This window comes from Corylus avellana, chromosome 5 (assembly GCF_965113065.1).
Source record: "Corylus avellana chromosome 5, dhCorAvel1.hap1.2, whole genome shotgun sequence".
NCBI classification, from domain to species: domain Eukaryota; kingdom Viridiplantae; phylum Streptophyta; class Magnoliopsida; order Fagales; family Betulaceae; genus Corylus; species Corylus avellana.
In genome coordinates this window covers 20319760-20463938 of record NC_142494.1, presented here as the reverse complement: position 1 = coordinate 20463938, position 144179 = coordinate 20319760, and the positions used below count along the sequence as shown (strand labels likewise).

The 144179-nt window shown below is 36.4% G+C and overlaps 9 protein-coding genes across 11 annotated transcripts; 4 read left to right on the top strand and 5 right to left on the bottom strand.

The window, feature by feature from the left end:
• The first annotated feature begins 15038 nt into the window (after positions 1 to 15038).
• On the top strand, positions 15039 to 20988 carry LOC132181415 (pfkB-like carbohydrate kinase family protein). The gene is made up of 7 exons (XM_059594622.2): positions 15039 to 15211; positions 16220 to 16437; positions 17059 to 17271; positions 17385 to 17582; positions 17744 to 17884; positions 18523 to 18639; positions 20403 to 20988. Exons 1-7 carry the CDS (start codon positions 15190 to 15192, stop codon positions 20535 to 20537), a joined length of 1044 nt encoding a protein of 347 aa, XP_059450605.2. The 5' UTR covers positions 15039 to 15189; the 3' UTR covers positions 20538 to 20988.
• Positions 20989 to 22250: 1262 nt separating this feature from the next.
• LOC132181419 (junctophilin-like protein) lies at positions 22251 to 27615 on the top strand. Of its 2 annotated transcripts, XM_059594625.2 has the most exons (8): positions 22251 to 22469; positions 22556 to 22587; positions 23991 to 24088; positions 24205 to 24287; positions 24969 to 25046; positions 25123 to 25221; positions 25813 to 25845; positions 27105 to 27615. In XM_059594625.2, exons 1-8 carry the CDS (start codon positions 22386 to 22388, stop codon positions 27396 to 27398), a joined length of 801 nt encoding a protein of 266 aa, XP_059450608.2. In that variant the 5' UTR covers positions 22251 to 22385; the 3' UTR covers positions 27399 to 27615. The 2 variants fall into 2 exon arrangements, with proteins under 2 accessions (XP_059450608.2, XP_059450609.2); XM_059594626.2 differs by lacking the exon at positions 25813 to 25845.
• Positions 27616 to 35413: 7798 nt separating this feature from the next.
• LOC132181312 (uncharacterized) lies at positions 35414 to 38777 on the bottom strand. Its single transcript, XM_059594475.2, has 4 exons — positions 38302 to 38777; positions 38116 to 38222; positions 36973 to 38007; positions 35414 to 36478 (listed from the first exon to the last, which is right to left on the bottom strand). The coding sequence occupies exons 1-4, from the start codon at positions 38510 to 38512 to the stop codon at positions 35870 to 35872; spliced, it is 1962 nt and encodes a 653-aa protein (XP_059450458.2). The 5' UTR covers positions 38513 to 38777; the 3' UTR covers positions 35414 to 35869.
• A 42677-nt stretch (positions 38778 to 81454) lies between these two features.
• On the bottom strand, positions 81455 to 108557 carry LOC132181364 (MADS-box protein AGL42). Of its 2 annotated transcripts, none has more exons than XM_059594555.2 (8): positions 108470 to 108557; positions 107672 to 107856; positions 90363 to 90444; positions 82339 to 82400; positions 82164 to 82263; positions 81933 to 81974; positions 81806 to 81847; positions 81455 to 81704 (listed from the first exon to the last, which is right to left on the bottom strand). In XM_059594555.2, exons 2-8 carry the CDS (start codon positions 107851 to 107853, stop codon positions 81567 to 81569), a joined length of 648 nt encoding a protein of 215 aa, XP_059450538.2. In that variant the 5' UTR covers positions 107854 to 107856; positions 108470 to 108557; the 3' UTR covers positions 81455 to 81566. The 2 variants fall into 2 exon arrangements, with proteins under 2 accessions (XP_059450538.2, XP_059450537.2); XM_059594554.2 differs by lacking the exon at positions 108470 to 108557 and adding an exon at positions 107936 to 108353.
• A 6720-nt stretch (positions 108558 to 115277) lies between these two features.
• On the top strand, positions 115278 to 117497 carry LOC132182479 (2-oxoglutarate (2OG) and Fe(II)-dependent oxygenase superfamily protein). Its single transcript, XM_059595736.2, has 4 exons — positions 115278 to 115436; positions 116246 to 116493; positions 116801 to 117014; positions 117102 to 117497. The coding sequence occupies exons 1-4, from the start codon at positions 115284 to 115286 to the stop codon at positions 117222 to 117224; spliced, it is 738 nt and encodes a 245-aa protein (XP_059451719.2). The 5' UTR covers positions 115278 to 115283; the 3' UTR covers positions 117225 to 117497.
• Positions 117498 to 118626: 1129 nt separating this feature from the next.
• Positions 118627 to 119767, bottom strand: LOC132181980 (Peroxidase superfamily protein). Its single transcript, XM_059595195.2, has 3 exons — positions 119567 to 119767; positions 119297 to 119485; positions 118627 to 119192 (listed from the first exon to the last, which is right to left on the bottom strand). The coding sequence occupies exons 1-3, from the start codon at positions 119726 to 119728 to the stop codon at positions 118629 to 118631; spliced, it is 915 nt and encodes a 304-aa protein (XP_059451178.2). The 5' UTR covers positions 119729 to 119767; the 3' UTR covers positions 118627 to 118628.
• Positions 119768 to 122804: 3037 nt separating this feature from the next.
• Positions 122805 to 131188, bottom strand: LOC132182608 (hydroxymethylglutaryl-CoA synthase). Its single transcript, XM_059595909.2, has 12 exons — positions 130834 to 131188; positions 128574 to 128680; positions 127666 to 127798; positions 126100 to 126243; positions 125117 to 125275; positions 124572 to 124645; positions 124375 to 124450; positions 124205 to 124260; positions 123693 to 123780; positions 123453 to 123593; positions 123219 to 123368; positions 122805 to 123137 (listed from the first exon to the last, which is right to left on the bottom strand). Exons 1-12 carry the CDS (start codon positions 130903 to 130905, stop codon positions 122910 to 122912), a joined length of 1428 nt encoding a protein of 475 aa, XP_059451892.2. The 5' UTR covers positions 130906 to 131188; the 3' UTR covers positions 122805 to 122909.
• Positions 131189 to 132308: 1120 nt separating this feature from the next.
• LOC132182643 (Pentatricopeptide repeat (PPR-like) superfamily protein) lies at positions 132309 to 134308 on the top strand. The gene has a single exon (XM_059595944.2). It carries the CDS (start codon positions 132502 to 132504, stop codon positions 134293 to 134295), a length of 1794 nt encoding a protein of 597 aa, XP_059451927.2. The 5' UTR covers positions 132309 to 132501; the 3' UTR covers positions 134296 to 134308.
• A 2260-nt stretch (positions 134309 to 136568) lies between these two features.
• On the bottom strand, positions 136569 to 139109 carry LOC132183291 (Pyridoxal phosphate (PLP)-dependent transferases superfamily protein). Its single transcript, XM_059596695.2, has one exon. The coding sequence runs from the start codon at positions 138630 to 138632 to the stop codon at positions 136716 to 136718; it is 1917 nt and encodes a 638-aa protein (XP_059452678.2). The 5' UTR covers positions 138633 to 139109; the 3' UTR covers positions 136569 to 136715.
• Between the last annotated feature and the right edge of the window lie 5070 nt (positions 139110 to 144179).

The window sequence follows — 144179 nt, the reverse complement described above, 5'->3', positions numbered from 1 at the left end:
GAATTCATTTCTTAACGCTAGTGGACATCTCTAACTGTAATACCCCAAAAAAACACTCGTTTTTAAAGGCTAATAATTTACTATAAGCGACAACATTTTCATAAAAACAGAGTTTTATAACCCAAGAACCTAAACCTCTTATAAGTAGCCAACTCCTTGAGCTCTTTTAAGCAAAACCCAAGACACCCACTTTCTAATCGACTCTACACTAGGGGGACCACCCGAATGTACGCTCTTGACCTAAGTGCAAGCGTACGCTAGGGGCACAATGGATAAAAGGGTTCTGGCGTACATTTAGGTATTACTTAATGGTCTAAAAACTAGTCAACGAACACTCATGGTGGTCCCCCTAGCGTACGCTAGGGGGACCACCCGAGCGTACGCTAGGGGGAGCACCATGAGTGTTCGTTGACTAGTTTTTAGACCATTAAGTAATACCTAAATGTACGCCATAACCCTTTTATCCATTGTGTAATAGTACGCGAACATTCGCCTCCATAGTACCCGAATGTTCGCTAACAACTCTAAAAAGTAATTTTAACCCATTCTCCACCTTTTCGAAAGAGAACAAGCCTCAAGCCCCTATATAAACCCTTCAGTTCGACCCTCAGCCCCTCCTCACACCAAGAAACCCTAACTTTAGAGTGAACATGCATGTCATTATCTTGCTATTTACCAGGATAATGACATTTAGAAACCCACATGTACCGGTGTACCATGTCATACGATGCAATTAGACTTGTCTGTATTTTACATGCATACTTTTACAAATCTCAATGTCATTATCTTAGTAAATAGCACATTTTCACAAATGATAGAGTTTATTGTGCAGCAAGGTATATAGTGAAAGTGGTAAATATGCATGTTTGGTACACAAAATAGTCGTACAAATTCTTCAAAAAGTCCTCCAAAGGTTCTGGTTCTCCAAATCTGTGGAAAACCTAACATTAGTCCTAAGTCCAAACTAGAACAAACTTAAGAAGTGAAAACAGGGGTATGGAACAACTAGACCAAGTGGCATTCCCTTGCAGCGCTTTTGGGCGAGCGTTCGGTCTCCTGGCTGAACGTTTGACCAGAAGGTTCAGGTAGAACCTCATTTGGTCCAAACGTTCTCCTAAACCTCCCAAACTAGTCCTAAGGCTATCAAAAGGATTTCTAGCACCTTCTATCCCAAACAAAGTCTCCATGCATAAGAAAATACGCTCAACAAGAATGAAATGCTAAACCAAGCTTAAGTCAAGATTAAAGATACAATCTGACTATAAGTTCAAACCAAAAGCTAAGCTTAACTAGAAAAGCAATATAACGACTATAAAGAGAAAACTTAAGCATAAAATGTGACGTCCCACATTGCCTAGGCATAAAAAAGATGATGTGTTTATATGGAATATACTCTTTCTAAATGGTATGAGGCCTTTTGAGGGTAAACCCAATAATAAAACCGTGCGGACATGGCCCAAAGCGGACAATATCATACCACTTGGAGTAGGGGTGTTACATATGGTATCAAAGCCATAGCCCGACCTAAGATGGGGGGAGCGTGCACAAGCCCCATGAGGGTCGCCAGCAAAGATGCTAGGTCATAAAAGGGGGTGATTGTGATGTCCCACATTGCTTGGGCATGGAAAAGATGATGTGTTTATATGGAATATACTCTCTCCAAATGGTATGAAGCCTTTTGTGGGTAAACCCAATAATAAAATCTTGCGGGCATGGCCCAAAGCGGACAATATCATACCACTTGGAGCAGGGGTGTTACATAGAAGGTTACCTTCTTGAAGCAAGGCCTCTAAGAAATCACCTCTTCTCCTCCAAGAACTCACAAAACTCACAAAAACACTCACACAGAGGTTGCAGAGGGCGCAAGGCTGAAAATGGGGCTGTGAGAATATTTATAGGTGAGAAAAGCTGTGAGCGCAGCAGGGGCAGCTATGAAAAGCAACGAACGTTCGGTACTATAGGGGCAAACATTCACGTACTGTTTACCTAGCGGTTTAAAGGTTGCATTGTACGTTCAACCATTATCCACTGTCAACCAAAAGCCAACGAATGTTCGGCTGATCCCCACACATACGTTCGTGTATTGTTTGCAAGCGAACGTTTGCGTGGTCTCCCTGTGAAAGTTCGCTCAGAAAGTTCGAAGTTCTCAAAATGTCCTGCCAGTTGTTCCTAGTGACCCAAAGTAAAAATTAATCCTATAACTAAGCAACCTAAGCCTAGTTAATTATTTGGGTCACTATAGTATGACATGTTATAGCGGTACGTGCGGTATAATGGACATGGGCTTACTATATAAACTTGATTCTATAGTTAAACGTGTGTATGAATGTGATATAAGGGTCTTGGATTCAATAGTTATTTCGTGATCGGCGCAGCCTTAACGGGTAGGTCACTATAGGACATACATCATTAGTAGCGTAGGTCACCCGAGATTGAACTGGGTCGGGTTGCTAGTGTTATGGACAGTAGCGTACAATGGTTAGGGTATTGGCATTGTATTACAGGTCCCTCGGGACAGTGCCAACCCTTATGAGAATGTGTAATATCTCGGGTAAACCATATATGATAGTTATGATGTTTTAAAGCATTATTTTTATGCATTAAAATACTTAGGCAATTGCCGCTGGAAGTACTCCCATTTTCTTCAACAAAACGATATTTTTAAGGTGTATTATCAGAGACAACACATCTTTCAAATCTTTGTCAAACTGCACATTTGTTTCTACTCAATAACAGTGCTCATGTCATACTCAACTGTGAGGTTTACTTACTAAGCCTTTAGATTTATGCGGTTATTACATCTTGTATGAAACCTCTCCCTAAGAAAGAGAAGAGTGGCGAGGTTGCCACTATAAAATTGCTTAAGATAGAGTTGTTACCAGGTTTGATCAGCTTATTGTTTCTTGTATATGCTTCGTGTATATGTTTGAAGGATAATACATACTTCTTTTATGGTTATTAGATTTCTCAGATTTATCTTACCTTCTTATGCATTAACACTGATGATGCTTAGAGGGGCAGTTTCCTAGTTAGCTACCAGTTAACTATAGTGAGGTAATTTTTAGTAACTATACTAGATTGGTCACAGCCAGATTTGGGGGCGTTACACTAATGGCCTATGTGTAACTAGTAGGTTCTGTAATTTTGAATCATCTGTAGCCAACAAAGCACGAGGAAGATGATATCTAGTTGAACCATCCATGAACACTCATGGTTTGGTGATATTATTTTTGGCTCTTGTGACCATGGGGTGAATGTTGGAGATGTTTTCAATATCAAATAATGGAGAAGACTCATTATGGTTCGTAGTGGTTGAGGTGTGTGGTTGGGAGAGGGTTTCAGTGGGTGTGGGAGGTTGATAATATCTTAAATATATATAGTTTTTTTTTTAAAAAAAAATTATTTTATTAAAATTAAGCATTATCATACGGTACTTTGTACAAATTCTTGCATTTTATACTTTTGAGCTTAAATGATAGATTAATGCGAGAAATTACCATTATAGAAATTAGTAGAATTTGATTGAACTAGTTAGTTTTCCATAAAAGTGAATTTTGCAAGGCAATAAGTATGTGGAGTGGCCGAATAGTAAGACATCCAACTTGGGGTACTACAAGCAGTGATAAGTGCAAAGCAAAAATGGTGGTGAAGATAAGATAAGTCCATTCCTACCAACAATGTGGGACCAAAAAAAGACAAGTCCAAGGGAAATAAAAGAAAAAGGTGGAAAACAAAACAAAGACAAAGAAGGTATGAACAACAAGAAATGGGAGACGTTCAAGTGAACATTGCCTTTGCATGAGCTGAAATGTGAAGGAAATAAAGGTAAACATGAGTAGAGAAATCCGGATGAAAACGTGGTGAAAAAAAAAACCTCTAACATGAAGACCAAAACATGGGAAAGAAAGAAAAACAAAACAAAATAGGCCAAAGAAGTAGGGCAGCCACTGTGCGAAGACAAAAATGGAAAAGAAAAAAGAGAGGCTAAGTTATTGACGCAACCTGCATGGGAGGACTTCAAGTTCTCTACAACTCTTTAAAAAACTCATAGCTTTTCAATCGTGAATCAAGCCAGAAAAATAAAGAGAATCGGCTTTTTTTTGAACAGGAATAGCATGGGAAGAATTAAATGCAACAATTACTTAAGCCAAAAAGAAAGAAGAGAAAGAAAAACATGAGATACTACATTAGGAATTTTTCTCTTTAAAAGGAGCTAGAGCCTAAACCAAAAGATAGACGGGGAGGAGAGAGTTCTCTCCCATTCGGCCAGCATTTGAAGTTTTCATTTCCTTATTTTTAATTTTCTTTTTATCTGTTGTGTTTTATGTTTAGTGCTTTGATGATGGAATTTATTAGGAGAGTTGATTCTCTATCCCAATTGAGTTAAAAATGTCTCGAGAATACGTAATAGAGTGCTAGGTGGATCCTTGAAGCCCTAATATTTTTCTCATTAATTTTTCCTTAGCTCTATTTCACTTAATTTAGTTTTGTTAACTTAATCACTCCATTGCTCCACTTCTTTGTGGAAAACACAAACAACCAACTCATTTATTTTTCTGCACGATAATAGAAATTTTACTTGAGTGTCATCATTCCCTGTGGATTGACCTCTGTCTTACTAAGAATTTATTACTTGTGATAGCCTGCACTTGGGTTTTGCAATCTTTTTGGTGCAACAGAAGTTAGGGTTCATGAGAAGAGGAAGGAGGTGTGATGTCAGGAAGTATAGGATGAGGTGATGTCTCATTATGTGTGGATAAGTGTGGTGCGACACGAGGAGGTGTCATAGTAGCTAGAGAGACATGTGGGTTGTTAGGAGGTCTAGATGGGTTTGATGCATGGACTAAAGGTGGAATGAGTTGGAATGTTGGACTATGAATGCTGGTTTGAGAAGCGTGGGACGTGGTGGAGGAGTTGGAATGAAAAGAAACACTTGTTCTTCAAATAAGACATCTCTAGATAGATAGAGGTGTCTAATGGTGATGTTGAGACACCGATAGCCTTTTCGATGTAGACTATAACCTAAGAACATACATTGCATAGAACAAGGTTGAGGTTTATGAGAATTGTATAGACATAGATTAAGCCAACATGCACACCCAAAAACACATAAAAAGGGAATAGTCTGGAGGAGTGTGGAAAATAATTTCCCAAGGAGATGAGTTTTTGAGGATGAGTGTGGGCATACGATTGATTAGATAGTAGGCTATTTGGAATGCATTGTCCCAATATTGGAGAGGAACATTGGCGTGGGAAAGAAGGGCTAAGCTTGTTTCCACGATGCGACGATGCTTGCGCTCCACAACACCATTTTATTGGTGCGTGTGGGAGCATGAGAGATGGTGAGTGATGCCTATATTTTGAAGAATTTTACTAAGGGAATGATATTCACCCTCCTAGTTAGATTGTACTATTTTAATATTGTGATCAAAAAACTGTTCAACATATTGTTGAAATTGCATGAATAAGTTGCAGACATCACTTTTAAGAGACATAGGAAATAACTGTGTAATGATTATGTGCGTCTAAAAAGAAACATATTATTTATTTCCAGCAATGGAAGACAAAAGGGGAGGGTCCTCATACATCAGTTTAAAACAACTCAATATGATGGTATACACGTGTTGAGGATTGGGAGAAGGGAAGTTGGTGGCTCTTTGACAGATGACACATAGGACAAGTCAAAGGCTCTTTTATTATTGACAAAAGGTAATTTAAATTTGGAGAGAACTCTAGAACATAAATGAAATGCTGGTTGCCTAAAACGATAGTGCCAAGCCAGTTGAGAAGAGATTTGTGTTGCCCAACTAAGGCTGAAGGCTGACTAGGTGACACGAAAGGAGACTTGTTGCTGGATTGGAACAGACAATGTTAGAGTATATTATGAAGTTCAAGGTTCGAACTCAAGATTTTTGGGTCTAATACCATGAAAGAAACTAATAATGCAAAAATACTAAAGCGGAATAATAAGATAGTGAGGCAAAGATATATGTAGTTCAGTCTATGACCTACGTCCACAGGATAAAGCCCTAAGGCTGCATTTCTCTTATTTATCTGAGTGTGTGTTTACAATATAACATGCTCATATTTATAAGAGAATCATATTGAATACAAATAGACTTCTACTCTATAGCTAGGTGATAATCTTTAACAATAGCTAGACATCAACTGTAACTCAGTGATAGTCTTCAAATACTTAGTGATATTCTTCAACTATAAGTCAGTAATAGTCTTCAATTGTGACTATTATTCTTGAACCCCATGATATACTCTAAAAGACAAGACTTGGTTGGAGAGGTGAGAGAGCGAGAGGAGACTGTAGATGGGAGCTTGTACAACCCATTGTCATTCAGCCCGCGAAGAAGAATTCTCCCCGACCCTGTTCCTTTACCAAAAAATCTCACATATGAAACTCAAGATAAGTTTTGGTTTCAATTGTAAACTTATGAATAGAGAGAATATTTTTGGTAATGGAAGGAACATGAAGAACATTACGCAAAAGGAACAATGCAATGGATGAGGAAAAGAATGTCACCAATGTGAACCTTGTTGGGTTCGGTATAGTCCTATGCATGAATGTTGAGGTTGGCAAAATCAGATGTCAAGTGATGTGTAGGCATCGGAGTCTAGGTAGCAGTGAAGGTCTGAATTTCCAACTGGGGTAGGGAAGTAGGCTTGCACATGAGGACTTGGCTCATCGGCTTCAATTTGATCATATCTCTCATAGCAGGTGGAAGTAAGGTGTCTTAACTTATTGTATATCTGGCAAAGAGGGCAAGTGAAAAAACCATGGTTGGGAGCCCAACATCTTGCTAAATAAGGCCACGCCTCTTGCCTCGATTGGTTATGGAAGAAGAGCTACTAAAATAACCACAGCTAGATGTAGTGGTGGAGAAGGAGCCGTGGGTTCCTTTGCCACCACGATTGAAGGTGGTCCGAAAGGCAATGTAAGCACCTGCAACAAAGAGATCAAGAATAGGCTGGTTTTGCTCATGTCGTAACTCATGGGTAAGGAGGTGACCATAAATCTCCTTAATAGAGAGGCTCAACTTGGGTTGTCACAGATGTGATAAAAGGGTTGATGTAGACTGCAATACTTGGGAGTATATGAGGAAGACTCGAATGGATCAATGTGTGAAGACGCCTCGGAAGATGGTGACATGATCCCAGACTCGCGCAGCAAAGGAAGTAGTCCTTGGAACTGCGATTGATCTCACTTTGACTGCGATCGACCGCAGTACACCTGATCTGGAGACGATAGTCCCTGGAACTGGGACCGATACCCCCTCTACCTCTACGATCGAGCGCATGATCGAGCACACATGCCCCTGGAATTGCCATCGAGCCTGAGAACGAGCGCATGTTCGAGCGCACAAGCCCCTGGTAGTGCGATCGATCGCACTCGGGGAATTTTATGTTAATTTTCCGCTGTTATTTGCTTTAAACCGACTTAGTTTACTTGTTTTGATAGGATTAGGGTTGTTGGAGCCCTAATTCCGTCCTTTATTAGTACTAGGAGTCTTGGGGCTATAAATATATGATTACAGCCTCTTGAAAAGACAGTTTATGTTATTTGATCAGTTTTCTTTCAATAAGAATTACTTAGAGGAGTTTTCTTCATATTTTCCTTGAAACCTTAGATAGACTCTATAGTTTTGAGAAGAATTCTCAGATCCTTGATAGATTCAAGATTTAAGAATTATTTATCCTTCTTCTTGTATTGTTTTACTCGCTTCCACTTAGTCAGGCTGCATCAGTTGGTATCAGAGCTCAATCACTTCCATGGCTCCAAACACAAGAGGGAGGAAGGGCAACTGCTTTGCAAGCTTGCACAAGGAAGAGCAGTTTGTGGCTATGAGGGATCAAATTTAAGACCTCACCACCCAACTGGCCGATGTACGACTTCGTGACTGGTGTCTACGTCGACCCCCACCACGCGTGCCGAAGGAGGAAAACGAAGGCATCGATGAGTATGGATCTGCAAACCCTTTTGTGGAGCGTCGAACGCAGGGCCGTCGACCCCTTGTGCAAGCTCATGCTAATCGGTGAGAGAGCGAGTTCAAACTTGAGATTCCAAAATTCCACGGGGGTCTTCAATCCGAAGAATTCCTGGATTGGGTAGCGGCAGTTAAAGAGATTCTCAACTTCAAAGGGGTATCGAAAGATCGGCGAGTTTCTTTGGTCGCAACCAAATTTCGGGGAAGGGCTGCAGCATGGTGGCAGCAATTGAAGCAAGCTAGGGCATGAAAAGGCAAGAGAAAGCTTGACAATTGGGAGAAATTGTTGGAAAAGATGCGACCCGCCTTTTTGCCCCACAATTACCTCTGAAACCATGTACCAACGGTTACAAAATTTGAGTCAAGGCTCGAAGTCCGTGGATGAATGCACAAAGGAGTTCTACAAATTGTTGACACGAGTTGATTTGCCCGAATCTGAGTAACAATTAGTGTCCCGGTATATTGGGGGTTTGCAGCCACCAATTCAAGACACATTGAACCTCTTTGACCCCACCAAGGTGTCGGAGGCCTACCAAAGGGCGTTGCTAATTAAGAAGGCGTTGGCACGAGGGTCCTTCAACTCATTTGGGTGTGGCGACGGTGGAAGCTACAACCGACCAAGGGTTCCGTTCACGCCTCAGGACACCTCACCCCAATTGACCGGCCTAAGTAAAAACCCCACACCCATGGGGCAGCCAAGCCAACTCGGGGCTAGAACCGGGCCCAAGTGTTTTTGATGTGGGGAGATGGGCCACCAGATGGCGGATTGTCGCAAGGGAGAAAAGTATGGTAAGGCCCTACTTGTCGATTCGGGAGAAGCCTTTGATGAGCAAGGCGATGGTAAAAAGCAAGAAGCAAATTTTGATGACTTCGATGGGGCAGATGAAGAATTTGCCACTAGGGATGACACTCCTCTATTGATGGTTAGGAGGATATGTTATACACCTCGGAAGGTGGAGGGGGACGATGGGCAGCCCCATAATCTTTTCCACACAATTTGCACGGTTGGAGGAAAATGGTGCAAACTTGTTATTGATGGGGGCAGCTGTGAGAACGTCGTGGATGAAGAAGCGGTTTAGAAGTTGGGCCTTGCAACAGAGAAGCACCATACACCATATCGCTTGGAGTGGCTCAAGAAAGGGAATGAAGTAATTGTATCTAAACGTTTCCTTGTGAATTTTTCAATTGGGAAGAGATATAAGGATAAGGTGTGGTGTGACGTGGTGGCGATGGATGCATGCCATATACTACTCGGGAGGCCATGGCAATTTGATAGGAATGCGCATCATGACAGAAGGAAGAATACATACAGTTTTTTGGTGGACAATGTGAAGCTCACTCTCCTACCTGATCCTGGAGAAGGGCCCAAACCTTCAACTGGGACGGGTCAAACTTTGTTAGCTAGACATGAGTTCATTAAGAAGATGTTAGAAGCGGATTGTGGGTATCTACTAGTGGGTAAAGAAGGCAAGAAGATAGAAGAGGTACCAGAAGAAGCCAAATGGTTAGTAGAAGAATTTGCAGATGTATTTCTGGTTGAATTACCTGATGAGCTACCTCCTCTTCGTGACATACAACACCAAATTAACTTGGTGCCAGGATCGAGTCTACCTAACAGACCACACTACCGCATGAGCCCCAAAGAGCATGAAGAGTTAAGACGACAAGTGGAGGGGTTATTATCCAAAAGACACATTCGAGAGAGCTTGAGTCCATGTGCGGTACTGGCTTTACTCACTCCTAAAAAGGATGGTTCATGGAGGATGTGTGTGGATAGTAGGGCCATCAACAAGATCACTGTGAGATATCGGTTCCCTATTCCCTGGTTGGATGATTTGTTAGATCTATTGAGCGGGGCAACAATATTTACCAAGCTAGACCTAAGGGCTAAGGAGTAGGTATCATCAAATTCAGGTGCGACCAAGTGATGAGTGGAAAACAACGTTTAAAACGCGGGAGAGACTATTTGAATGGTTGGTGATGCCGTTCGGATTATCTAATGCACCTAGCACATTCATGAGAGTGATGAACCAAGCTTTTCGGCCTTTTATAGAGAGGTTTGTCGTAGTATACTTTGATGACACACTCATTTACAGCCCTAGAAAGACACACATTCAACATGTGAGGGAAGTACTTTAAGTGCACCGGAAAGAGCAATTCTACGCATCACCGGCCAAGTGCTCATTCATGACAGATTCGGTGCTTTTTCTTGGCTATGTGGTGTCTAAAGACGGGTTGGCAGTGGACGAAGCAAAAGTGGTGGCCATTCGGGATTGGTCCATTCCTACGACATTACACGAGGTAAGGAGTTCCCATGGATTGGTTTCCTTTTATAGGCGTTTCAATCATAATTTTAGCACCATCATGGCACCTATCACGAAGTGCATGAAGGCGGGGAAATTCTCTTGGAGTGAGGCCGCTACCGTAGCATTTGAGTTGATGAAAATCAAGTTGATGACGGCCCCGTTACTAGTCCTTCTAGATTTTGAATTGCCATTTGAGTTGCATTGTGACGCTTCCAAAGTTGGCATTGGAGTGGTTTTGAGTCAAGGGGGAAGACCGGTGGCATTCTTTAGTGAAAAGTTGAGTGGCTCAAGGCTCAATTATAGCAATTACGACGTGGAGTTTTACGCATTGGTGCAATCATTGAGGCATTGGAGTTCCTACCTTGCCTACAATGATTTTATCTTGTACTCAGATCATGAGGCGTTGAAGCACCTCAATAGTCAAGATAAACTCTCCTCCCGGCATGCAAAATGGGCTGCAAATGTACAACAATTCTCCTTCACCATCAAACACAAGTCGGGAGCTTTGAACAAAGTGGCCAATGCCCTTAGCCGGAAGTCGACACTCTTGACCACCATGGCAAATGAGGTAATTGGTTTTGACCTTTTAAATGATTCTTTATCGACCGACCCTCTTTTTGGCCCTATTGTTGATGATGTGTCGTTGGGAAATCGAAGTGATTTTGCGCTGCATAATGGGTTCCTCTTCAAGGGCACTCAGCTATGCATCCCTGAGGGTAGTCTCCAGTTGCAAATTAGTCAAGAGTGCCACAATGAAGGGCACATGGGGAGGGACAAAACTTTCCAGTTGGTGGGGAAGAAGTTTTATTGGCCAAGCATGAGAAAGGAGGTGGAGGAGTTGGTGCGCTGTTGTAGGGTGTGCCAAGTATCAAAAGGAGTGGTTACAAATGCCGGTTTATATATGTCACTGCCTATTATGGAGGGTCCATGGACTAACGTGAGCATGACCTTTGTGTTGGGTTTACCTCGGACCCAAAAAGGTAATGATTCCATCTTTGTAGTAGTTGGTCGATTTTCTAAGATGGTTCATTTTATTGCGTGTAAAAAGATTGCCGATGCCGTGAACGTGGCGCAATTATATTTTCGAGAAGTATACTGCCTCCACGGCCTTCCATTGCCCATAGTTTCCGACCGCGACATGCGATTCCTTAGCCACTTTTGGCGGTGCTTGTGGCAGTTATCTCATACGAGACTTGATTTCAGTAGCGCTTACCATCCACAAACAGACGGGCAAACAGAAGTTGTTAATTGGCCATTGGGAGCGTTGCTTCGAAGCTTAGTGGGTCAGCACCTCAAGTCATGGGACCAGCAGTTGTACCAACCTGAGTTTGCCTACAATCGATCCATCAACCGGAGCACCGGCCTTAGTCCGTTCACCATTATCTATAGGAGTAATCCTCAGGCACCATTGGATTTAGCACCTCTCCCTAATTTCAAGCGAATACACACCAAGGCGGAGAACCTTATTGCACATATACAAAAGGGCCACAAGTTAACCATCAAGAACCTAGAGGAATCCACGGCAAAGTACAAGGCAAATGCAGACAAGAAGCGGCGTGCTTTGGAATTTGAAAAAGGTGATTTTGTATGGGCGGTGCTAACCAAAGATAGATTTCCTATTGGTGAGTACAATAAATTAGCGGCTCGCAAGATTGGTCCAGTGGAGATTATGAAGAAGATCAACCCCAATGTTTATCAGCTGAAATTGCCCACCCATATCAAGACGTCCGATGTTTTCAATATCAAGCATCTAGTGCCATTTATAGAAGATTCATCAGAGGAGATGCGAATTCGAGGCCGAATTCTGTTCAACCTGGGGAGGATGATGTAGACTGTAATGCCTGGGAGTATATGAGGAAGACCCGAATGGATGAATGTGTGAAGACGCCCCGGAAGATGGTGACACGATCCCAGACTTGCGCTGCAAAGGAAGTAGTCCTTGGAACTGCGATCGATTGCACTTTGATTGCGATCGAGCGTAGTACACCTGATATGGAGAAGATAGTCCCTGGAACTGCAACCGATACCCCCTGCCTCTGCGATTAAACGCATGATCGAGCGCACAAGTCCCTGGAACTGCGACCGAGCCTACGAACGAGCGCATGTTCAAGCGCACAAGTCCCTAGTAATGCGATCGATCACACTATACCTACGATCGAGCGCACTCGGAGAATTTTATGTTAATTTTTCGCTGTTATTTGCTTTAAACCGACTTAGTTTACTTGTTTTGCTAGGATTAGGGTTGTTGGAGCTCTAATTCCGTCCTTTATTATTATTAGGAGTCTTGGGGCTATAAATATATGATTATAGCCTCTTGAAAAGACAGTTTATGTTATTTGATCAGTTTTCTTTCAACAAGAATTACTCAGAGGAGTTTTCTTCATATTTTTCTTGAAACCTTAGATAGACTCTATAGTTTTGAGAAGAATTTTCAGATCCTTGATAGACTCAAGATTTAAGAATTATTTATCCTTATTCTTGTATTCTTTTACTCGCTTCCTAGTCAAGCTGCATCAAGGGTCATATTCAGAACCAGGATCAGCAAACAAAAAGATTGCTTCTCAAATTCATTAATAGGTTGATCCACAACAGCCAAGGCATCAACAAGGGCTTGAAATTTTTGGAAATAATCGGCAATTGAGGAGTTTCCTTTCTTCAATGTGGCAAGTTGAAGGTGCACATGGAAGGTGCGTGCCCTAGAATGAGACGTGAATAGGGTCTCCAATGTGGTCCAAGCTTGTCTAGAGGTAGTGCATCTAGTGATATGAGAGATCATTTTCTTTAATATGGCATAATTGATGGCCCCAAGGATGAGTTGATCCTGCATTTTCCAGTACACGTATGCTCGAGTGGGTTGAGTGGAGGAAACTCCATCTTTTTCATTGGTAATGGTTTGAGGTCGGCATAGGAATGACCCATCAACATAACTGAAGAGGTTCCCACCTCAAAGGTGAGAATAATTTGAGCAACCAAGTTGGGTAGTTATCTTGTCTGAGCTTGACGTAATTGAAGTTGGTGAAGCAAGTGGCAGGGTTTGATAGTGGGTGAAGGTCATAACGGGAGTGGTTGCCATGGAAAGGGATTGCGGAAGAGAACTGACGTTAGTCATTATGGCTCTAATATCATATAGAAAAACTGAATATGTTATTGTGCTGCCTTGCATAATTGAGCAAAGGTCAATTATATTTATAGTGAGAGAATAACTTATATAGGGAGGATGCACAAAATGTGAGTTTTATGCGACCAATCAGAAGTTGACACGTAAGGCAAACTTACCAAACTTAAGTTAAAAAAAAAAAAAAAAAAAAAAATCTTAACTACACCAGATTATATCACATATAAAATAAAAAATTAATTGTTTATAAAAATAAAAAAATAAAAGAATTGAAGGGGTGGCTGGCTAGCCACCCCTCCCCCACTTGGGGTGGTCGGCAGCCACCCTTAGTCCTAGGGGTGGCGGTGCGGCCACTCCCATGGCCTGTGGGTGGCTCGCTGGCCACCCCATAGGCCATGGGGTGGCTGAGTTTTAAAATTCTTTTTTTATTTTATCTAGTGTATAATCTGGTGTGGTTGAGTTTTTATTTTAAGTATAAGTTTAATGAAATTGGTTAATGTGTCAGCTTCTTATTGATGGTGCAAAAGGTGACTTTTGTACAACAAGTACACCCAAGTCGCTTTCTTATAATGAACGTAGTTACAATTGAATGAAATACAATAACTTCTAGTGATAATCTGATATACAATGGTAACTTATCTACCGCTAATCAAGGAGTGAACTATATCTACAAGTGTTTGACTTCAAATCTATTGTTACTTGTAATTGAATCCGTTGGAGAGTCTTGATGAAAGTTGTCTTTGGAATTCAAAACTGTTGACGAGGATTATCCTTTATAGAATCCTAACAATCTATCTCCTTAAGCGTTTAAAAATTATTCACTTATTAATTGATATCATAGTCAAATTCAATGATGGATCAAAGAGTGAATACTGAATCGGTTGGACCAACAAATTACAAAATGAACAATCACTAACTAAAATGTTAGTTTAAAGAATTTGAAGATACTCCCTTGTGATTGGAGTTTTTTGCTGCTTGGTTTTTCACACCAAAGAAAGTTAGAAATACAAACCATATCCTATGGCAGAGTGTCTAATACAGTTAATTCTTAAAACACACAAAAGAACAGCTACGAACTAGCTGGCCAACCACTAACCTATATGCTTTGTTTTCCTTAACTCTGTACACAAACAAACAAACTGTTATCTTTTTCAATTAAATCAGCATTTGTATAAAATATTTGTATAATCAATCTCACATGAAAACCACTCCTATAATACACAACTCTTAATGCCCCCCTACATAATTCAAACTCGTGACATTATTAAAAGTAGTACTTTATTGACGTTGTTTTCCAGCTTTTGTCTAATAAGACGACGTTCATCACGCTTCTTTGATGGTGTCGTGGTGTGATTTTATTGAGAAAAAAAAAAATTATGTCTTTTTTATTTTTATTTTTTATATTCAGCCAATTCTGAAGAAAATTGCAAATTAAATATATTATAAAAGTTTATACTTTGTGCTTTGTATTTTTTAATTTTTCCTTCCCTTATACGTTTTGTCTCCTTATATTATTTTATTTTCTTGCTTGGTGTTATTTTATTTTCTGGGCTTTTATTGCTTGGAAGTAAATTAGTAATAATATATAATATATAATTTCCGTATCCATCGTGGGTGCTATATGAATTTCTTTCGCTTTTGTCGGCTTTCAACGTTCCTCCTATTCGAGATTACAACCATCTCCTTTTTCTCTCTTCTTCTCTGCTTATAATACCGGCATCAAACTTGCTTTCTCTCTGCAGTTCTTGTCGCAATACAAGGGAAGCTAAGAATGGCTAAGAGTCCTGCTCCAGGTTCCTCATACGAGTTTCATTTCTTCCACCGTTGATTGATATGATATTGGTTGTTGATTAAATCTTTACTTTCTGTCAGAATTTGATTTGTCCTGTTATATTATTCAGAGATTTAATATCTGGGTCATAGCTGGTTTTTCAGCAGAAGATACTTTCTTTGTTTTGGGTATCTTTTTTTTGTTCTGATTGTTCTTCTTGGTATGTCGGTATCTTTCTTTTTGTGTTTCATGGTGTATTCTTTGCTGTATAGAGTCGTTGTGTCGTTTTGTTCGTAGACGGTCTCAAGAGCTGTTTCTGGGATATCTGAACGTGAAATTTCAGTTATTTACTTATAAATAAACATGTTGTAGTTGTTTTTTATCTGATTAGGTTTAAAGATTTATCGGATATGATTGTTTCTATTGCCATTTGGTTTGTAAAATTTGTTTCTTGTTACGTGTGGCTCGCTACATCTTAAGTTCTGTGGGGCACGATTGCTAATTGATTAAGGAACAATTAAGGGCCTATTTGGAAAAACCATGAAATCTGATTGACAAAGATTATTACAGAAAGAAATTATAAAGATCATTTTTGGCCGATAATTTTTTGTTCCACCACATGTTGTTTTAGAATTATTGAATCACCAAAACTCAAATTTTTGTTTTAGGAAATAGGAAATATGGGTTTTCTGAAGAAAAATAATAAAAAGAAAGCTTGAGTTATTGTAGGACATTTTTCTCTACTAAATGTTTGTTTTTACCAAGTATGGGTTTTCTGGAGTTGATGTTTGATTTTGATGTGAGTCACATGGTCTCATATCCGGTAGTATCCGCTAAATTTTTGACACTCAATAAATCCTGCTATGAATACACCTTAGATGGTTATCTGGGCAGGAAAGGCTTATTCCACCTATTTGTTTAGGAATATCATGTTAAAAGGCACTGTGATTATCTTTCTGCTTTCTGATGAATATTATTGAAATCATATGACCATGATTGTTGTTAATTTCAAGCAATTTGATTTGTGCAGGTGGTTCTGATGATCTTCCCTCAGATACTCAGGGAGGGGACCAGGATAAAAATTTCCTGGTTGTTTGCTTTGGGGAAATGTTGGTTGACTTTGTGCCAATAGTTGCTGGAGTTTCACTTGCTGAAGCACCTGCTTTCAAGAAAGCTCCTGGTGGTGCTCCTGCTAACGTGGCTGTAGGCATTTCAAGACTGGGTGGTTCATCAGCTTTTATAGGCAAGGTGCATATCTGCGTCTTATTGCATGCCAGTTCCTAGGATAAAAATTTCACTGCATTGTTCATTTCCATATTTTATAATGTTTTGTTAAATTGCTTTTTTAGCAATAATGTTTCTGTCACATAGTATCCCTTTTACTGTTTGTGTCTGAAACCCCCATCTTGTGAGCGCCTCTGTGGTTCTAAAAATGTGACTCAAAGAATGGGCTTGTTTGGTAACATGTTTTAGGACAACTTTTTCTTGTTAGCAAAAAAGCAAAAGCATACAAGCAACTCAAAATACAAAACATCCACAAACTACTTTTACATTTATGTCACGTCACAACTAAAAGCAAAAATCACCTTCTAAAAAGTTTTACCAAACAAACCCTATGTTCTCACAGTTTCTGCAGTACCTCCTTGTTATTGCATTACAATTTTTTTTTTTTTTTTTGTTGGTTTTTTTAAAAACTTTTTTTTAAGCTTTTGTGTGATAGGATACGGATTTTAGTAGCTCCAGAATCATGATTTGCATTGAACAATATGTTTTTTTTTGGTGGTATACAATTTTTATGTCAATGGCTCCTTGCTTCAACTTAAGCTCAAGTATAATTCCAACTCCAAGTTCTTGTCATTGCTATGACAGGTAGGTGATGATGATTTCGGGTACATGTTGGCCGACATTTTAAAACAAAACAATGTTGACAATTCAGGCATGCGGTTTGACCACAAAGCAAGGACTTCTCTGGCTTTTGTTACTCTCAGAGCTGATGGCGAGCGTGAATTCTTATTTTTCCGTCATCCAAGTGCTGATATGCTTCTTCATGAATCAGAACTTGAAATTAACCTTATTAAGCAGGTCTCCCTTTTTAAAGTTCTATAATTAGGACAATAGCACTGAAGTTACTGATCCTACTTCAGATGCATACATATATGTGGAAAATTTCACATCCAAATAACATTTCAATGCAGGCAAAGATCTTCCATTATGGTTCAATTAGTTTGATTGACGAACCATGCAGATCAGCCCATCTTGCAGCGATGGGCATTGCCAGAAAGTCTGGTTGCATTCTCTCCTATGATCCAAACTTGAGATTGCCATTGTGGCCATCGGCAGAGGCTGCTCGGAAGGGCATAATGAGTGTATGGGATCAGGCAGATATTATTAAGGTGTAATTGCCAACTATATACGTTTTATCTATGAAAGTTTTTTGCCACTGCATTGGTGCTAATATAATAGCATTGTTTCATTTTATGCAACCATGATAACAGACTTCAATCATATGTCACATAGAACTCATCAGGGTTTTTTTTATTATCTAAATTTGCAGATAAGTGAGGACGAAATTACATTCCTGACCGGTGGTGATGATCCTTTTGATGATAATGTGGTATTGAAGAAGCTTTATCATCCAAATCTTAAGCTTTTGATTGTAACTGAAGGTTCGGAGGGATGCAGATATTACACTAAGGTAAGTGGTACTGGATAATGTAGGAATCATCTGGCAGTGAAGATGCATGATGGTTTGTTTCTTGTGGGAGGGGCTCCCAGGTTATCGGTGGGCTTGGGTGGCCTGCAGTGCTCACTGGAGTCTGAAAGGCATTTGGGTGTTCGCATTGTGTTTTGTGGGTTTTGAGAGCTGACTAGAAGAGGAGCTTGGGTTTGATGGTTTGTTACTGGGTGGAGGGGGTTTTATCGCGCGCGGGGCCCCGGGGGGTGGGGGGAGAGAGAGAGAGAGAAAGATTGAGAATATCTGTTGGTGCTGCTGCAAACAGAGACACAATCTGAGGCTTATATGAGCCAGAGTGAACAGCTTTTACAGTGTTCTGTTAAGCATGGCATTTCAGTCGGCTCCATGAGGGGTACTTCCGTTTGGGTTGGCTATACAGCTAGCTAGGAGAGAGGCCGTGGCTCGTGTTCAAGCCTTTATGATTTCTTTTCTCGTTATTATTTTTCGTTCCTTTTTGTTTGGTAGAAAGGTATGCATCGAGTAAGGTGCTTCAACCCACTGGATACATTAGCCATGGTTTCAGATAGTTGGTTTTCCTTTTATGCTGTATCTTGTTGATCTGCTGTAAGAAAAATGACATAAACTGGAATTCTGTGTAGGAATACAGGGGCAGGGTTGCTGGGGTTAAAGTTACATCTGTTGACACAACTGGAGCTGGAGATGCATTTGTCAGTGGCATTCTGAGCAGCCTTGCTTCTGACCTAAATCTTATCCAGGTATGTTTAGTTCATAAATAAATTAAAGAAATCATCTGATTACGTCCTCTCCCCATTGCTCATTTGAATGATTTGCATTTTATTACTTCTAGTTGAATCTCATCAAATGCTTGTACTTAACATGTTGGTAATAAAATGGTTTCTTCGTTCATGGCTGTGAGGAGAACAATTTGTACTAGAGTTGTAGGGTTTTGGGGCACCTCCTGCTCTGGAGAGCAACAGTACCCTATGTATCAGTTCATTTGGAAAAGTCATTGTTCTTGATACTTTTTAGCATCAGATAATCGTGAACTGCATCTTTCGTGGTAGTAGGTCTAAACAAACCTAAATAGTTGGTAAATGCATATGCGCTTTATATGAACCTAAATAGTTGTTGATTTTTTGTGACCTTTTCTTTCGAAACCTGAGAAGATAGCGGAGTATGTCATGTTGCCGAATCAAGATATAAATTAGGGACTCTGAAGTTGGATTGAACATGACAATGAAGTAATTCTTGGGAACTTATCAATGATGTTGGGAACATTGTTGGTTCTTGCAGAGTGCACTCTGTTGTTCAAGGCTAGACTTCTTGTCGAGGCTTGGTAGCCTTTAATGTCCATTGGAGGTTTTTTCTTCCATATTTATTTATAAGATTTCCCAAAATTGCTTTTTCGTCAAGGATTAGTTTTTTTGTTTGTTTGTTTGGTTTTTATTATTTTATTTATTTATTTTTGTTTTTGTTTTATTTTTTATTTTTTTTATGATGAAAAACCCATCCAAGACAGGGCTACTTCATGTACCCATCCTTGCCCGGTAAACCTCGGACGCATGCAAAGTTCCTTCTCTACACGGATCAGGTTAGCGGGTTGGCCCCAAGAAATTGCTTATACCCAAGGGGATTTGAACGTTAGACCTAATGGGAATGCCGCCAAGATTAAAGCCCTTACCATTTGAGCCAACCCCTTGGGAATTAGTGTATTTGTGAAAGGAAGTGATGTGCAATTTCATCCGGTGGAGAAAAAGGGGAAGGGATGTGATTGTTTGAGAGTCAAAAATCCTTTCCATGAACAGGAAATTTAGCAACCCTTCCACTTCAAATGAGGAAAGAGGGGAGTGGATAGGGTGAGATGGGAATGCAGCTGGTGTGGAGTTTGGCTGTGGCCCAAAATGGCGTATTGTGGGCACAGAAGTTAGCACTTCTGTTTACTATCTGTGCTGCTCAAGTAGAGGACGTGATAGTATTTGGGATGAGAATTGCTACACTTACCAAATTTTCTTCCCAAAAATTGATTCTCAAGTGATGTGTTTCCATTTTGGGAATATGTCACTATCTTATAAGATAGTAATACATTACTTGGAAACCAACTTTTAGGAAGAAAATTTGGTAAGTGTAGCATTTCTCATTTGGGACTTTAGTTGTCAGTATTTGGTAGTATTTCATTTTTTATTTTTATGTTTGAGGTAGCTTTCCATGTTCATAAAACATTTCCATTATTATTGGCTATATGACCGTCCAATGAGCTTTTCTTTCAAGGAACTTTGAACTTGGCTGTCGAAATGCATTGCTTCTCCATCTGGGTTGTGGAAGAGTTTCTGCTTCAGCTCCTAACTTGATCCACCGACTGATTTGAAGTTTCTGCTTCATCTCAAAGTTAACACAGACGAGCAGAAGAATTATATCAACAAAGAGACATGCATTATAAAATGCTAGCAGTTCATAGCTGACTACATAAATTTGTTGTGTGTGTTTATTTCAGAAATTAATGCAATTTTTCTTTTTGCAGGATGAGAAGCGGTTACGAGAAGCTCTAGCTTTTGCCAATGCCTGTGGTGCCCTCACAGTGAAAGAGAGGGGAGCCATTCCTGCCCTACCCACCAAAGATGCTGTTCTCCAATTCCTGTCACTGCATGATTCCTGAGACAGAAGTCCTAGTTCATGTACTTTCTAGTGTTAAGCTAATGTAATGAGTTTCCTTGCCAAGGGCAACCATAAGCTTTTTCTCTTTTCCCTTTTTATTGCTTACTGCATTGCTTGCTATGCAAGTGTTTCCATTTAACCTCCCACAGTTTCTGGGTTGACTCTTTGCACTTGAGAACACAAATATAGGTGCTAGCATACAGGTGTTGTGAATGTAAGAGTTACCAATAAATTAGTCACAGAAAGAAAGAAGTTGTTTTGTCAGAATCATGGGTTTTGTCTTGTATATTGTGTGCCCTTGGGTGGTTCTCTGAGACTGACACCCTCTATACAGGAATGGACACCAAAGATAAGGAGTGGTAAGGAGTGGAGATTAACATTTGGAAAAGAGGAGGCCTCCACCTTGAGGAGACCAACCTCTACTTTTTCTAATTATTATTATTATTATTATTATTTTTTATTTTTTATTTTTTATTTTTTAAGTAACATGGCCAAATTATCTGTTGTTGTGCATGTTTGGAAGGGCAGAGTATGTCTTTTTCAAACTAAAAATATGCAATGTACTCCTTTTGTCCCGAAAAATAAAATAGACTAATTATTTTAAAGGGAAATGCTAAGTGCTCTTCTAGAGTTCTTCTGGCGTTCTCTCAACTGTAATGTAGTTTTTAAAATTACCAATAGATTAAAAGTCAATAATAATAATCTCAAACTCAACAATAATTTTAAGTCACATCACAGTTGGGAGAACACTAGAAGGAAACTTAGAATTTTTTTTTTTTTTTTTAATAAAACAAAAATGACACTATAATTCTTTTTAAAAAAGAATTTATATATATATAATTTGGGTAAAGTCCACATACTCTCTTCAAACTATCACCCAATTGACAATGCCCTCCCCAAACTTTCAATTATGATAATGTCCCTTCCAAATTACCAAAACATTGTCAATGTCCTCCCAAGACTAGCAATAAGACAAAAATGCCCCTATAGATTTCTCAATAAGACAAAAATACCCATATCAATAAAAAAAAAAAATTATTTTTTTAAAAAATGAAAAATTTTAATTCAAAGATAATATTTAAAAAAAAAAAAGTTTTTTTTTAAATGGGGAATTTTTATTTTTTTTTTAAAAAAAAACTATTTTTTTATTTAGTTTTAAAAAACAAAAAATTTCATGTTATTAAACGAAAATTTTATTTTTTTTTAAACGTAAATTTTTATTTAAATAAAATTATAAAAACAAAATTTTTTTAAAAAAAAAAAACGAAAATTTTCAATTAAAAAAAAAAATCGAATTTTTTTTTAATTTTTTTCTTATAAAATTGTATTAAAAAAAATAAAAAATTGGCCATCGTTTGGATTTTTTTTTTTTTGTTAGTTTTAGTTTTTTTCTAGAAGTTTTAGTTTTTTTTTTTTTTTTTGTTAATTTTACTAAGGGTAATTTCGTCATTGAGGAAAACATTGACAATTTTTAGTAGTTTGGGAAGACATTATCACAATTGAAAATTTAGAAAGACATTGTCAATTGAGTGGTAGTTTGAGGAATTCTCCATTTAATTTTTAGAGCAACGCAGTAGCTCAACTTGCTGCGTCACTTTCTCATAGTTCACGTGCTTACTACGTGCAGCGAGTCAAAGCATCATTGATTCGAAGGAAACAGAGTTTTTAACCGGGTTGACCCGCACAAATAAATCGGCATTATTTGGCGCAAAATTAGAAAAAAGTGAAGATCAGAAGGCCCACGTTTTTCTTTCCCAACGAAAGCGAAACCACAGAAACGGAGCCGGAGGCTGAGCCAGAATAGCAGGGGGGTTGGATCAGAGCAGAAGCACATTTTGGTTCAGGGCAAATGGCTTCGAATCCTTCGCTCCTGCCCGAGATCGGACCCGATGGTCTCCCTCGTGAAGCCCCTGTTATTGCCTACACCGAGAAGGTTTGCCTCTCTCTCTCTCTAAGAATGTGATTGTGATTTTTCTTTGTTCTTGTTGTTTTATTGGTTCTGATTTGGGCGTGTGACAGATAATTGCGGAAGAGCAGCTTCAATTAAAGAAGTACGTACATTTCCCTTTTACTTATTTAAGTTATTTATGTCCATATGATGGAATTGATGCTTCTTTATCTTCAATTTTGCTGAGGAAATGTAATCTTAAAGTAATCCCGAATCTTGATTGGATAGTTGACAAGTGTTATTTTATAGTTCTTTGTATGGCTTCCGAGAAAAAATATTCGAGATGTAAGGATAGAAAAACCGTTAGATTCAAACTAGTTTCTGAAAGACAACAAAATACCGAGTACTTAATTGGATTAGTAATTTAATACACGTGGACTATTGATAAGCATCCTGATGGAATTCTGGATTATGTGAGGTTTCGTGTTTCTTAGTTTGTATGCTGGTGTATCAAGTATGGTTGCTCAAATTTTATGATTCGAGTTTTTAACCAAAACTAAAACAGTTCGGAAAAATATTTGCTTTCAGTCTAGCCTGTGAAAAATTATGCTCAATATGACTTGAAACCTAAATACTCTAAAATCGTATATCATGAAATCAAATTTTAATCAAGTGAAAGTATGCTAATGACATCGTAGAGCACGTAATTTTTATGGTAATAAGATTGGGTGTATTTTTAAATCTTATTATTTTCAATTCAATTTTCCTTGTTAAGTGAAGAATGTCGAGGAGTGAAACATGATAACTTGATTGAGTAGGCTTGTTTGTTAGGCCAACAAAACTTTGGTGGTCAGCATGTTAGAAGAAGTATCAAGTCAGAGGTGTTGTTAGGCAGATGGTTGTCGTGACAAGGTGAAGACGGGGCATGGTTGAGTTAATTCTGATGTAGGTGGCTGTGTTATGTTAAAGGAAGCACTGATAATACTGACTCATTACTGGTGGTAGCTCCTTTTTCTTGTGATGGTTGTAACTTTGGTGATCACAGTAAGTGGCAGTGCTTGTTGCACACTCGAGGTGGTAGTGGATCTGTAAAGTACCAAGTCGGAGGTAATAGTGTTGGTGTGGTGATGACTGTGTAATGATTATGGTGGTTGTCGTATGCTGAAAGTGATGGTGCTGTGGTGGCTAGATATGTATTTAGGGTACTTCGTTATCTTTTCCACTGGCCTTCTGGTATTTCGTATATAGCTTGCTTTGCTGTGATGCATATAGCTTTTACTCATGCAGATTTATTCATTGTATAATTTGTTTGTTCTTTAACCAGTTGGGCTATCAAGATTTGACAGTAAATAAAATAAATAGTCAACAAATTTCTCAACATATCCGAATGATTTTGAGTTCTTTGATAAAGGCTTCCATTGATCTTTCTTCAATCATGTCATTCTTGTTAAACTTATTGAGGGTTGTTGGTGTTGGTCGTTGGTTTGCTTCATTACTTTAGCCGTGGAATTAATAATTTAGTAAGTAGACTGTCTTATTTAATCTTCTCTGCATTCTTACCCCCAGATACATTGAAGAAAATTATTCTAAAATTCGTGATGTTGAAAGAGAGCTAGGAAATCTTACATTGGAGATGAAACTTACTGCTGGGCCAAAAAAAGCAGGTTGGTGGGTTCTCATCTTTAGTTATTCTCGTATTACAGAATAATGAAATTTTTCTTCATTGATGTGCATGGTGATTGACTTTGTCGTTGCTGTCATGTATGATGCATTCCTTAAGCACTTGAACATTTGAGAAAGAAAATAGAAATGTCAACGGAGAGAATTCGTCTTGCCAAGCTGAAGGAAGAAGAAGCACAAAAGGTTTGTCCATTTAATGATAGATTGAGCTTATGTATTTACTCTTAAGATAATAGAATTACCCTTTGGCATCATTTAAATAGCTTATCAACATCCATTTCCTCAGTGACCATGAAAATCAGAGCTGTTAGCACTCAAGTCAATCAAGCTTATTGAGATTGTAAGAATAAAAATCTTTCATGACTCTATAATTGGTATAGTTTTGCGTATTTATTACAAAATACACTGTGTTAATGTAATGAAACAGCAAGTTACGTTTGAGAATTTGGACAATAATATACTTCTCTGGATTCACGAAGCTGAAAAGGATGAAGACACATGCCTATATTAACATAAGTTTCTCCAGCTATACTGAACTGAGAGACTTTGGTTCTTGTATTTACATAGTGACATATTTTTGTAAAAAATCTGATTTTTTTTTCTTCGGCAAAAAGGTTGCATGGAACAGGATGAACTTTCAGAAATGTGTTAAGTTTCGTTTATAGTATGTCCATATTGTGGGTTTGACTCTCAGTGCATATATGTATTACCTGCTTTGACCTTGCAAACGGCTTTAGTGCCCAAGAGTTGGGATTTTTTTGGGTCACTGGAAAATTTTATTATTCTTCTAAAAGTTCCATTTTGCCAGTGCATATGAGGTATTCCTTATTCAGTCCAATTGATTTGTTCTTTCTTGTACTTCAGGCGTGGGAGGCAGCATTGAAGGCTGTGAAGGATGAGGAAGCAATTAAGCAAAAGCTATGTGAAGACTTGAGCCAATTGGTAGATATCTCTGCTTAATGTGTATGTCAATGGATACTGCTTGAAATGCTTTCTTTGACACTCTTATCTCTGTTAGGTTCAAGAAAGCAGTAGCATGCAGTTTGCTAGACTGGAGGAATTGAAAAGACGACTAGAAGCCTTGAACCCAAGTAGAGTATCCATCTCTGTTCCTTTTGTAAGTTCTCTCATCATTTCTATTTGTTATATTTATGTATAGTCTATGGCTTGGCTGGGACCTTTTGGTTGTTGATTGCCTGGATTTTCTGCAATTTGATGGTCAGTTAGTATCACATACAATAGATATCATATCATGGTCTTCTGCATGTGATTTTGTTATATAAATATAACTATTCTGCAACAGTTGTGGTGATGAGCATGTTCACTTCCTTAACATGGGTTTGTCATTCATGTGTCTCTGTTGACCTGTAAGGAGTATATGAGAAGTAGATATGCATTTTAGGGTAAAATAAATAGAACTAGAAGAGCAGAAAGAAAGAAAGCCTTGATGACTACTTTATCAGATCTGCCTTGTCAAGGACTTCTATGTTCATCAAAGAAACTAATAGAGTATATCAGTTATTGGAAACATATTAATGGTTAATCATGTTCCTTTCATCCATCAGTTTTTATTTCACCTTTCCTCTGTCATTCGGCTTTTTTATGGTTCTCTTGCTTTCCTAATCAGAGTTGAGGTCATTGGCCCCTGATTTAGTTTTGGCTTGTCCCAAATTCATCTTGATCATAAAATGGCTTAGTTTCGTTTTAGGCACTTGGACCTCTCAACCTGAACTCTTACATGGTGAGTTTTGCCAAATTATTAGTACTTAATTAGTTACTACCTTTTCAATATTATAATAACAATTCACGAGTGTTCTGAAGTTTTAACAATGGGTGGCATTTGGATTTGCATATTTGCACTCAATAATGAATTGCCCAGTCTCAATTTAGGCCTTTTCAACTGCAGTGAATTCTACTTGTTGCTTGCACTACATGTTCTAACCGTAATTTTTGTTCTTGCTTTCCCCTAGTCCAACCCAAAAAGAGGGTTTTTTTTTTTTTTTTTTTCTTAGTATATCTTGTTTTTGTAATACAGGAAGGATGACGGCTATATTAAAGCTGTCATGTATTGATGTATTGTTATTCAATATATTGTAACAAGAGTTCTTTTTATGTCAAGAAACACCCACCCCCCACGGCTATATTAAAGCTGTCATGTATTGATGTATTGTTATTCAATATATATATTGTAACAAGAGTTCTTTTTATGTCAAGAAACACACCACCACACCCCCCCCCCCCCCCCCCCCCCCCCCTCGGGGTCTTTCCTCATGGGGGAAGGAAGGGGGGCAGGGGTTGTTCAGTTATATTTTACATTGTTAATTTGCTGCAGGGATCGATTTGATTTTTTCTGAGTTAAAAAAACATGGTTCAGCCAAAGTTTTTGTCCCAGATGTATGCATGTGTCTTTCGTTTGGTCAAATTACATGAATTCTATTAGAAATGGGAAAGGGCAGAGCCCCAAGTACTGGGTACTAGACCTTTTTTTGAGTAGGATGTCCTTTGGATTGACCACTAGAAGTACCTCTTGCAGAAGGGTTTAAATGCTTAAGTTTTGCTATTTTTTCATATAGTGGGAATACACATGCATGCCAATACGCATGCACCTCAGATGGAAAATTTGCATTAGCACCACTATGCCTATGCAGTAGCCCTGATGTTTTGGTCATTTGTGTTTGTCTAGGTGTGCATGAATGTGTCAGATGGAAAATTGGCCTTAGCACCAAGTATGCCTATGCAATAGCCCTGATGTTTTGGGTGGGCTCATTTGTGTTTGTCTAGGTGTGCATGAATGTGTGGTGGGGCTAGTTAGTGATTAAAAAAGGGGGTGGGGGTGGAGTTATGGAGGTTGATGCTATTAGGTTTGTCAAGCATAACAAAGTCTTACGTATTTGTTGAATTGGAACATCCCCCATATACTCTTTCGATTTCACAAGCACTGATATACACAGTAGTGGCAGTAAAACGATGTTAAAAGGTTGCACTTGGAATTGTGTTTAGGATGGGAAAGCAGTGGAACCTCCCCAGAATACCACAGCTACAAATGCTTCTGTTCCTCGAACGACAGAACCAGGTGCTGGAGTCGCTGCAAATATCCCCAGTGAAGGACGTTCTGGAAATGTTCCAGTGACGAATGGGCAAAATCAACAGCTCTCTGTTGAGGGAGAGGGAAGAGGGAGGAAGAAAAGTCAGTTCCAAGGAAGAGGAAAGGGAATTGGGGCTGTGCCTAAGGGTAGAGGATCTCCTGCACCTGGCTGGACTGGGGCTGGGTTTGATGTGGATGGTAGAACCTAAGACCACCACTCCGAATTATTTTCTAGAGTCATAGAACAAGAATCTGTTGCTTTTGCTCGGCCACTGGTACATACTTTAGTTGATGTTTTTGCTTTCGTGCATTCTTTTAATTGCCTGTAGTTTGTTGTTAAGAAAATGCAATCTTCATTGGTACCTGAAAGTCATGTACACTAATGTAATATTTCAACAAGAAATAATAATATCACTTTTCAATGTTTCTGACCATTTTGATAAAATGAATTTCATAGATAAAATAATATAGTAGTATACTTGTGAATTGGTTAGTCTTTGAAGGACAAAATCCTTGAAATTTTCCTGCATATGGTAAATCTGTCTTCATGATCGTGAAAATCTCATCAATGCGATTCCTTGGAACTTTATCTCTCGATTGATCTGTTGAATGGCTTCCACTCCAATAATTTTTTGTTGCTTTTGATGATTTAGCATTATCATTGCTGAGGTGATAAATGCAATTACTCCTAGCTTTTGAGGACTAAACAGGCTTGTCAAGGTTATGTTGTGCTCTCTTCAAGCTTTGCATAGACGGGAAAAATGGGAAAGAATTGTGAAGAATTTGGAATCTTGTTTCTGTTTTGCGTTGGAGTAATTGTTCTAATTTACCTAATTATATTTGGTTTGTTTTGCCTCATAGTATTTTAATCATATATTTAGAAAATGCATCATCAAACCCTCCTACGTTAACTTTCAAAATCTTTAGCATCATTTTTCTTCCGAAAGCGGCTGTAGTCGCAAATGCAAGTAAACATTAGGGTTTGTTTGATAACATTTTTTAGAACGTGTTTTTTGTATTTTAGTTGAAAAAGTGTTTTGATGTGACAAAAGGTGAAAGTAATTTTAAGTGTTCTGTAAATGTTTTGTGTTTGAAGTTGTTTGTTACTACCTTTGCTTTTTCTTTTAAAAAGTAAAGAAATTTTCCATAAAAACGTTATCAAACGTGACCATATATTTTTAAGAATGTTTTAAGATTAAACATTGTTGTCAATGAGTGCTGGAATTTGTTACTAAAACAGAGTACCATGTACAATGCAAATAGCAAAAGCAACTAAACTAGTTCTGAATTGGTTTGATCGTTAATGTTTGCAACCCAATTCAGCATTTTGTATTTCTGTAAGAGAATCCAAAATCTAACATCTGAAACGTGACTATAACTGCTGCTCATGAATGCGATTGTTCCTTCAATACAAGCCAATGTTGTCAGGGGTCCTTCACTTTTTCTTCCATTGACTACTTCCATGGAAAAAGAAAAACAGCAGAGAAAAAGAAAACGCCTTAAATCGCATTTGGTTGTGGGTTGGTAAATGGCTTCATTTCCATGTACCATAATAATATTTGGTGGAACATTCATGACTTCATGAGCTGTGAAGTCATGGAGTCATGTGGCACCATGAAAAATGGTAACCATTAATGGGGGCTGTAAATATGTTGGAGAAAATTAATTGTGTGGTAGCAGGCACCAGCACGGCCCTCCGCCCGACCGAACTGGTCGGTCTAATTGTGGTCTCAGTTGTGCAATAACAATTATTGACGAAAATCATAATAGTGCATCAGAAGAATCCATCATAAATATACACAAATAATTGGTTGGCTGCACAAAAATCTAGCATTTCTCTTGTTATTTAATTGGGTGGAAGAAGCAATAATTGTCAAACCTACTCTTGCTAGTCATCATATTTTTCTCATAATGATGAGATAGGGTCAATGTAGCCCATCAGAGTTGGAGAAATGTTCAGAAGAAATGTTCAGAAATGTGCAGATAAACTCATCAACATTTTCCATTTAAATCTTCTGGCAGCTTGCTTGGTTTTTTCTCTTAAATAAAGCCTGCAACAGTAGACAGTAGATACCCATCATGTTTCAAGTTTCAGCTCTTATTTGTCACATCAATGGTGTTTGAGTGTTTAGGCACGCCCAATTTTGATACTTTCATCACTAGCTTTTGGTTTCTTTCTCTTCTAATATAAAATAAAAGAAATAATAATAGCTAGTCTTTAGGGTTCTTTATAATAATAATTATACATTCTTAAAGGACAAGATTAAGCTTAAACAAATTCACATGTTACCTAGGTCACTAAAATGTGGACCGTTGATCAAATGACGAACCTACGGAGTATTTCGAGGGGGCATTCGACCTTTTTGCCCGTCAAGTTAAAATATATATAGTGTTGGGTGTGTGCTAAAAAGAGGTTAAGAAAAAAGGATGTGCAGGAAGAAAATGGTAACATTGAGGAGGTTCCTGGGAAGAAGAAACGTGAGAGGAAAAGTAATTTGTTTGTCTAAAAAGGTAGAGGTGTTGAAAAGATAAGAAAGTAGGAGAAAATATTGGATTTGTTATTCAAAGAAGTATAATGGCCCCTCTTGTTAGTTATTTATTGGTTTGATTTGTTTCTAGCTTGTGAATAGGTTGCTTATACAGTTAGGATTTGTTCAATATTTGAAGTTGGCTTGAGCTAAATGGAGTTTCTATTAGGTATAGAGAAACATGTTAAAGCCAGATTATAATTTTGCCCATGTGAATCAAACTCCTAATTCTGCCACTGTACATAGCATTCCACGTGATACTTATGACGTTTATAAACACTCCCACATGTTAACTTGATAGTTAAAACAATAGTAAACCATTAGTCACCAATAGATTTATTATCAACATTCAACAATTTTGTTGTTTGAATTGCTATCAATTCGGACAACAAATATAAGAGAATTAATATGAGCTTCACTGGTTCAAATTAATTCTGAATTACCTGTTCATCTGTTTGGATATGTGCTCCTTCAAAAATCCTCTCATATTTACTATCTAAATTACTAACAATTCTTATAACAAATTGCTGAAAATTCGTATCGTCAAGCCCCTTATGAGTCCAATCAACGGGTAAACTTTGATTAGATAAACCCTCGTCATTATGATAATTGATCATCATTAATATCTCATTTCTTAAAAATGGTTGAGAAAATAATTTAAACATATTTGAAACTAGAAACAAACAGATCTAGAACTAAAAACAACCAGGCTTGCATCATTAATTGGATTCGGTCAAACGTTCCTCCCTCAGGAGTCCGATCCCCTTCCCCATTTCTCCACCACTACAGTCTACGCCCATAATTTAACCCCAAATTTGACCAACCCACAGTCACATGTATTTGCATTTGCATTTGAATTTCCCGCTCAATTTCTGTCTGTATGCAATTGCACTTGCATTTGGTTTTACAGTTTAGGATTCATTCAAGATTGTTGTTGAAAATATTTATTGGAAATTATAAGACGTACCCCCGATCAGTGGGGTCACTGATGGTCATACTCTTCATAGAACTCCATAATTTCCCTGTGCATGTCACACATCACTTGACTTGATCTATGCTTTTCTTTCTTTTTTGTTTTTTTTGCTAAATTATTGGATGGATTCCTAGAATTTGAAGTTGTATCAAATCATCCTTAGGTTACAAAAAAGTATTTTAAAGATTCTCTTAATATGCTTCCATTAATTTTTTTTTAGACGGAATCCTATGAAATTATTATTCTACTCTCAAATAAAAAAATTAAAAAATAAAAATAAAAATAAAATAATAATAATAATAATAATAATAAAAGAGACAAATGCTTTGACTATTCTCAAAAGTAGCTATAGAGTTAAAAGATGGTGGTTGACCAAAAAAAAAAAAAGCTATGGAGATGATTGAACTACCCAATTACTTTTTTAGGTGGTTAGATCATTTTCAAAATAGCCTATGGGGATGATCAAATCACCTAAAAAGGCTTTCTAGGTGGTTTGACTATTTTCAAACTAGCGTATAGGTGTAGCCAAACGACACCTAAAGTCTTTGGTGGTTCAACTAACAAAGTAATTTTTTTTTTTTTTTTTATTCAATGTTGGAGGAGGGAAAAGGAAAATTACAGGAAAATAAAACAGATGGGCAACAGAATTTTCTAAAGAACTGTCGTAAATGGGTCAAATAAATGACCCGGCTCATTAAACGAACTTAAACCGCCAAAAAAGGTCGTAATATAAGGCAAAGTTTCATAAACGAAATAAAACCCCAAAGGGTTTGCTACACGACCTTCAGTAGTTAACTGAGGAAACCAAGCAAGATCATCAGTGATCAAAAGAAAGTGGGAAAACTATGTTAAAAGGAAAGAAGGCCAGCACAACAAACTAGCCAAAAAAAGTAAAACAAGGAATAGAAAATTATAGAGAAATTTAAAAAGATATTAAAATAAATCTTGGAGCAGTAGATTCGGCAGATGGTAAGGCGGAGGAAGGCAGTGAGGACACAGTAGATGACCGGCGCATGTAAGCCAATCACCGGAGCATGAACACCATGTGCCGGTAGGGATGGGAGTCTGATAATTAGGTTACAAAAATGGGGTTTTCGCATTTCGCTCCGCCATTGTCGGTAAAGTTGAAATTTTCACCGACTTATTCCGCCAACATTTTGTTTCGTTAATGAATGGTTGTCGGTAATGTTGGTAAGCAAAGAAATTGAAAATTGGTAAGCAAAGTCGGTCGGTAAAGTCGGTTCGGTTAGAAAATGTTATTTCGCCAACCGAATCGAGTTTGTCAGAAATAGAAAAAGTCTAACGCCTACCGGCCATTGGTTAAGCGGTGTCGATTGATAGTCGTTAGGTGGTTAATTTGCCCACCCCTATGTGCTGGCAGTGGAAGTCGGGCGGCTAAGCAGCACCACAGGAGACCAAAGACAACAACGGGAGGTGGTGGGGGATGTCAAAAGTTAAGTGGGGCTTCCCATGCGTGGGCGCGTGTTGGGTACACACTTGCGAGTAAGATGTACTCGCAGGCACGTGCTGGCCGGACAGCGACACGATTGACAATGAATCAACGCAGAAGGGCCCGAGATCACGGTGGGATGGAGCGACTGGGGCTGGAGCGTCCTGAAGTTCATAGAATTGATTTTGACAAAAAATCAATCCAAAACCTTCAAGAAGAGTGCGAAGCCAAGGCTGAGGACGATGGATTGGGGTTGGAAACAGACTGTCTGCGGTGGGGAAAATGCCGACAGAGTAGCTGGACCGGGAGAGATCGCCATAGGCGATGGATAGGCCTTCGAAGAGGGTAGAAAGGGTGGGGGAAAGAGGAAGTGGGGAGAAAAAGGGAAAGATGGGAGAGGAAGGGGTTTCAACTAGGGCCGGCAATTTTGACACTACCCACGAACCCGACACGAACACGACACGAAGTTAACAGGTATTGGGTTTGGGCTTATCGGGTTCGAGTCTTAATCGGGTCTACCCGATTAAGACACGATTAAATTCGTGTCTGACGGGTCGACCCGCCAGACATGTTTAATAAATGGGTCTGGCGGGTCAGTCGGGTCTGGCGAGTCTGGCAGGTCAATCGGGTCTGGCGGGTCTCGGGTGACCCGCCATACCCATTAATTTATTAATTTATTTATTTTTTAAAAAAACCTATGTCTAAGTTCTAACTAAGTTAACCCTAACACTTACCGACTCACTCACGGCTTCATTTCACTCTTCACTTCACGACTTCACAGTCTTCACTTCACTGGCATATTCCTTGTTTTTCCGTAACTTTTTCTATGTGGGTCTATATATTAAAACATTATCTTTTAAATCATTATTTATATATTAAAACATTCTCTTTTAAAACTTTTTATTCTTCTTGGATGGTTAGGATAAATTTGACTAGTCATTTGGCCTAAGAGATCCTTTTATTAAATTATTTTTTCCAATTTTGATTAAGGGTTTTTTTTAACGGGTCGAGTCGGGTCGGGTCGTGTTACCTATTTAGCGCACGAGTCGTGTCGGGTCGTGTCTACCTGATATGACCCGGTTATGCTAAATGGGCTAAGCGGGTCGTGTCGGGTTACTTGGATATTTTTCGTGTTATAATCGTGTCAGACCCGCTAACCCGTTTAGCTAAACGGGTCGTGTTCGTGTCTCGGGTAATCGGGTCTACTCGATTACCCGTTTTGCCAGCCCTAGTTTCAGTCCCCTCCTCCCCTGACTGCTGGAGACTCAAAAGGGAGGTAGGGTTTTTTTTTTATAAGGAGAGAGAACAAGGCATTTCAAAGAGGGTTACAGCTGAAGTTGGTGATTATAATCCACGACCTAAGTAACATTTAAAGGTGGTATTCAAGCCACCTTCAAAGGCATGTGAGAGTGGTTCAACCAATTTATAGGGTGGCCCATGCGAATGCCCCCAATAGAGATATGGCTTGTGCGGCCACCTTAACCAAGGGGTGGCTCCATCCCAACAGTTGATGGGTGGTTTACAACGGGCCACATTGCTAGGGATGGTTGCATGATACAACCTCTTTGTTTGGGGTGGCTTAGCAAACCATCCCCTTTGTTTGGGAAGGCCACGTGAGCCATCCCTATTCTTGGGATGGGGTTGGCCGGCCCCTAGCGGGGGTGGAGCCGTCCGCCACCCCTTACCATCGTTTTTTATTTTATTATTTATTTTTCTTCATAAAATAGAAAATTATTATTTTTTATAATGTAGAAGAACAAATTATAGGCAAAGTAGACTTACAAGCTCTTGTAAAATATTCAAACCAGCTGTACGATGACCCGCTCCTTGGGTCTTTGCTCCAGCTCCATGTTGGCTGATCTTCTATTAGTACCTCTTCTCATAATAGGTAGACATGTTTGAAGTTGAAGGTTGTGTAAAGTATGGTTTGAAACTCTACAATTTAAAATTTGATCATTTAAGGAAACCAATTCTAGAACTTATCAATATTCTTGCAAAAGCAGTATTACACCAACTTGTGGAAACAAGTTTGGATTCATGATCTTGTATGCGTTGAAAAGTGTGTATCTTCACAAGTCTTTAATGAAAGATTCAGCTTTACTTTTTTTTTTTTTTGTTAAAAAAAAAAAAAAAAGGAAAAAAGAAAGACCATACATATTATTAGTTGGATAAAAACTAAGCACATTAATTGAACCCTAGCTCGGTCCATCCATGTGATTATGGCAATGATCACTTCTTATCAATATCAAAGCAATATGATAGTGTACTTTAATTTGTGTACTTGTTTCCTCTTTTCTCATCAATGGAGCGACATTAGCTAGGAGATGCTTTGCCTAATATTCAATCGCCACTACTTGGCTAGAATTCCACGGGGCTTACAGTTCTACATGGCTACCCAAAAATACTAATTTCAACGAACTTGTTGTTTTAAACTCCAACATTACACACTATAAACACTACACAACAGCAACGCCGTTGTTGTTAGAAATTCCAACATTATTTTACTTACTTGTCCCGTTGCAATTATCTCACTTCCAATTAACAACTAGGAATTCTTTCCGGCCCGACCAAAGTAAAAAGGAGCGAAATTTCTTTCTAGCAGCAGAAGACAAAAGATTGTGATGTCAATGGTCCAATCCCCAGCATGGGAAGCTTATGAGGTCAAACAGTAAAAAGACAGCTTCTAAGAAATTTCCTATCTCCACTCATGCCTCATCATTTCTAGCTTTTTGGCACCAAAGTTATTAAAGAAACAACATCATTTCACCATGCATATCTCCTACTGATTAAGCAAACACCACCAACCCCCCATAACTATCTAAGAAAAGTGTTTAATTTCAAAACTGTTGCCATATTTTTTCAACTTTTTCTTTATCGATAATATTTAAGATTTAAAACCCATGGCCTCTCTCACCCTAGCTATTGAACTTCTATCCTCGATTTGGGTGCATGGTGTCCCACATTTCTTAATATTTTTGTGCTTGTCAAGATAACAGAAATGTTGTATAGATGTGATATTGTTGGTCAATGATTATATTGTTTTTGTTTTATAAAAAAAATATTAATTAATTGGCAATGTCACGTTATTGTAGTGATATAATATATAACATTACTTTTTTTATAATTGAGTAATACTACATTTCACACATATTTATCACTTTCATGATACAACGATTAATATGACGTGTTTTAAATTTACATCCGTATTCAGTCACCCTAAAGAAAAAGAAGACAAAAAAACATAAAAATCTAAGTAAAATTTATGCATATATAATCATCACATTGAGCAAATTAGAAATTGTTTACACCAGGAACAACACCAGACTATGGGACCCTAGCTACCAGGGATTTCGAAGTTCTTTATACTACTGTATATAATTTGAGGAGTTAATATAAAAATAAAAAAAGGAAACAGGGAGAGAGACAATATTGCTAAGAATTAACTAAAAAAAAAAGGAAGAAAAAGTGAGAGAATACAATATACAAAGGCTCGAGAGAGAGAGAGAGAGAGAGAGAGAGAGAGGTAATGGATTCCTCGGGCTCTGGCAGTGTAATGTCTTTTGAGAACCAATCAAAAAGCAAGAGCTGTCGGGAGCTAGATCCCACGTGGAACCCTCCCAAACAGGGAGAGAGGCCCACCGCAGCCCAACCGACAGCAATGCAGAGCATCTCATCACGTGAAAGACCCATGTGACCCCTCTGCCCCCCCTGCCCCTAGACGTCGCCGTTTCACCAAAACTCCACAACCGTTTCATGCACGAGCGTCTCCACTATACCCTTCTCAATCTCCCTCACCATCTCCTCTCCCTCCTCCTCAAACGCCATTAGCCTAACTTCCGGCAAATCCTTCTCAATCAACCCATCAATGTCTTCAAGGACACGACAGTCTACACATGGGAAGCTCCGAATTTTGGCGCACAATGTCTCCATTAGCTGTGCCCCTTGCATGCGACAACCACCACCCCCAATAGAGCTACCCCACGGCTTCAAAATATCACCCAAAAGCTCATCAACGAGATGGAATAATAATAATCTTTTGTTAGCAGCCACGGTGGCGCAAGGATAATAATCATCGAGTTGTTGGAAGATTGATGGGTCCAAGGGATGGGAGGGGGAGAACCAATTAGAGAAGGACACCAAGGAATCTTTCTGTATCCCAGTACGGCTTAGTATATTGGCAACGAACTGATATTCTGCTGCGCTTGCTCCGGTGGTGGAGACACCGTTATCGCTTTCTCGGGCCGTGAGCATGCGCGTCGCTTCCTGTTTGTACGTTTGCCTCGAACAACTAGATGACTGTGACCTATATCTTGTTTTTTGGTCTTCACATACCTGACCCTTTTTTTTTTCATTACACAAATAACAAAATATAAAGATTACGAACACAATTTTTTTTTTTTTAAAAGAAATTTCATAAAAGAAAATTAAAAAAACCATCAACTTTAAGTGGTCTTACAATTATTTTCATCTACTTTAATATTTGAGGAATATTTTTATTTTTGAATTGATAAAAAGATCATGTAAATAAATATTATTCTGTTCAAATAAATTGAAGAGGATCTTATTCATGCCAAAATACTCAAAATATTACCGTTTAAAGAAAAAAAAAATCGCTACTTACAAAAAAAAAAAAAAAAAATTTGCTGACCTTTAAATACAGGAATATAAGGGCCATTTTATCAATATATACTTTATATGATTTAATTTCAAACTCTAGGGATAAAAATGATATTATAAATTTTTAAAGCTTTTGAAAGTTCAATGAATTAATTGAAATTAAAAATAATAAAAATAAAAATATGGAGGAGGAGGCAATGGAAAAATGGCAATACCTGTTTGAGAGGAATTCTGGTTGCGGGTGGTGAAGGGTCTTTCTTGACAGGGAGAAGATCATTAGACAAGGGGATTTTCTTGCATTTCTTGTCTGGGGTGTTAGCCCTGGGGGGTGTTGTAGGACGAACAAATGGTTCTTCTTGCTTGTTTCGGACTATATCCGACGTCTGTGGAGGCTTCTTTAGCCTTTGACCGAACCTTTCACCGGCGATCTTTTTAGATTTCTGGACCGACTTCTGGCCCGACAGCACCTGCTGCTTCTGCAACGTTTGAGGTTTCGGTTGAACATGGACCACTGGTGAAGATGGTTGAGACGACAACGACGACGTTTTTGAAAAATGAGAAACCGACCTATCTTTGGTAGATGGTGGTGTTGTGCTTTGTTTGGTCTTGGGATCCAAGAATCTGAGCCTTGGAGACCAAGAAGACGTTGAGTGCTGCTTCCCTGGGCTTGAATATTCTTCTACATTGACTTTACCGGCGAACGCCTTTGAGAACTTCCTGGATCCTTGATCTCTGGCGTTGGCGTTGGCGATGGTGTTTGTGATGTCAACCCCAACTTTCCTGCCAACTTTTTCCTTCATCTGCTTTACAATTTGCCTAGCGTACTGGCTTGGACTACTACTTCTGTTATTGTCGCCTTCGACTACTCCGAGCTGATCTTTCCTTCTCAGATACGAAAACCGAGAAAACTCCAAGTCTTCGCCGGCGCTCGAGTTCTCTTTGTTGATCTGAAGCGACAGCCTGTGCTCGACGTCGGACCTTCTGGCTGAGGATATTCTCGGCGTCTCCGGCAAAGACTGTGTACCCGTAATATCTTTGTCTAGGCTTTTTTTTGGTCGGCTCTGGAGCGGCTGACGGGGGCGCCGAAGAGGTTGTAAACGTGCTGAAGAAGGTGATTGGGTTTCGGGGAGTAGGTCGAGACCCATAAGCCTGGCTACCAAATTTGGAGTCTTGGTTCCAGGAGAACCGCTGACTTCTGAGCAAGAGTCGTTTGATCCTGTGCGTCCATTTGTTCTAATTTTGATACCCATCTGGATTTTTCAAAATTTTATTAGGAGTTGAAGAATTAATCAACACTATCATTATCATCATCATTACTCACTTTACAGAAGAAGAAAAATTATATAAAAATGACTTACTGGGATATGTATTAAACTTCCTTCTTCTTCTTCTACGGCTCTTTCTCTAGTAATATGCTCCAACAAAAGCTCCTCTGATTGCAGGCTGTTTCTTGGTGCTTCAGCTCCTGAATTACACAAAACCCATAATTAATCAAAGTTTAAGAGAGAGAGAGAGAGAGAGAGAGAGAGAAAGAGAGAGAGAACCTTTGGGAATGGTGGGTTCTTCAGGGAGGATAAAGGAGGAGTCAAAAGAGGGTTGTTGATGGTGTAAAGGAAACTGAAAGTGGTGGAAATCAAAGAACTGAAAGACAGCATTCATGCAACCAGAAGAGGAGGCTTCTTTCTCTCCTCCATGGGCAGCAGCACCGCCTCGCTTGGAGGATTTTCCACCACCCCAATACCATTCCCTGCCCATTACTTTTTTCTTTGGAGACTTGTCTTGGAATACAAAATCAGAATGAAAATGACAGGAAGATGAAGTACAACGAACACTCTTATCTTACAGAAAGAGATAGATAGACAAGTTCCCAGAGCAAAAAGCTAAAAGGCTTGTGGGATATGGTGGCGAAGAAGCGAGAAAAGCGGATCCATGAAGCATAAAACAGAAGCAATTGATTTTGAGGAATTAAGTACAGTCAAAAGAGTGGTGTGTTTTCTCTTAAATGGGAAAAAGAAAAAGAAAAAAGAAAAAGGTGTTTTTACTGTGTCTCGTTGCCTTATATGAGCCTTTCACACTCACTCCCACGTTTAACCAGAACCAATCTCTATCGTTGTCATTGGGAATTGAGAAGGGTAAAGAAATGAAAAGAATGACGATATGACCACGAAGATAGAAAGGAAGCGTGACGGCCGCGTGCATGTCCATGCCCAGGCGCCCTACGAATATGTGGCTTACATATTTTGGATAATTCTATTTTAAGCCCTTTTTTTTTTCTCCGTAAAACAAGTGGTTAAAGCTCACACCACAAGAAAAATGTCATCTCAAAAACGTGTACAGACATTATAGCCATCAATATATATAAACTTATGGAATTACAGATAAAAAAAATTACAATGTTAATGTTTAATATTCTCTCTCCATCCACCACTAAAAAGAACGGGATAGGGATGTGTTTGGCAAACCTTTTTTTTTTTTTTTTTGTTATTGTAACCGAAAATAATTAGTGTGGTATAAAGTTATGAGATTTTTGTATTGAAAAGTGAAATTTTTTGTATTGTAGTATAACTTCATTAAGTTATAGATGCATAATACATGGAAAAGGAAAGACAAGATAAAAATAAGATAACACACTAACCCAACTAAGATAGACTACAAGCATCTTATAGCCCTGAAGGAGATTCAGGAAGGTGGAAGTCACTTGGGAATGCAACTTTTGACGGCCGAAGCCAACTATGATGGATAAAACCATCAGGAGTAAAAAAAACCCCTATAAACTTAGATCTAATTCAACTTCCAAAGAAGCCGGATAAACTAAGAGGAGACAACTTAGATCTAATCTTACTTTCAAGGAAACCGAATAGACTAAGAAGAGCAAGAACAACAGAAAGGGGATTTTCAACACAGACAAAGAGTATGAAGCCCAAACAGTACAAATTAATATCTAAACAACAGAAAATGACAGAAATAACTCAAAAAACAGCAGCTTCGACGGATGAGAGCTTTGTGAGGATATTGTCTGGTGCGTTAGATCCCCACGCAGGAATGTGTGGTCCACGCCTGGGCGCGCGAATGTCGGGGGAGGCGCGAATGATGGAGTTGGGAAGTTGGGACGCCGATGAGGGTGGTAGCATGGCGTGTTGCAGGTTGGAACTGGCGGAGAATGAAAGATTTGATTTTGAGAAAACCCATCTTAAAAAATTCACAGATTTGGTCGACAACGCGATGGAGAAGGAAACTGGAGAGGAGGAAGGTGTGGTCGGCATGGAGCAAAGTCTGTGGCTGCGTTTTTTGGAGGATCGGGGATAAATCGTTAAAAACGATAGATAAAGTCTCGTAAGAGATTAGAAGATTTAAAGAAAACTCTAAAGAGAAATGAGTTCTCTCAAAAAGAAACTCAGTAAATTGAAAAGCAAAGAGCAATAAGTGTGTGTGTGGGGGGGGGGGGGGGGGGGGGGGGGGAAGGAAGAGGGAAACCAGATCTGGTTTGCCCTCCTCCTCAAGCGATCGACTTTAGGCTTTTGGCTTTCTTCTTTTTTTTTAGGAGAGAGAAGAGAGCGTATTATGTAATACTTTACTTCCATTATGCCTTAGTGATTTTTTTTATTTAAATAGTAATAAAAAGTTAATGATGTGATCCAAAAAGTTAAAAAAAAAAAATGAAAATGTTTTTATGTGGATTTTTTGGAGAAAAAAGTGGCGTAAACAGTAAAAGAATTGGGGCAAAGGGGTGGCCAAACAGTCTCAAGACTGCATCTTTACTAAATGACTTTTTTTTTCATTTTAATTATAATTATTTATAGAAAAAATATTGTAGGTGAAGTGAGCTAAAAAAAGATAATCAAATCCTAATACATCTATGATATACACTTAATAAGAAAAATAACGTAAACATAAACACAAATATAAATAATATTATATATTTTAACATATATAGACACATATAGCATACATACACATATAAGATTGCTTTGAATATATGACATTTTCATAATCATTCTTTTTCTTGTTCTTGCTCGTGAATTTGTATTCTAATTGGATGAATGTACAAGTTCCACTTCATATGCAAAATACGACAATACTCTTTTATATGCTATTTTTTTTATTGGGAAAACTTCACAAAACCCTTCTTGAACTTCTATGCTTTTTGAAATTGTTTTTCTAATGTTCAAAAACTTTCAATTTAAGGTATCAAACTTTCAAATTTTTACAATGTCCACCATCCATTAAAATATTGTGTTAAATCTTGTCAAAATTTCAAAAATACTCTTTTTTTTTCTTTTTTTTATTTTTTATAAAACAATATTTTTTTTTAAAAAAAAAAAAAAATTGCAAAGATTCAAGCGTATGTATTTTTGTGAATTAAATTAAATCCTAACCAACGCCTGAATCTTTGCAAATTTTTTATATTGTTTTATAATAAAAAATAGAGGTATTTTTGAAATTTTTATAAGATTTAACGAAGATGGACATTATAAAAAATTAAAAGTTTAATATTCTAAATTAAGAGTTTTTGAACATACATAAAGTAATGTCAAAACGTGTGATAGTTAGAGAATTTTGTGAAGTTTCCCATTTTTTTTTTTTTTAGAGAAACATCACTTACTCATCCTGACTTATCACATGTTTTTCAATATCAACACTAAATTATCAAAAGTTGCAAATATATTTTTTTATTTTTTAGCCTCTTTCAAACCCCCTACCTTTAGAGTTTTTTGTTAACTTAAATGACTATATAGGTGAAATGTTTTTTTTATGCCTCTGTAAAACTTTCAAAAATAAAAATTTACATCTAACAAAACAATTAAAATAAAAAATAAAAAAACTAAAAAAAAGGGTAGTATGCAGAAGCCCCAACATAAGATTACACGCCTTTCTATGAAGAAATTAAGGAAATCAAAATAAAAGCTGACAAGTATTTGCTCGAAGTTCCATACAAAATTCGCTTCAAATGAAACTCTTTGGACGAAGTGTTAGTCAAGGCTCACTTCTAAAGCATCTCGTTGGATAAGCTTGTTCAAAGGTTTGTTCCAACATTGCTTCCAATGAAACTCTTTAAATGATACCACTCGAAGTTCCATTTAGATACCAAGACCTTTGAGAGAATTTTTATTCTTTCCAACTCTTAGTTTTGTTTAGAATTAGCAAAACTAAAATTATTAAAAAGCTCATATGGTTTTTAATCATTCATTGCATGGTGGCCCATCACCCACAGAATTAATGAGTTTTTTTTTTTTTTTTTTTTTTTTTAAAAAAAAAAAAAAAATGAAAATGAAGTATATTCCTTAAAGAATAACTATTCTCTTCATCTTCGTAAGGGAATATGTCCTTACCAAATCAAAGAATAGTTATTCTTATGAAATAGCTATTCAATTCCTACGATATATTCTGCAAACCAAACAGGACCTTAGTATTTTTGAATGAATTAACATATTTACTTTTGTATACATTGTTTTTCCTTATACTCATCCCTATATTAATTAGGTTACCTTTGATATGTTGGAATGATGATTACCGAAGAATAGGAATAAGTATTTTTAGGAATACAATAAACTATAATGGAATGACCATTCATCTCCATGCGTTTGATTATAACACATAAACGACCAAATTTCTTAACCGGAATTGAATCAAATTTCAACAGAATTTTGATGATAACCTTACATCAATAAATCTGAAAAAACAATAAACACCTTCATTTGAATACATTGCTACTGGTCTCCAAAAATCTAAGTGAACATAGTCGAGAACACCTATGATTGTATGAGACGCCACATTAAAATTGAATTTTCGTTGTTTCCTGTACACACGGCACTTGCAAAAACTCAATTTGTATGACTTCTCACATTTTAACAAATAATTTATGTGAAAGCTCAAACATACTAGTATACTACGTTTGTCTAATGGTTAAGCCGCCTACAAACCAATATCATCATTATCTGATTGTGCCGAAGTGGATGTTATAGCTCCACCTTCACCAGTAACTTTGTTCTTGGGTAACTTATATAAAGTTTCATTTTTCACACATTTCATCACTACCAAAGTACCTTTAGTTACTAAGAAGATAAATATGTTGATAAATAGGACTTGTACTTTGGACTTAGCCTAATTAAAGACTAAAGGAGATAATAATATAAGGTGAAATTGGAGTAAATTGGAACTCTATCAATTGGTTGGAACTCTATCACTTTTTTCCTACATATCTCCTTATATCAATATAAAGCAACCAAAAAACTTTTCCCACAACTTTCTATGTATATTTGTTGCATCCCGTGCATTTTATTTGAAAAAAAAAATGTTAGGAATTAATATTTTCTTTATATTTGGCCAATCTCATTTTACAAACCAATCATTAGATTTATGGACTTATGTGAACCCCACAAATTTAATAGTTTATTTATTGAATTTGTAAAAAAGTATGAGCAAAATATAAATAATTTATTAACCACTAGCATTTCTCATTTGAAAAAGGGTAGAGTATATTTAAACTACAAGATTATTGGAACCTCTTTAAGTATTGTTTCATTTCCAAGAACTTTTAGCATTTCCTAGAAAAGGTGCTATAAGAGAAGTAGTGTCGGCTCAATAATAGGCTAGTGAAGCTGGACCTAATGCATGCCTCCCCAAAAAAATAAGGCCCTTTATACAAATTTGTCAAAAAAAAATGCCATAGGAAAAATAAAAGAGAAATTATTGGTTTCAATAATTTGCTCATATTTTTCCGAAGCTCTACATACGGTTTTGAAGCCGAGCCTTTTCAGCAATGGGGCCTATTCTCATACAAATTTAATAGATCAACTATTAGATTTGTAGAGTCTACCATTGACTTATATGAGATCCACATAAGTCCACAAATCTAGTGGTTGATTTATAAGATGCTATGAGAAAAATATGGACAAAATATTGACACAAATCATTTCTCAAAATAAAATGAGAGGAGGCCATTTGGCATGCAATGAGGGCTTACATAAAAAACATCATTGACTTATATGAGAGCCACATAAGCCCACAAATCTAATGGTTGATTTGTAAGATAATATGAGAAAAATATGGACAAAATATTGACACTAATCATTTCTCAAAATAAAATGAGAGGAAGCCATTTGGCATGCAATGAGGGCTTAGATAAAAAAGGAAAAAAGATAACATGACATGTTTAAAATACTAATAGTTTGGGTGTATAATTTTTTTTTTATTATTATTATTGTTTTTAAAAGTGTACAATGCTGAGAAAAAAAAAACTTTTGAAATTATGTTTGGAAGGTTTAGAAAATAGAAAATAAAATTGGGAAAACATGTTTAGGAAGGAGATTAAATTGAGTATAATTTATAATCAATGTTTGGGTGAAAATTGGTTTTTTTGTGAAAATCGAGGCATGCTAATGATTTTCCAGGCTGAGAAAGGATTCACGTCAATTTTTTTTTCTTCATCTTATCTTATAAATTCGATTGATCAACCATTACATTTGTGAACTTATATGAACCCCAGACAAATTCAATGGTAGATTCATCAATTCACTATGGAGATGATTAAAAGGAGAATGAAAAACAAATGAATTCTATTATTTCTCTTGTAAGATTTTTTTGTAATTTTTGTTTTTGTTTTTGATTTTTTGTTTTTTTTTTTTTAAAAAAAACTCAACCTTCCTAACATCACACATACCATAATGCCACTGGTTTTTGTGAATATTACGTGTCTGTTTTGGGAGGAGGGTAGATGGGGATGTTGAGATGGGGAATGGGTAGTTTGGGTAATTTGAAGGAATGTCCTAATGATGAGGTCGCAGGATGACGCTGTCTCAATTTGTATTGGTTTTGAAAACACAATACGGAAACTCATGCTTTAATCGGGTTGGGATTTTTTTTTTAAAAGTCGGGTTGGATATTGGGTTTAAAAATTGAGTGAGCTCATTTGACTTCCAAAATAAAATAAAATAAAACGAGTTGAAAATAATGAGCATACAAACTCAAGTATATATATTAAATTATCTTGAGCCACTAAAGAAATTATAGTCTTTTTTTTTTTTGTAATAAAGAAATTATAGAGTTGCTTGCTACAAAATTACCCAATTTTCTACTAAAAAAAAAAAAAAACAAATTTCAAAATTGTTTTACAGAATTGGTGGACCCTATATGGAGCATGTGATAGAGAGGGTGGGGTCTCCGCAAATAGCAGGCAGTGGGACTGTGGGACACATATAATATAATTATCCCTATCAGGCATCCTTTGAACTGATGATAAAATCCCAGTTAACCCAGATTGTTGCTTGTCCATATGCACCCCCAAGGCCTCGAGGGGCAAAGGGACCACTACTATTCAAGTGTTTCTATTCCGTTTTTGATATGACACAATCCTAAGCTGACCAATTCATCTTTGTTTTCTATAAATAATGATTTGGTCCCAATTTTCGAGAGTTAAAGAACGAGCTATGCCTTTTTTACTGCACTCGATCTTTTTACATTCTTACTGTCTACTGAGGTTTCATCTTGAAGTCTATAATGCAAGCCTTATTGCAATAAATGGTAGTCGTTGTTAAATGGGAATTTGTTCATGAAAAGTTTCAACTACATCTCATGACTTTCATGGATGGGATTTTTCTCAAGTGAGATAATTTTCATAAAAACATAGGGAGAACTTCATAAAAGCCTCCCTGAACTTTCATTCGTTTTGACATTACTTCTTAAAGTTTAAAAACTCTCAATTAACGATATCAAAATTTCAGTTTCTTTCAATTATCCTCTTCCGATGGAGTTTTCCATTCAATTTTGTTAAAACTTCTAAAATACTCCTATTTTGTTTTATAAATAAAATAAATGCAATCTTCACAATATTTTTTTTTTTAAAAAAAAATGGTATTTTAAAAATTTTGACAAAATTTAAGGAAAAATCATAACGGTTTGATATCCTTATATAATTGAGGGAAACTATCCTTCAAAATGCACTAAATTGGAGAAATTGAGTGGATTTAAAATGGAGAGGATCCTTTTCCTTGATCGAGAGTTTTTGAACTTAAAAAAATAATTTTAAAACAAATAAAAATTCAAAGAAATTTTATGAAGTTTCCGCTAAAAAATAATATATTCCCACATGCCTGATAGCCTAGTAGCCTTATCCATCCACGTAGTACACGAAGCTATATATAAGCCCCGTGCAAGTTCGAAATTACACGAAGCTCAAAGCCAAACCCTAAACAAATCTATATTGAATAATTATCGCTGGATATGATTAAATAGTAATTACATAATCATATGTACGTTATGAACAATTAATACTCCTATATCTTTTTTTTTTTTTTACCTACTGCATATTTTATCTTATCTTATTGTCGTTTTTTTACGTTTATTTGGTAATGGGTGAGGTCATCAGATTCAGTTTTTACGCAAAGCATGGCAGATTCCTCCTACATACATTATTCCTGAGACCTGCAGTTTTGCTCTAAATTCTAAGTTGAATCTATCAAGAGAGAGAGAACTATTTCAAATTCAAAGTGGTCCTGCTCGTGGCGAGTCTGGTGACCTTAATAAAAAGAGTAGAATATATATGAGTGCCCAACTAATTAATGGCCAGAATTATGAAAAATTTCACAAAGGATTATGAATTTTTACGCGCTTTGAAATATATTTTTAAAGTTAAAAAATTTTCAGTTTTACTCCTTAAATTTTTAATTTGATGCAAACAGACGTTAAAATGGATGAAATAATTTTTATATCCTTGAAATTTTTATAAAATTTTAAATTTACTCTTAATTTCATATTAAAAATTTTAAAAATAAAAAGGAAAAGTTAATGATATTTTGGTATTTTTCATAACCACAGTTAGTTGTTAATGCCAAAAACTGACGGAGAGAATAGATTAAATTAAATTAAACTTACAAGTTTTTTTGAACTTCATGGGGGTCGTAATCTCAAAAGAGGTAAAAGTTCATGAACTTTTGTGAAGTTTGTCGTTGAATTATTCTGGGTCTTTTTCTTCGCGTGTGCTTTGGCCTTTCCTTCAAAACATTATGAACTTTTTGGCGGGAGTGTCCATACTGTTAACAAGATGACAATTGAGAGGATGGAATGGGAGCGTATGGTAGGGCAAGAGACACAGTTTGGGCCATTGGGGGGGCATAGCTAGGGTTGTCCTGTAATGAGCATAGAAAGAAGCTATTATTGAAGATGGGAAAATGGTAAAGAGAATGAATGAATGGCAGAGAGGTCTCCCCCTCTACATGCCAAATGCATGCAAAGAACCATTACATGTATATATATAGAGAGAGAGAGGCCTGATGATCTCCATCATAGTAACTGATCTTTAGAAAAAATAATAGTTTTTTTTTTCTTGCTTTCAAACAAAAAACGACTGGTTCGCCCTCTGTTTTCTAATCATAACAAGGTGTGACGTAAAAAATTGGTCCACATACACATGATTGAGTTTGAATCTTCCCATGGTAGGAAAAGGGAAGGCTGCTGGTATTTCACTTTCATCTTTAGTGTTTTGGCCACAAACTGAGAAGGGACTCATTCGAGTAAACGAAACTTACCAGATAATGAAAGAAAAAAGGGATAATTTCACTCCATGATTTTTTTGTTATTATTATTATTTTTTTATATCACTTGTAATTCGCCAACATTTAAAAAGTTGTTTTGTCAAGTTGTCATCTTTGAAAACTTTGCAATGTTACCTCTCCTAACGGAGGACACTAAAATACCTAAAAGAGTCATCATCTGGTCATTGTCGATAGAGCGGGTTATTGTGGATGTCAACTATGTAGCGTGGTGCTATGTTACAATCGTAGTCACCAATATGGCGTAAGTCTAATATTAACCATGTATATATAAGCTCTTGGACACCTTCTCATTGCAAGTCGATTTTAAGGGTGAGTTTTACTTAATGTTTGTATCAATTAGTATAAGAGTAGGCATTATCCTAATCGGTGGCCAAACAACACAATGGTGGCAACACCTCTAACAATGCCAATCATGAGAGAGAGAGAGAGAGAGAGAGAGAGAGGTTCTTTTGAGAACCAAAAAGCAGAAATCATTGCATCGACTACAGATTAGTGGACGGATGATGTTTGATGTTTCTTTTTTTTTCTAAATGAGTGCATTATAGTGATTTAGGACTCTGTTAGGATCATGATCATGTTAAAGCCTTAGGACATGCTAAGAGGAGGCTTTATTGATTTTCGGTTCAAAATGGGTTTATACCCAATACCGAACATTTGACCCTCCTCTAAAAGAACATACAATGTTTTGGTTGAATGTTCGATGAGCAGGCAGTAAGTTTATTCTTAGCATATTAGAACTTAGAGCTTGTTTTAGCTCTGGATTAGAACTAAGTTTTTTTTTTTTTGTTTTTTTTTTTTTTTGTCATATTTCAAGGTTGTGGATGTAAGAAATTTACTAAATAAATCTGTCTTAATCCATAGCATGTGAACAATAATAAAAGAATGTAAACGTACCTTCTTTGCTTGAAGATGAATCTGCCATCTTCTTCCCGTGGCCTGTTGTGTTGTGTGTGTAGAGGGGCACTAGTCTCTCAACCCTAATTGCTCTGATGACCTAATGAAGTCTAATGGGCTAACTTCATTATATATGTAGGGTGAGAGTACATGGCTTCCTCAAGTGCTTATAAAATTGGTCCAGCCCATTATGGACCCAAATATTAAAATGACTATCCAGTGATATCAAGTATCTCCCAAGCACACTTACAGCATAAGCAATATCAGGTCGTGTACATACTTGAGCATACATCAGACTACCCACAACTGATGCATATGTAATGGATTGCATCTGAGTTCTTTCATTATCATTCTGAGGACATTGACACTTAGAAAATGTATCACCCTTCACAATTGGTGTCTTTCCAGGAGAGCAAGATTGCATATGAAACCTATTTAATACTCGATCAATGTAGGTTTTCTGAGACAATCCAAGAACACCTTTAGTTCTATCACGGAGAATTTGTATACCCAAAACATAAGAGGCCTCACCAAGGTCCTTCATATCAAAATGAGAGGACAACATATGTTTAGCTTCAAGCAAGAGCCCATTGTCATTTGTTGCAAGTAATATGTCATCCACATAGAGCACAAGAAAAATATATTTTCTCCCACTAATCCTCAAATATATGCATTGATCAACAACATTTTCCTTAAAATTGTAAGAGGTGACAATTTCATCAAATTTCAGGTACCACTGCCTTGAAGCTTGCTTAAGCCCATAAATAGACCTTTTAAGTTTGCACACCATATGCTCATTTCCATTCACCTGAAAACCGTCTGGTTGCTCCATATACACATCTTCAGATAAATGGCCATTGAGAAAAGCTGTTTTAACATCCATTTGATATAGCTCCAAGTCGAAATGAGCTACTAATGCCATGATTATCCGAAATGAGTCCTTGGTAGAAACAGGTGAAAAAGTGTCTTTATAGTCAATCCCCTCTCTTTGCTTAAAACCCTTTGCCACAAGTCTAGCCTTGTACCTCTCTACTTGGCCTTTGGAATCATGTTTGGTCTTAAAAACCCATTTGCAACCGATTGATTTGCAACCACTTGGTAATTCAACCAAATCCCAAACATCATTTTGACGCATGGACTCCATTTCATCACGCATAGCCTCTATCCAATGTGAAGACTATGGACCATCAGTAGCCTCTTGGAAAGTAGTTGGATCAATAGACAATCCAACACTGAACTCAGCTCCTGCAAATAAACTACATAATCATTAGAAATTGCAGACCTACGCGTCCTCTGGGATCTCCTTAGACGAACATCATCATCTGTCCCCTCATCAACATTGGGTTCAGTGTTAATAATATTTTCTTGAGCAATAACAGGAGATTGCTCTACAGGTGGAGGTACATACACCGATGGTGAAAAAAGATGCACTGGGACAACAACACGCTCCTCCCTAAATGAGATCTCACGAGGTATGGAAATCCCACTCTGAATATCATCCTCGAAATAAATGGCACGATCTGACTCAATGATTCTAGTCACATGAGAAGGGCAATAAAATCTAGAACCTCTTGAGCCGACACAGTAACCTACAAAATATCCAGAAATAGTCTTAGGATCAAGTTTCTTTAAATGTGGATTATGAAGTCTCACTTCCGCCCTACAACCCCAAACATGAAAATGGCGTAAACTAGGCCTTTTCCCAGACCACAACTCATAAGGAGTTTTAGGAACTGACTTGCTGGGTACCTGATTCAGAATGTATGTTGCAGTTTTCAAGGCCTCTCCCCATAAGAACTCTAGTAGACATGAGTGACTAAGCATACATCGCACCATGTCCATCAAAGTACGATTTCTCCTTTCTGCAACCCCATTTTGCTGAGGAGTTCCAGGCATTGTATATTGCGCTTCAATCCCGCATACTTCAAGAAACCTTGCAAAAGGCCCTGCATTTTGCCCAGTTTCATCATATCTCCCATAATACTCACCACCTCTGTTTGATCTTACAGCTTTAATATTCTTGTTACGCTGGAGTTCAACCATAGCCTTAAAATTTTTAAAGGCTTCTAAAGATTCCGACTTTTCACGAATGAGCTCAATGTAACCATAACGTGAATAATCATCAATAAAGGTTATGAAGTACCTATAATTTTCCAAAGCAGCAGGAGTAATGGGACCACATATATCAGTATGTATCAATTCTAAGACATTTTCACTTCTCCCATCCTTTTGTCTCCTAGTTTTAGCAGTAAGCTTCCCTTTAACACAATTAACACAAGTATCAAAATCAGAAAAATCTAGATTAGCAAGAATACCATCTTTAATCAACCTTTCCATTCTTGGCCTAGAGATGTGACCCAATCGTTTGTGCCATAACATAGAGGATATTTCACTAGCCCTACTACGCTTGGAACCAACTACAGCACTCACAATAGGAGTATTAGGAGAAGAATAAGATAAAGAATGCATCAAGTCAATTCTGTATAAACCATCACACAATATACCAGAACCAACCATAATAGAATCATAATAAATAGTAACCATTCCATTTCCAATCTCAAAAGTATATCCACATTTGTCCAAAAGAGAAATAGAGATAAGATTCCTCCTAATAGAAGGTACAAAAGCGGTTCCTTTTAAATCCAAAAAATGCCCAGAGGCTAAATGAAGTTTTGCAGTGCCAATGTATTCAACTTTGACCTTCACACCATTTCCCATGTTCACCATCAACTCCCCATCACTCGGCCTTCTGGAGCTTTGTAATTCCTGCAAGGAATTTGTAACATGAATATTTGCACCAGTATCTAACCACCAAGTGTCAGAGGGCACATCAACCATATTAGACTCAAAACACACTAACGTAAAGGGTGTACCTTCTCTAACCAAGCTGTATATTTATTGCAACTTGCCTTCTTGTGCCCAAATGCATGACAAAAGTTACACTTTCCTTTGAACCCTTCTCTCTTAGGCTCTAGAGAGGTGCGCACACCAGCTTGTTGGGAAAACTTATTGAATTTCTTTACTTTATATGGCTTGTTCCCACTGTTGTTACCCTTATGAAAATTCTTCTTGAAGTTTCCATTGTTTTGTGTCATCATAAAAACAGCAAGAGACTTTCCCTTTTTTATCACCTCTTCTTCCTGAGTAACTATAGCAGTCATTTCACTCAAGCTCCATTCATCTCTCTGAGCATTGTAGGTGGTCTTGAGGGAGTCAAATTGGGATGGTAAGGACTCAAGCACTTGCCACACAAGAAAACTATCTGCTAACTCAACTTTCATTTCCCTTAGCTTGTTAAAAAAATGGGTGAGCTTCATAATATGCTCACGGACTCCACTAACACCATCATAAGTTGTGGTAGTAAGCAACTTCATGAAAGTTCCCTTTTCCGCTTTGTCAAACTTAATGAACTTCTTCCCAACCGCAACAAGAAAATCTTTGGCACTATCAGTATGAGTAATACTCTGCCTAATAGACTTGTCAATAATGTACTTCATGATCATAAGACAAGTCCGGTTGGAATGCTCCCAACGCTCATAGTAGTTTTTCTCTTCGGCAGAACTTGTCTCAGTAAGTTTGGCAAGTGCCTCAACCCTCAAAGCCAAATCAAGATTCATGATTGCTAAATTGATAGTGAGAGACTCATACCAATCTTCATAATTAGTCCCCGTCAATGTTTTGATGGCAGATAATTGGAGAGACAGACCAGAATTGCCCAAAGCTGAGGACATCACAACAAGATTTATTATGCATGTAAAAGGAAAACAAAAAACATGCACTCATAAGGTCATCACAATTTTTCCATGCTAGAGTCTTAATGCACAATAGACTCTTACACATATGGTTAATCTCAAATTTCATGCTAGAGTTTTCCATATACAATGAACTCATACACATGATAAAGCAAAATAATTAAATACAATTACTTAAAATGACCTGCTATTGAAAGGATAAGACTAGGTCATCAAGTGCAAAGTATTTAACAATTTCTTCATCGTCCTAAGCATTCTACCAAATTAATGATTTACCGATAGGGCAAATCAATTATCCGTATGGACCTTAGTAAGGCAACGATTTCAGAAAAAAACATAACAAACTCAATTTCCCTTTTTTTTTTTTCCGGATAATTTTCAATAATACCCTCAATAATTTATCATGGTTAGTCTCACGATAGGTGAGTACATAATCAATTAAAATTATTTGTATTAATACACAACAACATTATCCAAATTGTACTGGAAGTTTAATAAAAGAAAACCCAATAATTTATCATAATTAGTCCCATGAGAGATGGATACACAACTAATCAAAATCATTGGGTTTGGTTCACAGCAATATCATCCATATTGCACATAAAAAAATAAAATTGAACATAAAATTCAACTTCCAAAACACAAATATTATAAATAACATATATAAAAATAACATGCACATCTCCCTTTGGATATTAACACAACAAACATAAAAGGTCATGAATAAGAACAAAACAGACCTCCCTTTTTTTTCTTTTTTCTTTTTTTTTTTTTACACTTTTCAAGACATATATATATTCTTTAGAAAAATAACAATGCCGAACAGTACGTACCCACAATCCAAACAGTACTCACGATGCTCCTCTTTTCATGACATATATATATATATTCTTTAGAAAAAAAAAAATTATCAATGCCGGCCAGAATATTACCCTTCGCTAGGTATCCACAATTTTTTTTTTTTTTTTGCAGTGGCCGGATTTTCATTCAACCAAAGAAAATAAACAAAAATAATAATTTTCAGTGATGGGTGACCCATACGATTATTAGAATAATCTCCAAAAAGAAAAAAACTTACAGTTTAAACATAAATCTAACGCAAATCTCATTGTTTACCAAAAAAAAATAATAATAATAACAATAATATTATTTAGAACAATGAGATTTATCACAGCCATGGAGAAAAGAGACAGAAGGCTCTGATACCAATTGTAAGAAATTTACTAAATAAATCTGTCTTAATCCATAGCATGTGAACAATAATAAAAGAATGTAAACGTACATTCTTTGCTTGAAGATGAATCTGCCATCTTCTTCCCTTTGGCCTGTTGTGTTGTGTGTGTAGAGGGGCACTAGTCTCTCAACCCTAATTGCTCTGATGACCTAATGAAGTCTAATGGGCTAACTTCATTATATATGTAGGGTGAGAGTACATGGCTTCCTCAAATGCTTATAAAATTGGTCTAGCCCATTATGGACCCAAATATTAAAATGACTATGTAGCCCACCTAAAAGTGAAATAAAATACAACAGTGGAGCCTCATGAGAACTTTGCGGAGGAACTCTATAACTCAAGTAAGTAAAACTCACATAGATACTTGTTATTATTTTCTGTTCGCATAGCATGATTATTTTATGTATCAAACGTGCATGTTTACAACTCACATAAAATATATTTTAGACTACTACGAACTATATTTTGTGAAAATGAGTGATGAATTAAATAAGATAATAAAAATGACTATTTGTAAATGCATCCATATAAAAGACGGTGAAGAATGAATTGTATTATATGACATGGTACACTGGTACGTGTCTGACAACAATCATAAGTTTACTATTATACAGGTTAACCATATATGGTAAAAGAGATTTGCTTTTATGTTTGGTTTTCGATCAAATGGTTGCTTTGTAACCGCTGCAGCCATGTTTGATTCACTACAAAAAAATGCAATATTAGTGATGTGTATACTGTTCACTAATTTTTGCCACGTCTCCATTCGGTGATGTGTGAGTTTATGACATGTTACTAAATATTTTAGTAACGTGTCACTTTGGATACGTCACCATTTGGTGACGTGTCAAAAGTGACACGTCACCTAATGGTCATGTGTTGAAAGTTGACACATTACAAATTCGAAAATAGAAAAAAAAAATTCAAAAAAAAAAATTAAAGTCATTTTCTGATGTGTCTTTTGTAAAACGTCACCCTTGTAGTGATGTGTTACAAGGACACGTTACCAATTTGGCAACGTGTCACATTGGCACGTTACCTTTTGGTAACGTGTCACATTTGACAAGTCAGCTTTTGGTAACGTGTCAGTCTAACATGTTACCAAAATAGTGACGTGTCAAATTGGCACATTACTAAAAGGTAATATGTCAATGTGATATGTTACCAAAAGGTAACGTGTAAATTTGACACGTTACCAAATTGGTAATGTGTTAGTATGACATGACTAGTTACCAAATCAAATTAAGATAATTAACATTATTTATTTTATCCTTAATTTGATTAATATTATACTATATTATAATATAATACAGTGTATATTAGTAATATCATAATATATACTACAATAAACAAGGAAAAATTAGAAAGTTTTTTAAAATAATTTGCTATACATATATAGTAGTTTTAAGTAGGAGTTATACTTGTTCCTGAAATGGAAAGCGAACCCTTTGTTCTTGAATAGCTTCTTAATTTCAAAAGGGCTTTTGCTTCCTCAGTGAATGTCGTGGTGGAAGATATAATTTCTTCGAATTGAGGTTTACTCGATATTAAGTAAGTACGTACGTAACTCACAAAAAAATTTTTTTACCTGTCCAATTTATAATGAATCAAGATACCCATTCATTCCAGTATAAATAGTCATTATATGTTCTTCCACGTGAGAGGATTTGCTTGAGATTATTTGATCATGCACAACTCGCGTATTCATATATCGAAGATATTAATTATACAGTGTAGCAGATCGATTTCATCACACACTACACATACATATAATGTATGACAACATATATAGTAATTATATAGTAACTTTATATATATATATATATATATATATGGGAAATTATATATAAATTCCTTAGGTCAACGCGCTTTTATTAAAAACTCCCTAGGTGTTTTTTTTTTTCGGAAATTAACTCCCTAGGTCAATCGAAACTACAATAAACTCCTTACCGTCAAAAATTTTTAATAGTCATTAGTGCTACTCAAAACTCCTCGTTTTACCTAATTAAAATATTAATTTTTTATTAATTTAATTTTAAATTTTAAATCTTAAAAAAAAAAAAAAAAAAAAAAAATTGAAGGGTGGCTAGGGATGGCGGTGCCACCCCTAGCCACCCCCCCCCCCCCCTATGGGTTGGCTGTAAGCCACCCCAGGGGTGGTGTGCCCACCCTTGGGGTGGCTTGCGGCCACCCCCAGGTGGTTTGAGGTGGCCTGCGAGCCACCCCAAACCCCCAAGGGGGTGGCCGCAAGCCACCCCATGGGTGGAGGGGTGGCCTGCGAGCCACCCCAAACCCCCAAGGGGGTGGCCGCGATCCACCCCATGGGTGGTTATGGGTGGCCGCGAGCCACCCAAAACCACCTGGGGGTGGCCGCAAGCCACCCCAAGGGTGGTTTGCCCACCCTCGGGGTGGCTCGCGGCCACCCCATTGGGGGTTTGGGGTGGCCTCTCCACCCACGCGAGCCACCCTCTTGGGGGTTTGGGGTGGCCCGCAGGCCACCCCTCCACCCATGGGGTGGCTCGCGGCCACCACCTTGGGGGTTTGGGGTGGCCTCTCCACCCATGGGGTGGCCGCGAGCCACCCCAGGGGTGGTCAAACCACCCCTGGGGTGGCCAGGGGTGGCAGCCACCCTTCAATTTTTTTTATTTTTTATTTTTTATTTTAGATTTAATTTTTTTAATTAAATTAATAAAAAATTAATATTTTAATCAGATAAAACATGGAGTTTTTAGTGGACTAACGGCAGTTAACAAAAATTGACGGTATGAAGTTTTCTAGTAGTTTCGAGTGACCCAAGGACTAAATGCCGAAAAAAAATACACAGGGAGTTTTTAATAAAAGCGCGTTGACCTAAGGAGTTTATATATAATTTCCCTATATATATGTGTGTGTGTGTGTGTGTGTGTGTGTGTGGCTTTCGTTTGACTACATATCATGCAACTATGGTAGCTAGGTGTCACCCGATATATATAGTTACTTTGAAATTACAAATATTCCTTAAATAAACAATTAAAAGTATAAGTATATATAATTTGTAATTTAACTTAAATTTGCCACATAAATGGCACATGTATTGAGTACACGACGTATTAAACGAGAGTCGCATAACATTATAATGTGCTCAATAATTTGTATTGGTTTGACATGACATACTGTTAATTAGTTTGACCTAGTTATTTGAAACGTACCAAATAAAAACTTGAGGACTTTATTGTCAAAATTGATAACTTACAAATTAAAATCGCATGAAAAGTGAAGAACTAAAGTTGATTTTCCCTAAAAAGAATTTAGTTTTAGTTTCTTATTAGCATTTGCATAAAATTGGTCATTATTTTTTATTTTTTCCTTTCTTTCATAGGTCCAACTAATTAATAAATGAATATATTTTATTTCGTTTATTAAAGTGCATTTGACCTCCAATTTCACATCAGCACATTTTTTAAAATAAAATCATGGAAAGTGTAATATTTGGGCATCCATTTTATAATAATAATAATAATAGTAATGTGGTTTAAAAAAGGTAGCAAAATCCACGTTTTTTATTATAACATAATGTATAACTTAATATAGTAACTTAATATCTAATAGCCGATAACATGTATAGTAACTTAATATATATTAATTAATAAATATAATTATGTCTATATAGTAGGGGTGGGAAATATTTTACAAAATACTTTGTTTTTTGTTATTTTATTTTTTGTAATTTTCTTTTAATTAAGGGTTAAGTACCTAATACCCCCCTGGGTTTAGGAACTTTATTTTTACCCCCTTAGGGTTTCATTTTATCACAGGACCCCCTAGGGTTTTGATAAAGGACCAACTTAGTTCATCCGTTAGTTGACCGTTAGCACTGACACGTGGACCAATCAGATGTTGACACGTGGCACCTATTTAATTTTTTTATTTTTTTTTAAATTAAAAAAAAAATATTTAAAAAAACAAATGAAAAAAATTGGGGGTGGCTCATTTGGGCGTGGCTCGGCCACCCCCTTTGGCCATGGGGGTGGTCTGGCCACCCCCTTGGAGCTCAAGGGGGTGGCCGAAACCATCCCCAGTACCCACTGGGGGTGGCTGAGCCACCCCCTTAGGCTCCAAGGGGGTGGCTCGGCCACCCCCATCCGGCTAGATGGGGGTGGCCAAACCACCCTCGTGGCCAAAGGGGGTGGCTCCAAATGGCCAAGAGCCACCCCCAATTTTTTTCCTTTTCTTTTTTCTTTTTTTTCTTTTTTATTTAAAAAAAAAACATTTTTTTTAATTTTAAAAAAAAATTAAATAGGTGCCACGTGTCAACATCTGATTGGTCCACGTGTCACTCATAACGGTCAACTAACGGATTGACTAAGTTGGTCCTTGATCAAAACCCCAGGGGGTCATGTAATAAAAATAAAACCCCATGAGGGTAAAAATAAAGTTCCTAAACCCCAGGGGAATATTAGGTACTTAACCCTTTAATTAAACCCTGAGTGATGTGGCATAAGTGCCACATCACTAAGAGGTGACATGGCACACATGCTACGTCACCCCATTGGTGACGTGCCATATGGTAACATGTCACCAATGGGGTCTTGGGATCAAACCCTACAGTTGGCCAGCATCTCTTCTCTTTTTTCCCTCTTTTTTTTTTTTTTTTTTTCCCCCTCCCCCTACGCGCTGCACCCTTCTTCCTCGCTTCCTCTCTCTTTTCTCCCGCCAACCAGCACCTCTTCTTCCTCTCTCTTCCTTTCCCACCGGCCAGCCACCTTCCCTCACCTTCGACGAACTCAGCTCCGATTTTTGTAGCTGATCTGACGAGACCCAAAGTATTTCTTCTTCCCCAGTCAGCCACTATCTTCTCTCTCTGCCGATGAACTCAGCCCCGGCCGGCCACTCACCATCTCTCTAGCTCAGGTCTCTCACACATTTTTCGTCCATCTCCTGCCTCATCGTCGATTATATATATATATTACAGTGTATATATTGATTGGGCTTCTCTACAGTGTATATATGATCAATTTTTTTTTTTTTAGCTAATTAACTTATCAATTTGTTTGAAATATATGATTTTTAGGGTCTCATGTTTGTATGATATGTACGTACGTAGGAATGTAGGATTGTTAAATATGAGCATGCATGCAAAATATTTATATCTAGATTTTTAAGTAATTAGTTTGAAATTAGCTAGATTTTATTTATTTATTTATTTTATTTTGTGTAGGTTTTACAAACCTATTATATAAATGATTAACAAAAATAATAATAATAAATAGAGAATACAAAAAAAAAAAAAAAAAAAACCAAAAAAAAAAAAAAAACCAACAACAACAAACCTAGCTAGCTAGATGAATTTTATTTAGGGTCCCCATATAAAGTTTAAATTATGTAACTGTATTTTGAAAAACAATTGAGACAAAAACATAACTTAGATTTATTTTATTTAGGGTCCCTGTAACAAATTATGCTTTTCAATTTGTTTTATATAATTTGGTTTAGGTTTTGCAAATTTAGATTGGAGTACATGTTATTAAAAAAAAAAAAAAAACGAACGTAGATTTTTATTATTATTTTTTTTTATGTAGGGTACACATGACAAATGCTTTTAATTTTGTATTATAATGTGGTTTAAGGTTTGGAAATTTAGATTTCGTAAATTACATAAAATAGATAAGGATAATAATAAAAAAAACAATTAACCTAGATGCGGGTGTAAGCATAGAACAGGGTGAAAATATGCACCTCATGTTGTGTGATGTGTTTGGCATGCACGAAGACAGGGATGACAACAACGAGCTTTAGGTTGAGGTGTAGGGTGAAAAAGAACACATTGTGCATGACGAAGCCGATTGAGGTGACAAAATAAATTATTAAGAAATTCAACTGGAGCAGTAGAAATGAATTCAATGCAGTTTTCAGACAAAAAAAAAAAAAAAAAAAATCATTGATCTACATATCTGGAACTTCACATCATTGCAGGAATTATATGCAAAACTCATGAAGAAATTGCATGATCTACATGATAAATAGAAACTGAAGAACCGAAAGAGAAGCATGACAATTAAACGAATCTCAATTTATATAAGAAACATACCAATTCAGCTTTAGGAGCCAGAACCATGAGTGTTACTGTACATCTGTACAATTTGAAGTGTGTGGGTGGAGTTAATAATACGATATTCTCATGTTTCCTTGAGTTCATCAATCAGTTGCTTCCTGCAGATGATGGAGCTTTGCTAGTTAATACATATGAGGCCAAACGGTTTCTAAGGGACATGGGACTTGGGTATGAGAAGATCTCGATTTGTCGTAATGACTGTATGTTGTTCAGGAAGTTCAATAAGGAGTTACATTCTTGTGTTAAATGTGGAGAATCTAAATGAAACGAAATTCATTTAGGCAAGGATGGCCACCCCATATCGTCGACTAAGAGACGTCCGGTGAAAGTGTTGTGCTGGTTTCCAATCATACCACGACTACAGATGTTGTTTATGTCGCAGCATACTGCACCCTATATAAGGTGGCATATAGACGACCGAACAAAGGACGGCGTATTAAGGCATCTAGCCAACGGTGAAGCATGGAAGTCATTCGATAATTTATATCTGGATTTTTCATCAGACAGTAGGAACGTAAGACTTGGCCAAACTTCGGATGAATTTGATCATTTTGGGAATATGAGTACATTCCACAGTATTTGGCCTGTAATGCTTGTACCGTACAACCTGTGCCGCCTTGGATGTGTATGAAACAAACGTCTTTCATATTATCCCTAATTATTCTAGAACCAAGTTCACCTGCAATGGATATAGATGTCTACCTGCAACCTTTAATTGAGAAATTACAGGAACTATGGAATGTAGGGGTACAAACATTTGATGTCTTTATGAAAAAGAATTTTATGCTCCGAGTGCAGTTGATATGGATAATTAATGACTTCCCGGTATACGCAAACTTGTTCGGGTGGCCTACCAGGGGTGGAAAGACATGTCCTTGCTGCATGTATGCAACAAGGTTTAGACGGTTAAAACACGGGAAAAATTTTTTATTTATGAGGCATAGGCGATACTTGCCCATGGATCATCCGTGAAGGCAGAATAAAAGAACATTTGACAGTAACCAAGAACTAGAATTTGCCCCCGATGTGCTAGATGGAGATGAAATCATCAAACAGTTAGAAGGGATGGTATTTGGGGATGAAAGAGCCGGTAAGTCAAAGTTCGCTGATAAATCACAGACAAAAAGGAAGAGGACTCCTAAGAAACGACAACCAACGACTGATAATGTACTATGAAAGAGGAAAAATATTTTTTTTAGGTTGTCATATTAGAAAGATAATTTATTCCGGCACAACCTTGATGTCATGCACATAGAAAAAAATGTGATGGCCAACATACTTGGCACAATACTAGACATTACAGGGAAAACGAAGGATAATCTTGATGCACGTAAAGACTTGTAAGAAATGGGTTTAAGACCTAAACTTCATCCGTTCACGGCCATAGATGGGAAAACCTATATGTACCAAGCTTGTCACACAATTTCCAATGAGGATAAAACTAGTTTCTTGAAAGTGCTTCGAAATTTAAGGGTGCCCGATGGATATACTTCGAACATTTCTCAATGTGTACGACTTAAAGAACGATCGATCTTGGGTTTGAAGAGTCATGACAATCACATATTGATGCAACAGCTTCTTTCTATTGCATTGCGTGCAACGTCACTATCAGGTAATATGGTTAGACCTCTAGTTGAGATGTCTGCATTCTTTATGAACATTTGTTTAATGGCATTGAGTCAAGATGATATGAACCGACTTGAGAGTGGTGTCTGTATCACTCTATGCAAGCTGGAACAGGTATTCCCCCCCAGTTTTTTCACAAGCATGGTTCACATTGTCGCGCATCTTGTTCGTGAATGCCAACTCGGTGGATTGGTATAGTATAGGTATATGTATCCGGGAGAGAGTTAAAGTTCGACATAAATCATTATTTTGTTGCCCTAGATTTATTTTAAAAAAATGACTAAATGCAATGATTGACTAATTTGATATGTAGGAGCCTTGGGGGTTCAAACTGAGTTGGTAACGTCACCAACTCAGTTACGGAGGGTTACATAGCAATTGAGTTGGTGACGTTCTACTCAATATATTTAGAGAACGCACCAATATTTTACAATAGGTCGCAAAGAAACCTGGATGTGTCTAAAGGGGCTGGAACATGAGTCGTTCTCAACCAACTCACATTGACACAGATTTACCGTTATATTATATTTAACTCGGACGAGTTCCTCCAATTGCGAATGTGAGTTGTGTTAATGACGTATACATGTTCACATTATCTTACACCATTAGTTGTGAATTATAATGGATTTAATTTCGAATTGAAGGGTACATAAGGATACGCTTAGGCAAGCATGCACTAGTAGGCGAATCACAGACGATTAGTTGGAAACCCAACATTTTGAGCAGTTTTATGATTGGTACCGTGACTACGTAAGAATAATGTCATGATTACCTAGTAACTTAAAAATATTTGCTTCTCATTCATATTCCCTCACCACACTAACTGTGCGTAATTATTCATTGTATTATACTCATAGGTCGATCAGTCAGACGATCGATGCAGGAAGGAAATGGGTGTCAAACTTGTAATGCATTGTAGAGGACCGATGATCTCAGCAGTCCAATATAACAAATATGTGGTCAACAACAAGTTGTTTTGTACTTTTGCACGTAGAACAATTGCGTGTGTGTGCCGACAGTTGATGGCGAACCATACTACAGGAAGGTAAACCAAATAATTTAGGTAGAGTATTATGAGAGGACAAAGTATGTTATGATCAGGTGTGATTAGGTGGACAACACAAAAGACGGGGGATACAAGGTGGACGAGTATGGCTTAATGCTTGTCAATTTCAAACACCTTGTCCACAAGGGAGAGATGATTACTGATGAGCTGTATGTGCTAATTTCCCAAGTTGAACAAATTTTTTACGTTAAAAATGAAAGGAACCTAGATTAGGCTTGCGCTGTAAGTGTTAAACCTAGAAACGTTTACTACGTTGGTCAAGGTCAAGAGCCTCATGATGATCGTTCAAACTACCACGGGAGTGAGCCGCTTCTATTGAACAATAATCATCATTACCATCCGCATGATGTCATTGATTACATCCAACCCGACTTAGCACCAATCGAAGCGTATGTAATTCCAAAAAATCTGATTGGTTTGTTGTGGTTTATGTATGCATTGATTGGCAATTGTTCAATAATTGCCAGTATAAATTAATTAATTTGTACACTGAGTAAATAGTAAATTTATCATTTTTAGTTATATAGTGGTGCATATTTTTTCCATTGTACACATAATTATTTGGGTGCATGATGTATTTCGCAGGTTGAGATGAGTATTTGGGGGAAGACGAGCATAAAGGACACCAGTTTCCATGCAGCAGGCTACGGGTGGATGTGGGTCGGGATCAGACGACCTCGATGACAGTGACATGCAGGACCTTGGTATGCTTCAGAGGCAGCAATCAATGTAAAGATACAGGAAAGAGCGCTAGCCACATCTGCGCTATTACTCCAAAAAGACTAGTCAATTTGGAGCTTTCTTAGAATTCATTATAAAACCCAGTTTCACCTAGTAACTAGGCAATGTGGGTCTTAGCACTAATGACTATCTTTATAAATCACCCACTCTATGTGGACTTCTTCTCATCTTCCCAATATGGGACCGGGGTATTACAAACTCCTCCTCTTAAATTCCTGACGTCCTCATCAGGGCCATGTCATGTAGTGCTACCACATGACCTGGCGTTATTAGGTGGCTCTGATACCACTTGTAATGATTCAGGAAAAAGCGCTAGCCACATCTGCGCTATTACCCCAAAAGGACTAGTCAATTTGGAGCTTCCTTAGAATTCATTATAAAACTCAATTTCACCTAGTAACGAGGCAATGTGAAACTTAGCACTCATAACTATCTTTACAAACCACCCACTCTATATGGGCTTCTTCTCATCTTCTCAATATGGGACCGGGGTGTTACAACTAAGGTATCAACCAGTACTTCCAAATCATATGGAAGGGCAAACCCTGCAAGACACGACTATATCTTCAATATTGAAGATATTCACGGCTGTTCGGGTGAGCTACACACGTCTGTCCTTAGGACTTCCAGTACGATAGGCCTGACATAGCTAGGGTATCATTATTCCCCTATTTCTCGCAACTCTGATGAATCCATTTCTATGTCATCTTCACCACCGACATTGACTCAGGTGGGCCTATTTCCGCATGGCCATTTTGATCGACCACCACACAGCAACACATATATGGATGATAGTGAGCCACAGGACGAGGATGACCTGAGTAATGTGACAAGTGACGCGCATGGCACACAGCCCAATGACCCTGGTTGGCGAATGTTGGGTGTCGACCAGGTTCGGACGATAGGTATGTATGTATGGTAATCAGAACAATATATACGTATATATTTATGCATGTTCTACATGTAGTTAATAGTTAAATTCAAATGATATCGATACTCATTTGTGTGTAAACATCAATGCAAATGTTTACGATAATTTTAAAGTGTTGACCGTAATTGACTCGCACAAGTTATGTGTTGTGCAAATTTATTTAACTCGCAAGTGCACGAATCAATTGTAGTTTAATGGATTGCAAGTGCGAGGTCGATCTCACAGAGAATTGTATTTTTGAAACAGCAATTTATATCTAAATTAATTAAATCCTAATCTAGTTCCAAAAAGGTTTTGATTTATGAGTTTTGAAAATTAAAGGATAAACATAAACTAAATAAAATAAGTAAATCTAAGGATAAAGGTACTAAGGTTTGGGAATTCACACTCACCAAATCATAACAACATACTTTATGTTCATCAATATTAATCCGAAGTTCTCACAAATTAAATCATAGATATGTTTTACTATGCTTCAAAGAATTAATCAAAACCATCTCATGCATCAATTCACTGACCAAATCACAAAAGGAATCCAAATTCAATTGAAACACCAGATGTATCCGTAGAACAAATCACAAGGGATATCCAATTTTTATGAGTTAAAAGCCAAGCAACCAATCATATGAAATTATCTCAAATCATCACATGTATCCTTGAATCACAAGAGATATTCAAGAATCACTCCATACAATTGATTAGAAGTAAAACAATTAAAATATAAAAACCCAATAAAATCATAATAATAAAAACTTACATAAAAGTATTGATGTTCTTCATCGGTGAGGCATTATCCCCAACCTTAGTTGGGAATTTAGCTCCACATAAAAATAAAATCTAAACCTAAACCTAAACCTAAAGAAAAACTAAACAAAAGAATTTTGCCCTCTCGGATTGTGTCTCTTCTCTTGAATGCAAAGAAGTCTATTTATAGGCTTAGGGAAGTCCTAGAAGCCCAAGTAAACTTAGATAATTCAGAGGTCTGTCTCCCGTCAAAATAGAAATCTGAAATCGGAATAGGATTCGTCCAGATTTGTGTCTCTTAATTGTGGGGCGATTTTGACATAGTAACTGTACGAATTAGGAAAATCCTATTTCACAATGAATTGTAGTATTTTGAGTTAGCTTTCCAATGCCGTTGAATCACTTCAATCCGATATTTGAGAAGAAGTTGCAGTCAAAATACTGAGACGTGTACAAAATCTGAATTTGAATCTGATCCGAAATCTTATACAATCTGATCTTTAATCTGATTTAACCTTTTCCTTGGATTTGGTTGAACTTAACCACATCATCTAGGTCTTCTCAAAATATGTTTTTTTTCTAAACTTTGCATTTTTCCCTTTAAAGCTGTAGTTTTTCTTTAATGACCTACAAAACACTAAAAACACAAAACTAACACAAAATATTAAACAACGACACAGCTAAAGGATTAACTAATGTAAATAAAGGGGTCTAAATATGCAACATTTGGCACTTATCATTGTGCGACGTCCCCAACAAGAAAAAGGTCGTGCTGGAGTATAATGGCGCATGGCAGCCTGTAGGACGAAGCGGGGGGAAATTTAGACAGATGACGAGCAAGATTCTCAGGAGTGGGGCTTTTGTCATGATATTCGACAATTGGAAGAAGGTACCCGAAAATACGAATGAGGATTTATAGGGCTCATTGATGATATGTGTAGATTAGATGTTCTTAATTCATGATATTTAGCATTTGTATTTTATTTTGTAAAACGATTATCTGATGTTGAAAATATAATGTAGGACTCATAATTTTTCAATTTTTAACTAATGCAAAAGCACTTCAACATCTTGCCTGAGTTGGATATGACAGTAATAAAAAAGGACGCGTTCGGTGACATGGGCGAGAAGCTGAAGCTTTGGAGACAAAAGTTAAGAGATAAACTCAGCATTCAACGCAACGATACTCCTACGACAGTGAGGACGTGTGTGACGACCCGCTTAATAAAGGGGTCCAAATATGCAACATTTGGCACTTATCAAACACCCCCAAACTTACATTTTGCTAGTCCCTTAGAAAAACAAAACGACAAAATAAAATGAAAGCAAGAAACATAAATCCTCTTTAGTGGGAGAGACAATTGCATTTAGTATATGCAACAAGCCTTTTAAGCCTTTTAAACCCCTAAGCATCCCTAGTAGACGAGTGAAGTCTCATGAGGGCTTAACATGAATGATACCCACAAACATTGTGCACTATGTTGTTAACAAGAAAGAAGTTTGACATAAACCATGGTTCTTATTCATGAGCAAACTTAAAAAGACAAACACCATCATAATAGTCGAAAGGAAATCCAAAATCAAATCACTCATAAATGGACAATTGAGACCTCATATGTTCTGAAATGTGTAAAGTGTAATTAACACATAATCAAGAAGCTTTCAGTTTAAACTCAAGATAAGTTCCATAAAATTTGAAAGAATCCCTAACAAATGAAACAACCAAGGCAAGTTATGCATTTTTTTTTCTTTTTTTAAACAGGCTCTACAATGTCTAACTCCCTTAAGCTTTCTAATTGACTCATGTAACAAGTGTTAGGCCAATGACTCACAAGCCAGGTAGCTTTAGGGCACTAGATGTAGAACATCCTTAAGGGCTTATTAACTTAAGTCAAAAAGGCTACGAAGTCAAATTAGCCATATCATAAATCAACATTGAACTTCACACCTTTTGACGCGAACACTCAATGCTTAATGAGGCAAGATGTCCGGTTACTCAGTGAAAAACTCAACATGATCTTTCTTTTCTTTTTCCTTCTCTTTTTTATTTATTTATTTTTTTATTTTTTTTATATATCTTGCAAGCCAATGGTTATTCATCAATAGGTCATCTAACAAATCTCAAAGAGAACAAGCTTAAGCTCAAACATCATACCTCACAGAAAACATGCTAATGTGCTCATAAAAATTTATCTCAAAACAAGTGAAATCTCTTTTACCCAAAAATAAGTCGAAGGACTTAGACTCCTAATGACATAATGATGTGTTCAACCCTTTAAGCAAGCTAATGAACTGCAAGTCATGGTTACAGTTTAACTCAAACTTGACAAAAACATAGCATAATTAATTTTTTTTCTTTTTTTCAAATTTTTTAACACAAAAAGACAAATAAACAAATAAGAACAAAAATAAATAGACAAAGTGTTTTTCCATACCCCCAAACTTGAATTACACATTGCCCTCAATGTGTAGTATAGAAATACATTACCGGAAGTAAGGAAATCTGAGTGTGAACAAGGCCAGGGCATCCCCCAAACTTAAACACCAAAACACCTGTCAACAAAAACTAACAGCAATATTTTTTTTTCACAGAAACAAAAACAAATAAAAAGAAATGCAATATAATGAAAAAGGAAAGAAAGAATTTGTGGGGTGAAGTGCAGAAAATAAACTGGAGGATAAAACATTACAGCGCTTCCCCCTATCATGCGGATGTCCAACCAATCCTTTCCACCCTTTCTTCTTCAAAACTTCATAGCCCTCTGGAAGGATGTTTCGCCATCTTATGTAGACTTCCTTGCTTCGACGGATCTTCTTAGGAAAGTGGTTCCTAGATTTGTGTGCTTGTGTGCACAAGTCCTTGAATATCTTGACATAAGATGGCTCCTGATGTGCCTCAAGGGGGACAGTGATGTAGGCAAGAGCTTCAGTACTCACTTCCATGTCACTGGGCAAATTAGGATCCATTGGGGGCTCATTATTCTCAGGGTGCTCAACTTGCTCCTCTTTCTCTTCCTCCTCTTTGTTATCCACAATTTCCTCACCCTGTAGTGTGATGGTGACTTGGGCATGCTCATGATAAGAATTTTCGGAATCATCCTCATCAATCATGTAGTGCCTTTCAGCCATCAGCTGACTTTGAAGCTCTTCTTCCTCTATTCTGTTGAAGTCAGCAACTAGATGACTGGTCTGTCCTTCTATCTTGGTCATGGCCTGCTTAAGTTCTTGTATGTCTCTGCCATTAGCCATGTTGAAATTCCCCAGCTCCTGTACAGCTTGGGAATTGCTCATGGTAGCATTCTTCATATCTTGTATGTTCTTATCCATTGATTGCATGAATGCTTTCATCATGTCTTCCAGTGATGACTGTGGTGCAGGCTGTGGCACTTGAGTGGTAGAGTGATAAACAGGAGGTTGAGCTTGATAATCGAACTGCGGATATTCTGAATGGTGCAATTCATCAAATTGGTGAGCATAATTTCCTGTAACCTGAGCTGATCCTGAGAAATCAAATTGGTTGCTCCAGTTCGGGTTATAACAATTGAAATTTGAATCAAACCCCAGGCTGGAGAAACCGGTGTTCATTTGTTCATATGAAAAGTTAGATCTAGCTGCTCTGATTTGGTCTAATTTGTCCCATAAGTCGTTGAGCTCAGCTCGGAGATCTGGACAATTGTTCTCCTCATGATAAGGATTGAAACAAAATGAACATGGTTTAGGTGGGTAAACATTTTGAGGGTAGTTGGTAGGAGCTGGTGTCCTACAACTAGGAGAGGCATTAAAATCATTAAAATGAAAATTCATGCTTCTCCTCACTTTTTAGCATGCAGATATCCCACATAAAACATTAACCAATTTTTTTTTTTTTTTAAAAAAAAAAAAATTTATTATTATTATTTTTTAAAATAAAATAAACTAAAAGAACAGCTAACACAATAAAAAAAAAAAAAAAAACTAAAAACTAAAAACTAAAATTTAAAAACTCACAAAAAGGGCCAAAAATAAATTTTTGGCAAAGATCTACGAACTGCTGCCTTTGCTGTGAGTGCGCTCAATCGCGCTGATTGGGGAAGGTGCTGCGGGAGAACTGTAAAACAAGCCAAACAAAACAAAAAAAAATAACAAGAAAAATCTTTTTTTTTTTTATTAGTAACACGAATAAAACAAAACAAATTGCAGAAAAATAAAATCCTAATTATAACTAGTAGAAGAATAAAACTAATTTAGAAATAAATTGGTTTCAAAAAATAACAAATTCCCCGGCAACGGCGCCAAAAACTTGTTGTGCAAATTTATTTAACTCGCAAGTGCACGAATCAATTGTAGTTTAATGGATTGCAAGTGCGAGGTCGATCTCACAGAGAATTGTATTTTTGAAAAAGCAATTTATATCTAAATTAATTAAATCCTAATCTAGTTCCAAAAAGGTTTTGATTTATGAGTTTTGAAAATTAAAGGATAAACATAAACTAAATAAAATAAGTAAATCTAAGGATAAAGGTACTAAGGTTTGGGAATTCACACTCACCAAATCATAACAACATACTTTATGTTCATCAATATTAATCCGAAGTTCTCACAAATTAAATCATAGATATGTTTTACTATGCTTCAAAGAATTAATCAAAACCATCTATGTATCCATTCATTGACCAAATCACAAAAGGAATCCAAATTCAATTGAAACACAAGATGTATCCGTAGAACAAATCACAAGGGATATCCAATTTTTATGAGTTAAAAGCCAAGCAATCAATCATATGAAATTATCTCAAATCATCACATGTATCCTTGAATCACAAGAGATATCCAAGAATCACTTCATACAATTGATTAGAAGTAAAACAATTAAAATATAAAACCCAATAAAATCAGAATAATAAAAACTTACATAAAAGTATTGATGTTCTTCATCGGTGAGGCTTTATCCCCAACCTTAGTTGGAAATTTAGCTCCACATAAAAATAAAATCTAAACTTAAACCTAAACCTAAAGAAAAACTAAACAAAAGAATTTTGCTCTCTCGGATTGTGTCTCTTTTCTTGAATGCCAGGAAGTCTATTTATAGGCTTAGGAAAGTCCTAGAAGCCCAAGTAAACTTAGATAATTCAGAGGTCTGTCTCCCAGTCAAAATAGAAGTCTGAAATCGGAATAGGATTCGTCCAGATTTGTGTCTCTTAATTGTGGGGCGATTTTGACATAGTAAATGTACGAATTAGGAAAATCATATTTCACAATGAATTATAATATTTTGAGTTAGCTTTCCAATGCCGTTTGAATCACTTCAATCCGATATTTGAGAAGAAAGTTACAGTCAAAATACTGAGACGTGTACAAAATCTGAATTTCAATCTGATCCGAAATCTTATCCAATCTGATATTTAATCTGATTTAACCTTTTCCTTGGATTTGGTTGAACTTAACCACATCATCTAGGTCTTCTCAAAATATGCTTTCTTCCAAACTTTGCATTTTTCCCTTTAAAGCTGTAGTTTTTCTTTAATGACCTACAAAACACTAAAAACACAAAACTAACACAAAATATTAAATAATGACACAGCTAAAGGATTAACTGATGTAAATAAAGGGGTCTAAATATGCAACATTTGGCACTTATCATTGTGGGACGTCCCCAACAAGAAAAAGGTCGTGCTGGAGTATAATGGCGCATGGCAGCCTGTAGGACGAAGCAGGGGAAAATTTAGACAGATGATGAGCAAGATTTTCAGGAGTGGGGCTTTTGTCATGATATTCAACAATTGGAAGAAGGTACCCGAAAATACGAATGAGGATTTATAGGGCTCATTGATGATATGTGTAGATTAGATGTTCTTAATTCATGATATTTAGCATTTGTATTTTATTTTGTAAAACGATTATCTCATGTTGAAAATATAATGTAGGACTCATAATTTTTCAATTTTTAACTAATGCAAAAGCATTTCAACATCTTGCCTGAGTTGGATATGGCAGTAATAAAAAAGGACGCGTTCGGTGACATGGGCGAGAAGCTAAAGCTTTGGAGACAAAAGTTAAGAGATAAACTCGGCATTCAACTCAACGATACTCCTACGACAGTGAGGACGTGTGTGACGATCCGCTTAATAAATCATGACTAAAAATTTTTCTTTTAAAAAGCATTACCCATAACAAAGCGGATTGTCACAGTGGCATGGCGAAACCGCAGTATGCCATGAACCCATGCATTAACCTGATTGACAGTATAATATGTCATACAGAGCTACATGCATCATCAATGATTTGTCAGAGTTTATATCTTTGCAACGGAATATAAATAGCGTTAGACATACGTATCACATCAGAGCTGATTAATACATCTAAGTGATTAAAGGTTATATACAAAAGAATGGTTATACATAAGTGTCACATGCGACGCGAGCCATATACAAAATAACAATGCCTAAGCATATATATGAATGCTCTACAAAAGAGGGCTATCAACTAGTCCAACAAAATAAACACCCAATGTATCCAGGCCCCAGACACCGTGGTAACCTAGATACATGGCCACCGAGTTATTGTCTATTATCCTTGTACCTGCATCAACAACATTGTCTGCACCATGGGAATCACCACCACCCATGATACAAGCAGAATTATAAGCCCGCTGTCTCCATAAAATAGAGACGCTCAGCAGTATATAACTTACTAGTTTTATCTAAAATAACAATTAAAATTTGTTCACACTTACAAGATACATAGCTTAACAATAAAACATAGGGAAGTCATCATGCAATGTCTAGCCATAACAATATACATCTATGTTCCGTCCCATACTAGTTACATATGCATATAGATACGTCTAGTATAAAAATCATACAATACCAATCATCATCATCATACAATCATATGCTATGCATGCTTATGCTCATGCTCATTATCTTGTGTAGGTTCCATTGTGAGGCCAGCTCTACGGTAGGAGACTTGTCATCACTACCAGGAGCCATCACCTCGTTTCTCTTATACATATAAGGTCAGCCCTGCGATAGGAGACTTGTTATCACTACCGGGAGCCGTCACCCCGTTTCTCTTATACATATAAGGCTAGCCCTGCGATAGGAAACTTGTCATCACTCTCGGGAGCCGTTACCCCGTTTCTTTTTTTACATATGAGGCCAGCCCTGCAGTAGGAGACTTGTCATCACTACCAAGAGCCGTCACCCCATTTCTCTTTTACATATGAGGCCAGCCTTGTGGTAGGAGACTTGTCATCACTACCGGGAGCCGTCACCCCGTTTCTCGTTATGCATGGGTCAGCTCTACGATAGGAGACTTGTCATCGCTACCAGAGTTGAACCCCATTTTCATATCAATGCTTATACCATGTTCCTGCTTATGTCAATAAATCCTTGAACTCATATGCTATCATAACTCATATTATAAAATCATAAAATCATGTCATAAACTATGCAAACCATCAAAATGCTCATAACAATATAATCATCACATTATCTTGTAAACTCATAAAAGCTCATAGAAACATTACATCAACCATTTATCCAACACATCTCATAGATCTTCAATAGTCATATAATCACAAAACACCTTGTGTCAATCATTCATCCAAAACATCTTTTATACTTTAAAACATAATGTCTTTTTTGCCCAGTAAGTAAAATACTTACCTTGTTCAGTTGAGAACCCTCTGGTGAAATCTTGACTCAACCGCGATACACCTAAGCATTTACATAATAAACTCATATTTAAGTTCTATTCTTAGCTCAACTTTCACTATTTAAAAAGTACTAGAGCACTACAAGTATCATGTTCTATAGGTTAGCCCAATAATTAATATTATCTTCCTAAGCCATTTAATCTAGCAATTTACCCCCAATTTTATAATACCCATAATATTCCCAATAATCATTGTGATTCTAATATGACATATTAGAACCTAAACCCCATAGGTATCAATGTTCATAGAACCCATGAAAGCCTATGATTAATTAACACTTAAATGTAATTAACCGATTCAAATAGCATTCCTAGTGTTTACATATCAAAAGCCCAAAATTAATTCAAATTAGATAAAATTAGGGTTTACACCCATACTTCAATCATTGGCAAAATTGAAGTTTCATTCCATTAATTTAACAACCCAATGCTTAAATAATGTGTAGCAATTCACTACACACAAAAGCCCTAAGCCAATTTTAGGAATTTAGCTATACACTCAAATCTAGTTCATACATGAAAGAGAGTGAAGTTGCTTGAGTAAGAACAATGGGTTTTAAACCACAAAGAAAAATGTGTACAGCCCTCTTAAGGGTGATTTTTGAGTTCAAAACCCAACTCCAACAATCTTAAACCCATATGGAATAGCAAGAGAAAATGAGAAGAGAGTGAGAGAAATGAACTTACTATTTAGTTAACTATTTGCTATGCCTTCACTATTAAAAGCTCAAAATCCATGGCCAACCTTCATGCTTCACGTGGGAGAGGAAGAAATGAGAGAAGAGAGGAAATGGGGGAGACTTTCGGATGGGTTGGTTCTTCTCAAGTGAGGAGAAGCTAAAAAAATGTGGAAGAAGGCAAGCTCAATGTGTAGTTTACGAGAGCCAAGGGAGTGGATAAGGGTGTGATGTAGAAGTTACAGAAATGTCCCTCTAGCTTAAATGAATTTAAGGGAGAATGGGCCAAAACTTGACATTAATGCTTGGGCTCAAAATGGGTAGTTTAGTTCTCTCATTAAATGGGCTTTTCTCTATGACCCACAATATAAGAAATGTGCATCTTAATATCTTATATTATTTTACCACACAAATCTAACTTATTTTTATTTAATCATAATAAAGTCATTAAATAATTTATCGGTCATTACAGTGTGGATGGGGCAAAGCCTTAGAAAGTACGACTCCGTAGACGTGGAAATATTGTTAGAAAAATGGTGTGATCATACTAATCAAGTAGGTCATGAGTTTAATTTTATTTGTGTAGTTTCATTAATTATAATTGTTTGATGGCTCACATATTAATAACGTAAGTTGTGTACGTAAGACTATGCTCAGCATAGAGAGACATACGAGCATTGAATAAAACACCACACTGCACTGGCTCGAAGAGCATCGTAAAGGTGTCACATGAAGAAATATGTTTGTCATTTATATATATATATATCATCAAGAGTTTAATATATATACCAACATATATTTAAGTTGTGAATTTTTGTAGATAATTACTTCGAGCAAGGCTTACATCAAGACCCATAAAAAGAAAGATGGTAGCTTCCCAACTCTGGAGGTCAAGGAGAGTTGTATGCTACTTACACATTCTCTTCAATTTTTATTTGTGTATTAACTTATTTAGGATTAACACTTAGATAACGATGATCGTGTGTAATGTAACATGCAGGTATGATTGGAGGAGCTACTAGAAATTGACCCTGCAGAATTGGTAGATGGCCCCAGGGGATGGTTCGGTTGGCACCGAACGACGCGTACGCCTAGGCGCACGTTATTAAGCCTGAATATACGGGTCGTGTTTGAGGGGTTAGTAAGAATATTCTACCTGTGCGCGGCAACATCCACTCCTATTATACACCATCCCAAGCACAGTCACAGAACCTTGGAAGCTCGACAGTCTCACATGATGAACTTGAAAGTGCAATTGAAGCTGAAAGGAAGCAGCACAGGGCACAGCTTGCTGCACAAAAGGAGCAGATGGATGCGATGTTGGCCCAGCAGAGGGAGCAGATTACTGCGATGGCGGTTACCGCGCAAGTTACTAAGCAGATGACTGCGCAGATGGCAGCGCAGATTACTACGCAAATGGCGGCGTATGAGGCCTGGGTTTGTATGCTTGAGGGCTCGAGACATGTGAGTTCCGAGCCAGAGGTGACTAATGTTAGGGCTCTGCACGATGCGGAGTCCCTAGCCCATGTGGTTGTGAGATCCTCAACAGATAACCGATCAGGTAACACTATATTCTTTTTGTTTCTCTTTAGTAATGATGATTTATGTGCATATCTTTATACGATACATGCATGTATATAATACAATTGCAACGTAATATGTGTAAAGGATGCAAGATTAGAAGCTAAGGACGACGATCACAATGAAAGCCAACACCTGACCTCGGTTAGACAGAAGTCTCGTTTGTCAAGATATTATACCCGTCGTTCAGCATCCCCATATATATATATAATAAAAATGCAATATATAATAATCGAATAGCGTATATACTTAACTCAAAATACTTAACTTAACTTTGTTGTTCTTGGTTGGTTTGGTGGTGGCTGCCGGTTGGAGCTTTGCATATTTAATCTTACCATATTTGTTGAAGCTGGTTGGGTTGGCTGCCTCATTTTATTTCAATTCAATTCAATCTAATCCATTGAATAAACATACATATATATATGTGTGTGTGTGTGTGTGTGTGTGTGTGTGTGTGTAGGTAGTGTAGATATACATGTTGAAGTTGTTTATGCGACGTTCATTCAATTTGTTAAACCTGAATATTGTTGAGTATGATGACCTTACTTTAACGTTGCTCATCGCTTAGGACTTAATAAGATTCTATAATGTTAATTTGTTGATTGATTATTTGTTTTATCATTTGCAGTTAGTGCAGAAAAGTCAGGCGGTCATGATGGTGTTCACTCAAATTTGGTTGGGGTGTTTTTTTGACTCATGTATTCGCGAACAACTTAACTTGTATATTTTGTATGCTTTTTTGATGTATACATAATATATTTGTTTATTAACAATGTTGATGTATAAAGATCGTTTTAATTAGTTTGTGGATTATTTGTGATAGTTGACAGTTTTTGAGTTAGTTGGTGGATAATTAGTAGTTATCCTCATGGATAATACAATTTACATGTGTAACTCGTATATCAGGTGAGCACGGAGAAATTATATATATATTTTTGCCAGATTTGGTGACGTGTCAACACTGTCCTATTGGTAACGTGTCTTATATGACACGTCACCAAAGTGTGATGTGTCACTCATTGAAACGTCATTGAAATTTAATAACGTGTCACTTATGACACGTCACTCTTGGGTGACGTGTTCTTGTGGCGATATGTCAATTTAACACGTTATTAAACTTTGGTAACGTGTTGAAATATGACACGCCACCAAAGGGTGACGTGTTAAAATTAACACGTTAGACACGTCACCAAATGGTGACGTGTCAAACTTGACACGTTACTAAATCCTTGCTAGTTACGTCCAATTTCTTAACCCGCTAGACAGATTACTAATGACATGTCACTAATCGTTAGTAACATGTCAATAGCCTTGACATGTTACTAATGGTCTGTTACCAAAAAATTAAATTTTTGTAGTGATTGGTAGTTACCAGGACAGATATCATTAGTGGTGCATAGGCCACCCGAAGTCGGCAGCACCAATATTATACTACAAGTCCCTTGAGACAATGCCAATCTTAACGTGTTTTCTTTTTGTAAGTACATAGAATTTTGTTTTTAAAGTTGCCCCCTGATGTCCTATTTTTTTCTAAACCCATTGATCGTTAAAAGAAAAAGGGGTGGGTTAGCCTTATTGCCAGCGTGTGGTCTAAAAACAGTGAAACAAAGAACAACTATTATAACGGTGTGTTTAATAAAGGGGCATCTTGTCATCGTCTTCTTAACCCTTTTTATCTTATCTAAACCTAAAAGCTTGAAACATTGTAATTGTGCCAAGAAAAAAAAAAAGTAAGATAAATTTTTGGGGGTTGAGGAGTTCCTCTACCCTTGATAACAAGTGTGGTTATCCCTACACCAAATCATATCCATGAAAGGTGATAACTTTCATGAAAGTAATATGAAAACAGAAACAATGCAACTCTTTTTCACTAAGAGTTGCATTACATTCTATAAACATAATAGGTTAGAACAAGTTTCACACGATTTTCTCTTTGACATTTCTTTCTCTTTTGTCCTTTTGAATTTCTACCCTAAAGGAAAATAAATCATCCCATCACAATTTGTTCATTCTTACTCAGATCCAACAAAAACCAAACTTCAAATCAATTTGGTATTTCAAGAATGTGAAGAAGATCAAGAATCTCACCAACAAAATTAACACATATTCAACTACCACAAAATCAAGCCCAACAGCATAATCCTCAATAATACCTACAATAAACACTTTCCATCCTCGAAACACAAAGGTTTCACACCCAAAACAGCAAAATACTCCAAGTTTAGAGGTAGAAGATCTACCTTAAACAACTTTTTCTCCTCTCTCTTTTCTTCTTCTTCGCCAAACAACACCCATCCTCTCCCAGCAGCTGAAGAACTGGGGAATGGGCATTGCGAAAAGGAGAGCTGCAGGGCAGAGGAAAAACGAAGAAGAACAATTAAGGGACCCTTTTCTCCTCCTAAGACCAATTACCCACTGTTAGAGACATCTCTTCCAATGAGAACTCTACACAAGATAATCTCAAGTTAAACAATATCTTTAGATAAAGCTTGCAGCAGATTATTTAGATAACAATTTCTTGTTAAACTTATCTCCATGTATATCTTATCACTTAGTGTTTAAATCTCATACTAAATGTAATCTCATGAAAACATAATTCTATACAAAAGCCTAAACCAACGTTTGGTAAGGCAGCAAGCATATCCTATTATCAGATCTTATATGGTATCAAAGCGTTAGACTCACATCTCTCAATCTTTTTTTCTTTTTTCTTTTTTTCTCTCTTCCGCTTTTTTCTCTTTTCATGGCTACCCAATATTCAAACCTTGTCACTTTCACCAATCTCAACCCTGTCAAATTAACTAGGGACAATTATCCGTCATGGCTGACTCAAATTGTTCCCCATCTCAAAGGTGGGAATGTCTACGGTTATGTAGATGGCTCGATTCCTTGCCCTTCCCCAACCATCAAGACTACCAAAGATCAAGTTGTCACCGAGACACCCAACCATGCCTATCAAACTTGGCAGATGCAAGATCAGATTATCTTAGGAGCAATTACTTCAGCAATCTTTGAAAAATTGCTAATTAATGTTACTCGTTGCAACACCTTTGATAAGTGCTAAAATATTCATATTTTCAGCCCTTAACTTGCATGTTCTAATACTTTGGTTTTGGTTAATTAGGCAGTTTTACTTCCTTTTTTGTATTTTCTTTGTTTTTTAGGCTTTTGGAAGAAAAGAAAGCGTTTCTGGAAGAATTACAAGCTTAAAGGGCAAATTGGGAAGACCTAGAAGATATGGTTGAGTTTAGCTAATCATGGTTAAGTTTAATCAAATAGAGGAAATGATCAATTCGGAATTTCTCACATTGAAGTCAAATCGGATTTGATGAAAAATTGGATTCTGACATGTCTCGGTATTAGGACCATAACTTTTAGCTCAGATATCCGATTTAGGTGATTCAAGAGGAATTGGAGAGCTACCTCAAAGGGCTACAAATCATTGTGAAATATCATTTTCCCAATTCGGAGCGTCGCAAGGCCAAAATCATGTCGCAAGTCAGGACCGCAATTCTGAGCGAATCCTATTCCGATTTGGAATTAGGTTTTCTTTATCCTAATTGGACTTGGACTTAAAACTCCGAATTTTCTAGGTTTACTTGTGTAATAAGGACTTCTGAAGCCTATAAATAAACCTCTTAATTTCTAGGCATAGGTGTGGAGAAAGAGGCACAAGTTTTGGAAAGAAACTGAAGGCTGTATCAAGAGGAGTTTGGGTTTTTCTTCTCTTCCACCTTTTATTTTTATTATGTAGTTTATATTTTATTTAGGGCTAGATTGAAGCCCTAGTTATGTTTAATTGATATTTCAATATTGGCGCCTTTGTGATGATCTTGTTGTGTTATTTAACTTGATTAATACCTGCTTGCATGAATTCCTCATATATGTGTGCCTGATCAACATGTGCATGTGGTATGGACAAGTTAGTTGGATCAATTTGGATGACCGAGTCCTGGGTTTAACTTAAGTAACAAAAGAATCCACACTACGATTCTTGGGTTAATCAACATAGGGAACCGGGAGTATACACCTATGCCCTAGGCCTCGTGTGTTTGTCGATTTTTATAGAACATATGCTTTTCTAAAGAACAACTTAGTATATACCATGCTAAATCCTTTAAGAAAAAAAAGAGTTAGAGTATACACCCATGCCTAACTCGTTGCTTAGGAAAATCTATAGCTTAAGGAGTATACACCCATGCCCTTAGGTTGGCAAACATTAAATATGCATAACATGATCAAAGCATTGGCATATTGTTATATTAGCTGAATATAATTAGTGGTGGATATCAAAACCCTAATCATTTTTAGTTTTTGTTTGTCTTTTAATTTATTGAATTCAATCGTAACAATTGAATTTTATCTTTTAATTAAATTGGAATCTACTTATAAATATAATTTATCAATCCTCGTGGGAATGATCTCGTATTTGCCTACTATACTATTGTTTTGATCGTGTGTACTTGAGAGTTAAAACGTACTAAATATTACCTATTAATTTAGGTAGCATTTGGCACAACAACCTTTCGCAAAGCCTGGACGGTATTGGAGACATTGTTCAAGTCTCAATCTCGTTCACGCATCATGAATATGCATCATCAATTATCTACTTTGAAGAAAGGCTCTTCCTCCATTGCAGACTATTATCACCGTTTCAGACTCTCACCGACACTCTTGCTATCGTGGGTCATCCCCTCAATGACCTTGATTTACAAGGTTTCTTCCTCGGTGGTCTTGGATCTGAGTATGATCCGTTTGTAACATCTATTCTCACACGTGTTGATTCATTATCAATAGAGGAGAATTATGGGCATCTTCTCACACATGAGATGTGACTAGAACAACAACAGCCATCAATTGATTTGTCAATGGCAAGAGCAAATTTCACTGCTCGTGGTTCCAATCAACGTGGACGTGGGGCTCGCCATGGATATTTGCATGGCTTCAACTCTTCATCTGGTCGTAATTCCAGCAACATCTCACGACCATACCGTGGCAGGGGGCGCTTCAACTCATCTGCATGTGGACCACCATTTGGCCAACAAGCAAACCGCCCACTCTGCCAAGTTTGCAATCGCTATGGACATATTGCTCTTGACTGCTACAATCGTTTCAATGAAGCATACTCACGTGAATCTCGTGACCAGAGCTCCACCCCACAAGCATACCTCACTGCTCCTTCCAGTGGCGATCTCAATTGGTATCCCGATTCTGCTTCTACCCATCACGTGACACCTGATCTTGCAAATCTAAACATCACAGCTGAGGAATACATGGGCACAAATCACATTCGAGTTGGAAACGGTAATGGGCTTTCTATAAAACATGTTGGAAATACCCGTCTCTTTTTCCGATCCTCTACTATTGATTTACAGAATATATTGCATGTTCCTCATATATCTAAAAGCTTAGTCTCTATCCATCAATTCACAAAAGACACAAACACATTCTTTGAATTTCACACTTTTTATTTTTTCTTAAAGGACCGCTGAACCAGGAAGCTCCTGCTCCACGGCCAGAATAAAAACGGCCTTTATCAATTTTTCCATTTAGTAAATAAACCACTCGCTTCTGCCATGGTGGGTGAACGAGTCTCAGAGTCTCAATGGCACTCAAGGTTTGGTCATCCTGCTTTAAAAGTTGTTCGTCGTGTCCTTTCCAGTTTTCATCTACTTGTTGCTTCTTCAAAAGACTCCATGGCCTGCCCTACCTGCCTAGGTTCCAAAAGCACACAGCTCCAATTTTTAGCATTTTCCTCTACCACCATGTGTCCATTAGAATTAATTTATACTGATGTATAGGATCCAGCTCCTGTTCTTTCTAGATCTGGTTCCAAATATTATGTATCTTTTCTTGATTCCTATAGTAAGAACCTGTTTGAAATTGCGTTTGAGAAATAGAGCTTTTAAGTCAAAAAGAGCTTTCGGGCAAAAGCTTCATTTTTAAGTTTTTGCCAAAAGTGTTTTTTAATCATTTTTAGACTTTTTGAACCCTTAAAAGCACTTTTAAATTTGTTTACCAAACGAATACTTTTTTCTTTAAATGAACTTTTTGAGTGTTAAAAGCACTTTTAGGTCTTTCAAACGCAATTCCAAATAGGCCCTACATGCATGTGGCTCTTTCCAATATCATGCAAAAATGATGTTAGCTCAGTTTTCTTAAAATTCAAATCATATGTCGAATGCTATTTCAATTCCAAAATAAAACCTGTCCAATCTGATTGGGGTGGCGGATATCTTCCCCTAAATAAATAGTTTGGCATATTTCATTGAATCCCTTGTCCACACTCATCAACAAAATGGTGCCGTCGAACATAAACATCAACACATCATCGAAACTAGATTGGCACTTCTCTCTCATGCTAATATGCCTTTACATTATTGGGATGACGCTTTCTCAACAGCCTGCTACTGAATCAATCGCATGCTTACCCCTGTTCTCTCAAATCGTTCACCTTTTGTCACTCTATAATTGTCAACCTGATTATAATTTTCTTCAGGTTTTTGGCTGTGCTTGTTGGCCCAATTTTCGTCCCTACAACAAAAATAAATTTCAACCCCAATCTATCCAATGTCTTTTTTTAGGCTATAGTCCACAACACAAAGGATACAAATGCTTTCACCTACCTACAGGACTTCTCTACATCTCTAGAGATGTTATCTTCAAAGAAGAAATATTTCCTTGCAAACAAAATCCTCTCATCCAAAATCCCAGGACACCCACTACTTCACAAAACAATTCTCTTCCTTCCATAATACACACAGCCCATCACCCACTCAATTCACTTGAAAATGGGCCTCCATCTCCTCAAAACCCATCCAAGATTAACTAATCCTATAAATGCCAAAATTAACTCGATACACAAAAATTATCACAAAATGGCATGTACCATAAATAATTTCAGAGCATGAACCTCAGGAAACCTGCTTGAACTAATGAACAATGTCCAATATGGATTAAAAAGTGGAAAATGAACAAATTCTAACATCAATTTACACAAATACATTTAAAAATAATAATAATAATACATGTTACATGTTAATACTCTCGAGTAATGTACTGCATTAACATATTTTTTTTAACAGTCATAATCAGCAAAAGACACAAATCAGAAGTGAACAAATACAATCATAGTGCATTATTTCTTATATGTATTATTGCATGCCCGCACTTGAAAAATAATTACGCAGCAATTTATTCTACGTTGGGAAATCATCTTGGGAAGCCCTACACTGCTTTTGAGCAGCGCATTTCTGGCAGTCCAATGAACAATTCAGTCTCCACATCTGTCTGTGAGCTCTGGCAACTTCTGCTGCAGTACGTTACAACATCTTTCTCCTGAGGCCGTGGATTTTTTGCACCGCACTAATTAATGTCATACATATTACATAGGAAATATATCAAACATCATGGTTCATGGTCGGCTAAAACGGATGACAATCTAAGAAAGATATCAAAGGTTTCACCTTTTCGCTTAAACTTTTATTCTCCTCAATCAGAAGTCTCTCCTGAATTTGAAGAAAACATACATTTTAGCTTAGCTACCAAAAAAAAAAAAAAAAAGAAAATTCTGAGGCTGTAATTTATATATACCTTTGCTTTTAGATGCGCTATCTGGTCCATCAATAACTGAGCCTGTAATTTAGGCCATTTCCTGTTTGTTAGCTTTCAATGATTTTCATTTTGTTATCATTTTGGTTGCTGAGAATGGCAAGGTGCGGAACTGAGAAGATAATCACAATCTTCCAGTCTCTCATCTTCCTCTCCCCATTTCCATGGCAACCGGAGAATAATATGGTGGAAGAAAGCCTTGTTGTAATATACCTTTCTTGCCCTGATGCTGCGTAAGCTTCGCTCCAGCTGGCTTTCAATCTCCTGGAGTTCCTCACGAGTGCATATACTTAAGCCATGTCCCAAAAGCTTCCTGTGACAATCGTCAAAGTTTAGAAATACCAGTTAACAAATGCAGCAAGAACAAGTATCAAAGCAAGCGATGAACCTTTGAGAATCATTGAGATGCTCAATCTTCTTTGCCATGTTTGCACTTTCTCGCTTCAGTCGCTGCATGTAGAATCAATTATTATGTTATTTAGTAGACTGTTAGTAGTGAAATTTAGCACTTGTAAAAGAACTAAAGATTGATTTTCACTGTCACGTCGTTTGAGTTGTATGGCAGTCGCATAATAGTTTACAAAAGGTTAATCCGAAAAATCGTTTATGAGAGGGTCCTAGAATTTCTTTCTCGCTAGAGGAGTAGATTGAACCAGCAAATATCAGTTTTGTTGGATGGAGCCTTTGACTATCTCAGCTAAAATTCAATTGGTGTCCAGTGAAGGAAGCCAAATCCTTTTATGGCATTCGAAATTGCACCGTGCAAAACATGTTCTAAGAGCAGTCCAAGTGAGTAGAGTGGCATTGTTGAACCTCAACAAGTTTGAAAACTAGATAGAGGGATTTTTCCTTAAAATCAATAACCAGTGTAAAGTATAATCCCAATGCATATCAGGCTAAGAGAGATTATATTTGTTACCAAGGAGACACCGGATACTTCTAGAGAAAGGGCAATAGAAAAACAAGTGATCATGACTTCCTTGGCATGATCACTTACATATGTATACGTCATAATAAGCTCTAAGTTGTACTTACAGATCATAACTAAAGGAAAATAAACACGACAGTGTACTCTGTTTCATTTATAGGATAAGGAGATTACAACACCGTATAAACATTTGAAAAACAACCTATATTGTCAGCTACAATGGTTTATGTCCCAAGAGACTTATCAACATTAGCTTGAATTATCCAATGAAAATCGGTCTTCAAGGTTTCCTTATCCAAGTGATCATGTATATAAGATAATTATCATAAAACAGTATTCTGGATTAGCATCATGATACAAGACACATCCATCGATCACACTAACTGACGACCAGTTCCATACCATTGGTTTTATGAGATAACCATCGAATAATGTCGACGATGATAGACTTCATAGCTAATCAATTTGGCGATGTGAATAAGATTTTTGGAGAGATTCTGGAATTGACAACATCAAGCCTTAATCCCCGTCTTCCACTATCTTTATTGTTATTACTATCTTTATCCTTCTGTTCTAACTTTTATAGCTAACTATCAATTGTTAGCGTATTTCCACCGAATATTCAGTGGAAAAGGAGATTAGTTTTTTGAAGGCAATGAAGATTAGATTTCATTGTCAGAATTTCAAGCCTAAAAATAGTTGAAAGAGAATGAGAAATTTTCTCTTATTATTTCTTAAGCACCTTTCACTTACAAGCCGGTTTTCAAATGTGAGTTTTACTCCAAATTTGTATCATTTCATATCAAAGTCAGATTTCACGTAATGGATTTAAGTCACGGAGGGGCCAACCTATGAGATAGAGTGGGCCGCCGTAGATGTCGGTTGTCGTATGTTATAATCCTAAGTATCCCACATGGTCTACGTACAATCTTAACCATGCGAATATAAGCTTTTAGGCATCTTCCCCTTGCAAGCCGGTTTTTAAGGATAAGCTCTACGCAAAGTTTTTATCATTTGGTATCAAAGTCAAGTTTCACGTCACGGGTAACTTATGAAATAAAGTGGGCCGCAGCAGTCGTTGGTTCTGAAGTGTAGTGGTGTAACACTCATACTCCAAGTGGTATGATATTGTCCGCTTTGGGCCAAGTCTGCACGGTTTTTATCATTGGGTTTACCCCCACAAGACCTCATACCATTTAGAGAGAGCATATTCCATATAAACACATTTTCTCACATCTAGGCAATGTGGGACGTCACAATCACCCCCTCTTGAGTCCCAACGTCCTCGCTGGCGATTCTTATGGGCTTGTGCACGCTCCCCCCAGCTTAGGTTGAGCTATGGTTCTGAAACCATATGTAACACCCCTGCTTCAAGTGGTAAGATATTGTCCGCTTAGGGCCAAGTCCGAACGGTTTTGATTATTTGGTTTACCTCCAAAAGGCCTCATACCATTTAGAATGAGCATATTCCATATAAACACATCATCTTTTCCACACCCAGGCAATGTGAGACATCACAAGTGGTATGCTATAGTCTTAATTGTCCCAAATGGCTCAAGTAAAATGTTAACCATGGTTATATAAGCTTTTTGGCACACCCATCCCTTGCAAGCCAGTTTTTAAGGGTGAGTTTTATCCAAAGTTTGTATCATACCTCCCTCAAGCTAAGGCTAACATATTTCGCATACCCATTTTGCATAAGGTTGAATGAAGAATACTGGATACTCCCTTCGTCGAAATATTTGCAAGTTGCTCCCCTATCTTCATGAGGTGTACAAATCCTACATGCAACTTTTCCTCGAGAAAATGTGTTTAGTTACCCCGAGCCTAGCCGTGAATGTGAACAAAGCAAACACAACCAAACATTTTTGGAGAGACACAATTTGAGGTAGATAAAAGTGGAGACAACTCCTCAAAAGGTGTTTTAAAATCTAAGACACGTGAGGGCATTTAGTAATGAGATTTGTTATAGTGAGTAGTAAGGCATTGCTCCAATAAGATTTAGGGATATGCATGTGAATCATTATGGACCGAGTTACCTCAAGAAGATGTTGATTCTTCTGCTTAGCAACTCCATTATGTTGGGGAGTATCAACGCAAGTGGTTTAATGGATAGTACCAGGTTCATGAAAAAAAGTATTGAGACTACTAGATAGATACTCACCCATTTCATCGGGACATACAATTTTGATGAAGGCATTAAATTGGGTCTGAATCATGTGGTGAAATATGAACAAAAAGAGGCGCATCACTTGTAGTTATACTAGGAGAAAATGACACCTGATGATATTTAGCAATTTCACAAGTTTCAAACTCAAACTTAGAAACAAGAATACACAAAAATGGGGAAAGATTTGTTGCATTAACTGAAAATAAGGAGGCCCTAACCACTAATGCCAAAGCCAAATTCTTGCTGCAGAGTCATCCAACAGAACAATGCAATAAGCCTATGTGAGCCAACCTTGTGTCATGGGTTGAGATCCAAATGGTATAGACCATCACTCAGGCTACCATTGCCGATTATCCTCCCCCTGACTAGGTCCTGAAAAAAAAAATATATATAATAGAAGATGACTACAAATTAGCTCACGGGTAATATGAGCAATTGACAATAACTTGGCTGAAAAATCTGGTATATGAAGGAGAGATGACAACGATATGGAAGGTGTGAAAGAAATGGAGCCTTTACCAAACATTGATGATAGAAACCATGGATATTTTACTTTTTCCCTGACAGAACAAAGATTATAAGAAGAAAATAGGGAAGATATACCGGTCATTTGATCGAAGGCCCTTGCGTCAATGATCAAAAAACCAGAAGATGGAGTAGCAAAGGCATTTAGAGCTATGACCAAGTTAACTGTGTAGGCGTAGAAAGAGGATGCAAGACCAGGTGTTTCCAGTCAAGACATAAGCTCATGAAGTATATATCTCTCTTCCAAAAATTATTTTTCCTATTGTACTTATCTTGTTCTTTATTCTTTTTCCAAATTGAAAATTTCATCTTCTTTTAGTTCTCTTGCTACCATTCTGAACCAAAACCAACTAACTAGACCCAGTTACGTTGATTGGAAACGTAATTTGTATATTGTGCTCACGGCTGAAGGGCACAAGTTTATGCGGACTCAATCATGCCTAGATTTCCCAACTATTGATGCCTATCATGAGGATCATCAGCAATATGATCATTGGGATATAAGTCCACTGAGATGGAAAAGTGCTACATTTTGGCCAGTGTCAAATGTAATCTAGTATTAGATGTTGTATATGTCACTTGCTTCAGACATCATGACCAGTCTGAAGGAAATATCTGGTGACTAGGGTTATGTTGCTATGCAGGACACGATCAAAAATTTCAATTCAAAAACTGTCTAAAAATGATCTTCTATCTGAATGAACTGGAGGTCTTGGGTGCTGAAATTGATGGTAAATCTCAAGTGAATTCAGATTTAGATATGCAAAGAAGAAAAAGGTTTATACATTGACTGAGTTGATAAATGAGCTTTGCGCAGCAGAAGGCATCTTGAGAGCCAGGGCAAGTGTCAATATGGCTCAGGCTTCTACTACTAGTTCTCAGCCGAAAGGTAAGGCTGGAAAGAAGAAGAGGACCAAACAATCAAGCATGCAAGTTGCCATAGGATTGACAAAAGCAAGAAAGGCAATACCAAAGGGAAAGTATTTCCATTGCAATGAGGCTAGGCATTGGAAGAGAAATTTTCCTAAGTATCTGGCTACCAAAGTGTTATTACCGTACACAATAATGATAAATAAAATAGAATTGAAAAGAGAGAGATTAAGAGAGAGTTGAAACACAGATTTACGTGGTTCGGCAAGGTGCCTACGTCCACAGAGAGTGCAGCTATATTTTACTATTAATGATTCAGGGTTACAACATAACATATATATAAGAAAACCCTAATTGTACAGACGTATTTTGAAAATCTCCCACAAACTTAATTAGGCTCATGGGCGAGAAGACTCCACTCTGTCTACTTAAACAACCACTGGTATTCCAATATTAATCTCTATGCCTGAGAGAATATGAGCCATTAATTTCAACACAAAGGCTAGGGTATGTATACGTTATTTTTAATTGAAACATGTTTTGTGTTGAATCCCACAAGGTCATGGGGCCAGTGTGGAATTAGGGTCCAGTAATCATATCTGCAATATGCTACTGGAATTCCAGGAAACAAGAACAGTGAATGATATGGAGATGTACGCGACGCTTGAAGATGAGGTGAGATTTCAAATTTTAGCTATTGGAGTTTTTCATTTGTATTTTGGTTCTTGAGTTTTAATATTAGAAGACTATCTTTATGTACCTAGTATTCGCAGAAATTTGATTTTTGTAACTTATCTAGGTAAATCTAGTTATACTCTTATTTTAAAAGATAATGCAGTTATTTAGAAATATATATATTGTTTATATGTTCTAGCTCTATTGTTGACGGCTTTATATTATTCCTCCCAATTCACCTACATTGCATAACTCCGAATTAGAATCAAACTTACATGTTTTATCATCAAAGAGAAAATTTCCTTCTACAAATGAAGTTTATCTTTGACATCAACGCGTCTAGGTCATATTAATCTAAATAAGATCCAGAAACTGGTTAAGGATGGGCTTTTGGGCTCATGGAAACTTGATGAATTCCTACGAATCCTATTTGGAAGGTAGAATTGTAACACATCGGCTTCATAAAGCAATAATTCCACGTAGTGCTACTACTTTCTCATACAGTTGCAACAGAAGGAAATCCAGTATAATTTTTTCTTTTTCTTTTTCGAAACTAATTAGAACTCACTCACAAAGCATACTACAGCTTCTATCTGTAACAATATTTCTCGTAGATATAACTTAATGTCATTTACAATTTTAACTATACTATGTTTACATATACTCAAAACATGCCACAAGCGGCATATAAAACATCTAAAAACTGACTTTAGCTAAAGCCAGCTCTTCGAAAAGTGAAGGCGTCCTGCCGGGCCTTGCTGGCCTCACTGCTAAAAGTCGAGAACCACATACAAGTCCTCCTCAACAGCCTCCTAAGCAATATTATAATTTTACAAGTGAATGTGTGGGTCCACGACTCAGCAAACATAAACATTCTGACTTTTGTAGTGTATGATCTTCGTAGGCTTTCCTTTTAAAACTCCTCTCTATTATTTTTAAAGCATCTATTACAATGAATAGTTGTCATAAAAGTTGTTTGTATAAAGTGTCATAGCCATTTTGAAAGTCACGTTTCAGAGAGAGGGTTTATGAATAATAATAAAAACAAACTTTATTTTTCTTTCCATTTTCTTTTCTACATAGATAATTTCATACCCCATAAATGAAGTGAGTAAAACAATTCATATCATGTAGTAATGTAAACAACAATTATTCAAAATATAAACAACATAAAACATATATATATATATATATATATATATATATATATATAATAAGTGTTTGACTCTCTTAAGGATGTTAGACATGTTATGGATTTAAAGAAACTGAGTAAGGTGCAATGGTTGGAAGCAAAGGGCAGAAATTGGGAACTCAACAAATTAGTACGGAATACAGTTGTAAGTAAAGCAACAGTTACTACCTCAAATGATAATGATAGAGATAATACTGATCATCTATGACATATGAGCAAAAGAGGCATGATGAAACCCTATAAAGAAAAGCTATTGAAGTATGTTAAAGGCTATGGGTAGGCTTCTGGAAATATTGACTATATGGAAGAAAAAGTACGGTTAGATTCACGAAGTGAAGGTGATTGGATTGTTTTGTGCATATATACACAAATGTATTGGGTCTTGTGCCAGTGCTATTTAAAGGAAAAAGCTGAGTACTTTGTTTCTTTTGATTATTCAAAAGAGATGAAAAAATAGTTGATTATTCAATAAAGGTATAAGTTTTTGTTTAAAAAAAATCAAATATTTAAGAGATGAAATGCAGAAGTTGAAAAACAAATTAGTAAGACAGTTAAAGTGCTTAAGGTCTAAAAATGGGGAGGACTACGAATTCACAATTTTCATTGATTACTGCCATGAGGAAGGAATTGTGCGTCACTTAACCAATAAAGGAATTCCACGAAAAAATGAAGTACCTTACTGATAAACCAGAACTCTATTAAAAAGCCAAAGGCAGAATGGTTGACTTACTAAATCCTTTTGATAACCTTTTGCCCATTTCAATTAAAAAAAAAAATTCCTTCTGATCTCAAGCTCTGAAGATGCATGGCATGTTTTCTTATTAACAATTCCTCGTCTACAGCCTGATTGTGCCTTGTGATTTCTTCTCTTCCTTTGGCTATGACGTAGTGTTGTTGCTACCGTTGTTCACTGCTTCACCATGTCACTATCTCATGACATTTTGAATCATTTAACTCACTCCAGTAGAACAATATCTCTTTTCTGATACAATTTTTGATACCCTTTTGTATCATATTCATTGTTGTGTTTTTGTACACAATATTATCAAGTAAATACTACATCCCGATAACGAGTACTTTCTATCTATTATAGTATATCATGGAATTCAAGAATAATAGTCACAGTTGAAGACTATTACTGACTTACGGTTGACGAATATCACTAAGTTACACTTAAAGTTTAGCTATAGTTAAATACTATCACCTAACTAATGCGAAATCCCATAACCTATATCATTTCACTCCCTTTTTTATATCTGATGAACATGCACTTGCTTGACTAAGGGTCAAATTACTTTTTTTTTTTTTTTTTTTTTAATATCCGATGAACATGCACTTCCTTGACTTGGGGTCAAATTACTTCTTGCTGTGCTTTGAATGTGAGCATACAAATACCTTGAGAATTGAGTAATTTGCTAGCTGGCCCATCATACCTCTTTTGAAGATGTGGCTTATTTTGCTTTTATTACTAAATCTGGAGATCCATCTAATTTTCAAGAAGCCCTTAGTACTAAGAACCCTAAAGGAAAGAAAGCTATTAGGTCTTTCAGAAAGAAAGAAGCTGCAGCAAAAGGGGAAGCCGAGCACTTAAAGGCCAAGTTAAACACAAAGGAGAAACGTTCAAACATTGTTTAAGCTTAAGTAGCTTGGAAAGATATGGAAGAAAGCTTTCTTGTTTGGGTCAAGGCGTTCGTGAAGATCTTCAGGTAACTTCTTCCATCACCACATGAATCAGAAAAACAAGAACTACACTTATTCTCCTATCTATCATGTCACCTTCTGCCAGAACATAGAAAATAAATACAGTTTTCAGTGCTCCTCGTCCCTTGAGAATTGAGCTTAAGCAGCTTTTTTAAAAATTATTTTGAACAAAAACTGCTGTAAAAAACCATGTGGAAGCAAATATGGGCAGATCTTCCTCATTATATTGATTGTGATAGATGCCAAAAGTGAAGAATTTATCAAATCCTTATTTAGTAACCATTCCTACTATCTTTTCCTCAATAATATCACAAAGAATATATTCTTTAATTCCAAGATATAAAGGTCTACCTGCATATATTGTTCCACGTCGGTGTTGTTGGTGTGCCCACCTTTTGCATATTTATAGTATCGTTCTATCGTCTTTTGCATGCTGACCATCCAAAGCACAACATGTCATCATTACATTTAACCTATTGCTAAAAGGGGGCAAAAAAATAAATAAATAAATAAAACTCTACAGCATATGTAACTAAGTTTTAATTGTATGATCGATACTTTCCAAGTTTTGGTGTAATTTCACTAAGTTTTATTTGTTAAAAGTAAAAACACAAAGTGTAAAGGAATATATTGCGTCAAATAAAACATGCTCATATTCATTTATGATATGGTCAAATATCTGACCAAGTGTTATGACTAGTAATCGTTTTAAACACAATTATTTGTTATTAATATGGACCCAAATTAACCATCTTATAATAATTTACGAAACAGTCAGTTGTTTAAATGCCTTAAAGATATAAAGGTACATTAATTCTACAGAACCTACTTGATGCAAAATCTCCTTGTTCATGGAAGATTTTTGTATTGATATTATTGATTTGATAAGGGGCCTAATTAGTATGGTCTTCTCTCACATATCATGTTACTGAGGAAAACATTAATTTATAGAACTAAAATGATTTTTTTTTTTTAAAAAAAAAAAAAAAGGGTGGAACATACCACAAGGCGACAAAGAAGGCTAGTGTGTGTGGGTCAATCTCACCACAACTTATTTATGTCCATAACTTAATCTTAAACTGATAGAAAAGAATGAGTTCAGTAATTTAATTAAAAATTAGAAATCTTCAAAACGTTAAGGTATTCCATATGGTCAGTGATAGAAGCATTGCACACCCATAAGAAAGAAGAACGACAAGAAAACAAATGAAACCAAGCTATCTCCTCACTCGGATTATTAAATGTAGTTTGGTTTTATAATCGGAGTGAGAAGGGTAGTTTGGTTTCATATGAGGTTTATGCATAGTTTGGTTTGGTTTATTCTTTTGGCCAGAAGAAGACACGTAGCATGAAGCTTAGACAGCAAGAACCATTGAGGAGTGAGGTTCCTGATATCTAAGGCACAAGCCTAGATTAAATCAATGCAGTTTATAAATGAGATGTATGTAAAGAAAAGGAGAGTACTAGGAAGGAATAAATGAGACATTTTGTTTGAAGGCCTATTATTTTGACACCAAAGCCAAAAGAAGTAGACTTAACGATAACTTTAACATGTATTTTGACATGGACCAAATAGCTTAAAGGAAGCAGAGAAATACAGTCTTTTCAAAATTAGTTTTGTGACACTCCAAAAAGTTAGTCCCACATTGGATAGATGGATTGTCCACATTGAGTGGGTGGATTATAAAGTTGTTCAAGTTTACTAAGTCTCACATTGATTTCTTACTATATAAGATTGGGCTTTGTAAATAATTACAAGGATCTCCACTCATAACTTGGCTATTCTTTTTGGAGTAATAGTGCATGTGGCTAGCGCTTTCTCTGGATTGTAACAAATAGTATGAGAGCAACCTAGTAATACCATGTGATGCTGAGGCACTGCATGATATTGGCCATGTAACGCCTAAGAATATAAGAACAATGAAATAAAGCATTAAAAAAAAGACGTCTCTGAAGGATCGGATTGAGCACAATTAGACTCAATAGGCATTGGATCAATTAGCGGTTGGGAATTTGTAAAACTTAGAAAAATTAAGAGCTAGAATGTACCATTTGAACGAGGCAAAGTGCCAAGTGTCAATTGGGAGCATGTACGGGAAAATAAACGGCTAGGATCCAATATTGGATGATAGCATTCGAATGAAACAACTTCCCCACGTGTCAACCATTGTGCATGTTAGGTGAAACGCGATGGGATTCGGTCTGTATTAAATGCATTTGACATATGTCGTTCAAACGGAACATCTCCATGTATCAATCATTGTGTGAGTTAGTGAGGTGAAGCGCAATTTGATGCGTATTTAATGCGTTTGACATGAACCTTTTGAATAGAGTTATATTCCATTCGGACATGAGTATACAATGTTGAAATGTTGTCTATTTAAACGCCTAAAACCAAGAAAGAAATCAATTTTTCTCTCTTGGTTTGATCCAACAGACCGAAAGAGGGAAACGAGAAGAAGAAAGAGAGAGGATGAGAGAAAATTGAAGCAAGCTAAGAGGAGTGGATGACAGACATTGAGTGATTGTTTGAAGTCACCAATTGCATTAACCATAAGGTATTGTATTTAAGGTACAAATTTTTTGGAGAGGCAACTCGATGGTGGCATGCCAAGAGGGATGGTCTTAGAGTTATGATCTATAGCCACCATCACAAAGACTTAGTTAAAAAGGGAGTTATGTACTGGATCTTCCCAAGGGCACCGTTAGAAGAATGTATTAGAGTTTGAGGGTAGTTTAGTCATTTTCATATTTCTTTAAGCTTATATAATAATATGTTTGAGTTTGGCTACGTAACATTAAGACAAGCCTCCTCTTTCCTCTAACCTTCTTTATGCAAACCTATCAACATGGTATCAGAGCCAAAAGTCCTAAGTTCGAACCTTGACTCCATCATTTACTTCCCATTTAAATTTAACATTCTACGCGTTGAGTGTTACGGTATTGATTAAGTGATTAAATTTATTTTTTCTTATCAACTTAAGCTTTTGAGATAAGAAAGACATTGTATGGTCTCAAGCAATCACCGCGAGCATGGTTTGGAAAGTTTTCTTAAGCGGTATTGAAGTTTGGTCTTCAGAGATGTCAGACAGATCATTCAATGTTTCACTTGCATACTAGTGCAAGCTATATCCTTCTTGTGGTATCTGTAGATGATATCGTTATTACTGAAGATGACTCAGGAGGCATTGCCCGATTAAGACAATTTCAACGGGAACAATTCCATACAAAGGATTTGGGCAAACTTCGGTATTTCTAGGTATTGAAGTTGCTAGATCTTGAATAGGTATCAATTTATCTTAGACAAAGTATGCACTTGATTTATTAGAAGAAAGTCTTTTGGGTTCTCAACCTGTTGATGTTCCGATGGATCCAAATAAGAAATTATTGAAGGATGAAGGTGAATTATTTGAAGATCCTAAAAGGTACCGTCGTCTAGTTGGGAAGTTGAACTATCTTACTATCACGAGGCCGTACATTTCATATGCAGTTAGTGTTGTCAGTCAATTCTTGGAGGCTCCTCGGGTTTCACATTGGGAAGTTGTTACTCGCATTATTTAGTACTTGAATAGACAACCCGGTCTAGGGATATTGTATAGACCGAATGGACATCTTAGGGTAGAATGTTTTATTGATGCAGATTGAGCAAGTTCTCCTTCAAATAGACGGTCTACCACAAGATATTGCACATTCTTCGGCGGTAATCTTGTATCTTGGACAGTGGTGGCACGATTTAGTGCTGAAGCAGAGTACAAGGCAATGGATCATACAACAATTGAGTTGACATGGTTACAACATTTTCTTCAGGAGATTGGTTTCTCAGCTCCTATTCCTATCCCGTTATCTTGTGATAACCAAGCTACTATACATATTGCATTTAACCCAGCTTTTCATGAAATGACTAAACATATTGTCATTATATCCGAAACAAAATACTCGATGAAGATATATCTACAACATTCGTGAAATTTGGAGATCAGTTAGCTGATATGTTTACAAAATCTTTATGTTGTAACCGGTTAAAGTTTATTTGTTCCAAGCTGGGTCTATATGATATATATGTTCCAACTTGAGGGAGAGTGTTAGAAGAATGTACTAGGGTTTGAGAGTGGTTTAGTCATTGTCATATTTATGTAAGCTTATATAATAATATGTTTGAGGTTGGCTACGTAACATTAAGACGAGCCTCTTTTCTCTAACCTTCTTCATGGAAACCAATCAACAGGCACAATAGCAAAAGAGAGCTCTAGAATTCATGGACTTAGAGCACGGTAGCATGACTGTGGAGCAGTAAGCAACTAGGTTTATTGAGCTATCCTGTTTCACATAGTGCTTGATCCCTAATAAGGAGAAGAAGACAAACAAGTCTGAGGCAAGTCTTCAACCAAGGATCCAGTAGTTAGTGGTGATGTGACCACCATAGCTAAGGATGGGATCAAAGGCAACATCATAACAATAGAACAGAAGAAGTGCCAAATGCCCCCAAGTTCTCAACCAACAAAGAGGGTCGTTTACAGTGGCTATACAAGGTAGAGGTTGGCACACGGTCACCCCACATTTTCATCTAATCAGAGACCCCATGTTCTAAATGTGGCAAGTTGCACATCAGGGACGGCAAGGCTTAGATGAGAGTATGCTTTTCTATTGCAAGACGTGACACTTTGTTAGGGAATGCCCCATGGTGGCTTAAGGAAGCTCAATGCCACTAATGGGCAGTTACTAGTAGGTCAAAGGGCACCAACTTAGGCACTATCTATGCGCTCAAGCCAGGAAAGTGATACAGAAGTTGAGGAGGCTGAGGTGGTGACTATTGAAGATATGCTGCTGATATGATTTGATTTCCTTTCCATATATGTTCTCATTGATTGTAATTCCATACTAGTGTTTTATATCTTTGTATAAACAACCTTAAATGTATCATTGAGTATTGAGAAATAATAAAAATTATTCCTTCTTATCATTCATCATGGTATCAAACTTGGGGTAAATTAAATCCCGATACTCTCAAATGTATATTCGTGGGTTACTCCTGCTTAGAAGGTGTATAAATGTCATCATCCCCCTTCTCAAAAACGTTTTGCTCAATCGATGTTACATTTTTTTAGTCAAACATATTTTTCATCAACCCAAACTTCTCTTCAGGAGGAGAGTCCGAGTGAAGAGAAGTCTTCTATGAGTAGCCCTTTACTTGTCTCGGCTCCTATGCCAGAGCATGACAAACAGAATCAAGTTAATGAGACTCCTAGTGATGAGTCATGCGAGCCATCGCCAGTGACGGAGCTGAGAGTTTACTCTAGATGCTACTTATCGAACATGAGACCTTGACTCAGGTAATGGTTCCCATACCTCTTATTTAAATTCAATACTTGTTGTCGATGATATGACTATGCCTATTGCTCAACGTAAATGGGTCAGATCTTATACTCAACACTCTATATCTAACTTTGTATCCTAACAGCAACTTTCACCATTGTAGCGTTCATTTGTATCCAAATTGTCTTCCGTATTTATTCCTCAAAATTTACAGGAGGCAATTAGTGATCCAAAGTGGAGGGAAGAGATGCAGGAAGAGACAATGATTAATTGCATCATGTAAATAAGAGAATGTTATTTACATTATGTGAGTTTATTCATGTAAAAGACAATGATTAATTGAATTGTATGACATGACTAGCTATGTACAAATGGTAATTATGGACTTACCATTATATGGGTTTGACCATATGGTTCACTTTCACCTTTATGTTGTTGACCTTGGATTCAATGGTTATTTGTGACCAACATAACCATGTATAGATGGTGGTCGCACCTTGCAATTGTTAGTGGGGTGGATCACCTGAGATTGGACCACTAGCGGTAACATGCTATTGTACCTCACCAGGAAACCAATGTTGTACCAGAGGTCCCTTGGGATAGGGATAGTGGGATACACAAATCCTACCAAGAAGTGGTTAAGGGTATAGATAGACTATATGAAATTTAACTACAACTAGTTCACATATGATATCGTATATTATAGTTATATTACAACAACATGATTTGCTACCTTGTCATTTGACAAGAACACCGTTTCAGGATACTGCATGCGTTTTTTTAACCCTTTCCTAGTGTGCTAATTCACTAAGTCAAGGAGTTATGCTTTGATTTTTATCCACTTGTAAAATATGTTTTGATTTATAGTTAGCCTCACCTTAGATGTCGACAACCATGAGGACGAATTCACTGTTTCTAGAGGCCTTGAAGGATTTGGCTAGGCTAATGTTTGAGGAATTCTACCCCGGTTTATGGCATTACCTATGGTTTGAGCATAAGGGGCATCGTGATGAGTTCATAGGGTTTTTGTTGTTGGTGTACGATATTCATTGCCATAATGATGTGTTCGGTTGTTATTTGTGAGTCTTGATAAGTGAGACTATGAGATTATTCTTGATTTTGAGTTTACCTCCAAGGATGTACATTATTCAATGTATAACTCTTGAGATTATATTTTGAATTCTTTTTTAGATATTTGATTTGATGACTAGTTCTTGACCAAGATACTTGATGATTATGCTTCTGCTATGCTATGTTACATTATGATGTTTTCAATTATTGCCCTACTCATTATTGTTATTTCATGTTGTTAGTGATGTTTATCTTATTACATAAGTGATTCAGTCTTTCGTTGTTTGCCCTTTAATAAGGGTCCCATTTATCCCTTGGGACTTATTTACTCGGTAAATAGGCCTTGAGATGCAAATTGAGTTAGTTACAAGTTAATTAAATATCGAGGTGTTACAGTTGGCATCATAGCTTTTTGCTCTGGGGATTATTGAATTTAGTCAAGATAGCCTTAAGAAGAAGATCATGCAAAGCATAAGATAGTCAGATAAAGGAAGAATTTTGGTTAGGATAAGTTTGTTGTTTGTAGTTCTTTTTCGAGTCAATATTGACTCTAAGATTTTTGTAGAATTATGTCGCCCCAAAGAAAACCAATGACAATTCCAAATGCAAGCGAATTGGGAGGTGGTGAGGACACCCACCCTCACAAGCCAAAGACCTTTGAGGTTCTAGTTAATGAGGTTGTTAATCCCAATACGGCTCAATTGCAGGCAATAGCCACTCAGCTAGTGAGCACGACGACCAATGCTTGTGAGCCCGGACCGTGTGTTGGAGTGTAAGGCTATTTGTTCTGAGATTCCTGCAACCATCATTTCCCTACCTTCGATGACACTAGAGTCTACCTTAGCACGAAGAATTGTCTTAACGATATTGAAGAACTTCTAGAGGCTATCAATTGTACAAAGGAGCAAAAGGTAACCTATATCATCATTCACCTTTCTAGCAAAGCCAAGAGGTAGTGGCAAGCGAGGAAGGTACTACTCACAATGGAGTTGATGGTTGAACAAGTCATTTCTTGAGCTTCATTCAAGGATGAGTTTAAAGACCTTTTTTTTTTTTCCCTAAAGTGGTGCAGGAAGCTATGTCTCGGGAATTCATCAATTAGTTGCAAGAAAGCATGGTTGTCGTAGAGTATGCTACCAATTCACACAGTTATCTCGATTCGCGATGTACCTCATCCCAAATGAGGAGGAGGAAAGGAAGTGCAAGAGAAGTTTGAACCCTTGTATTAGAACTCAACAGGATTGTTTCCAGATTAAGAACATCTCACAATTGGTGAATCGAGCTTCTTTGTGCAAGTACTTGAATGAGTTTGCAGAAGCAATGACAAAACAGAGGAAGAGGACTTTCATTTAAGGAATGCCATCTTGAGGAGTGGGAGCAGTTAAGAGGGTTGCCATGGACGCCCTATGCTCGCCCTAGCCGCACCTTAACAGCAATAGCACTAGCGGAATCCACAATCGACATCATGTTAGCAGTGCAACAAGGTCAATTAGGGATAGTGTATGATTTGCACCGGAGTGTGCTATCAATGTGGATAGCCAAGGCACTAGAGCTTTTCAAAATTATCAGGACCACAATATGAACAATGTAGGTTATGAATGGATAGACGCTTGCGAAGAAATCTTTCAAGAATGGAAGAAGTGGTTAGTATCTGCATATTGACATTACCTACGGAATCTGGGAGTTTCGTAGTGTACAGTGATGCCTCAAAGAAATGTTTGGCTTGTGTTCTTATGTAAAATGGCAAGGTTGTAGCTTATGCCTCGTGGCAGCTGAAAAGTTATGAGCATAATTACCATGCACATTATCTAGAGTTGGCAGATATCATCCGGAGTGTTACAGGTTAAGTGGCGGAGTACACTTAATGACTTAGTGTTAGGTGGAAGAATAAACCAATTGACACAGTGCTAGGTGGAAGAGTATGCTTAACGACCCAGTGTTAAGTTAGGGAGTACGCTTAACGACTCAGTGTTAGATGGGGGAGTACACTTGAGGACTAAGTGTTAGATGGGGGAGTGCGCCTAAAGATGTAGGGCAGTTTTCCATCAGACTAGTTGATAAAACAAAAGTCATCTCTCGTGATTCTAACATCGGATGCAATCAAGTTTTGTTGTGTTGGAAAGCTAATTCAAAGGTCTACAAAATTATGTTTCATGAATTTTTACTAATTCTAGCGTTTACCAGGTCAAAATAGGTTACGAAGAAAAAACTAAAAAGCTAGACAGAAGCAGGCATTCCAAGTTCAATTTTGGGACGAAGTGCTTCAGGGGACTTTCAATAGCTGGCGTTCCATGTTCAATTCGAAATGAACTTGGGACGAGGTGAAATTTTTTACCCATTTCGAACTAGTAACTAGCTCAATTCAAACTAGTTGCAGCAAATTTTTGTAAACCGACTTTCTTTCAATTTTTTATTAGGGTTAGGGGTCTACATAGTATAAATATATGTTATGGCCGTCTAGAGCCTCAATTTTGATGTATTTTGGTTGATTATCAATAAGAAACACTATGAGAGTGATTTTATTTTCCATCCTACCACGAATCCTTAATTGACTATTGTTTATTTGTCTTTATGACACATTACGCCACGTTGCATCAGTTGGTATCAGAGCAAAGTTTTAATTTCCATGGCGCAACGAGGACGTTGAAAGGGGATCTATCTTATAGATTTGAACAATGTGCACAAGCAAAGAGACATCACATGAGGAGCAATTGGTGGTTCATTTGCAGTACATGGAGGAGTAGTTTGCTAGTGTGTTCGAGCGAATGGAAGCACTTACGAAGCAATATGCCACTATGATTGGTCCAAATGATTGCCGACATCAACCAAATCCGTGTGGAATGGAGGAAGACGGGTCTAGTATTGAAAGAGAACCTATCAACCTTTTTGCAAAGTAGAAAGTGCAAAGGGAGTACCCCATGGCTCAAGCTCATGCTAATTGATGGGAGGCCAAATACAAGCTGGATATGAAAGAGAACCTATCAACCTTTTTGCAGAGCAGAAAGTGCGAAGGTAGTACCTCATGGCTCAAGCTCACACTAATTGATGGGAGGCCGAATACAAGCTCGATATCCTAGAGTTCCAAGGTTGCTTGCAGTATGAAGAATTTCTTGATTACATAGCTATTGTAGAGGAGATCTTGGACTTCAAAGAGGTGCCTGATGATCGAAGGGTACCTTTAGTAGCAACCAATTTCCGGGGAAGAGCTGGTGCGTGGTGATAATGGTTGAAGGAACCAGAGTGTGACAAAGCAAAAGGAAGATCAATAGTTGGGAGAAACTATTGAAGTATATGAAGGCCGCATTCTTACCCCATAACTATATGCGATTTCAACAAAGGGAGGTAAGGTTTGGTGCGCGGCCTCCGAAATGCACCGCCTTGACTATTGTCTATAAGCCTCAATTCCATCTACCGAACCCATCTTATGTGGAGGAGAGGTAAGCTTTTTTATGAAGGATTCTAACAAAAGGATTTTGTTGATGAGGAATTCCAAGAAGATGAATTTGTTGATGAAAATTTCTAAGAGGATGAATTCATGGAAGAGGAGTTCCAACATGAAGAAGATGTCGAGGAGCCTTCTCGAGAATTTGTAGACTGGGATTATCCACCAACTTATGATACAGGTATTGATGATGAAGATCTTGTAGGAAGTTCTTTGTCATATGATCAAGAAAATCAATTGTATGAGGTAAGTCGCTGGAACAGCACAAAAAGCTTTGTTGATGAGAGTGCTATACTTCATGAGTTTGATGAGTTTGATGAAAGCCCTAACATTGAAGAATTTGATTTGAGGGTTGAAGAAATCAATTTTGTGGATTTCCTGGGGTTAGATAGCATTTTATCAAATTCCCCTAATAATGATTTTGATGAATTTTATGCGGTGGAGGAAAATTTTATGTTTAAACATGAATAAATTGTTGATCCTTTTTGGGGGATCTTTATGGCACATGAAAGGAAGAAGATAGATGGCAAATATGGGAAGAAGGAATTGTTTTGAGTATAGCATGAATAATTTTTAAACCATTGATCATTGAAGTCTTGTGGTGATGAGTTGAGTGATATTTCTTTGTGGCTATCACATTGTTTGTCTTCTAAAGAGCAGAGGATGGAAATGACTAGTTGGTCATCCGAAGGATCGAGGCAAAAATCATCAGAATTCGATGATAATTCTCTCCAACTTAAGAAGAATATTGTAGGGCAATTTTCCATCGGACTAGTTTTAGAAAAAAGCCATATCTCGTGATTCTAACACTGGATGGAATGAAGCTTCATCGCGTTGGAAAGCTGATTCAAAGGCCTACAATGTCATATTTCATAAAATTTGCTAATTCCAATGTTTACTAGGTCAAAATAGGATGCGAAGAAGAGAGTGAAAAGCTAAACAAAAGCAAGCGTTCCAAGTTCAATTCAAATTGAACTTGGGATGAATTGCTTCCAGGAACTTCCACTAGTTGGTGTTGGCACAAGGTGAAAATTTTTACCTAGTTCAAATTGGTAAGTAGCTCAGTTCGAACTGATTGCGGAAAACTTTTGTAAACTGACTTTTTGTTTTTTTATTAGGGTTAGGGGTTTAGGTAGTATAAATATATGTTATGGTTGTTTAGAGCTATTGTATTTTGGTTGATTATCAATAAGAAACACATGAAAGTGCTTTTTCTTTTCTATCCTACCTCGAATCCTTGATTGACTCATGGTTGTGAGAAGAGTTGTAATTCTTGTGTTTATTTATCTTTGCGACCCACTACGCCACATTGTATCATCTAACGACCCAGTGTTAAGTTGGGGGGGGGGGGGGGGGGGGGGGAGGAGTACACCAAACAACTTAGTGTAAAGTGGAAGATTATGCTTAATTACCTAGTGTTAGGTGGGGAAGTACTTCTAATGACCTAGTGTTAAGTAAGGGAGTGCACTTAATGAAACCATAATTTGAAAAAGTATAATATAGCAAAAGATCAATTAAACATATTTCAATTAGAGTATATGATAAATCTCTATCACAAATGAGGATTGGATTACCCTAAATGAAGGTTTTGATTAGGATTATATTGGATTTGAATATTATTATTATTTGTAAGCTCTATAAATACAGCCTTTAGTACACAATCATATGAAACAATAAGACCACAATGTAACCCTATAGAGCTCTACCCTAGTAGTGGACGTAAGTATCTAATACTAAACCACCCATAAAATTATGTATCTATTTTCTTTTATTCTACTAGTCCTTTTATATACTATCAACTGTTTTATCATTACAGATTTTGAATATGTATTATATCATAAGCATGCTTTGTTTTCAAAAATGTTTCTCATCATTATTTACTAACAAGTGAATTGAAATGTGTGTACATATTATGCTCTGATATAATATTAGAAAAGAAAATGCTAAGAAATTTCAGTTTTAGAAACCTACCATAAAAGAAAAGTATCTCTCAAATTGACATTAAGAAATGAGTTTTCCACTAACGTTTCTACAAATGCTCACCGCCGATTTTCTAAAATTATTACATTGTTATGAAAGAAAATTTTATCTTGATTTTGAGAACCATATTGTATTTTAAACAACTTTGATAAACAAAAGTGAGAAATTTTTAAGTAAATAGAGGCTCACGTCACGCACATGGTGTATTTTCGAAGTATTTTGATGTAGATCGGAGTGTATTCCGATCCCATATGTTATTTCATGTTTTTGTCGTTTAAGTGTCGTGGCCGTCCGGACGGCCATATGTCCTGTCCGGACGGGACATAGGGCCGTTCGGACGAGCGCCGTCAGTTTGTTTTATTTTCTAGCCGACTTTATGTTGCTATTTTAGTAGGGTTAGAGTTTTAGGAGTCTTTATTTCGTTATTTTATTAGGTTTTGGGTTTTGGGGTATTTATATCATATTTTATTAGGTTTAGGATTTTGGATTATAAATATATGCTTATAGCCTCCAGAGAAAGGGAGTTGTTGATTATTGATTTTTATTAATGAAAATTACTCAGAATTAAGTTTATTCCTCTATTTCCTTCAAAGCCTAGAGAGTATCTAGCTTTTGTCAAGAAGATTTCTTAAATCATTGATAGAATCAAGATCTAGAAATATTTATCCGCTGCTTATTGATGTTCTTCGTTGCAGCCCACTAAGTCACGCTGCATCAGTTGGTGTCAGAGCTCAAGTTACTTTCCATGAATGGGGAGCGACCGTCTAGCAGACATGAACGAGGTCCACGTGCGCACGGAGACAGTACATAAGGAGCAACTGGCGATTCGTTTGCGGCACATGGATGGTGGGCCGAACAATTGTCGTCACCAACCAATACCGCGATTCGCAGAGGCGGAAGGCAAATCTATCGCTAAACGTTGGGAACACGTAGAGGATCAATCCACGGCTACAAGGGATCAAATTGAAGACCTCACTACTTGAATATCCAACATGTGTGGTCACAAAGGGAGTGGATCTAGAAACCCGTTTGCGGAGCACCGAACGCACGGACGTTAGCACTTTGCACAAGCTCATGCCAATAGGCGGGTGAGTAGGTTCAAACTAGATGTACTGGAATTTCAAGGTTGCTTGCAACCCAAAGAGTTCTTGGTGACACAAAAAATAAAAATAAAAAATTCCACAAAAAGAAGTACCTAGGAAGATGGTGGAGATGATGCCTAGAGAGGTGACGGAGATTAGGAGTCAATCAATTGTGGTGGAGGAAGATGGATTTATTGAAGAAGATTGCTTGGTAGATTGGGCCTCTCCACCAATCTATGACATCTATCCCGACGAAGAGGTGAGTTCTATACACCAAGTGTTTGATGAAAGTCTTGAAAGAGAAACCTTTGATTTGGAAGTTGATTTACTTGGAGTAGATACTATCTTGTCAAAAACTTTTAACTAAAGTTGTGATGAGATCTATGGGGTGGAGACGACTTTTCTATCAAAGAGTGAAAGGGTCTTTGTGAGTTCTCTGGGGATTCTCATGGCATTTGGGAAGGGCAAGGTACGAGCAAAGCTTGACAAGTCTACTCGGCAAGGTGAGTGAGGTGCAGGCCATCATGTTTATTATGAGGTGTGGCCTTCTTGTGATTTTGAGAAGAGGAGGATGGAATGAGTTGACTGGACAGCCGAAGGACCATGGGAAGAACCGGCCGAATTCGAGGACGAATTTATCTCCAACCTGGGGAGAATGATGTAGATCGGAGTTGTATTACAATCCCATATGTTATTTCATATTTTTGTCGTTTAAGTGTCGTGGCCGTCCGGACGGCCATATGTCCCGTCCGGACGGGTGCATCAGTTTGTTTTATTTTCTAGCCGACTTTATATTGTTATTTTAGTAGGGTTAGGGTTTTGAGAGTCTTTATTTCGTTATTTTATTAGGTTTAGGGTTTTGAGGTATTTATGTCATATTTTATTAGGTTTAGGGTTTTGGACTATAAATATATGCTTAAAGCCCCCAAAGAAAGTGAGTTGTTGATTATTGATTTTTATTAATGAGAATTACTCAGAGTTGAGTTTATTCTTCTATTTTCCTTCAAAGCCTAGAGAGTATCTAGTTTTTGTCAAGAAGATTTCTTAGATCATTGATAGAATCAAGATCTAGAAGTATTTATCCGCTGCTTATTGATGTTCTTCGTTGTAGCCCACTAAATCACGCTGCATCATATTTGCATATTGAATCATGGACTCACCAATTCCACCTACAAAATTATTTGATTTTACAATTTTAGCACTACAAGGTAAGGAGGAGGCCAATAGTCACTTGGACTACTATCCTTAGGATTTGAAGAAGGTCCAGCTTTTAAGGTTTAGTTTTTTGGGGTCCAAGCTATTCTGTGGAGGACCAATCATGCTTATCCCTTGTGTATGTGTAAACTTTTGATAATGTATAGCATAGGGTATCAATGATATGTATATTGTCAAAACATGTTTATCAGTTAATGAAGTTATCTTTTAGTTAGTGCTCTAGTGTATATAATGAGTTTGTGGTTTCAAAAAAATATGTGACAAATTTCGCAACATTAATTTATGAGGTAATAGTAATATCACCACATAGATTATGCAAAATATCGCATTTATTTATGGCGGGGCATTACAGGCTCTAGAAAGGATGTCAGAGATTTGAGTTAGGGAGATTGTGGCACCCCAAAAAATCAATCTCACATTGGATGGGGGATTGTCCATATTGAGTGAGTGGATTAATTATAAAGGTGCACATGAATATAAATCCCACATTAGTTCCATATTAGGTAAGATTAGGTTTTAGAAGTGATTCTATGGAGATCCCATTATAACTTAATTAGTCATTTTGGAGTGATAGAGCATATATATGTGACTAACTTTTTTTCCCAAGTCTTTACAAGTTTAAGCTCCCGCCACAAAACAAATAGTATCTGTTCCTATAAAGAAAACAAAAACTTCTATTTACACCAGTAATGACCTTGTAAGTTAACAAATCACTTGACTGCAGGTTTCCTTAATTTAATGTTAATTTTTAAAGGCTGTGGCTGAAAGGATTTAAAGGAGAAGTAGTTGAGTCATCAGAAATATGTAGAAAAGAATGTACTGCGCATTAGGGTAAGAAAACATTGTGTTTAGGATAAAAAAGTATTCAGGTCGTTTCATATTCATATAGCTTCTGCAGAAGTTTAGGAGGCATTCAACAATATATAATTCTATAATTGTAGAGAAGAGATATAAGTAATTCATAGTTAAAGATTTAGATGAGTAATAGGGTTTATAATTCTTTGGTATTTATCATCACTAAATCGCAATAGGGATTATGACTCTTGAAGTTGAAGGTGAGCAAGCCGGTTGGGTTTGGCCGGCCCAAACATTTCAAAGGTGATTTTAGAATTTGTGAGGAAGGTAGAATAAATGTAAGAGTGGCAATCAAACTCACAAAGCAATGACAAATTCATCATTGTGGTGAAGGTGGTAAGACTCAAACGGAGAAGGTCGCGGCGGTGGTGGAAGCATGAAGGAGTGGAGGGAGGGAGGGAGGAGGGAGGGAGGGAGGGAGGTGGGGAGGCGACATAGGGCTTGACCAGAAAATTGTTTATACTACAGCAAATTGTAAGCCGTTTTATATGTTCTTGGATATACTTTTCCATTGATAATTTTCAACTGCACTAAATATTAAAAAATACAATTTTTACGTACACTAAAAGAAAAGGTGCCTTAATTTTTCCTTTTTCCTTTTTTGTTTTTTTATTTAATCTAAAATTACAGCGCTAAGAGTCAATGGGAGAAAGTAAAACACACTTAAGCAACCAAAGATTTAAATGAAGACAGGTTGTAACATAATATCTTGACTGATCACCTTAAACAACATAAAATTTTAAATAACATGTTTACACATGCGAATGCATGCACAAGTGTGCACAAGCACACATAAAATTGTAATGAATTTGAAGGGAATATATTCTTCACACAAGATCGAAGACATGCTTGAGCCACTCGAAGGCACCATAGACCATTAGTATCTTTTATATTGCAGCTCGATCTCTACACTTTTCATTTGATTATCGAAATGATCAAGTCTTTTATCACCATGAAACTACCAATTCAGTGGAATACGAGAAAATTAAACAGTTCTTGATAGACTGCTGATGAGAACCATATGAAGGAGATAGCAGCTACGTACTCGACAGTAATCAGATCGAAGTCACAGCATGTAACAAATATTACGGCATGCACGTAAGTTCTTCTTTTTCATGTACTTAATTCGTCATGACATGCAAGGTAATTAATTTAGTGTATCATTTGTATATAATAAATTTTCATCACAACTAATTAATGCAAACAAGTAGCTCTTGCAAGAAATGATAGATGGGACTTAAAACTCACATGAACACAAATAAACTACATATTTATTTTGTAGTAGATATAGAAAAAGTACTATCCAAAGTACAACAGCCCCGAAAAAATCTCATTCACAATAAAGTATATTTACTTAACCAACAAATAAAAACATACACAAAGTTCAACAGCCCCATAAAATCATAGTTCAAAAAGTGCAACATAATATAAAGAAGTATTGATCAAAACAAAAGGCCTCATGAAATCTTGTACACCACACAAAGTACTATACCTATTAATGACATTGATCAAACTTTTAAATTATTGAAGTATTTATATTTATTGTCTCATAGGACTTGAAGCATTATGATAATCGAACCTAATAGAAGGAAAGGTTTAAAAATTGCATTTAAAATGTAGCATGGGGCAAATCCCACTAGTAGAACCATAAGGACTAATGGCAAGGTGGCTTAGGAATGGAAATTTTGGCATGACCCGTAAATCCAATACGTAATTAGCGGGTTATGGTTTAGTGAAATAAGATTCGAGTCAAACCGGATCATCCGATTAAACACAATTATTTTGATTGTATATTGGCTAAGAAGTTGGGTTATGTTATTAATTTGTGTTAAGATAATTGGATATCGAGTAATAAATTGATTGCCATGAGTCTAGTTGTATAATTAATATAATTTATGATTATAAGATATGAAGTTGCACTAAAACAAACATCTTTCATGACTTTTCAATTAGTCGAGTTAGAGTTAACCCATATAATCATATACATATAGCTCGACACGAAACGAACCCGACCCATAAACCCGATTTGCCACCCCTCAGTGGTGACTCGTCAGTTCCAAAAACAAACTGGCTGGCTCTCATCAAACTATAACTAGCCCTAATTAATAAAATACCAAGGACAAGACAATCAAATTAGACACTTCAAGAAATTCAGCAAAGATGAAAAAGAGGCACAGAATCGGAAAAGAAAACAATAATAGAGAAGACACACTCACAGAGAGAGAGAGAGAGAGAGATCATAGGTCTGAAAATTCCAGGTACTCAAAGATCGATGAATGAGAAGAAAAGATCAGATCGAATGGAAATCACTAAAGCTGGTTTTTCCTCCTAATTTCCGTATGCAACTCAAAAGATATAGCAAATCTACATATATATATGTAAACGTCTAATCAGTGCGTAAGAAATATACTTTAAACAGACAGTCAGATATGATTCAAAAAAATGCAGACAGAAAGAGATGTAGAAGAAATAAAAGAGAAATATATCAAACACTGAAAGGGAAGTAGCTCTAGCTCCCAGACCTTGTTGTTGCTACAGCACGCATTCAAAGATATTCGAAAAAACAAACATGTTTCTTTATACATTGGAAAAAAGAAAACACGAGTGCACAAAAACATTTGACGACATGTTCCCAAGGAGAAAAGAAATGGAGGATTAATGTATGATTATATATATTGGGTGATGAAAAGAAAAAAACATACTCGGAGCTTGAGAACTCATGGAGCCTGCCTTTCTGTGAAAAGATGATCACGGCGACTTCTGCCTCGCAAAGGACAGAGAGCTCGAAGGCCTTCTTCAGCAGCCCATTTCTACGCTTTGAGAAGGTCACTTGACGGCTCGTCGCATTCTCAATTCGCTTCATCTGAATCTTTCCTCTCACCATCTCCTAAATGACCACAAAAACATCAATCCGGCTTTTACCCGATCAAAAAAATAGAAAAAATAATAATAATTCAAAATCTCACCAAGTTTTGGAGAAAATTCCAAAAACAGCTTATATATGCTTTTGAAATCTGTAAACAGTTAAGGAAGTGCAAAAATTTAAGGGAAACTGTGAGAACCCAGACCAAAAAGGAAAGGTTCACAAAACGATGGTCGATCAGAATCTTTTACAGCTAGCTACCCAGAAATCCCAGAAATATTTATGAGAGCAGAAGAAGACCAAAACGCATGGATTAATTTTTTCATAGAAAAAATCAGACCACAGAGAGCCCAGTAAGATTTAGACAAGGAGACACAGGTATATATCATCAAAGTGATACAAATTTCAGAAACCCTAGCTAAGAAGATTCTGAGAGCAAGAACGAAGAGGATATCCGTTAACTGCGGATATAGCTATCTCTTTAGACTCAGACCACAAAGCCTTTTATTTCCTTATTCATCCATCTTTGTCTTCTCTTTTAAGCTCTTACCCCACAAAAAAAAAAAAAAAAAAAAAAAAAGCATAAAAAAACCAAAAAAAGAAAAAAATAATAATAATAATAAAAGGCAAAAATTACCTAAAATAAAAGATTCACATTCCTCACTCTTATCTTGTTTTGGTAAAATTAAGAAAAGATAAGCTAAGTAAGATTAAGACACAGACAAAATCGAGGAAAAAAACATCTATGTTTTGTTTTGTACAGACTCCACTCCACTGTTCAAGTAAAGAAATATCTAGTTTAACACGCACGATGTCAACAATCATCGTACATTGACGTGCGCCACTAGCCAATCAGATTTCGATACTTCATCGGCTCCGATTTGACCTCCACTAATGGTAATCGACCGCGTCACGTGGCTCTATTTGTACGGCGGTCAGCTTATTCTTTTTCTTTTTTCTTTTTTCTTTTTTTTTTCTTTTTTTTTTTTTTTCTTGAGCTTCTTACTTGGGACGGGCTTATATGCTAAAAGTTGGTGGCGGGAAGGTGCAATAGTGCATGTGCTTTTGGAGGCCAATAGAGATTTGATTGGCTGTGGCCTGTGTTTGGTTTGCTATCGTGTGGTGATATGGGGGTTTGGTTTTGCCATTTAGGATTCCACTTTTCCTACTATAGTCTATAGTTGTGTTCTAAGGGTTTTGGTTAATGTTATAAATTTTTTTTGTTTTTTCTTGTGCCACTTTAAAAATGATGTGGTTTCTAAAATTACAATTGGGCATATAATTGATTATTATTGAATTTCGATCAAATAGTAATTTTCAAAGCCATCTCATTCTTAGAATGACATAAGAATAATTTCTATAACTACTGAATTGTAATAATTTAATTGAACACCTTTTGTAAAAAGATTTGGACGATCAAAATTTAATAACGGTTATTTTTAACAAATGATGTCGTGTGAATAAACTTTAATACTTTTGACTTTATTGGAGGCAAAACACACCGCGCTTAAGTTCATAAATGGATGATTTAAGTGAAGGTGAGTTTGTTGAAGAGGGATATGACTTGGAGAAGAAACCACACAAATAAAAGAGAGTTGAAAAAGATTTTGGGAGCCCTAAAGTGTTTGAGTGCGACTAGGGGGAAAGCAATTGACAATCGGTTTCATGAAAGTGCCGTTTAAAACAAACTTAGTGCCCGTTTAGGAGTGCGATTTTAATAAGTGCGATTTTAAAAATTACATTTTTTAAATCGCTACTTTTAAAATCGCATAAGCATTTGGTAAAATATGTTAAAAAATACTTTTTTTATCAATTGAGTGTTTGGATAACATTAGCATATAATTGCGATTTCACAACCAAATAGGTAAATATTGCGCCAAATATTGTTTTAAGTGAAATCGTGATTTTGGTTTAAATTCGCACTTTTTCAAATAAGCATCCCTTACTTAGCTTATAGAAATCACGGATTTTTTCATGATTTTAAAATTTCTGTTTTTAAAATCGCAATTCTAAACGCTCCAAAATTGCAATTTGGTTTAAAAAAGCATATTATTTTTTAAAAAATGCACTCTCAAATAGACCCTTAGTATTCTTGTTTAATGCCTTAAATTGCATAAAAACAATATTTTTCAGAATAACTTAGAGGTACAAACAAATCACTTCTTCCCTAGATTATAAACCACATAATTTTGAGCACTAATGAAAACATCATCACATTTGACACATAATAAAATTAAATCACTTTAAAAAAAATGTCAAATACAATAATGGTCCAATTTTTTGGATTAATTTCAATTCACACAATGATGAAAGTTAGATGTATAACATTTAAGCAATGATTGAGTGTAGCGTATGAATAATTCACAGGTAATTAAAACCTTAGTTTTATGAGATCAAGTTGATGTGTGAATCATTAGTGACGACAAATGTCGTCGCTGATGTGTGAATCATCAACGACGACCTTGGCTTTAAAAAGCATTTTCAGGGACAAATTTTGATAGTTATTAGCGATGACATATGTCGCTATTTAGTCTTTACCGACGGATTACTTGCAACAACGAGGGGCGACAACCATAGTCATCACTGATGTTAATTAGCGACGACATATGTCGTCGCTATTTAGTCTTTACTGACATATTACTTGCAATGACGGGAAGCGACGACCATATATAGTCGTCGCTAATGTTAATTAGTGACGACTTGAGGGCCTTTAGCGACGACTTTGAGTCGTCGCTAAAGAGCAATTTTCCTATAGTGTGAAACCATAAGTGGTACGTATAGGTAGGCATTATTCACACCAAAAGTTAAACCCTAGCTATTTCTAAGACCTAGAGATACTCATACAAACACTTCCCTCTAACTCATAGCACAAATTTGTGTTGAAATCCATTTTGAATTTTTTTGTTTGGCAATGATTTAACAATGGTTTTTTTTTTTTTTCTTCTATAAGAACATTTGGTTCAATTACACATGTGCAGTATGCCAGTATTCACATGTTGTCCTTGCTTACGAGCACCAACTTTTACAATCAAGCACATATGCCTTATAAAAGTAGGAAGAACCAAGCATGAGTTTTGCCCTAGGTTCAACTAGAGTATGTTAATTTGGTCTACAGAGAAACAATGTCATTCTCTCACACATGATTGCTCACCCAGCACTCACACATGTGGTCACGCTCAACTTGTAGGAATCAATATGTGCACATCATGAAAGCAAAGACTAAATATTCAAAATCAAATATGTAGATAAACACAAATAATCCATCATAAAATTCATGACACATGAAATGAACTTTAATTGTGATTTAAAGGCATTAATTAAGCGTAAATGAAGATATATGATGTATTCCAAGGCAAAAGAACACAATTAGGACCCCTTTTTATTTTGTATAAGAAAACAAAAAAAATAAACACACAATGGTGACGCATAAGGGAATATGCAATAAATATATATGCAAGATGACATACACTAAGCTGAATGGTGACGTATTGAGTGAAATCCTAGGCATATAATTATGACCACTTAAATCTAAGTAGGACAACTACCACTCACTCTCACTGAGTGAATGAAATCAATCTTGCAAGAGAAATGATAAAGACACAATTTTTTTGTATAATTTTAGTACAATTTTTTTCTTATGTGATCATTTATTTATTTTTAAATAAAAAAAAATTTCAGCAATAACAATATCTTATGTGGTTCTTTTTTTTATTATTTGGTTTTTTTTATTATTATTATTAAAAAAGGTCTTTTTCTTCATAATAACGATCATTTTTCTTTTTTAAAATGACAATTTTTTTTTTTTTAAAAAAAATATCAAATAAAAAAGGACCACATTTGATGATATTGCTTCAAAACAAATTTTATTTTTTATTTTGTTTAAAAAATAAATAAAAAATAAGATAAAGGTTGTGCCAAAGTTATGCTAAAAAGTTGTGCATTTATTATGCCTTTTCTTGCAAACCCAGGCCTTCACTTTGAGCAGTGAGCACTGTGATTGTCCAACTTATCCAACCAAGCTAAAACAGTAGTAGGACCAAAAAGCATATATTTTTAGAACCAATTTTCACACAAGAATAATAAGGCACAGAAGAGCAAGCATTAATAAATCCAAGATCATATTGATCACCATGATTCTTTTGAATACTCAACATTTTTCAAATTTATTACATGATTCTTAGATTCATTTAACTCATTATCAAGTTATTTATTTCTCTTATTCAATTCAAAAATATCAAGTTTCAATTTGTCAATCAACACATGTTAGTCATTTAATTTAACCATCAGGCTTTCTTTCCCATGTTCCACTTCATTAAGCTTTTTAAAGACCTTAATTTTTATTCAATTTTATCAATTTAGAATATTCTTCAAAAAGCTTATCATAAGCAACTTGCAAATTGTCATCATCATTAGAATCATCTTGAGATAACTCTACCAAATCAGGTGAAGCAGACGCACTGGACTCACCGCCACTCTTCCTAGAGGCGGTGAAAGTCCTGATATGCTCATTTTTGTCAGCATGATTTTTTGGGTCATCAGAATCTGACTCATCACTCAATGTCACGTTCATGGCATTTCCCTTGTATTTCTTATAATTCAAACGCTCAGCTTGAATATGCCCATAGCCAAAACACTCAGTGGCATTAAATGCCTTGTAAGTTATTTTCTTTCTTTCTTTTGTCTCTCTTTCCTTAGGAGGCTCCATTGGAATCACCATTGGATTTATAAAAACCCTTGGAACAACTTGTTCCCATCGTTTCCCTATTTGGGGTCATGTGGGACATTTTAAACTTCTTAACAAGCAAAACAAGTTCCTCATCCCGATGAGTAATGTTATAAGTCCTTCTAAAGCCTTCTTAAGGTTCTTCTAAATGTGATGTGACTTTTAAAATTACCGTTGAATTTTAGATGTGATTTATTAACTTTTGATCTGTTGGTGATTTTAAAAGCTACGTCACATTTGAGATGACTCTAAGAAGATCTATAGCATTACTCCATCATGAGAGGAGTCCCCATTAGAGGAGTCACTCGCATTTTCCCTAACTTTCTTTGTGGACATGTTTTTCCTTTTGAGTTGAGGTAATGATAACTCGTAGGACTGAAGAGATCTTTACAAGTTCTTTTACTTTTATATAATCTAAGCCCTTTCTCTCCTTTATTACATTCGCCTTAGGTTTAAACCTTTCAGATAAATATTAATTACTTCATGATTTTCCTCACAAATCTATTATCAAGAATCCTCTTCCATAGGGTAAAACTAGAATTAACAAGATCATTCAATTGAGCATAGAATTTATTATCTGTCATCATAATCTCTTCAAGTTTATAATTCAGTAGTTGAAGATTGGAGTTCTTAACATTTTTAGTACCTTCATGTGTGACTTCTAAAAAAATTCATACCTTACTGGCATTTTCAGTACATAACGAAATGCTTTTGAACTCTTCTGGTAAAACAACCATGAGTATGGCATTGAGTCTCTTGTTATTCCAATTACACTCATTGAGCTCATCCTTAGACCACATTTCAATAGCAGTTGTGGCCTTTTTCAATAGAATTCTATGTGTGTCTTATAAAGAGTTTAAGAATGGCCTCGGGCGAACCTTTCAATAAGCGTAATTGTTACCATCCAAGTACGGAGTGACTGAAATCTAAAAGGGAGTGAATCTCGCTCTAATACCAATTGAAAAATCCTAAACAATATTTAAAAAAGGCTGAATCCTTTTTTTTACAAAAAAATATCCCAAATTTAAAATTATAGCAATCACATATACATCATCAAATGTAACTAAAACAATAAATCAATCAACAGAAGAATTTGATGATGAAGTGGAAATGTAATACCCCGAAATAATAAACCAAGATAAAAAATAAATATATGTTTTAAATCACATTTTATAAAATCAACACTCATGATTTAATATTAAGGTTTAAAATCAATCCGACTGCTCGCTAGTGCCATAGACCAATTTTCCCTAAAGGCCAAACAATTAATATTTTCAAAAACTCTAGCCGAATGTTTGAAGTTCTCTTAGAATGTTCGAAGTTAAACTCGTTTTCATTTTGTTGATAATCTGTCAACATAATTTATCATAATTTTTACGAGTCTTAAGCATACCATGAGGATTTTATATTTATCCCTCTTAAAATAATTAGTTTTCTAAAACTTTATGAACTTACTATCATTTTTTATGATTTATTAAATTAATATGGTTTAACATGTTTTTGTTAAACTATTAGAAGCTCTTGGTTAAGATTTGTTACATGACGGGTAGAATTTTGAGTCTTGCATGCATTTTTATGATAAGTTAGTGAGTATATTTCAATTTCATGATTTTGGTTTTCACATACATAGATTAGACTTTTAAGGAATTGTTATAATATTAGAGTATGTTTCACAGTAAGGGGAGTTCGAAATGTCTGAGATTGTTGATAAGAGACAAAGGTAAGTAAATACTTACAAATTTGTTTAAAGGGTTAAATGTCTAATACTCCTTAGGGTTTCATTTCTTTATTTTTTCTCCTTTAGGGTCTGATTTTTATCACAGGAGGTACCTGTGATTTTGATAAAGACCAAATTGATCAACGTCACTGACACATGGACTAATTAAAATTTGACACTTGGCATAAGTGTCCATGTCATCATTGATGACGTGGCCACCTAATTAAATTTTTTATTTTTTTTTAAAAAAAATTTAAAAATATATTTTTTCAAAAGAAAAAAAAAAAATTTTGGGGTGGCTATAACAGGATGGGTGTGGCTGAGCCACCCCCAAGATGCCAAGGGGGTGGCCAAAACCACCCCCAGTGGGTATTGGGGGTGGCTCGGCCACCCTCATGGCTCCATGGGGTGGTCGAGCCACCCTCAAGACCCACTGGGGTGGTTTCGGTCACCCCAATTTTTTTTTTGAAAAGATATATTTTTTAATTTTTTTTAAATAAAAAATTTAATTAGGTGGCAACGTCATCAGTGATGACGTTGCCACTTATGCCAAGTGTCAAATTTTAATTGGTCCACGTGTCAGTGACGTGGATTTCCGTTAAGTCAACTAATGATCAATGGACGGAAGGACCAATTTGGTATTTATCAAAACAAATGTACCTCATGTGATAAAAATCAAGCCCTAAGGAAAAAAATAAAGAAATGAAACCCTATGGGGTATTAGGTATTTAACCCTTATTTAAAAACAAGTGATATATCAAATGACTAAGCATGCTTTAGATTGGACTTGGCCCAACAACGCAGCAAAAAACCAGGCCTACTACGCGGCATTACTAAAACATTTGAAGTGATTTAAAAAAAAAAAAGAAAAAAAAGAAAAAAAAGAAAAACCATTTGAAGTGTGGACTTGGCCCAACTACGCAGCAACAACCAGGCCATTTCAGTCCAACGAAAATGATAGATAAATTGGCCCACACAAAGGAAAGATTGAGAGAAAGAAGCGAGAGTTGTATGGCAGAAATTCCTGAAAGGAAGAAGCGAAGAATGGGAGAGAGAAGAGAAGCGGATACAAAGAAACCGGCGACACCAACAAAGAAGTGGCCACTCATCAAACCCAAACGAAACCTTCAGATCACTCACCTCAAAGATACGGATCTTTTTACTGTAAGAATTCCAATCCTACTCTCTTCTCCTTCTTCATCTTATTTATTATTTTTTATTATGTTTTTACGAATCTGTGCACGTGTGTGTTAGCATATGAGCTTGATTTCCTGTGGTGGGTCGAATGTGATTTGTGTTCTAGGGCAAGAAAGATGTGGTGTCATGTTATTGTTGTCAATTTTAACGTCTGTAACCCACTTCCATATTTCATTTTATAGTTTCAACAAATAAGGTATCTTTTCAATTTCTGTTTTTGAATGATACCCAATTGCATTTTTTGAGTCCATGAATCAATAATTTTTTTAATTTGGGAGGTAATTTTGGGATGTGGCTGCTTATAATGGTACTAGAATGTTGATTAGAGGGTCCGAAAACGAATCTGGTTACTAATATTAATTGGTTGGGATCCATTGGAAGCTTGTTCAGGCTTGTAATTTGTCAAACGAATTGAACGTATGTCATGAATATTATGAGGGATCCTAGTGAATTTATTCATGGGAAGGTAGATGCAAATGAATGGGGAGAAGATTAGAAATGCCAGTGGAGATTGTATTGGCATATGCAATGAAGTGCATTACCTTTACATCAATGGGAAGCAGTAAACAAGGATTTAGGTTTAAGGTGTATTTTTGTTATGCTATCAAGAGTTGAGAAATTAATTTGTTTATGATGGATGACATGGGGTTTACACTTATCACTCTAGTATAATTTTTCATCTTCCTGATGGCATGAATGGCAATGCTATTAGATATGATTATAAAATTTATAATTCCTGATGGTTGCATTATCTCTTTCATGTTTAAGATATCCAGGTGCAGAATTTCTTCACATCTGCTGAATCAAAGGCATTTATTAACACGGCTGAGTCTATTGGTTTTGTCCACCAAGGGAGCCTTGGTCCAACGAAAGGTGAAGCTTATAGAGATAATGATCGAATCTCTGTGAATGATCCTGTTCTTGCAGAAACAATATGGGAGTCTGGACTACACAAACTGTTTTCTGATATTAAAATCCGAGGAAAGGTTGCTGTGGGCTTAAATCCAAATATTAGGTTATACAGGTTGGTTGAAAATTTTCATAAATTCTTTTGCTTTTTTCTTTTTTCCCTAATGTAGAAATGATCAAAATGCATAGCTAATTAGTTTTCTAAGTAGAATAATTTAGTGAAGCTTATTGATGTATCATAAATCATCTCTTTAGCTCGTATGGTAAGAAATAGGAAGGCCTTTTGTATTTGATCTAAACAGAGAATTTCTATCACTTAGACTTTTCTTGTATGATTTTATTAAGGAAAAATGAGTAGCCAAAATTTTAATGCCCTATCTGCCATGAAACTTCATATTATTTTGGATGCTTTGAGTTTTCAGGTATAAGGTTGGTCAGCGCTTTGGGCGGCATATTGATGAAGGCGTTGATCTTGGAGAGGGAAAGTGCACCCATTATACTTTGTTAATTTATCTGAGTGGTGGTTTTAAACCCAAGGCCAAAAATGACCTTAGCAGCCCCAATGATTCTTCCTCACAGCCTCTAGTTGGAGGGGAGACTGTCTTTTATGGTTCGAGGAATGCTATTGTTGCTGAGGTAAATTCCTTGTTTACTCTCTCCTTTTTTTTTTTTTTGGCATATGTGGAATATGCATTGTTTATTAATGTAACTTGAATTTTGAAGGTGGCTCCTACTGAAGGGATGGCTCTCCTACACATTCATGGGGCTAAGTGTATGTTACACGAAGCACGTAATGTTACCAAGGGTGTTAAGTATGTTTTCCGTTCGGATGTTGCATTTGCCTGATGAGTGTAGTCAGTCATCTTGGATTAAGCAGGGTTGATAAATTTCTGAGTTGAAGGCTGTATCTCATCACTTAGCTTTGTCTCTCGCTTATTGATCTTCTTTTGTAACACATCTCTTTCCGAAATTGATTTGGTGCTCTGAATACAAATTTACTTTTTGACAGAATGATATGCTGTAAGTTTGTAACTCCTGATAGATTGCAGGCTTGTCCACCCCTTACCTAAAACACTTGTTAGTTTAGAGTTTAAAATTAGTTTGAAAAGATTTTCTTGTCATTTGTCAACTACAGATATGTGATTTAATGGTGTGCTTGTATCTAAAATCGTATTGTTTTTTTTTTTTTTTTTTCCTTCGATAAGTATGTTGTATTGTTCTATTTCATGATTCTGTTTTTGGTGGATCACCAATCAACTAGTCCAACTAGTCCACATTTACTGAAACATTGACAGCATATTTGCAGGTTTCTAAGGCATTTAGTACTACCTTTTATGGTTTCAAAAGTGTAAGAGAAGGTTAGGTTTTGGGGAGAAAAGGGGCAAGAAAATGTTAGAATATAAATTAAATTATTAAATTTATCATTTTTTTTATCAGTTTAAGCTTTTGTGATAAGTGGTCATTTACTTCTCATTTTAGTTAACATGTTGGCTCTTACTCACTTATTGAGAGCGAGTTTGAGCTCACACGTGAGACTATGGGTGTACAAGTAGAGCGGTTATAAATTGTTAATAACCGGTAACTAGATAACTGCCTAGGTTGTTGCGATTAGTGATTTTAAGAGTAGGTGAGAGTAGTTAATTATTGCTAATTGTTTACCTTTATATATATAATTTAAAAGAATACTATAGTAATATCACTTCGTTTTGGTATAAGGGATTGATGGTTTCTAACTTTCTTGTGTGATTTTCATTATCATGAAACATTTAGTCATGTTATCAAGCCTGCAACCATACTATTAATCTTGGCATTGGCTATCCAAATGAACTGGAAAATCAAGTAATTGGATGTCCCCAATGCATTCCTCCATGGTGTGTTAGATGAAAAAGTGTACATAGAACAACCCCTAGGGTTTGTAGATCCCTCATGCTCTGACCGTGTGTAGAGGATAAAAATTAGCTACTAACCAGTATAATAAATTGTTAAGTGTTCTTTAACATGTGAGAAACTGAGAAATACATGTTTTTTTTAATAGCATTAATAAAATAAAAAATAAAAAAACATGATTCTAACATGCTAAGAGATGTCTCCAATGTATTACATTAAATCCCTTTTCAGTGTGTGCCAATCAATGTTAATCAAATTTATTAAATTTCAAAGAAAACTCAGTAACGAGATCATTTGCATGATTATAAAGAGGGAATCACAAAAGGAAGAAAAAAAAAAAAAAATAGACTTAATTAGTCTCTCTCAATTTACCACTCGGCATTTAACTCTCACTTCACCTTTCTCAATCACCCCAACGTTCCCTAGCTTGATCATTGAAGCCGCAAACTCCCTAAAGAACAAGCTTTGATCCTTTGCAAATGCTTCAACAATCCACCTACTCCTATAATCACCAAAAAGTGCTTGATCCGATCCAAAAACACCTTTCCCTGCCATCAGCCTTCTGTAATACTCATTATCAAAAGTTGATGATGTCGAGTCCAAGAACTCCCCGGCATTGCGATTCTTGTTTTGTTTTGGGCATTTCTTTCTCAGATTCTGCGCAAGCTCGTCGTTCATGGTGGGGTCAATGTCATGCACAGAGCTGAAGTTACGTAGCCGGAGCTCGAAAGAAGAACAATGTGAAAAGCCGAGGCTGTGGCCTCCGGACAGAGCAACCAAATCTCTGGCTCCTAATCCTCTCTTGGCAAAGCTTTGAATGAGTTGGGTTACATTGAAGCTTGGAGCTGGCAAGTTTATGGTTTCTGCTGCTTTTGATACCCTTCCATCTTTCCTTCCTTTCAGTACATTCCAATACGGTCCCCCAGTCTGAGGAAATTGGAAAGAAGGTTAGTTACTTCAATTAAATATTTCATGTCTCGGGTCTCATAACCTAATTTAATCATAGTTAAGAGGGCTAGCAAGGGAATTACCATGGTTACAACATCTCTTGCTGCAATGGCAATTATATCAGCACAAGAAACTGTATGAGGACATGCCATTTCAAGCCTAGTTTTGGCATCATCAATCACGTAAAATGATGCAAGTGAGATATTTGGAGGGCCATCTTTCTCTGCTTGGTTCCCTGGAGTTGAGTCCACCAAGACCGACGCATCACATCCCTAACAATAGCTTACAACAATTATATATATATATCCCATTTCCATAATAATGAAAGAAAAAGACAGAGATCGAGGTGATACCCTTATGAAACAGTCATGGAAGAACATCCTAAGGATTCGAGGTGGAACCTTAGGATCATGCATGGATGCCTCGTAAACTGTCCCTAAGATTATCTTCTCAGCCTGTGGGCATGTGTGGTCATAGTAATGAGCATCCAGCACAGCTTTCGACAATGAAGCCATGAGCAGGAGTAGGAAACTTGTTGTGCAAGAGACAAGTACTTTTGGTGCACAAACAGAAACAGCCATTTTGTTTTCGATTAAGATCGATGAAGAAAGAAGAAAAATGATAGTTGTGATGAAAGTCTCATGGAAGTATAGCGTTATATTTATAGCTAATCATAGTTTAAAAAGCAAAGATTTCTACTAAATTCTTTGTAGATTCTAGTATACTTCCAAGCGACTCAATGTAGGACAAACCTGTAGAAATTTGACCCTGTTTTTGTTCTGCTTTGAGACCAAGTATCTCCACCTAATCTCTTATCTTGTACGATCAACAAAACAATTCAAACAATTCTTTTTTTTTTTTTTTTTTGAATGATAATATATTAACTATTCCTATTTTAGTATAGCATAGAGAAACAGATATATTTTGTAAAGTTTATATTATGAATTAGAGAATAACTTCAATTAGTTTGTTATGTAAATTGAGTATTTTACACTCTCTAATAGGAAGCAGACATTTCAACTTGAAACACCAAAAAATAATATAACCCTTCACACCAAATAATTTTCCTACTCTTGACAAAATACCTCATAAACAAAATACGCATTGATAAAACCACCGAAGCCACCGTCTTGGTTAGATTTGGAGACTCAGGTGTTAAGGGCTCGAAGGTGGATGGGAGGTTCAGTGGACGTTAGATTAGAACAAATGGAAAAGTCCAGAAAATTGATTTGAATTAAAGATACAGTGTTTTCATCTCCATTTTCATTTCCATTGTATTATTGTGTTTTTACCTATATATCAAATTTTTATTGAAAGCTGTAAAATAAGGTTTTACACCATATCTTGATAAAATAGGGTCTTTATGAATTGATGGTATGGTTAGGATTTCTAATTTTTGTGACTAATTGAGGCATCAGGCATGGCATACCAAACAATTGCTCTCGATGGAAAATAGTTTTTTCCCTTTTCAATAGAAATGGCTTAGTTGTATAGAATTATTATTGAAGTATTCCTTCTCAGCAAATTTCAAACGTGAACAATGGGAAAATAGTATGTTATTGTTGGTGCATGTCTATCTAGTTGGTTACGGTGGGTGAAAGATGGAGTACATAAACTCTGTACTTCCTTTTTTTTTTTTTTTTTTTCAATAAAAAAAAAAAAAAAATTAAGGTAGGTTCCTAATATTATTGTTTTGGTATAAGGAAAGTGAAGGGGATTGAAAACCTTGAACTAAAATTTAATTGTGTAGTTGATGATGTAGCCAAATTGTTATGTCAGAGAGAAATGGACCAAGTATTGGTGGCAACTTCTTTAGTAAGTATATAGAATAATGGATTATCCAACATTTGTAGCTCCAAATATATGTGAATTATCTTTCTTATGTTTTGTCATTTGGGTTTGATTGGGATTCTAACCGAGAGAGTTAGGGCTTGTTTGGCAACATTTTTTAGGACAGTTTTTTGTGTTTTAGCCAAAAAAAAAAAAAAAAAAAAAAAAAACCATTGGCAAACAACTCTAAACACAAAATACTCAAAACTACTTTTAATGTTACGTCACATCATAACTAAAAAGCAAAAGGCACATTCTAACGAGTTTTACCAAACAAACCCTTAAGAGGATTTGAGGGTAACAAAGTTCTCACTGAAAAAAGGTCATCTTGACGGGAAGAACAATTTCCAATGGCATTTTGAGTTTGCTATGCATTTCAACATATTCTTAAAAGAGCATTGTAACAATCAAGGAAAAACATTAGTTACATTTACGCTATCATTCTAAAAGAACTAGTTAAGTTGCAATTGAAGCTTTTTAGAATCGCTTGTAAAGCTTAATCTCACCTAGTTTTACAATATCTCCAATTATATCCCTGACGTCCACATGACCCTTATCGTTAGCCATTTCTATGCTATCATTTCAAAACGACTAGTCAAATTGTAATTGGAGCTCCCTAGAATCGTTCATAAAGCTCAATCTCACATAATAAGCTAAGAATCAATGTTTAATTTAGCACATATAAATTCTTTTATAATTTAGTCACTCACCAATCATCTTCTTGATATGAGACTACGATGTCACAGACATGGGGACATTGATATTCGAAGAGTTCCTTTTGAAAAAATGGAGATATGATATGATAGGATTTGAATTCCATAGTGCTAGTAAATTGTCACTTGCTAAGCACCTTATAGATTGAATCAGCCACTACATATTTAGTTTTTTCAGTTCAATATCCTGAAAATGAGCTCTGGACTTTAAATGACCCAACAAGGTGAGATGTAGCTAGGCAAATTGAGTTACACAGCTAGGCAAGTAGCCTTTTTTCTCAACATTTTTCCATAGAATGGGAGCAATTTTATTTATTTATTTATCATATTTTCATGCAAATATTTTTTTTAGTAAATTGATAAGGAATTGGTAAAGACCAAAATAGTTAATGGCCCCTACCCCCTCCTAACTATCAACATTAATATCATATATAATCCTCCCATCAATTTCAATTTCAAAGAGACTTCCAAGTAGAAGAAGAGCCAAAATCCAATAGGGAAAGTGCAATTTGATTTATATATATAACAAAAATGGAAAAAAGAAAAGAGCGGTGAGTGGCCCTTAACATTTCTTATTTCTTTATGATTTTGAGCTATGAGAGCTAGTTCTTGTTCAATTGAATTTTCTTCAGGCCAAACCTCATTCACAATTAGGCTTATCGATCGGTAAATAGACCCAAGGGTGTCGGTTTCCATAATCGATAAAAAAGACATCATAGTGTAGCATCTAAAGTAATGCTAGAAGGACTACAACATTACTCTAGTACATGAGTCAAGCTATTAGTGATTTTAACGGTCATATGATATTTGAGAGGACTAGAGCATTACACTAGTATCTAACTTCTATCGAATTGGAGTAACAAGATTCTCTCGTTGTTGGGCAATATTATCTCGCAGTTACAAAATAAATAACCAAAAAGACTCGAACCTCGTCAAAATTGGCCGATTCCAGTCTAAAATAAATACTGTTTTTTTTTTTTTTTTTTTTGGGTTACAGGCTGATAATTTAGAAAAAGAAATACATAAATAGATTTTCTAGAAACAGAGATGACGACGGAGAGTTACAATTTGAGTAATAACGCTGCTTCAAACAACACAACCACGTTGGCAGATGAGCACAAAAAAATTGTACATTTTTCCAAGGAAGCAAATATCAATGAGAATTAACTACTGGACCATTACCACATATAGAAACATTGGTGTGGTTGGCTGTGACGTCGTCAGATTTCTTGGCATAAAATCGACGGTACATTGAGTCAACTTCAGTGAGATAGTAGGTGCCCGGGGTTAAGAGGCTTGTGTCCTTGCTTGTCACAAAGTCCTTTCCCCCATATCGATGCTCCATGAGCTTCAAAGTTTCCACGAATTTCTCAGGAGGCAACTGCTCATTCAAGGAAAAGGATCAAGGCATGCACGAGCTGATTAGCCCACAGTTAAAAAGAAAGGTGTAAAGGAAAGATACCTCATGCCTTGATTTCAACTTTCCAGAAACATTCATCACTGTTGCAAGGTTTGACAAGCTGAAAGGATGACGACCTTCTCGAATTTGGAATGAGAACAATGTAGCAGTCAAACCGCTCCCATATGAAAACATGGCTACCCGCTTACCTGACTGGAAGTCAACGACAACGATATCACTTAGCTCGAGATGCATGAAGGCTAACCGAACATAAAAGATAGTTAAAATGGTTTATACCAGTGAGGTATGTTTGTTGTGAATAAGGGATGCAAATGCTGCATAGAGAGAAGCGGTGTACATGTTACCAACTTCCTTTGGAATTAAGGTGGTCGGTTGCACCTTTGCATCATATACATGTTTAGCAACTTGCTGGGCTGCCTGTAAAATGGACAATAGTTAGAATCATGAACAGGAGGCTCGCATCCAACGACCATGTTGTCATAGAATGCCATCTCATATTGAGAATGGTAAGTTCACCTTTTCGAGATCCCGGCTCTGATAGCTCTCATCAGAAGATAGAGCTGAGAATGGGGATAGCTTTTCTCTTGCAATCTCATCAACAAAGCTGGTGAAAGAGAGCATATGTAAGCCATTCTGTAACCGAGTATGAATCAAATAATTATAAAATTTGGTGGTTCTTCCATGGTTAATTAGAACAAGTTCTGTCTAAATTTATCAACCCACATACCCAAGAATTGTTGTATGGTGTTGTATTTTCATATGACAAAGAAATAAGTTCAGAAAAGATGCACAACAATTCATTTTTGGGACATTTACAATATATCACTCCATGTCAATTTCTTAAATAAAATTGTGGATTCTAGTTACATAAATTTTAAAGCCTTGGGGTGAGTGATGCTACATAACCTGTCTAGAGGAAGGGAGGTAGTAAGAGCACTTTGTGAACTTAGGATGGTGTTAGAATTTAAGAAATAATTTGATAAATTAATACGACATTCAGGCAACCATTAACATAGCAAAAGTCGAACCTGGAGTTCCTCAAGAAGTCGTTAAAGTACAACCGGGCAAAACTTTTTTGCACAAGCTGCAGCAGCAGTTAAAGAAAAATGGAATCAATAACTAAAATTTTTCAACACACTTGCGATGAGATGGTATACTAAATTTTAATAGCATAACTAAAACTGCAAAAACTGCATACCTTGTTATATGGAGAATGAAACACAAAATACTCAGCATCAGAAATTGAAAATTGCCTGCCCTCCAATTTTTCATACCTTTATAAAGCATATTGGTATGGATTTCAGTGAGACAGAGATATAAATATTTTTCAAAAAGGAAAATAGAAATGCTTTTTTTTCTTTTTTCTTCTTCTTTTCTAGTTAGGTGAAAACATACTTCTCACAGAAATGTTTGTAGCAAGAATCAAGTGCCATGAGATAGCAAGTTTGTGACAGCTTTCCATCAACAACCTACAAACACAAATTGCCAAAAAATGTATATATATAAGTATTAAAAATGGTACGAAAAAGAATCTAAATCAAGTATGTCAGAATGTGGAGCCAAGACAGGATAATGGCCATCTTATGTTACACTACAAATGATACGACACTTTCTCATGCATTACAAGCATGCACATTATGACGTGAAAGTAGTTTTTGTTCCTACTATGAACTCTGCATTGCAGTAAAAGAGTGCAGAAGTAGGACCACAAACATTCTATGTATTTATTACCATATTTTCCTTATACTTAACCATTCAAAAGAAAATAGAGATAAGTCATTATTGACTAAATTGATCAGTATAAGAAACTAGGACATGAATACAAGTAGAGTTTAGTCTAATATAGGGGATTATGCTATGACACTGCCATTATAAATATTACCACTTTTAATATTTTAATCATCCGTTGAAGTGAATGAGAGGATGTGAGGAAGCATTACTGGGTATTCACTTGCAAGGTTGGGCTTGTAAAAGTCATAGGCATGAGACATATGACTGCCTCTTAATTTGCTTTCAAAAGCAATAGGAGCATCAGGCCCTATCAGCATGGCAATTGCAGCTGCTCCTCCAGTAGGCCGGGCAGGCCCTTCTGCATAAACCTGAAACAAGAAAGGCAGTAGTTGAGTAAAATATAGATATCAGAACTAAAAAGAGTTAATTATCAGCACTAGGCATTACATTGATGTTACATCTATGCAAGAGCTCAGGCGGAAGTTGAAATATTTTTATCCCAGGTATTCAAGTTTACAGTGAGCTTACAGGAATGCAGGAAGGAAAAAGAGAAAAAAAAAAAAAAAAAAAAAAAGGAAGAAAGCCCCTAGAACGCTTGTAGATTCACCAGAAATGCTACTTTATGCTATTTAATTACATGGAAACTTCTTATTACAGAAGATTTACTTTCGTTCACAATCCTAAGTATGATCCAGACCGAGGCAACCCTATAGATACGACATCAAAGGAAGAACTTTTTCTTTTTCCTTTTTCAGTAGCTCCTACTGTTGGGTAAAAGTATTAACCACATTAAAACAAAGCACTTCTTTTCTTGAAGCCAGAGCGAAGAAGCAGAAAAGACTTTTTTTTTTTTTTTTTTTCAAGGGAAAAACCAATGTAGATGGAACAACTGATAGCATCTACATTTTCTATTACATGTTACGTAAGCTTGTTTTATACTGATGAGTCCAAAATCATTATCCTTTACACCTGAAAACTGTTCAAATCTTGAAACATTTCCAGAATCCAGTAAACAAAAACACCACTATGATCATTTTGGATGTTTAGGTGTCTAAGACCCTAGGGCACATATGAAATCTATTCCTTCAGAGATGGTAAAATCACAGTTTCAGAGAGCTATTTGCCTCTTCACCTGACCATTCATCAGTAACTTATTTAGCTTATTATAGTCCCGGTTACAAAGATATCATACCGCACTGTCTGTGCATACAACAAGACCATAGCGTCCATCCCACGAACAACTTTCTACCCAATTCACACAATTGAATAAAGCTGCAGTTCCCCCATAGCACGCATTCGTCGAATCAACTCCTTCAATGTCAGTATTACCAGATTCCTGCTTGTGACATGAGTGCACATGAGATATGTGATTCACACAATAAATAGACATGACAATACATGCAAATGAACAATATGTTTTTATACTAAATGATATTGCATTTCTTTTCCAAGCATATCTAAAGACACAAACATACAGTATTCATACATATTATATGTTTGAAACATGGACAACTAACAGCTTTCATAATTTTGAGCAAAATCAATTCTAAGTTTATTACAAACATACAGTATTCATACATATTATATGTTTGAAACATGGACAACTAACAGCTTTCATAATTTTGAGCAAAATCAATTCTAAGTTTATTTTCCTAGTGAATAACTAAACATTATCCCAAAGGCACTTCAATAATTAATGAGACCTTTTACAAGTTTTCATATTGTAACAGTTATTTACACAAAACTCTTTCGTCACTGCCACGAAATATCACATTCTCAAGATATTTGTAACTAAAACGGTCTCATCAATGCTAGGAAAGGAAAAAAAACACCTGTATATTTCTTTCCTACAATTGTATGTTTCACATAGTTTATTAATTTCATTATAAAGCTTTTCGCATAATGGCATGCATAACATGGAATATAATATTCAGTATGGTCCATATTTGACAGCTACAAACATTATATAAAGAGGGGGAAAATACAGTTTACCCCCTGAAGTTTCAGGGGTTTTTCAATTTTAACCCCAAAGTTCAAAAATTGGCAATCTACCCCCCTAAAGTTTCAAAAATTGGCAATTTAAACCCTCCGTTTAAATGGATGGAAATCTATGAAATTACATCATTACCCTCAGGCTTTTTTTTAAAAAAATCCGTCAAATTTAACGGAAATTAATAACGGAAGGTTTAAATTGCCAATTTTTGAAACTTCAGGGGGGTAGATTGCCAATTTTTGAACTTTGGGGGTTAAAATTGAAAAACCCCTGAAACTTCAGGGGGGGTAAACTGCATTTTCCCCTATAAAGAACTTTAACGTGATTTTAAGATATAACTAATAGGTGGTTTCGAACTTGGGTGAGGATTCAAATGCCTGAAACCTACAAATTGTGTCAATCTAATTTTCATAGGATTATAGATTAGGCCTTTTCTTATTGAACCCTCTGTTAGCTTAGAGAGGTAAAACCTCATATTTCATAACATTGATACAGTTTGCAGTGACGGGAGATCCCAAGTTCTTCTGTAGTGTAGATTATGATGCTTTCTTTTTTTTTTTTTTTTTTTTTTTTTTTTTCGAACAATAGATTATGATGCTTCTAATTTCTCCAATTTTATGACTCGGGGTATAAAAATTAGTAGCTGAGGTCGCTTCCTGCAAACATTATGTGATGAGCACAATCCTGGCTTGCTACGAATAAAGTACATAAGGTTGTTCTGAAAAAAGAAAAGGATCAGGAACAATGAAAAGAAAAAGGGAGTACCTCAAAAGTTTGCATCAGGAAGGTTTTAATAGACTTGCTTTTGTCAATCACAGTCTCACTGCCAACTTCCAGTCGTCCAATTTGTTTTGGATCAATTTTATATTTCTCAAGGAGAGAAGTTACAGCTGTCAAACTGAAATTCAAAGGACTCATAAGAACCAAATTTTTTAGGCAAAAAGTTAAACCGAAACATAAATTTACTGTAATAGGAGACTTCACATATCTACAAGTATAACAACAGTTCATGTGACTTTTGACTCATGGTGCTAAGAACATCCAGAATCATCAAAATGGACCTTATAATCAATGTCCAAGTATGGCGCAGATAAAAAATAATAATAAATAAATAAAATAAAAAAATCAACATCCAAGTTTGACTTCAGAATCAGAGTGACCAAATTTCTAGTAAAAGCAGAATATAATCTTCCACATAAGTTCTAGCAAGATACATTATTAAAAGCGTATTTATTTAAAAAAATTATAGAATTTTGCTTTAGAACTTTTTTTTTGATAAATAATCAAAATATTATTAAAAGCGTAAGGCGCCGCACAGAGGAAGACAAGAGAAGCCACCTAGGAATTAGTGGTTTGCTTCAGAACCTCATAGCAATGAGAATGCAAATTTCTCATAAACGGTTTAAAGAAGACAATTATGCAGTCATCTCTGCAAAAATTCATGAAGAGATGCTGAATGTTCATGTTCAAGAACCTTTTGTTTTCTCATAAAGGAGGAAAGAATTATCCAAGAGGACCTTTGAGGCTTAACGTCTCTTTTTTCTCCAAATCTAATTATGGAGGCTTTAAAGTAGAGTGGCCCCAAACACAAGTCCGTCTATCTGTCAGTAATTTATCCTTAGTAACCAACAAAAGCATGCTATAACATTGAAAACTAAGTAAAGATTAATAACCTCATTGAGATGACATCTTCCACATCTGTACAAAATGCCATGCAATCTTGTCCAAGCCCAATAGTATATTTTCCTTTGCTCACACCATCATGAGCCTCTAGGGCCTCCTATAAATGCATGTAAAGCAGAAAGTTGTATTAGGAAAAAAAGTAAAATGCATATTGAGGTATGCCCTCTCATAATTGAAATGCAGAACAATAATTTAGAGATAAGTTATATTTATAAGGATTTGTTGAGAGCTTGTGTTATGAGATTATTTCTCAAGCCTAAAAATATTATGAACCTGGAAAGTTTTACAAAAAGAATAAAAACTAATAAGGCAAGCAATGTGGTTAATGAAATCGATTATTACAATTGTGGTTCGTTTCACAGCTAGTCCTATGCTACATGACAAACATGTGAGAGACATGTGTTTGAATCAAAATACATGAGGAAGAAAGCTTCATTTGAATTATCATACGAAAGGAAGGGCTTTGAATTTCGTCACTCCAACATGAAGGCTGGATTTGGGATGATGAATCGATGATGATGACCAGGATGATGATAATGATGATCAGGGACGGACCCACAGGAAGCCACCCCCTCCTCCCAAAGGTCCGTCCCAATACTGTTTTCTTAGTACTGTTTTTTTTTTCCTGAGCCCTTGTATTGATGTTTAGATATTGATATTAACTAGCTAATAGGTTTACGTCTAAGATTACTTCGAAAAAAAAAAAATGCCTAAGACAGCAGGACATTTGTTTTTCTTAAGTAAGTAGAGGGATCAGGAGAAAAGGTTAGAGGTAGATGGAACAAGTATTGACATTTTTTTTTTTGAATATTTTTTTTCTCATCTTTTACACAATTCTGGATCACTCCTCACTCCACAAAAATAATTCTGTCTCTGACTGTAGAATCAAATTACTCCCCAATTTTTATTTTTTTTTGACAAAACAAAAGCTTTTTATAATTTGTTTGTTGGCTCTTTTGACCAATGGCATATCTAATTTTATAGAAAGAACAAGTAATGTCAACTTCTACAGCCTAACTCTTCTGTCATTTTACTCTTGAAAGAACGTGTAAAGGAATTTACAGACAGAAAAGTAAGAACTCTTCTAGAAAGGAAAGATAAATAAATCATATTTGATGACCATGCCCTAAATAGTTTGTCATTTTTCTTTGCCCCTATACAACTTCAACTGGTTCCCTATTTTGCCACAAGGTAAAAAGTACTTAATTTTTTATTTTGGATAATTAAAAACAAGTATTTATTAATACCAAAAGTCTTTATCTAGAACCAGCACAATGTAAATTTTGGACCATTTACACTTTGCTATGTACATTGCAGGTCTTATATATTCTACAAATATTTTATTAATTTAGGTTGATCTTTAACAATTAATTTTTCCCACCGAAAAATTTGAGAATATTATTATTCACCAAGAATACCCTACTCACATATTCTCATGGATGGACCTACGAGGTTAAGAGAGATTTTATTTTATAATTATATCTGGCCCCTCCTAAATAAACATCCTAGCTTTGTCTCCCTTCAAAGCAAGGCAGTTGTTTTGGTTGTCAGGCAAATTAATTAAACTAAAGCATATTCTTCAATGTCTCTTTGATGTGACCAAAACTTGAATGAAGCTAGCCTTTAGAATCTATAAGAAACTACTTTATACAGGAAAGCACAACTCGCCCTGGTTTGATTTTCTACAGAGGTTTTGCAAGGAACAACCATGTTTAATTGATCACGCTTGAGCTGAGGATGCCTTTGAATAAGATGAACAAACAATTAACTATGGCTTCTACTTTTCTATATTTCGGTTTTTTTTTTTTTTTTTTTTTTCCGGAAAAACATATTATATTTATATAGACACACACACACACACACACATACATATTCATATATAGGTTGCCTTTGATTGTTTCTTTTCTCTCTTTACTATAATTATGATTGGCCACCACTAGGACTAGCACTAAGCTCTGCTTGGTTACCGAAAAATTTCAAATTTTTAAGTCTCCATTTCTATCCTTACATTTACCAACGACTAAAACTTAAAAAAAAAAAAAAAAAAAAAAAGAAGAAAAAACAACGACTAAATAAAACTACAAAAATTATCTCAAAAAAACAAAATAATAATATAATAATAATAATAAAAAAAAAAATCAAACACAAGCACCAAATTTTCCGTACATTTGTTTATAAAAAAATAGAGTTTAAACATCAATTAGATCAATCAAATAGTTTCGAACATTAGAAAACCAGAGGAATCTTCACCTGCTGCACACAAGTAGGAGGGAAGTAGATTTCCATGGCGAGGATTCCAACATTTTTCGCATTGGAAGCCATTTCCTAGCTCCCCCAGTCCAAGCGTGTCGGATTCCCCTCGCTTTCTGGTTCCCAAAGACTTGTTTGGACGCAGAGAAAGCCAGAGAAAAAATGGCCGAGAAAGTCTCCGTGGAGAGGCAGTAGGAGCTCGTGTGCGTTACTGTAACTCTGTAAGGCGTTCCAAGTGCGCAGAAAACGTGGCTGGGAACGAATATGTAGGACCAGGGGTTCGAATTTGACACTTGTTTTGGACAGTATTTACGGTCGCGGCCACTTTTGAAGACGTTGAATTGTTGAACCCGAAGCTTAGATAATGACTGAATTGGTATTATCATCACAAAATTGACCCGGGGTTCGTATTTGACACTTGAAGACGTTGAATTGGTATTAGCTCCGTTGCGCCAGTGCGCCTCTATCGCCGTTCAATTCTGTATTTACTTTTTTTTTTTACAATGCTATTTTACTTCGAAGATTTCTCATTAGGCAAATTTTTTTTTTTTTTTTTTTTTTTTTGTGTATATACATACATATATATATCACTGACGTTTTGATTTTAACCAAAAAAAAAAAAAAATACTGCCTAAAAATACATTTAACACTTAAAAAGTTAATTTGAGGAAAAAACTATCTGTTTAGTAAAAAATACTGAAAGCGCTTTTAAGGGTTTAAAAAAAAATTTGGACAAAACCCACCTTGGCAAATGATTTATTTTTAAGTTTTTGCTAAAAAACGCTTTTTGACTTAAAAGCTCTATTTTTCAAACACAATCTCAATTAAATAGGCTCTTAGTGTTCTCTTTATTATAAGTGAATATTATTTTCTAAAAATTAAGTGAGAGAAATAAAAGATCAGTGGTGCCATTATTTTTATTTTTATTTTTTGCTTTTTTAGAAAATAATATCTACATAAGATTAGAAGAATACAAGGAGAACATGAGAAGAATATTAGAGTCATCCTAAGATCCTTCCAACTGTGATGTGGTTTTTAAAATTACTATTGAATTTGAGACGTGATGTATTGAATTTTGATCTATTGATAATTTTAATAGCCACGTCACATTTGTGATGACTCCAGAAGGACTTTAAAAAAACTTATAACATTATTCCTAGCATTTTCCAACAAAATATATTTATGGTAGATTTAAGATCCTTAAGGTATTGCATCAGGTACAAATTTTTAAATCTCGTTCCTAAAGATAGTTTAATCGGTTGAGAATCACGCATCATGAAACAGTGATTATTAGTTCGAATTCTCCATCCTCTTTGTCTCTCCTTGTGCATGTCAAAAATAATAATAATAATAATAATAATAATAATAAATAAATAAATAAATAAATCTCAATAATTATTTCAAAATAAATAGTTCAAAGTTTATCAAAGTAGTATTTGTCACAACTCCTTGTGTAAACGTGAGATGGTTTTTAAAATCGTTAATAAAAAGAAGTCATGGAGTTCTTCGTAAAATGGGCTTGGCGTAATTTATATAAAACTAGACCATGCATTCTCCGAAATGGAATGGGCTGTTTTAGATTCAGGATTTTATGCAAATCAATGTACAATTGGAAGGACATTTGGTAATTCATAGACCTCTTCTCAAGATGGGCATGATGTAACGGATATGAGCAAGGCCATGCTTTCTCGGAAATGGTTTCTTTTAGATTTCATTCATAGATGCAACGATTTGAGGACCTTCAAGCAAATCCAAGCGCAACTTTTAACTTCTGGTGTGGTTCGTGACGAGTTGGTTGTTAACAGAGTTGCTGGGTTCTTCGGAAAATTTGTTGAATTTAGTGAATATGGTTGTGATCTTTTGAAGCAAATTGATTGTCGCATTAGCTCATTCCCGTATAATTTGCTGATAACTGGCTATGCTGGAAGTGACACGCCGAGGGCGGCAGTGTTGGCCTATAGGAGGATAGTGAGAGAGGGATTTATCCCTGACATGTACACTTTTCCGGTGGTTCTGAAATCTTGTGCTAAGTTTTTGGGGATTGGGGAGGGTAGACAGGTTCATGGGGTGGTTGTAAAAATGGGATTTTTAGGTGATCTATTTGTGCAAAACTCGCTTGTGCATTTCTACAGTGTTTGTGGTGATTTTGCTGTTGCTGGTAGGGCGTTTGATGACATGCCTGTGAGAGATGTGGTGTCTTGGACTGGTTTGATATCTGGGTATGTGAGAGCAGGGTTGTTTGGTGAGGCTGTAGCTTTGTTTTCGAGGATGGATGTGGAGCCAAGTAAAGCAACTTTTGTCAGTGTTCTTGTGGCTTGTGGGCGAATGGCGTATTTGAGTTTGGGGAAGGGGATTCATGGCTTGATTCTTAAGCGTGTAGGGGTGGGTTTGGTGGTAGGAAATGCTATCCTGGATATGTATGTCAAGTGTGAGTGTTTGTTTGAGGCAAAGCAAATCTTTGATGAGCTCCCTGAGAGAGATATCGTATCATGGACTACTGTCATTAGTGGCTTGGTGCAATGTAAACGCCCCAAAGAGTCGTTGGAGTTGTTTCACAAAATGCACACTTCAGGCATTGAACCTGATAGGGTTATACTCACTAGCGTGCTCTCAGCTTGTGCTAGTCTTGGGGCTCTTGATTATGGCAGATGGATCAACGAGTATATTGATCTTAGGGACATTAAATGGGACGCCCATATTGGAACTGCTATGATTGACATGTATTCAAAGTGTGGCTGTGTAGAGATGGCATTACAGACCTTCAATAGGATGGTTTATAAGAATGTGTATACATGGAATACCTTACTAGGCGGTTTAGCAATGCATGGACATGGGCATGATGCACTCAAACATTTTGAAGAAATGATTAGATCTGATACGAGGCCCAATGAGGTGACATTTCTAGCCATTTTAACAGCTTGCTGCCATTCTGGCTTGCTTGATGAAGGTCGTAGGTACTTCTATCAAATGATAAGTCAACAAAATAATCTTTCTCCAAGGTTAGAACACTACGGATGCATGGTTGATATGCTGTGTCGGGCTGGACACTTGGATGAAGCGCAGGCGCTGATAAAAACTATGCCCATGCCACCTGATGTGCTGATATGGGGAGCCCTTCTTAGTGGTTGTAATGCCAGTGGAATTGTTGAACTCTCTCAGGAATTATTAGACCGCCTCCTGGAACTTGAGTCTCAAGATAGTGGGATATATGTGCTCCTATCCAACATATATGCTACTAATCAAAGATGGGCTGAAGTGACAAGGGTTCGGAGGTTGATGAAGGAGAAAGGTATAAAAAAGGCCTCTGGATCAAGTGTTATAGAGGTGGATGGTAAGGCTCGTGAATTTCTGGCTGGAGATACTAGCCACCCTCAGTATGAGGATGTTCATCAATTGTTAAACATCCTTGCAAATAAAGTCTACCTTGAAGGGCATTTTTCAGACCCATTCTTGATAACATGAGTGAGTTTTTATCACAAAGTCGAAGAGCTTCGTTGTTGTTGTTGCTTTTTTTTTTTTTTTTTTTAAAAAAAAAAAATTAAATTAACTTCCTGACAACTTGTGCCATTTACAGGTTTTCCTTGATTGTACTCTGAGTTCCATTAAGGGACTTCGAGACTGCATTTGTCATCTACTAATTGGGTACAGGCATGTAAAAAGAGCAATAGATTTAAGCATTAGTCTTAAGTGCATATTTGTGGTTACTTTGTCTAACCTAATTAATTTCTTTGTTTGAGTGTATGAAGATAAACTTCATTTCAAGAGTGGGTATAGGAAGCTTCATTATGCATTCATACTTATCAGGAACCCACCCTTTCCCCACAACAAAAAAAAATAGTACACTTGGATGCCAAGTTTATTTCAATCCTCTACGTATGTAGGGAAAATAAGAATGACAATAAAGTTAATCCTTATGAGATGCTGGAGACAGTCCGATTTCTATTTCAGTTCTCTATGACAGTTAGGGACAGTATTAGTGACCATTAAATTATTTCATTAAAGGATCCTTAGGATAGAGTGAAGCCAGATTGATTCAATATGCCCCATGAGCTATGCCGCTATGGTTTAGCTTGCAAACAAGAAACTGCTTTTATTTGCCTTGTAATCAATTCCCAAAAGCAGTGATTTAGCCGTTAGGCTGAAGAGCAGCATTAGTACTATATACAATTTCATCCAAATTCTGGTAGCCTATGTTTAAATATCCAATGATAAAAAATTAACACAAGAAAATGATCTGAATGTGCTAAATGCAAACTATTGTTGAAAAGGGTTCTTATAAAAGTAATTCTTTAGTTACAAGATTTTGACTGATTGCTGATACGGTTTAGGATTAGACTGTATGCTGGATTCTGATAATGAAGATTATGATTTAGTTGGTGAAAATCCAATGGTCTTGTAGTTGTTATTTCTATTTGTTAATAAGAGATCTGGTGCATACTTGAGTTGACAAAAAAGATATACCATGAGTTCCAGAGGCAACTTCCATGCCCACGAAATACAAGAAAGATCCTTTGTGGCAATTCTTGGGCAGAAGTACTAAATGGGGATGTTGAAGACCGTGGAGCAATCTGTGCAACTTAAGACGCGCCACCTTGTAACATAAGTTTAGCCACTGGAGGAAAGATGATAGGACAGAGCTAAGTATTTTAGCTATAGGTTTTTATTATTGAATTCATTCAGCAGTAACTCTGAGTCTGGTACGTTTACTTTTCATTGGTGAAGTATGAGTGCATAGTAGATGCTGGCAGTGGTTTTTTCTTCCCTGCACTGGCACTGGCAGAGTACAAACTCTATAATGTTAAAAATTTAGCCCTATGCTCCTTGAAGATGGAAATTGCAGGGAGGTATCATGTGAACCTTTTCTCAGAGATCATTACATAGGAAAGTAATTTCAACATCTTGATGATGGAATAATGCAGATCTTTAAGCTACGCATCACATATCATGTGACCCTCACTATATTATAAGTTTATTGAGAAAAGGAGTTTGATATGCCATGTCGAATATCTTGTCCAAAATTTTGAGTCTAGTGTGATCAATTATGGATTATCTTGTTCTTGCTACCTCTGATATATTTAGTTTCAGTTGATCAATTATATAATTAGTTTTGGTTTTACTTATACTGTCTTTCTGGAGGTATCCAGTTCTTAAGTTTTGGTTGCTTTCCACACGATTTGAGTTGTAGCATTTGTTGGAACTGAAATAGAGGGGTGGAAGATATCCACAATTTAATGGGCCAACAAAACGTAGGACACGAAGTGATTGAGGAAAGCTAGGCATGAAACACTCTGCGCCATATAATGTATTGGATTTGTTGTAACTTTTAGGAGGATGATGAAACACAAGGACAAAGAATATCATGGAGAATTGGATGATTGGTCAGCAGCTTACGTTCTGCAGTGAGAATGTGATGAAGCCTGTATGTCAATCCTCCCCTTGTCTGCATTTTTTCTGTGCTACTGGCCCGAGATTGCAGGACTAAGAAAACCTAAGCTTTTACATCGTGTTCTTTCTCCATAGTTTATAAATGTAGTCTATCTATCCATTTCTATCATGGTAAGCAAAGTTGAGCTACTTGTGGTACAGATGCTCATTTTATGTATTACTTTCGTTACTCATGTGCCTCTCTGCTTATTCCTCAAGCGATCCTTTTTATCTCAGGCAATTTGAGCCGTTATGCGAACGAATTAAGATCTATATTGTTGATATTATCTGTCAAGTAGAGAGGAAGTATATTAAGATAATGAAGTGTCTGAAAATTTCTGAAACCCATTACATTAAGATCACAATTTACTTTCATATGTTTAAAAATCTAGCGTTGATTGCACAGGCGTCAACATCTGGGCTCCAGCATCCAGAAGAATAAATGAATAATTTGTTTTTCAAACTTCAATTGTTTTCTGATTAAGAGCTGTATATCTCCATCTCTCCTTCTCCACAAAGTCTGCATCTAGGAACTGAGCAACAAAAGCCCAAAGCTTGTAGGTGTCTTGAAAATTGGCCAGGAACCCAAGCGCAGCTGTAACCACAGTTATTCCGCGATCAGCTTTCTCTTCCCTCTTGTCCATCACTTTGCTTGATCCAGTTCCTCTTACCTCGAGTACTCTCTCCTTCTCTTCTGCATACTTATCTGAGAACCAGATGTTGTGTAAGAATCCATAGCTTAGAGAAATGTTGCTTCTATCTGCAAGTTTCTGTACAAGAACGGGCTCAACCTTTTCTCCTTTCCAATCAAATACGTTGAAAGCCAATGCAGGTCCCCTGCTAAATTTTATCTTTGGCCCATATATTCTTACCAGGGGAATCCCCACTGTGTTAGGATGCTCAAGCTTCATCAAAGAGTTGACCAGCCAATTGATCAGGTACCTTGCTCTGTTAGTGATCAGAATTAGTCCCAATGAGTCCACCTGATCCAAGGCCCTGCATTCCATTTCCAAGCTCCCAGTTGTGCTGCTTTTGGCATGTCCAACTGTAATTAAATCAGCAGCTTCTTCTGATTCCCCATTTTCGGAAGCTCCCAATCCTTTCAGTTCTGCAGGTACCTCTTCTTCCAATCTTGCAGGCTCTATTTGTATACGACCAGAGAAGCTCGATTCCGTGTCAGTACCAGAAGAATCATCTGCGAACCGAAACAACTTCTCTGCTGGGACGAGATTGATCATACCTGTACTTGTAGAAGCTTCCAGGATTGGAATAGTAGACTTCTTGACGAATAGACATCCAAAACCAGATGGGTTTTCCCCAAAAACTTTGTAGAAGGAACAAATGAAGAAGTCTGGGCGAAAGAGAGAGAGGCCGAAGCTGTCCATGTCCTTTGGTCCCAATGCACAAGCATCAATCAGGATATGCCACCCATTCTCCTGTGCTATGCTCATCCAGATATAAGGATATCTGGATCCTGTTATTCTAGAATGAAGAGGGAAGACAAAAAGTCCCCTTTTCTTTTTTTTCCTCTCACTCACAACCATCTTCCTTAGCTTCGCTGACTGAATCCTCAGTCTTGGCCATGAAAATTCTGCTGACATGATTTGGGCGCCTCTCTTCTCTGAGCTATTTGTCATTGCTTCCACCGCCTCACTTTGATAGTCATAAACTGTCAGAAGCTTCCGATTAGATTGGAACGGGTAAGATTCTGCTAAAAGTTTAAAAGCTGACGTTCTGTTTGCAGTGAATACCATGGAGTAATCATTTTCGGAAATATTAAGAAAACCCATGATCCTTTTCTTCATTGCAGATTCCAACTCATCTTCTCCGCCACCATGAAGCAGCTGCGTTTTCAGGCTCCCTGTCTTGAAGGATATACTAAAGAAGGGAAAATGCGATTTTCGAGGCGGTGATGGGGGTGCTGGAGGAGCAGCAGAAGAAGAAGAGGCAATCTCGTTTCTTGAGGGGTCCTGATTCTGCAGTTGAGAATAGGAGAAGAGCCCAATACCAATATAATCATGGCAGGCATGGTTGGAGAGTGAGAGATGATAATATTCCTGGGCTCGTATTTGGTCAACTTGATCAGTATCAGAGTACTTTGGATAAGCTTTGGTGAATTTAGTGAATGATTCTTGCAAAGATGGGAGAGACTCATGGTTTGTAAACTTGGTGTTTGGGAAGATAGAGGTTTTAGTTGTTGATGCAAAGTCAAGGCGACAAGCTGCAGAAGTGCTGCTTCTTGCCTTGGTGTTCTCAGTTGCTGGCGGGCTGAAGAGAGGGGTTGGGCAGCAGCTATGAAGGCATACCTGTGTGGCCTCATTCAGGCAAGATGACTGCATTTTTCTCCCTTCTCTTGCCCCAACAGCTCTTGGCATCTTTCACTTTGATTTTTCTCCTTGGCTGAAATTGGTTTCCTTTTTGCTTTCTTTTCAGTCAGCTATAATGGTTTATAAGGTTCAATGGTTGTTTTTTTTAGTGTTTTGGACAACATGGTGGGTGAGAGCTCATTGTATGAGCATATTGAACAAGTATGTGAGGCATAAGTTGACTTTGTCTTCCTTTGTTTTTTTTAAACACTAAATTGACACCATATGCCTCATGAGACGGCACAAAGAACTGTCCCTAACCTTATAGATGCCAGTCGGCCCAATGGACCTAATCAGCCACACCTCTTAATTGGGTTTGGCTTTGAATGAATCTATCTATTTATTTTATTTTTTCTGTTTTTAAAAAAGGAGGCCGGAGAAGCTATTTTACGTGGCTAGGAGGAGACTAGATGGTGAGAATCACAGACGTTCTTTCAAATTTAACTGAGTTATACCCTGAACCAGTTATACCAGAGTATCAATGAAAATCAAAGTGATTTACACTAATCTTTTAAGTATAGAGATATATTGAATCATGGTGTGTGTACGTCTGATTTGTCCATTGATTATGCAGTTGGGTTCATCATACTATTGAGGGATATCGTTGTTATGAGCAAAGCATGAGCTGTGTGGACTGACCACCCACATGTATAAAAGATATGTGCATTGAAATGGGGGCCAAGCAGCTTGCGGTGGCATTTCCTTTTATTGTACTCGTTTTGAAAAAGACAGGCGGAAGTGGACGACAAAATGGCCATTTCATTGGCCACCATCATCGATGTTAGCCAAAGATGTCGCTTTTGGACTTCTTCCAAGTTGCTTAAGTCTTAAGTTCTTCCATAATTATGCATGCCCCACTACTTCACAATGGCGTGAGAAACAATATCCATTTGTCGGTGCCCAAAACTTAGAGTATGATTGACAATTTTTGACAAAGGCCCAAAATTAACTTGTTAAAATTGAAAGATTTTATTCTTATCCGTTTAATTTAATAGGTTGAGTTAGAGTTAACTTATATAATTTTATACTCATAACTCGACACGACCCGAATCTGACACACACAAACACACACCTATATTGCTAATATATTCCATTTCCCACTATTATTTCAACTCAATCATGATCTAACTCTCTATTGTAATTTGTACGTTTAATTCAGAGTAAAGCAAGAAAAAGCATTTGAACAAAAGCTTATATCAACGATAATGGGCTGCGGCAGAAGCCAGACGTTCAGATTTAAAGGAGAAAAAGTGAACATTGACTGTCCTTGATGAGTGGCAATGATTAAAGAGCATTGAGCTGCACGCCAACAACCGATGAAAGCAGAAGAAATATAAAGAATGATTAGACTTTCATATTGTATGTAATCTTGACGAGAAAAGCAGCATGCACAATGAATCGAATGAATTTCATATTCAAATTAACACAGTTTTTCTTATATTTTGGGTTTGGGAAATTGAAAGAGCATTTTAAGGGTTAGATGTTGAAAATTGCAATGGGAAGAAGGCTGGTTTATTAGATGCTTCTACACCTGTGTTACAAAGTCATTTTATGCGGCATTTCTTGTTCAACAAAGTCATTGCAGCATAATAGTCCGCAAACCCAATACGAATTTAATACAAAATTAAAGGATTAGAATTAAGAAGTCTAACCCGTTTAATTAAATGAGTTGAGTCACAATTGACCTATATAATCTTATATCTATTCATTAACACAACCGGAATCTAACACGCAAACACGAATTGCTACTCTTACCTATCAATTGAAATAAAAATGATGGAGATAAAATCAGTAATTTGAAGAAGTTCATGAGGTTCATTGTTAAATTTGTAGGGTCCAAAGTATTTCTTTTATCAACCGAACATTGCTTTTACTCGCCTAGACTTTTGTTGGTTTTACTTTTACATCGAATTATTGACTTGCGATAAAATTATTGCTGGAATCTTCACCTTAAAGTTTGGTCATAGCCTAAATTCCCGCAGCAGTTGCAAAAGGAAGATGGACTCAAAAGCAAAAAAAAAAAAAAAAAATCCCTAACACAAAATGTAGAAGGGATGAAGCACAAACAAAGCATTGTTCTTGAAGAAGGACAAATGTCACATCCCAATCCATAAGAGATAAAGTAGTGATCTTATAAACATATTAGAGAACATAAGGTAAAATTCTATTATTAATGACCAGAGCATTTACCTCAAATTTAAAACTAATGTTTATAGTGCAACATCCATAAATTAATAACAGTGTAATCAAATTCTGTTAGTTCTTGTGTTGGTTTAATTCAGTTTCAAATACAGAGACTACTTTTTACGGGCTCAAACACTGATATAGAATGCTCAGAATCCAATCTTCACCGTTCATAATGTAGATTCATGTGTTATGAATGTCCCTGCAAAATTTCAGCTCAATCGGACCACAAACGCCCATCGATCGGAGCTGTTGTTCAAGGCTGGACAGCATTTCCAGAATGCTGTTTCACCCATTGCATGCCGTGTCCGGACAGGCCTTCCCCGGGCCCAGACCGCATTTCCAGAAATTCTATTTTTGCTCCGCAAGGCCCTGTCCGGACACCCCGTAAGTTTTAGGCCCAAAAACATGATTTTAAGTAGGTTAGGTCTAGGGTTTTGTCGGGGGTATATATACATCATTATAGAAGAGAGAGGCACGAATTTTTCACCCCAGAGAGTTTGTCGGAGGTTGTGCTAAGAGAGATCATATGTGGTGAGCGTTAAATTGAATCTCTTAGAGTTTTAGTTATTCCTTTGATAAATCTACGGTTGAGAAGTCTATTGGAAGGGTCCGGTAAAGGAGAATCACGTTGAAAAATATTGTGAGCAAGGAGACGAGTTGTAGGCTTGTCAATCTTACAGAGCCAAGGTCTTGCAAAGGGTTGTAAGTGTTTTTAGTGTCTGTAATCTCTGGATAATCTTTTGATAGTGATTTCCTGGGTTTGGCTGCCCCGGAGAGGTTTTACTTTTAGATCGGTTTCTAAAATGTTTCCTCTTCGTAAACAAAATATCTGTGTCTGCCTCTTATTGCTTTATATATTTTGGGTGATTGAATTGTTTATTGCTTCATAGTATTGATTCCGCATAAATTGTGATAAACAAGTTTTTGGAGTCGGCATAGCGTTTTTCAATTGGTATCAGAGCGGGTTCACCCTGTTTGGTTTGAATTCCTGAGTGAGATCCTTGACTCATTTTTACTATGAATACATCTCAATCCCTTGTCATTGACTCCTTTGGTTTTGATAATCTTGACGATGTGTACAAGATCCTCTCTAATGAGTATAGTCAACTGTCCTACAGATACAAAAAGATTTATAAGAATTTTAAAACTGTAGAACAAGAAAAAGAGTCTTTAGCGAATGAATGGTCTAAATCACATGCGTTGACTGATTCTTTAAATTCTGAGATGTATGTGCCTGTTAAAAAGAATATATCACTTGAGAATGATTTGAAAGAACTCTCACAAAAATTCTCTAGTGATAATCTGAAATGTTTTTTATGTGTTGATAACAAGCATAGTATGATTGTTGATAATGATGTTTGCTCTACTTTGCATGCTTCTAAATCTGAAAGAATGACCTTATTTGTTAAGCCTGTGAATGTTAAAGAAGTCAAGGTTAATACAGTCTGTTTGGATAAGGGCAAAACCTCTTGTTTGAATAATTGTGTGAAGCCCAAATTGAAGACTTCTTCTAAGAAACAAACTCAAGCTAAGTTTGTTCCGACATGCCACTATTGTGGGATTATTGGTCACATCAGACTAAACTGTTTTCAGTTTAAATCCCAAAGACTTTGGAAAAACTCGGCTTCTCCTAAGAAAGAAAAATGTGATATAGAGTCGAGTTTGCCTAGATCAAAGTCTAAATATATCCCTCCTCATAAAAGACAACATTCTCAAAGGTTTGTTCCCACCTGTCATCCTTGTGGCAAAGTTGGTCATATTCGACCAAATTGTTTTAAATTGAGACCCCATGTGTGTCATCAATCTGGTCCTAAGATTGTTCAAGAGTGGGTTAGGAAGGATTATAACATTCACCCATTGAGGGGGAGTGGTAGTGATCTCACCTAGAGTTAGGTGAGTTATTAATAGGCCTAGGATTGAGTGTTTTGCCTATTTTTGAATATCCTAGTGCATATTATTTTTCTTTTCTTTGCATTATTTTTTTTTGTTTTTACTTTCTAATTTATGCATTGCAATTTTTTTGTTGTTACACTTTTTGTGTGAAGAGTGTATACATGTTAATTTTGAGATTCTTGTTATGACGCATATTCATAAAGGACTTTTCAAGAAATTCATATATCGTGATCTTTGATAGGCTTATTGATGAGATATTGTGTGCGGACCACAAAGATTTTTGTCTAGTTGCTAATCAAATGTTCATGAATATGTAATGTCTTGTGAAGACTTAGAAGTAGTTATTAAACCAAATCATTATTTTGTAGTGGGACTTATAAGATGTGATGAAAGTTTAATGCTAAAGGACATTCATTTATTTGCCTGTTGTAATCTCAATTCAAGCATGTTTTTTTTTTTTTTTTTTGCATTTTTGTTTGTGTGCATTTTTTTTTGTGAAAAATTTCAAAAAGACAAAAATATGTTACTTTGATTGTTTTCTTTTCTTTCTTTTGTCTTATGCACCTAGATAGTTCATTAATTTCTCATGTTGCTTTTTATGGATTTAGTTCCTTGTGTCTTGGAATGTTCTTAATATGCATGAGATGAAAATTTGTGTCAATGGACTTGTTTTTGTGATTACCTAAAGCCTGAGCTTATGTTGTACATTTTCCCTATGCTCTATCTCTTGTGCACATTTAAAAGCTTAAATTGAGGTTTTGTTTCACTTTATTTATGAGGTCTGTTAGGTAACCATATAAGGTTTTTGACTAGTTATATTTTTCAAATTGACCATATGCTAGTTGAACCTAGGGCTTAAAAATTCCTGCTTTCTCTTTTGTGATAAGCACCAAAAGTTTAAGGACACTTTCTCAAAGAGAAAAATAAACAAGATAGTAAAACAAATAAAATCAAAAGATCATATTCCAAAAGGAATTTATTTCACTGTGTCAAACTTGTGCAAAATGTTTTACAAAGAGAAATGTATAGGATGAGAGTGGCTAGGCCCTAGTATGATAATGTTTGACTTTTGATTTGATATATTTGTCAAAACCTCATGGTGGTGAAACTTTCTCCTCATTTTGTAAGTTGAAAATTTTTCTCTTTGGATGGCTTACACACACACCACACAAGCATGGGTTGAATGGAACATTTTCTTGGCTTGGGTTAAGCAATATGAGTTTCTTGCCATTTCTAGTCTCATGTATATTTTGCATATTTAGAGAATGTTTAGGATATTCATTGTGTAATACATGAGTCATTGATGTGTATATCATGTGTGTTCATTTGACTTTTGAGGGGGAGAAACATGTTTTGCATTTCCAGTTTCTTCTTGTTAATTGAGTCATACATTGAGGGGGAGTTTTGCTGATGTTTCTTTATGATCATGCATTCTACGTCATTTTTTTTATCATGAGTTTTATTTATGTTTTCTTG

Bases quoted from the DNA above. Each gene is read 5' to 3' on its own strand.
- LOC132181312 (XM_059594475.2), bottom strand. From the start codon at position 38,512: ATGGGCAGGGAATGGTATTGGGGTGGTGGAAAATCCTCCAAGCGAGGC. The intron at 38,008-38,115 runs GTAAGTCATTTT...TGAAAAATCCAG, and splicing joins GAAGTTTAATACATATCCCA to ATGGGTATCAAAATTAGAAC. The intron at 36,479-36,972 runs GTATTGCCATTT...GAAAAAAAAAAG, and splicing joins CCAGAATTCCTCTCAAACAG to GGTCAGGTATGTGAAGACCA.
- LOC132182643 (XM_059595944.2), top strand. From the start codon at position 132,502: ATGAGCAAGGCCATGCTTTCTCGGAAATGGTTTCTTTTAGATTTCATT.
- LOC132183291 (XM_059596695.2), bottom strand. From the start codon at position 138,632: ATGCCAAGAGCTGTTGGGGCAAGAGAAGGGAGAAAAATGCAGTCATCT.
- LOC132181419 (XM_059594625.2), top strand. From the start codon at position 22,386: ATGGCTTCGAATCCTTCGCTCCTGCCCGAGATCGGACCCGATGGTCTC. The intron at 24,089-24,204 runs GTTGGTGGGTTC...GCATTCCTTAAG, and splicing joins TGCTGGGCCAAAAAAAGCAG to CACTTGAACATTTGAGAAAG. The intron at 25,222-25,812 runs GTAAGTTCTCTC...GTTTCGTTTTAG, and splicing joins TATCCATCTCTGTTCCTTTT to GCACTTGGACCTCTCAACCT.
- LOC132182479 (XM_059595736.2), top strand. From the start codon at position 115,284: ATGGCAGAAATTCCTGAAAGGAAGAAGCGAAGAATGGGAGAGAGAAGA. The intron at 115,437-116,245 runs GTAAGAATTCCA...TAAGATATCCAG, and splicing joins AAGATACGGATCTTTTTACT to GTGCAGAATTTCTTCACATC. The intron at 117,015-117,101 runs GTAAATTCCTTG...TGAATTTTGAAG, and splicing joins GGAATGCTATTGTTGCTGAG to GTGGCTCCTACTGAAGGGAT.
- LOC132182608 (XM_059595909.2), bottom strand. From the start codon at position 130,905: ATGGCTTCCAATGCGAAAAATGTTGGAATCCTCGCCATGGAAATCTAC. The intron at 128,681-130,833 runs GTGAAGATTCCT...ATGCATTTATAG, and splicing joins CTCCTACTTGTGTGCAGCAG to GAGGCCCTAGAGGCTCATGA. The intron at 124,646-125,116 runs GTAATGCTTCCT...TTGTGTTTGTAG, and splicing joins ACCTTGCAAGTGAATACCCA to GTTGTTGATGGAAAGCTGTC.
- LOC132181980 (XM_059595195.2), bottom strand. From the start codon at position 119,728: ATGGCTTCATTGTCGAAAGCTGTGCTGGATGCTCATTACTATGACCAC. The intron at 119,486-119,566 runs GTATCACCTCGA...AGCTATTGTTAG, and splicing joins TCCATGACTGTTTCATAAGG to GGATGTGATGCGTCGGTCTT. The intron at 119,193-119,296 runs GTAATTCCCTTG...CAATTTCCTCAG, and splicing joins CAAGAGATGTTGTAACCATG to ACTGGGGGACCGTATTGGAA.
- LOC132181364 (XM_059594555.2), bottom strand. From the start codon at position 107,853: ATGGTGAGAGGAAAGATTCAGATGAAGCGAATTGAGAATGCGACGAGC. The intron at 82,401-90,362 runs GTAGACCTTTAT...TTCTACATGCAG, and splicing joins ACGTGGAACAATATATGCAG to CGACTGAAGCGAGAAAGTGC. The intron at 81,848-81,932 runs GTATATATAAAT...CTTCAAATTCAG, and splicing joins TAGCGCATCTAAAAGCAAAG to GAGAGACTTCTGATTGAGGA.
- LOC132181415 (XM_059594622.2), top strand. From the start codon at position 15,190: ATGGCTAAGAGTCCTGCTCCAG. The intron at 17,885-18,522 runs GTAAGTGGTACT...AATTCTGTGTAG, and splicing joins GATGCAGATATTACACTAAG to GAATACAGGGGCAGGGTTGC. The intron at 18,640-20,402 runs GTATGTTTAGTT...TTCTTTTTGCAG, and splicing joins CTGACCTAAATCTTATCCAG to GATGAGAAGCGGTTACGAGA.